Source organism: Cricetulus griseus, chromosome 3 (genome assembly GCF_003668045.3).
Source record: "Cricetulus griseus strain 17A/GY chromosome 3, alternate assembly CriGri-PICRH-1.0, whole genome shotgun sequence".
Taxonomy (NCBI): Eukaryota; Metazoa; Chordata; class Mammalia; order Rodentia; family Cricetidae; genus Cricetulus; species Cricetulus griseus.
In genome coordinates this window covers 258,238,392-258,348,429 of record NC_048596.1, presented here as the reverse complement: position 1 = coordinate 258,348,429, position 110,038 = coordinate 258,238,392, and the positions used below count along the sequence as shown (strand labels likewise).

At 42.5% G+C, this 110,038-nt stretch overlaps 1 protein-coding gene across 2 annotated transcripts; it reads left to right on the top strand.

Annotated features, from left to right (window-relative positions):
- The first annotated feature begins 7,537 nt into the window (after positions 1-7,537).
- Bloc1s5 (biogenesis of lysosomal organelles complex 1 subunit 5) lies at positions 7,538-109,803 on the top strand. Of its 2 annotated transcripts, XM_027410388.2 has the most exons (6): positions 7,538-7,690; positions 11,441-11,523; positions 29,565-29,694; positions 34,598-34,656; positions 85,721-85,778; positions 109,617-109,803. In XM_027410388.2, exons 1-6 carry the CDS (start codon positions 7,573-7,575, stop codon positions 109,679-109,681), a joined length of 513 nt encoding a protein of 170 aa, XP_027266189.1. In that variant the 5' UTR covers positions 7,538-7,572; the 3' UTR covers positions 109,682-109,803. The 2 variants fall into 2 exon arrangements, with proteins under 2 accessions (XP_027266189.1, XP_027266188.1); XM_027410387.2 differs by lacking the exons at positions 85,721-85,778; positions 109,617-109,803 and adding an exon at positions 44,201-45,556 and having other exon boundaries at positions 7,573-7,690.
- The last annotated feature ends 235 nt before the right edge of the window (positions 109,804-110,038 follow it).

Below are 110,038 nucleotides of genomic sequence, written 5' to 3'. Positions count from 1 at the left end.
TTCAACTTAAATTAACCCATATTTGTTATCTACACTCTACCACATGGTGGTACCTTTTTTTCAGCACAGCGTGTTCACCTCCAGCTTCCTCTGCGTCTGGCTGAAGACTCTGCCCCCCTTCTTCCCAGCATTCTCTCAGTCTGGCTCTCTAGCCTAAGTTCTTTCTGCCTAGCTATTGACCAGTTGGCTCTTTATTAAACCAATGAGAACAAAACATCTTCACACTGTTCAAAAGGAGTATTCCACAGCAGTCCTGTGAGAACTTCTGTTACACCTATTCCAGCCCAGAGAATTGTCAGTCTTCAAGGTAGACCCCTCCCCTGAGAATTCAAGCCTTCCATTTTTGGTGTAGCTGAGCCAAGTTTTATTTTTTCCAGCATGACTGGGTGGGATGACTTAGTGGCTTTGTTCCCATGGATCAGCTGTCACAAAAGCTTCCTCACAACTCACATAGCATCGTCTGAATGCTGTGCCACCAGAAGCATCTCTCAGGGAAACTAAGAGGATTCATGACAGGAAGGTATGAGGTCTATGAGACTGCTGCCACCAATGAGCCCGGTGACACTTGTTCACAGCACATTGCTCCATGCCACGCTGGTGTTCACACTGAGCATGCCAGATGTGTTTCCTAAACCAGGAAGTTAATACATACAAATTTATAGGCTTTCACCCCAAGAACCAAAGATCTTCATCTCTTCTCATGTGTGCACAGGTGCACACAGAAATCTAACTAAAGAAAACGTAATTTTGACATTTTCAAAACTATGTTTAGAAAGTTTCATTAATTCAGAGACAAGAAAGACAGTAAAATCCCTTCAGAGGAATGGAACAAAGTTCCTCAGTTGTGGTTTGGATTTGAAATGTGCCCCCACCTCAGGCTCCTGTATTGAACAATTGGTCCCCAGGTGGTGCTGCTAATTTGGGAGGTGGGGTCTGGCTGAGGGACATGGGTCACAGAGGTGCACCTTTGAAGAAAGAGTATATGTAGCCCCATTTCCTTCCTTGCTTGCTTCATGTCTCCTTTCTGTTGTAATGTGAGCTGCCCTACTGTGGCCTCAAATTAAAAAAAAAAAAATCTGCAAAGTAGAAGGTACAGAGGCATATACTGACCTTGTCCATCCCAGAGAACAGTACAACTCCACAACGTAATAAAGTCTGACCTGATGCTCACAGGTCAGGTTGATCAGGAGGCTCAGAACATCGGGATGGCAGGAAAGCAGTATGTTCTCACTGGGTGTTGTCTCCACTGGTAAACTGAGTACTCTGTGAGGGGAGAAAGAGGTAGAGTCAGCCTCCATCACTACTGTATTTCAGTTCTTAACACTGTGTTGAGTACATAGTAGGTGTTCAATACATATTCATTATGGTTTTTTAAAATAAAAATATGAAGGGTTTATATGGGCTGTTAAAGTGAATGTGTTTTCTTTCTTCCTTCCACAGTCTCCCTTCCCCATCATCCACCCACTCCTCACCCACAAACACATCAGAGACAATCGCTGAAGTGGTTCTTCCTGCCATGTGCAAGTCACATAGGCATTTAGCCTCTTTTGAAGTGAGAAAACTGAGACCTATTTCAGAGGAATGCCAGAGGACAAAGTGAATTCTGATTTTTAGGGCACTTGCCTCAGTCCCTGGCAGGTAGCATATGCTATGTGAATGTTTGCTCAGGGGTGATACAGTTCTGATACTGAATACCCAGAGTTACCACAGGCTTCAGAGGTGGGGAGTATAGTCTCCCACAAATTCCTTATATTTCCTTCAACTGGAGCCACAAACTCCGGGATCCCAAAGGCACCCACGGATTTGATAATCTACTAACATAGCTCAGGGTTGTGCTCTACAGTTAGTTTCATTAAGAAACTATTGCTACAGAATAGCAGCCAAATGAAGAGACACAAAGGGGACTTGGAAGAGTCCCAGGCATCCTCAGAAAAGCATCTCCTCTTGACACATGGATACATGATTGCCAAACGAGAAGTCCACCCTAGCTCCGGTGTCCAGAGGTCTTCCTGTGACTTCAGAAAGACACAGGTGGTTATGCCTGTGCACGTGATTGAACTCAATCCCCGTCTCCCAGCCCTCCTCACAAGTAGAGCTTAGCATATGGCTCAAATGTAATTGACCTATGAACCCACTTTCAGTCACCTTGCTAGCATAAATTTAGATGGGTCATGGGTCCACCATGAATTAAAAAGACAATTTTATGTCTATGGGAGCTTGCCTGTATGGAGGTTCTGTGTACCACATGCATGCTTGTTGCCCAAGAAGGACAGAACCTCTTCCTGGTCAGATTCCTGGGACTGGAGTTACAGATGGCTGTGAGCCACCATGTGGGATCTGGGAATTGAAACCAGATCCTCTGGAGAAGTAGCCGGCACAGTGATCTTAACTGCTGAGAGATCTTAACTGCTGAGTCCCTAGCCAAATTCTTTACTGTACAACTTAGTTGTGAATTGAACAGGTAGAGGGAGCAAATAAAACATCCCAGGGAGGGAAGGTTAACAAGAAAACGGTGGGGAAATGGCACAGTAGGAAAATCTCCCTGCCCTCACCTCACTAACTGGTTTTACTACCTTGAGATCTTCTAGCAAGTCTTGCCCACTTTGACCTTGGCTCTTCTGTTGACTACTCAAGAATGTCAACTTGTTTCTCTGTCTGTCTGTCTCTCTCTTACACACACACACACACACACACACACACACACACACACACACACACACCATGTATACATTGTATAAATAGCATAACCCACACATACACACACGGAGACAGAGACACACACAATACAGGGGTTGATCTGGCAGTTTCTGACACTGCACACAGATCATGTGACTGATTGCAATTAGCTGGCTGACTGGCTGGAAAAGTCTCTCTTACACTGCTGGTATGCCTTGATTCTCACCCTGCAGCCTCTGTCTACATGTGTCTAAACTAACATGCTTCTACATATGATAGCCTCGCTCCGTCAGGACAGCCTGAATGTCCTGGCAAGGAAATGAAAGCAGAAAGCTGCTGGGTCTCCTGGGATCCATTTATAAGTACAGTGTATTCTGCTGGTCAAAGCAAGTCACAGGGCCAGCCCAGACTCAGGTGAAGGGACACAAACCTATCTCCTGATAGGCAATGCTGATAATCCTACAGGTGAGAAGAAGACCACTACCACAAATTTTGAGCCAAATTTGAAGCAAGCTTTATTAAATATTGGCCAGGATGATAAGACACTGGCCAGGTCTATACCAGAGATGACAGCAAATTACATTAGTCAGGAGCATTTAAAGGCAAAACCCACAAGGCTATGTACTTACCACTTTTGTCCAATGAGGGTCAAGCATATGTCCTGAAGTACTTTCGTCTATGTACCTCCAGCCTGCATGTGATCAAGCATATCCTACACAGTTGGGGCAACCAAGCTTGCTTACAGAAGAGAAGACATAGGGTTTGTTATCTTACATGAACAACAGCCCCCAGCATTCCAGGAAGTTATCTGTCCTTGGGCAACTGGGCCTTACAGGTTTGAGGCATTTTTGTTTTATAGAACTCTTAAGCTCAGTAACTTAAAACATAACTTTATCCCTCACAGTGCATCATTTGGTGTGTTTCTACAGAGAAGGCTGGAGCTGCTGCGGCCGCTCTGACCTTTAATCTCCTATCTGAAAATGGAGATTGTCATAAAGCCCTCCTTATATTCTGCATCCAGATTCAATCACACAGAGAAAGTGTTTTTAAATGTCCCATTATTTATGTCATGTATCATAATTAAACCTATAATGACTGCATCTGTACTGAGTATTGGCCTTTTATCCTTGTTGTTATTCCATAATAAGAGTATTGGTGAGAACAGGAAGTAGAAAATGGTCAAATAGGGCAGGGATCCCAAAGCAATGTTTCTAAGAATGTCCTTGCTGAAGGGCAAAAATGCTGGAAGGGAGCTCTGATTCCTGGTTCTTCCATATCTCTGACCCTTTCCTGGAAGCTGTACATGAGGAACCAAATGAAACTGAGTAGAGACACCAACTCTAGTGACTAAATCCATCCCCATCCCATGCTTCACCCCTATTTCTACTATAAATCCTTTCAAAACCAGACAGGCTAACTGCTCAATGTCACTCTATTTCTTTGGACCCCCCCCTTGTTACATAGGAGCTCCCTTTCTCCTTCCCTCTCTGCCTTTCCTCCCAACTCCCCTTCTTTTCCTCCCCCTTGTCTTTCCTCTGAACTTATAATTAAAATCCTCTCTGAAATTCACTTTCTGTGGTCCATGAATTCCATGCTTTGAATTTGAGAAAATAAGAACCTGGAGGCTGTAAGAGGAAGATAAGCGTACACCGGATAGGGATGTCTTTGGTTAATTTTGTTGAGGAGAAATCGCTTGCATGAGAAACCGATAACCCAGGTCAGTGCTCGAAGCATTCAGTTTCAGCAGCTCTCTGAGACCTAACCAGAACCCAGAGAGAGCCCCTCCACTTCCTCTCCCCAGGCCTATATTTCACATGCCCCATACATACCTGTGGCAATGCCCAAATGGGCGTGACTAGCGCCCCAGGTACCTAGTAAGAGCTCTCCCTACAGAAGGCACCTGACTCAGTGGAAGTTTTGTGTAACCATGAGCATCTCATGAGTTAAAAGCCCATACAAAGCCTGGTGGTAGTGGTGCATGCCTTTAATCCCAGCACTTGACAGGCAGAGGCAGATGGATCTAAGAACTTAAGTTGTATATGGTATCATAAGCAATCTGGAGATGATTTAAAGAATATAAGAAGTATGTCCCAGTTCTTTGCAAATACATTATTTCATGCTTGAATATCATCCATGGGGGTTCTATAATGGATACTTCCTTGGATCCTTCATTAGATTAATAACAGGCTTAAGAGATACAAGGTGTGTGATGGAGTTTTATATATTTTAACATACAGAACAAATAGAAGATATTTTAGCAGTGGTGATAAAGAAAGGTTAAGTAGAAGAATTGAAGCAGAATATATGATGTCCCAAAAGCAGACAGAGGTACATGGAGTGATGGTACAAACCTGCAATCCCAGAACTTGGGAGACAGAGGCAGCAGAATCAGGTGTTCAAGAATACCCTTAAATAGATAGCAAGAACAAGTGTAAGTCTAATCTGAGCTACATAAGTCTCAAGAAGAGGTTTTTGTAACAAAATATTTTTGAGGTTTATTTATTATGTGTCAGGTATAATAGCGATTGCTTTGTATCATTTTTTTGTTTTTTTTTTTGTTGTTGTTGTTTTTGTTTTTGGTGGAGGGGGGAGACAGGGTCTTGTGCGCTAGAATTCCTGATATCATGTGTTGGGAATCACAGGCACACATGACCTTACTAAGCTTATAAATATTATCTTTAATTATCACAACCCCCCAAAGATAGATACCTTTATGACTATTAAGCAGAAAAGAAACTTGAAAGTAAGTGGCAGCACAAGAATTTGAACCTAATTCTGTTTCCAAAGTGTTAACTATGGATGCTAGAATTTCTTTTATCACTTATAACACAAAGTTGGCAAATTTCAGAGGTGAAATCCAGAATTGACATTTAAAAAAACAAAAACAGCCACATTAATGTAAGAGAAGCATCCAACTTTCCTTACACCAAAAGCATACCATGGTGAGTCTTCAGAGATTTTCAGCAACCCACAGTCTTAAAGGAAAATTATCTTTACAGTGCAGAAAATAGGATTGAATAAGGAAGCTTCTTGAAAGTAGGGAGAGCCAGGCATTGGTGGCTCATGCCTTTCATCCCAGCACTCAGAGGCAGGTGGATCTCTGTGAGTTCGAGGCTTAGGCTCCAAAGCTACACAGAGAAACCCTGGGGGGAGGAGGGAAGTACCTTCGAGAACTATGCCTTCTACATATTGATTAAAAAGGTAGGACACGGAATTTTGTATTTGTCCTTGCTTTTGGGTTCATCATTTCTTCTACTAGTGAAGAGGCCAGCTCCCCATTTCGGCAGCCATAACAGCCGAACACGTGCTTGCCATAACCTTGCCTTGGTCACTTAGAGGTCAGATGCCTGCCTCGTGGCAAGGAACCAATCAGAAGTTAGCTGGTGGTGCTATGCTTTATGGCTCTGGGTGTGCTTCACGGACAAGTGCACAGCAATGATGCACAGAGCATAGCAACCACCCTGGGAGGGCCTATTGGGCCATAACAACCAGTTGACCAATCAACACAGGGCAAACCCTCCAAGCCTGGAGGCACACCAATCCTGAGCCTGTGCATTCCCCTAGACACTCCCCTTACGCTGCCCTATAAAGATCTGTAGGCATCGGCTTCGAACTGTCTTTGCTAGCCATCCGATATGGCGGGTGGATCAAAGACCTGAGCTAACTACAATAAAGCCTCATGCAATTTGCATCAAGCTTTTGCCTCCATTCTGTGATTGGTGTTACCGAGGTCCTGGGCTAAGTCCTGGAAGCCTGAGCTTTCTGGTGGTGGTGGTGGGGGGATCTTACACTAGTAATTCCCAAATGCCTGCTTCACCTAGCCATTCTCTCCACGTTCCCACACATCTCATTTCAGGCATGACATCAAACACTTGCCTCTTCTGGGAATGCACCACCCCCCATCCTGTTGTTTATGTTGCTTTACATTCCTCCTTCAGCACTAACTTAGATCCTTTAGGGTGAGCATTGTCCAGAAAAGAGGAGCAGAGGAAGAGAGAGGTCACAGCTGAGTCCTTAGAAAGAACCCCTGGATAAGCAGGAGGTAAAAGCCACTGGAAGGCAGTGAATTTCCCTTTGTGAAGCATATTTATTGAGAAAATGGACATTACGGAATTTATCAAATGTCAGGAGTTAGCTGTGTGACAACTAGGTGCTTTTTTCTTCATTTTCCATCAATTCAAGCAGCCAATTCTTTTCATAGTCACACACATGTTTATTCTGATTGAAATTTTGTAAATAGGAGAGCCCCAGCAGATTTTTTTTTCTTCACGCGATCACAGGTGAAAATGAGGCATGGTGGCATAGGGCTATAAACTCAGGTGGCAGGAGGCTGAAGCAGGACGGTTCTCAGTTCAGGAAGCATAATGAGTTCAATTCAGAGAGACCATCTCAAAAAAACAAACAAAACAAAAGAGTTACTTAGCCTGTAACCACGTTGCTTCATTTGTTAAAAATTATGATCTTTCTCCTCAGGTTGCTATGATGGTCCCAATGTGACAATTCATATCAAAATGCTTTCTAAAATAGTGGTGGCCAGTAACAATGTAGAAAATATGTATATACTACTACTACTGTTATTCCTCTGCACTCCTTCCCTGCGCCAACCACAGTGAGTTCCTGCAAGGCGTAGGCAGGAATAGCAGAGATGGCTGTAATTTTCAGACTAGTTTTCTGTATCCAGAAATTTTCAAATTAAACTTTCAAATCAATTGTCTGTATTCCGATCACCTGCCCTAATCCAGCATGGCAGCATCAGCTACACTCATAGCGCCTTTCCGGAACCCAACGACTCCGACGCCCTGTGATGACGTACACCTCCCCCCACGCCCCCAGCGCGAGCCTCTGTCGGGTTTGCGCCTGCGCCGCAGAGTCCGCGGGTGGGCGGAGCCGGTCGGGATGAGTGGCGGAGGGACGGAGACCCCTGTAGCGTGCGAGGCCGCTCAGGGTGGCGGCGGCGGCGGCAAGAAGCGGGACTCGCTGGGGACGCCGGGTGCGGCGCACCTCATTATCAAGGGTACGGAGTGGAGGGCGTGGTCTTCCGTGCGGGGTAGGGGAGCGTGCGGGGCCCGCCCCTCCCGGGGCTCCCTGGCTCGCCCGCCGCCCTCAGCCGCCTGGCCTGACTCTGTCTCCGCCCCAAGCTCACTTCCCGGCCCTCCAGAGCCACCGGCGAAGGGCGCTCAAGTTGGAAATGGCAACGAGTTTGGGCCCCACACAGTCATGTAGTAGGGTGACTTCGGTCCTTCACCCCCTGTCTACCCTTCGCGCCTGGCTTCTGCCAGGGAGAAAGGACAGCACTGGGGAAAACGTCCCGAAACACCGTGCACAGCGGACCTGTCTGCTTTGAGCCTCAGAAGGCTTCAATCTAAATTACTACAGTAACTCAACCAGGTTTAACTCCTAAAACCTCAGAAGTCCCTGTTTCCTGCGGAAAGACCTGCAGTTGCATTTTCCACTGCTTCCCTTAACTCTGCTAACCCCGACGTCTCACCCACGTCAGCTACAGCCCTGCGCTGCCGCCGGGTGAATGGTGTCTTACCATTGGTGCCGGTTTCCATTTTAATCTTAGCGGATCTGTGGGCAGCCCCAGCAGAGCCGGCTGTGACTGTTTTTTATTTTCATGTTGTCTCTTAAGTTTAATTTGGAGTCAAGTAGTATTGCATGTGTATTAAGACTAAGTTAGAATTATTTCTCTGTGCAATCCTAGTAAAGAATTGATTCGTTGTATGACTTGTTGGCCTACCACCATTCCGTCTACAAATGTTTGTCTTTCGAAACTTTGTACGTATTAAACCCTAACTCCTCATACTACATCTCTGATGAAAACCCCATCTGTAAATTTGCCCCCGGGCCTCTGTGGCCTTGGGCGGCTCCACTCTTTCACTGTTGGAAACAATGCTGCTGTGAACAGGAAAGTACAAACATCTTTTTGAAGCCTGGTGTTCGGGACTTGGGGATGTATCTCCAAACGTGGATTCCTGGGTCATATGATGATTCTTTAAACTTTTTGAGAAATTGACGTAGTCTATATTTGCTACATCTTTTCTCTTCTCCCATTCTTAGCATCACTTGTCATTTTCTGTCTTTGGTTGTGGCCATTCTAATGGGTGAGAGATGATACCCCTTGTGGTTTTGATTCGCATTTCCTGTGATGTGCGCTGATAAGTGTACTTATCTTGACATACTTACTACTTGTTCTTAGAAAAATGTCTATTTAAGTCCTTTACAGAGTTAATAGTTCTTCGTCTATTGTTGGAAGGCAGCTGTGCTGGCCTCTGTGCCATCAATGCTGGTCTGTATAGATCTTTAGTGCTCTTGAGCAGATATTTTTCTTTCATTTCTCTGGTTGTCTTTCATTCTGTTGATTGTGTCTTTTGAGGCAGAAGTTTTCAGTTTTGAAGTAGTGCTATACTGGAGATCAACCCAAGGTCCCCCACATGCTAGACAAGAACCATACCCCTAGAGGCTACATCACCACCCCCTTTTTCTGTAGTCTTATTTTGAGACAGATTCTCACTTCCACATTCAGGACCCAAGCACCCAGCCCTCCCTGTAGGGGGTGCTGAGAGAGCTACACTTCTCTTTTGTCTCATCCTGTAAACTCATGGATCTTACACCAAAACACTTCTCTGTGTCTTTGTGGGGAAGTATTTATCTAACTTTTACATTAGGTTATGAACATGTAGCGATCAAAAGATTACATATTTCAGTAACATTTTTATTATAAACCAAACAGTAAAAAGAACACATTATAGCCTGGCTAGAGTTGGATTTCTATGGAAATCTGTATTCTACACTACATGATTAAACTAAAAGAATTTGTATGTAATATTTGGGACTCTTACAAACTGAATTGCTATAATGGACTTGTTTTGTTATAATGGCAGTAGGTAGCATTGTAAGTACCTAGTAACTGTGGTAATGTGTATTTCATGATATGCCCCCTCCCCCCAGAGTTTTCCACAGTTGAAGTTTTAGAAGCGACTGTTAATTTACTTCTATGTAGAACTGGATTATCTCTGCAGAGTCAGAGTGAGCTCCTGTTATATCATCAGGCTGCAGAAACATATCTCCTAACCAGCAAACCTTAACTGATTCTCTGTCTGTGGAAAGAGATGGTAACTCATGTGTGCTGTGTGAATAGCACGAACAGCTTGCTCACCAGGGAAGAGGTGACTGGGGACCTTTGATGTACATGATGTTGGAAGTAGATGCCTCTGATGCTTCAGGAACACAGCATTCAGACTGTCTCTGAAACCTGGGCACAAGTTGGTTAGCATGATCGACTGTCAGGGAAGAATGAGGGCTTAGCGGTTGTAGGAGAAAATTGGCATTAGGTGATATCAGTAGTTGAGGTATAGGACTCTAGGCTGTGGCACTGTGGGAGCTGCAGCAGGATGCCTGAGGCAGCAGGGTGTGTGTGTAGAAAACTGCAGGTGGTTCAGAATGGAGAAGCTTAGATGCACTTCTTGGAGCCAAACTGTATGTATCCTGTTAGCCAGTGTGCTTCAAAGTCTCTTGTATTCTTGGGCTGCAAATAGATGCTCTCTCTTGAGAGTGTATTCTCTGCACAAGGTCTATAAGCTCCTACGTTCTCTCAATCTCACCCAGGCAGTCACAACTCTTAGTATACCAGTGGCTCCGAGATCCCAGTAAAGAACTCTACATACTCTGTTGCATATCATGTTTCTCAGACTTGCTAAACAGAACTTTCTTCGTTAGTGAAAACTCCACATATTTTCCTGCAGAAACCATGTGGGTAATAACTGACTGAGAGATTTAAACAAAATTGTGCTTCTGTTTAGATTTTTTTCTACTTCGTGTATTCACAAGATGTATCCTAACAAAGCCTACAAAACACAAAATTGGAATCTGATCCACTTTAAAAATAAAAAATATATAGGAAAACTATTACCAGCACATGAATATAGAACATACATATCTTTATTTGGGCATTTAACTTCTCTAGCTATTTTGAGGTTTATATCTTAAACTAGTTGTAAGAAGAATGAATAGACTGACTTAACCAGACACATAAAATTAGGATTTTTCTTTCATAGCTATGGCTTTTTAAGATTTATTATAAGGTAAAGATACTTAAAACCAACACTCACCACCCACCATGATAGATAAATCACTAACAGTCCTGCTGGAGAAACTGAGGCTGTAGCTCAGTGGCAGAGCACTGACCAAAAATGTGCAAGGCCCCAGGTTCAGTCCCCAGTACTTAAAAAGCCCCAGCATACACCTGGCTCTACTTAGCTTTCATTACCCTTTTCTCTCTGATGTCAGCCAGAGGAAGTATCACTTTTCATATATTTAAAGTTTATGTAAATGGATGTACATAATTTAAATGTCAGAGTTATCCATATCAATAGCTGTCGATCTGGTATATACATTTTTACTCCCTATTCACAATATTCCATTGTGTGACATTTAGATTCTTTTGGTAGTTCACATGCCTCAGTTAACATTTATAGATGTTATGTTCATTTATATAAGGTTTTTTTTTTTTTTTAGGTGATATGTCTCAGCATGGAATTGCTAAGGATATATGTCTTCAGCTCTATTAGATATTGTTAGATGGCTCTCAAAAGTAGTTCCATCAATTAACACACATCGGAAGTGGATTGGAGTCCCTCCTGATCCGTGGTTGGAACTGGATTTTAGCTATCTTCATCTGTTCTAGAGAAGGAGGAGAGTAAAATGGGCCAGAGATTGTACCAGTCAACATGAATTAATTCTCCACTCTACTCTATCTTTCTAGATCTTGGAGAGATTCATTCAAGGCTTCTGGATCACAGACCAGTTACCCAAGGGGAAATTCGTTACTTTGTAAAAGAATTTGAAGTAAGTATCTAAAACTTACTTTGTTGAAAAGCCTGGCACTAATTGTTAATGACCTCCTACACCAAAGAGTAATGTCTGAGGTTCAAAACCTGACTTTATTTTATGTCTTCTTAAAATGTTTATAGTAAAAAATTAGGAAAAGATTAAAAAAAAAAAAAAAGTACCTGTTAAATGTTAAATGCAAGACCAGGCAATAGGAGACGGGGGCCACATTCTGGTACCTACTCTTGGACTTTCTAATGTTTGTCAATTGCAAACCTTCCCTCTGTGAAACCAGATAGAGTGGGGGGAAAAAAAAAAAAAAGAACTCCCAGGGATTGATGGGTCTGAATTTCCGGATGCATTTGTTGTGTTTTTTCCTTGGTTGGAGCATGAAGAGTTGAGCTGAAATATGAGAGCTTCACCTGTGTCTTCCATGCTGTTCACACCCTCGTCAGTGAACAAACCTTCTCCAAGTGAATTCCCATTGCTTCTGCTTGCTGTGCCTATTTAACCATCCAGTCAGTTTTGGTTTTCACTCTGCCTTCCCTCATGATCCAACAGTGTCTCCCCCTTTAAAACCCTTTGCCAACCACAGCATGAAGCATCCTTCTGTGACCTGCCCCTACTCAAACCCCACCACCTGCCACTCTTCACCATGCATGGGAGAACGTGCAGTCCTGTTTCATGTTTTTCTAGTGCTGCCTAAGCATTAAGTAGTAATCTCGAAAGCTACTGTTAGATTCTGTGTAGGTTGAAGTTCTAGCTTCAGATGAGACTTTGACCAAGAAGAATGTCTGAACCTGTCAAAGCAGAAGCTCCTAATAAGCCCTTAAAACTACAGCAAGTCTCTGGTGCTTAGCCCTCTAGATAGAACTGTAGCACCGGACAAACATGTTTTGGTTCAGTAGACCCTGTAACTCAGAACTGCCTAGTGCCCCACAGGTTTTGAAGTTTAAAGACATGTGTAGAGGCATGTCTTAGGTGTGTCTGTTACCTAGTGCGTAAGTTACTTTTCTCATCACTTTGACAAAACACCAAACAAAAGCAGCAGAGAGGGGAAAAGTTTACTTGGCTCACAGTTTAAGGAGGTGCTTTTCAGCCTGGAGGGGAAGGCATGAGAGCAGGTTGAGCAGATGGGACTCTTCACATTCAGGAGGAACAAGAAGCAAAGACAGGAGAGGAAGCAGGGCCCAGTTGTAAGCCTCCTAGGTCAGCGTCGGTGAAGAACTTCCTCCAGTGACAGTCTGCCTTCTGTAGGTTCACAACCTAAAGCAGTCCACCAGCCCACAAGTAAGAGTTGAGACACATAAGCCTATAGGAGACATTTCCTACTTGAACAGTAACCCCAGGAATAGTTAGCAGTTTTCAACATCCTTGTTTTTATGTGGGATAAGAACAGTGTTGGACAGAGAAGACCACCCAAAGGGTGTTCTTTACATGTCATGTAAAAATCATTACTAATCCCTACAAACTTGCTATGATTCCTTTATTGTATAAATATACTTAAAAAGATTAAATATTCCATATGGGATGAGGATATAATTATCCTTAAGCCCTGGCTAAACTCACTATATAGACCAGGCTGGCCTTGAACCCCCAGAAATTGCCTGCTTCTGCCTTCTGAGTGCTAGAATTAAAGACATGTGCCACCACGCCTGGTCTTAGCTACCCTTTTCTTACATGTGATAATGTTTGTTTACCTTTAAAAACTTTTCTGAATTCTAAGTGTACAAAAAATAACAGTGTTGCAAATCATCTTTGAGGATAGAATGTGCTTGAATATTGTTGATGCAGCAGTTCTTCACTTTGTTGACAATGACAAATTCTAGTTGGTTTAAAATCTGCTGCACTTAACTAAAAGAAAAATGCAAACACTTCTTATGCCAGCTCACCAGCGCCTACTCCCCTTTTCCATAGTGAATGCTATGTCACTGCATACAAGACATCCTGAAGCTAAAAGGATACCCACTGCCCTAGCAACACATCCAGCCCCATCGTACATTCCATGGCCCCTCCCAAAGGCATCTTCACCACAACTTTCCTGCCAAGCCAGGAGCATCAAGATTTTGTTTAATGTTTTGTTCTCCTTATAAACTAACATATGTACAGCTCAGGTCTATCCTACAACCTACGTACTCAGTACTATCTTACAGAAATATCAGGAACATCTGCAAATGCCTTGTCACACCACCAGCAAAGTGCAGAGTGAAGGGAACACAGAGTGCCTTTTCATTTTAAGAGTGTTTGGAGGAGCTGGAGAGATGGCTCAGCAGTTAATAGCACTTGCTGTTCTTGGTTTCAGTTCCTAGCTCGCACAGCAGGCAGCCCACAGCCACCTGTAATTCCAGCTCCAGAGGATCCAACACCCTCTTCTGGCCTCCTCAGGCACTGTATTTATATGAACAGACACAAACACACACATAATTTAAAACAAAATATAAAAGGAAAATTAAAACATTTGGTAATATGTATAACTTTGATAGTTTTAGGGTGTCAACACTTGTATAATCCACTGACACTTTGAGGGACAATTTAATCATGATCAGTTTTGTAATAAAACCTAATGAGGGTAAATACGACAAATAAGATGTTTCCCTTCTCTAAGTAGACAGGGAAATGCTTGCTGTTGCGTGTTTTAAAATGAACCTTCTTTCCCCTCTTCTTCTTCTACCTTTTTCTGGGCAATGTTAGCAGGACCCTTAGCAGCGTCAAAGTTCCCTTAGATTCATAGCCACCGTCATCCTTCCATCTGTCTTCAGCTTTGTGGCCTTGGGGATGTGTGACCACTTTTCACTCTCCTTAAATTATTCCACATCTCACTCAGATTTTCTGCCATATGTTCTGTGGAGATGCCAGCGTTTATGGGTTTGACCTTGGGATGGAATTCTGAGCAGAATAAGGAGAATGTAGACCATGCTTGTTGTGGGGCACTAGTGTCCCCTTTCTTCTTTCCTCCTTTAGCTGGTCTGTAGTCCTTCATTCCCAGCCGTGGTGTACTTTATCTACCTTTGCCATTTTATAACTGTATATCTTTGCTGGACACTGTCGTTTACCGCTTACAGCACTATTTAGAAAATTCTGAAACATTGACAGGGACCTTTAGGTTTTTCTTCTTGTGTTTTTTTTTCTTCATGTCTGCACAAAAAATTATAAGCAAATATTCTCATTAATTTTAACTGTCAGCTTGATACAGCCTAAAGTCATCTGACAGGGAGTCTCAGTTGGAGGAGTGCCCAGATCGAATTGGCCTATGGGTGTGTTTATGGGGACTGCCTTGATTACCTGTTAATTGTTTTGATTGTTAACTGGGTGATACCATGCCCTCAGCAGGTGGTTCCAGACTGTACAGAAAACTAGCTAAGCATGAGCTAGCAAGTGAGCAAGCCAGCAAGCTCACTTATGTAGTGGTTCTCAACCTCCCTAATGCTGTGACTCTTTAATATAGTGCCTCATATTGTGGTGACCGCCCCCCAGCCCTAAAACCATTTTCATTGTTACTTCATAACTGTAATTTTGCTGTTGTTATGAATCATAATATAAATATTTTTGGAGAGAGAAGCTTACATAAGGGGTCACAATCCACAGATTTGAGAGCCACTCTTTAATGATTTCAACTTCAGATTCCTGCCTTGAGTTTTGTCCTGTCTTTGCTCAGTGATGTACTGTGATCTAGAAATGGAAGCCAAATAAACCCTTTCCTCCCCTAAGTTGTCTTTAAGGGTGAGCTCTCTCACAGCAACAGAATGAAACTTGAGTGGCAGGCATTTTGCACTTCGGTTTCTTTTAGCCATCTTGACTATGGTTTTCTCTGACTTAATTGTTCTTCAGTGTGGAGTTACAGTGGGTTCTTGCTTTTCCTTCCTTCCAGCAACTACATTATCATCAAGTTCACCCCAAACCTTTCCGCGTCTTATGACTGGCCTTGCCCCTTTGCAGCCCTCGCTGTCTGTGGTCAGGAAACTACCCGATCACCCCATGCCCAACCTTATTTCTGCAGACCATTTTTCACACACTTGCTTGCTCATTTCTGAATCCCTGCCCACACAGCTTTTCTACCCACTTGCATAAATCCATTTCCTTATACATACTTCAGAATCTCTGATGGCCACAGACTGTTGTACAGCTCCGTATCCACAGTACAACAGCCACTTTCTTCCTTTTTCTTCAACATCTCTCAGTTGTCCTTACTGTTACTCCATCGTTCTAAAATGTCCCCTGTATTTTTGAATGTCTCACTCCCCTATTTAGAATGCAGGTTGAATGATCACCACTGACCTTGACTGCAAAGCGGCCCCTGAAGCATTCTATCTTCTTGTTCTCTGTGACACTCTGTGCAGCACCACACTTCCTAACACCACGGAGCAAGTTACCACACATTCAGCAGTATAAAACAAGTTCCGGTTATTTGAGTTCTTTATGTCAGAAGTCTGCACATTGGGTGACCAAGACCTCAGCTCAGCTTCTCAGGAAGCCAAAGTGAGGGTGTTGGCCATTCTGCATTCTCCTCTGTGGATCAGGGCCCTCTTCCAAACCCACAAGGTTGTAAAATAATTCAGCTCTTCTCTGGAGGTCACTTTCAGCTTCCAGAAGATAACTGTAGACCTTGTTGCATAGCTTCTTCTATTTTCAGAGCTGAAATTGGAGAGTCTGCCTCACCTGGAATTCCTCTCATGCTCTAAATCTCTCTGGCAAGAAGAGCCCCTCCCTGCCCAGGACTCACTTTACAAGTCAGGGCTCTACAGGTCACCTGCTTGGAGACCGTAATGCTCCCATAGTATTCAGGTCTAAAACTTTCACTGTTGTTTTTCCTCTGGCACAGCAGCTGCCACCTGAATCTGTTACTGTTTCAGCAACTGCTTCTCAGGAAGCAGCCTAGAGGGACTTTTACATCTCCCTGGATCCCATTCCTGCCACTGCCACCAAATGTAGTTTTTAACTAAATCTCTATCATTTTATTTACCAATAAACTCTGGAGCCAGAGGCTAGGGTGAAAACCTGCTGACTCAGAGAGGTTGAGGATTAGCAAGCTGACCTTTCCTCTTCACTGGCATCTCAAGAAGAGAGTGTCTCCTCTGTCACTCCAAACCAAAAAGGACTACCACACTCAAGTCTCTCCCTCCTTTTTCCTGTGCGTCTCTCCATTTTCTGGACTCCCTCTGACTCTCTGTAATTACTTTCTGACAATTAGTTGCTGGCTGTGCCTCCTGACCTAAGGTTGATTTTATTTATTAACACAAACACTAATTTGGGTTTTACCGTGTGATCATATATCCCCCAACACTTCATAATAACACAGTTAGGTTTGAATTAACTGGTAGATGTGTGTGCACCAGGGTGCAGACTTTGGAAGCCATTTAGAATTCTACTGGCCAACCCAGTTGTGTTCTTTTTGTTCACCTTGCTGGCCTTCTTCACTAGAGTGTTGACTTCAGTTCTCCTTTGTATCCAAAACTATGCAACTGTGTTGGCAGAGGTTACAATTTTAAAACTTGGGTTTTTATTTATTTATTTATTTATTTTGTTTTTCAAGATAGGGTTTCTCTGTGTAGCTTTGGCACTTGCTCTGTAGACCAGGTTGGCCTTAAACTCAGAGAAATCCACCTGCCTCTGCCTCCCAAGTGCTGGGATTAAAGGCATATGCCACCAACGCCTGGCAAAAGTTGGGTCTTTATGACATCCCATGACTAACCTTTCTCATAAGTCATCCTTTTTGTTTTGTTATTAAGACAGTTTTTTATAAATATTCTTCAAAGGACATAATTTATTAAAATGCTTGTAGAGTTTTGAAGTTAAGGTGGCATCTTTAAGCTCACTTCCTACTTCAAAAAGATTGAGCCCAGGGATGGAAATCAGTGAACTGGTTAGCCAATGGTTGTCATCCCTAAAATTAAGTGCCTGCTGTATGCTTATGTTGATATTATTGAAGTAATGTAGATGTTTCTTTTTTTTCCTCTATTTTATTAACTTGTATTGATTCAATGTAGATGTTTTCTGTGAAAGGACTATACAAATGAAACTGAATCCTGAAAAGAAATTTTACTTCTGTTTTTTTATTATTCTGTTTTTGAAATGGCTTCCTATTGAAGTCAATGCCTTTTGGGGCTGGAATGTAAGATAGTTGTCAAGGGATCTTGGACATGCATCTAAGAGGACATTGCTAAGGATTTCAAGAACATGACACTCTGCCATTTGTACCTGGGATCCAGTCCTGGTCCCCCTCTTAATAGCTGTGATTGCTTGTTTTGCAAGGCTCAATTTCTTCCTCACTAGAAATGACAACATGTATGTAGTGTATATGCCCTATGTGCATGCCTGGTGCCGCAGAGGTCAGAAGAGGGCGCCAAGTCCCCTAGAACTGGGTTCATTTTTTAATAACTCTAGATAGAATAGGGTATAAACTTATTCTATCCACCTTTTGTCTCCCCCCCACTGCCTCTTCTTCTACTTTCATTATTCCCCCCCTCTCCCTCTTCCTCCCTCTCTCTCTCTATTTTAGGACTCTCTGTACAACCTACTATGTAGACCAGGCTGGCCTGGAACTCACAGAGATCCTTCCTTCTGCCTCATGAATACTGAGATTAAAGACATAGGCCACCACTACCAGCTTGTATAAGCATTTCTTTAAAAAAAAAATGTTCACCAAGGACCTGATGAGATGGCTATGCAGGTAAACCTAAGAACTTGAGTTAAATACCTGCTGCCAAACCTAAGAACTTGAGTTAAATCCCTGGAATGCACATGGTAAAAGAGAGAACTGCTTCCTTTAAGTTGTTCTCTGACTTCTACATGTGTGTGTGCAGACATTAACACACACACACACACACACACACACACACACACACACACACACACACTGTAAATGTAAACATTTTGAGAAAGGAAAGTTCTAGTACAAAATAAGTTTTCTCCATTGGCCATGATTGATGTAACCATATATAGAGAGTTAAACAAAGTATGTTGAGCATTTGTATAAGTCACATGTCAGGAAATAAAATTGTATGATAAATAAAACAGACAGAGACACATGATGACCCACCCTCCAGGAAATCAGTCATATCTCAAGGAAGTTCTCACTTGGTACTGTTCTTTCCAGAAATGGAGTCTTGGCCTTGTTTGATCAGCTCTTTTTGACAAGCACTCATTCTGTTCCTTTGTATGATAACCTCCCATGCTGTTCCTTCCAAGGACTTCAGTGTAGCACAGAAACTTCCCCGAGTATCAGAATCCACTCCCCTCTCCGTTTGCTGGTCCACAAATTAGAAGGAAAAGGCTGGAGGCTGGAGGGATGGTCAGGCTGTTGGAAGCTCTAACTGCCCTTGCAGAGGACCCAGGATCAGTCTGTGGCACCACATGGTGACTCACAGATGTCTGTAACTCTAGTTCTAGGGAACCCAATACTCTTTCCTGGTCCCTGTAGGTACCAGGTACACATGTGATGCACATACTATCAACATACAGGCAAACACTTATACATATGAAATAAAATTAAAAAATTAAGAAGAAAGGCTGAAAGCAGTCCAGAGACTTGAGAGTCCAGAACCATTTGCACACATGCTGAGAAGCAGTGGTCTTCTCCCAGGGTGCCATTGGGCCATCTTTAGTGAGGAGAAACACAGCAGAGCCACTTTGCATCTCTCTCTGCCACTCAGGTATAGTTCAAGTGTTTTTGTTGGTTGGTTGGTTTGTTTTTTGGTAAAATTTTCTCTGCAAAAGAGGGAATAAGTGCCACATGGTGGCAGCATTTCTCCAAATTCCTCAAGTACTGGTAGTTGGTGGCAAGCTCTGTTTTCTTCTGTGTATAAGAACATTTGACAGCCTTTCTCCTAACTTAACAGTTTCCCATTGAATTCCAGTCAACATTATGGGCAGGGGAGCGGCCTAAGTTAGGGCACACTCCCACTGAGTACTTCAGTGAAGGGCAGTGTGGCAGTTTCTTGGGGAGAGGCATTGCCCTGTGAGCCACTGTGTTGTTAGCTATAGGTAAGCCATCATGGCCTTTCTCAGAGAGAAGAGAGAGAGGGATGTTAGTGAAAAAGTTCCATGAGGGGTCTGCAGGGTGGGCAGTCTGTGCATTTTATTAGACAGGGCATGGCATATGCCCTTCCTTCAGTGCTTTACTAGGTACCCACCAAACAGTCAGGCATATCGGTAGGAATGGGTTTAGTTACTAGGAACAGATTCGTGGAAAACAGGCCTCAACAAGGGCTTATTTTTTTCTTGCATAACCCTGAGACACATTTGGAAAGTCTGGGGTTGGCATGGTGGCTCTATGATGTCAGCTTCTTCCAGCCTCTGTCTCCTTGGCACATTGCCCTGACACTTAAAAGTGGCTTTGGAGCCTCAGTCATTGTGTCTGCACTTTGTGTGGTAAAAGAGAAGGCAGGCAGGAAGCAGCAGTCAGCCTGTTAGAGGCATGTGACTACCTCAGATACAGTGGAACATGGAGGAGAGAGATGCCCAAATGTCTCAGCTGACGCATGAAAGTGAGTGGGAAAGGCCTTACAGCAAGGAAGCTTTCAATTGCAAACCAAGAATGTTTACAAGAAGAAACTCCTATAAATCACAAGCTGCCCTGCTGCAGTTCGATAAATAAGCAGAGTCCCTGAGAGAGGACAGCACTCCAGGGATAGCCGCCACCCCCCCCCCCACATACACACACTCAGCAGGAGAGTGCCACAGAAGAGTGACACTTGAGCAGAGAAAGAAAAATGACAGCAAGGGCAGGCAGAGAACTGGGAAATGAAGAGGCCCTCAAAGTGTGAAGGAAATGCTGTAATATAGGAATTGAAAGGAAATGTGTTGATGGGTTTTGATACAGGCTAGTGGACATGGTGGTGCACTCTGTAATCCCAGAATGTGGAAGGAAGGCAGGGTGATTGCTTAGAGTTCAAGGCCAGCCTGGATATATAATGAAACCCTGTCTGAGGGAGACAAAATGAGTAAATAAATCCAAATGTGAGATACCAGTCAAGAAAAAACTCCTTAAAGAGAGCACCAAGTAGAATTTCATAACCTCCCAGTCTTCAACCCTGTGGGGCTCTCTAGTGTTGTGATTAAGAGGAGGGTTCAATTACAGTTGTTGGCTTTTTTTCCCTCTAATGTCATCAAGTTGCATCTCTGATATAAACATTGTAGTTACTAGAGTATCATTAACAATTATCATTGTACATGGTTACTGCTAGGCATTGTCTTAAGCATGTTACATAAGCACTTGTTATTAATTCAATTCGAGGAATTAAGGAATTGATATATATATGTGTGTGTATGTATGTGTGTGTGTATATAGTTTTATGAAAGATTACACGTCGTTGGTGCTAGGCATTGTTCTAAGAATGTTTACATATTTACATACTTTACATATTATACAAGAATGTACTTATGGAAATAAGATGAAACTTTTTAGTGCACATGTGTTACTATAGTTCTTTCCTTTTGTGATTGATATTGGTAGTAGTCCTCAATCAGATACATGAGTTTAAAGACAAGCACTTACCAGATGTGGAGTCTCAGTGAAGAGACTATTTACAACACCTGTGTAAAAGGCAAGCCACTTCTACAGGCCTGTTCACTATTTAAGCTAGTCCTTATCATTAGTGAGCTACGATATGTGACTAGTAACTCACTTGCTAGAGCTAGAGATATAGTGCAGTTGGTACATTGCTTGCCTAGCATGTACTTGATCCCCAGAACAGCATGAAACTGGTATAATCTCAGCACTCAGGGGGTGGTGGCAGAAAGACCAGAGATTTTCAAGGCCATTCTCAGTTACAAAGCAAATTCAAAGCTATCTTGGACTACATAAGACCATTTCTCACAACAACAACAATAATAATTATACCAGGTGTGGTGGTTGCAGGCTTACAATTTTAGCCCTTTGCAGATGGAGACAGAAGAATCAGGAGTTTAAAATTCTCATCAGCTTCATAGTGAATTTGAGGCCAGCCTGGGTTCTCTGAGACAGGGTCTCACAAAACAAAAAAGAAAGGGAAGGAGGCAGAGGCAGGAGGATCTCTGTGAGTCCGAGACCAGTCTGGTCTACAAGAGCTAGTTCCAGGACAGCTTCCAAAGCCACAGAGAAACCCTGCCTCGAAAAACAAACAAGAAAGAAGGGGAGGGGGAGGGGGAGAGGAGGAAAGGAAAACCAACCCAAAAAGAAACAAAAATAAATAACAACAATCCACTTGCTACATAGAGTGATTGACAGTTGTTTCACCATATCTCAAGGGGATCCTATTACCCCTCAGATCTCCAAGGACTGAGGTGAGCCTGTCCCCTGTCTGGAGCTACAGAGCTCTGCTCTTTTACCTTAGATACCCTTGTTTCTACAGCGAGAGACTATTCTGCCTAATAATAAAGAAGTTAATTTTATGCAAGAACTGAAATATTTCCCCTAAACTTGATTCTTCCCAGTTCCAATGCCATCTGGAAAAGCAGCTTTAATGGTATAGTTTTTAACAGCTTAGTTTTTTATTCCTCAGATCTTGTCTATGAGAACATGCAGCAAAACTCAAAACTCAGCAAATATAAGCAACAGTGATAATTTAGGCAAAATGGCTCCAGAATAGCAAATGACCAAGTCATCCATAGCCTAAAGGCTTCTGTGGTGTTTGAAAGAAAATGGCCTCCAAAAGGAGTGGTGCTATTAGGAGGTGTGGCCCTGTTGGCAGAAGTGTGTCCTGGGTGTGGGGGCAAGGGGGTGGGTGGGGCTTTGAGTTCTCCTTTGCTCAAGCTATACAAGATGTAAAACTCTGAGCTCCTTCTCCAGTACCGTGTCTGCCTGCATGCAACCCTGTCTCTGTCATGATGATAATGGAAACCTCTGAAACTGTAAGCCACCCCAATTAAATATTTTCCTTTGTAAGAGTTTCTGTGGTCACAGTATCTCTTCATAGCAATAGAAAACCCTAACAACTTTCATGATACTAGAAATGCCAGAGGAAGTTGGGAGTGGGGTGGGGATAGCAGAGGAACTTGGGAAGGCCCCGAATGCTACAAACTCTCCAAGCCCCTCAAAATTCCCATCAGGCTTATTTGGAAATCTTGATGGGCCATTTGGAGAAGAACAGCAGAACCTAGCAGATGAACCACAGATTCCGCCTCAGAGTGAGGACAATGGAGACTCATGTAGGCCAAGACCACACCATGGGGTAGCTATAGGAGCTAAAGACAGGAACAAAGGGGGTTCTTCACCCTGAAGTCAGAAGCTAGTCCCATCCATCCTTCATGACAATAGAAGAAAACAAATTCCATCTAAAATTGAACAGAGCTGGATTTCTTGGAGGATGCAGAGCACAGTAACCATCCTTCCAGCAGTAAGAAGAGATGACAGGACTAGTAGAGATCATGGCTGTTTTAGCAGGAGCTGAAGGGGCAAAAGAAAGTTATAGAAAAATGGTAAGTTAGAGTCAGAAAGACTGTCCTAATGACTGGGTAAAATCAAACAGTAAAAAAGTAAGGAGAAAGAATTTGGGAAAATGAAATTCTGTTTTTTGTTCGGCCTGTTTTGTTTTGTTTTGTTCAAGACAGAGTTTCTCTGTTGAGCTCTGCCTGTCCTGGAACTCGCTCTGTAGACTTGGCTGGCCTTGAACTCAGAGATCTGCCTTCCTCTGCCTTCTGAGTACTGGAATTAAAGGCATGCCCCGCCATGCTGGTTTGGGAAAATGAAATTTTTAAATTATTTTTGAAGTGAGAATTAAACAAAGATCCCAGGAATGAGTGGACAAAATATGTAGTCCTGAGGTAAGATTGAAAAGATTTAACATTAACAAGAGAGGGACTTGAAAGGAAGGGACGCATGCTGGTGATGAGTACAGATGATCCAAGACTGTGACAGCAAGCCCAAGAAAAAAGCAGAGCACCAAAAAGAACAAAACAGAATTCAAGGAAACTCTCCAGAAATTGCTACTGGACTCATTTGGAAGTGTGTACTACTTTCTGGGAAGGTTAATCCAGAGTAGCTGATGGTTGAGACCATTTCTGAAAGAAAAAAACAAACAAAAAAAAAATTGGACTTTATAAGGGAAAAAAAATCCTCTGGGCATCCAGGCGAAATGAATAGGTCCTTTGTAAAGGGAAGAAAATCCAACTGTTAGCAGGTTTGTCTGTGTTATGCTAGAAAACAAAGGCGTAATGACAGTGGGCTTTGTATCTAGCCCATCTGCACCCTAGCTGAGGAGATGACAGATTAGGGTTGTGCAGAGCTCTGGGGGCGGGGGTGGGTCGTTCAGATGAGTTTTTCCTCAGAAGCCATTGCACATCAGAGCACACGTCATACAGTCAGAGAGAGACTTTCCTGTCAGAGTTGGTAAGCATTAAAGTGTGCTAAGTGGGCTAGAAGATGTCTTAGTGGGTAAAGGTGCTTGCTGCCAAGTCTTATGACCTGAGTTTGATCCCTGGAACCCATATGGTGGATGGAGAGGGCTAACTCCCTAATTGTCCTCTGGCTTACACACACACACACACACACACACACACACACACACACACACACCTCTGCATGCCTCCCCACACCATTGCATGTGTTTGTTACCCCCACCAGTAAATAAATGAAAAAATAATTTCTTAATTTTACTGTTTTGTTTGGTTTTGGTGGGAGACAGGGTTTCTCTGTGTAGCCCTGGCTGTCCTGGAACTCTCTTTGTAGACTAGTCTGGCCTTGCTTAGAGATCTGCTTGCTTCTGATTCCCAAGTGCTGGGATTAAAGATTGTGATACCACACCCGGCTATACTTATTACTTTGTTTTTGTTTTTTGAGACAGGATTTCTCTGAAGCCCTGGCTGTCCAAATTTCTTTTTACATGTTTAGTCATAGAGTTAGTATTAAGCAATAGCCGAGCATGCCACCTTTAATTCCAGCACTCTGGATGCAGAGGCAGGTGGATCTCTGTGAGTTCAAGGCCAGCCTGGTCTACAGAGCGAGTTCCAGGACAGCCTCCAAAGCTTTAGAGAAACCCTGCTTCGAACCCCCTTCCCACCCCCCACGCAAATACTAAGCAATATAGCTGGGTGTGGTAGTGCAGGCCTGTGATCTCAGCCTTGGGAGGTGGAAGCATCAGGGTTTAAGGCCAGCTTCAGCTACACAGGCAGTTTGAAGCTCAGGTACAGAAGACCCTATCTCAGACAAACAAAACAGAGATGGGGAATGGTGTGGAGAAAACAATGTGTAAGGCCTATGTAGGGACAGAGACAGACTATATGAGAATTTGGAAGGAGCTGGGAAGGCCTATGACAAGTAAGCTGTCGTCACTCAGTGATCACCTCTTAAGGAGTAACTGAAAATAAGAGGGCACATTTTAAATTGCATCCTGAGGGAAAAGGAAAGACTGCAGAAAAAAGCAAGACATCACCTAATACTGATGTGCCTTATGGTAGGGACAAATAAGCATTAATGAGGAGAGGAGATGTTCTTCACGGGTGTTATACAAAGCGTTAGCATTGTCAGCCATAAGAAGCAAATCGCCAACTTTAAAATGTCGTCTCCTGAGATGGAGAGGTGACCCAGTGGTTAACAGGACCTGAGTTCAGTTCCCAGCACCCCATCAGGTGGTTCACAATGGTCCATAACTCCAGTTCCAATGGATCCAATGCACTCTTCTGGCCTCTAGAGCTAGACACACATGTGTATACTTACAAATAGATATATGTTTTATATAGGTTTTAAAATACATAGTTTCCAGTTTAGGGTTGTTTGCTTTTGAAAAGGTGTAGATGTGGTGCATATTCAGTACTAACCATTTAAGGAATATTTTGAACTGAATCTTTTCTGTCTAGTGATCTGAGATCGAATTCTCTCTTGCCCTGTGGGTAGCAGAGGAAGCCATAGGCTCAAGGTCGGCTGCAACCTGAACTGTGGTGCATTGTGTTGCCAAGATAGGATGTTTGCTGGGTTAGGGGGATTAGATTTGTGTGCTTTTGAATCTGTTTTTAATTTTGTATATATGTGTGTCTGGACAAATGAGTACAGTTCCTGCAGAGGCCAGAAGAGGGTATCCAATGTCGTGGAGCTGGAATTATAGGGGGTTGTGAGCTACCCAATGTGGGTGCTGGCAACTGAACTCAGATCTTCTTGGAAGAACAGCAAGCTAGCCCTATGCTGATGGATCTTACTCATAAATGATATGAGACATCTCTGTATCCCATTCTGCTTTAAAATGAATTTAAAACTTATGTGTATATACTCGTGTGTGTGTATCCAGATATATGTATACTTATACTTAAACCGATGGTTACATACATTAAAAAATATACCTAAAATGAAAGTATAAACAAGGATAGCTATATTTTGAAGCTATATAAGTATTTTATTTATATAACTTGAAACAATACTGAATATCAAAGAGCAGTCCCTAAAGCCAAGTTACGTATAAAGAAGCTCCTGTGTAGTTTTGAGTGGTGACAGTGTTACTCAGACATTCTTACAAGTAGCACTGAACACAGTGATTGGCTGGTGTAGAGATGCATGTCTGTATCCCCAGCACTCAGGATACAGAGGCAGAAAGATTGTGAGGTCTGGGCCAGCCTAAGCTATATAGTAAGGCCTTGTCTTAGACAGTGATCAGACTAGCCTGGGTTATATAGTAAGCCCTTGTCTTAAACAGTGATTTGGCTGTACATTTATAGTGTAATACATCTTCAGAACCAAAAAATCCTTTTAAAAACATGTTAGTTTTTAGTAATCATGTTGGTGTTTTTGTTTGATTAAGTCAAAGAACAGGGAACTAAGTAATTGTGTTGGCATTTTAGAAACTGGGAAGAAACAGAATATATGAAGGTAATTTGAATTTGGTCAATATGACCTCAAGACATAACTTTTCTTTATATATAAACTGAATACTTTCCTAAGCCAGTCAGTCATATTAGCTCTTATCTGTAAACCCAGCACTGGGGAGGTAGAAAAAAGAGAATCCAGAGTTCAGGTCCAGCCTGTAATATGTGTGAGTTCCAGGCTAGCTTAGGCTTCAGAGGGAAACCCTGATTCAAAAAACAAACAAGACTATTTCCTGCCTTGTCCCTATGGCCTAGGTATGGTGGCCCGTCCTATAGATGTGAGCACTCTAAATTTTGTCTCTAATGCTAGTGATCTTAGAGAGCCAGTCCAAGGCAAGAGAAAAGTACCAGTTGAATACCAAGGCAAAGAGCCTGATCAAGAAAGCCAAAGCTCACTGAAGCCACCACAGCTGGTTGGAACAAAGCTAAGACACTGCACAAGCTCAAGTCTGGAAAGCCTGAGTACCAACAGAGTGTGTAATGCCTGAGAAACATGGATGTGTTTAAATCTTTGGGATACGTGTAAACAAAGTCTCCTTCTACTTGCCCTTAGATGCCAGGGAAATGACTTATCGCTGTTGCTACTCCCAGTACCACTGAGATAGTGTCTCCCTTAGCCCAAGCTGGCTTAGAACTGCAGCTGAGGATGCCTTTGAACAGAATCCTCTTGCCTCGACCTCCCAAGTGCTGTGATCCCAGGCATGTGCTAAAACTTTTTGGTTTTTAAATTGGCAAATAAGAAAAAGAGATTGTGTTTTCTTTTGATTTTCTTATATGACTGTTGCCCAGAGTAATCAAATTGCTAGCAAAGGCAGTCTTCACTTTCAGTATCGCTGTTAATAAATGAAGATGACATGCCACCTCCATCCTCTCTCAAGAGTGGACATCCGCCCTTGAAAACTTCATGCAAACAATCAGACAAACCTGAGTCTGATTGCACACTTAGTTCTAACTGCTGACTTACAGGAAAGGGAACAGACAGCAGAGGATGCTAAATTACACCACAGAGAGTCATTCATTAAAACAGACTGTGGGAAACTGTGCAGAACAGATGACTCGCTGTTTATAGTGAATTGCCAAGGAAAAATGTGATAGAAGAAAAATCTGTATATTGAAAACATATTAACCAGCTGCAGCGTATGACTCTTATTTATATTTAGATTCAAATAAGCATGGGTGAAAAGAACATTTATAGGGCATTTGAGGAACTGTGAACACATCATTATTTAAGTGTTATTGCCCTTGTGTGAGAGAGACTTTTATTGTATCTTATTTTTCACATTTACGATTATTTTTATGTGTGTGCACCTACATTTATGTATGTGCACCATGTGCATGGTAGGTGCCCACAGAGATCAAAAAAGGATGTTGCATCCCCTGGGACTGAAATTACAGATGGTTGTGAACCACCCTGTGATTGCTGGAAACTGAACCTGGGTCCTCTGGAAGGGCAGTCGATGCTCTTAGCCACTGAACCATCTCTCCAGCTCTGTACCTTTACTTCAAGGGAGGCGTGTATTGAAATGTTTTCAATAGAATGGTGTCTGTCTAAAGTATGCCTCCCAGTGCTCTGGGGAGGTGTGGTGCATGGGGCTTTATAGAAGAAATGAGTCAGTATAAGCTGAGTATTGCTGGACCTTGGCTATGATGAGGGCATTATGTCCGTCTCTCTCAACTTTTGTATGAGTTTTAAGGTTTTTGTTATAGAAAAATGTGTAAAATATAAGAAACTACCCACAGCTGTTTCATAAGCTTGCTCAGAACCCAACAAAAGCTTCTGCAATGTAACTAATTTGTTATTTTCTTGCAATCAAGCTTAGCAACCTTCCTTTTTAGTTATTTTATTTATTTATTTATTTAATATTTTATTTATATTAATTTTAGGCTTACAGAAATTTTTCAGAGATACTATAGTGTTCTCATGTATCTGTAGCCCATTTTCTCATTCTGAAAGTGTTATTTCACATTTGTAAAAACTAAGAAACAACACTGACAAACTGCTATTAATAAAATACCGGAGTTTATTGTCCCTGCTTCGTCTTTACTTTGTGACCAGGATGTGTCTAAAATACTGGCCAGGATTCTGTGGAATGCCTCCCCACCTGGGTTTGTCTGATGTGTTTCTCATGATTAGACTGGGCTTATGGGCTCAGCAAAGAGAAGTGACCTCTCATAACATTCTATCCTGCTCCTGCATCAGAGGGAATGCATTGGATGTGAGCCCTGCATTGCTTACTGAGGGAGCACTTGCAGCTTCCTCCACTGTGGAGTGAAGTGCTTCACTTCCCTGAGCTATTCTTTGGAAGCAAGTCACTCAGTTTCTCACCCACACTCAAGTTGGATGGGGAAGGTGGTTTAACTTTCCCTTCGATGGAATGCTGAGACCACCCAGGCTCAGTGATTGACTGAGACTCACAGGACCCGGCATAGGGCTGTGTGTGTGAGGCTGCACTGTCACAGCAGAAGGGTCCCAAGCACAGTGAGCAAGGGAGATGTGTGGGAAATGGTATGAGAGAAACCAGACAGAAGCTTCCAGGAGAGTATGAGTCCTCAGCAACAACTATGAGAAGGCTTGTAAACCATAAATGACCCAAAGCCGCTTGAGTGAGGAGCCCAGTGTTGTCCTAGCTGGCTGCATAGACACCTGTCTAGCATGGACCATGACTGCACATACCTAAGGAAGCAGACACTGGCTGGAATTAACCACACTCTTAGTACAAACACCTTAGGCTCGCTGACTGCACTTCTAACTTAGAGGTAGATTCATACCAGTGTAGAGAGCTGCTTCCTGGGCAGGTTTCCAGCCCAGAAAGCCAACATAGGCCTTTGTAAGAATAGCAGGCCTTCACTGCTCATTTTCCTGCATGGTGAAGTAGCTGTATATCATTACTTTGACCTCCATTGTTATTTTGAAGAGGAAAAAGGCAATCATACAATTTTAAGCACATTGTACCAGAAGCAATATGGCAGTAAGAACGGTGAAATGAATATTAAAGTCGGGGCAGGATTCTTTCTAATGAAATGTGTGATCATGTAAGCTCTTTGGTTGCTTCTCTAATATTTCTGTCCTCTGTTTCTGAACACTATTATAAAAATATTACTCCTACAGCAACTTTTGGAACATTTCATAATAAAAATGCCTCCAGGTTTTAACCTCTTCTGCCAGAGAATTAAAAGAAGGCATGTGTGTTCCTTAGTAGTAATCTACTAGTGTCATGAGCTCATCCTGGGGGGGAACTACAGGCAGGAACTGCTGAGACTTATGGTCCTGCTCATTTACTTTTTCTTAATAGGAAAAACGTGGCCTTCGAGAATTGCGAGTTCTTGAGAACTTGAAGAATATGATCCAGGAGACAAATGACCGCATGCTTCCCAAATGCAGGGAGACGATGCAGGATGGCCTGGAGGAGGCCCTGCAGAGATGTAAGTCTAGCTGCTCTCAGCCTCAATCTTACACATTCCCATACGCATGCATAGTCTCCTGAGTGTTGTTTTGGAGGGGAAGAGAGTGTTCCTGACTGGGGCTGACCAGGGGGCAACCCAGCTAGAAACAGTGATGGTCCAGGGTGGTCATGGATGTCATTGGGATTGCTATATAAAGTAAGATGTGTGCACAAGCATTTCACAAGACAAGCACTTTAGGATGGGAGAAAATCCGTGCTTTTTACCCTTAAAAAATTTAAAATGACCATGAAATGAGTGTCTTTTCCAAATGGACTATGAGGTTTTGATTGTTTGCAAAAAAAAAAAAAAAATCTCCATTAAAAATGTTTGTATTTTATCAGTTTTTGCATTAAGTAGTGTTTTTTGTTTGTTTGTTTTTCGAGACAGGGTTTCTCTGTGTAGCTTTGGAGCCTATCCTGGCACTCGCTCTGGAGACCAGGCTGGCCTCAAACTCACAGAGATCCACCTGCCTCTGCCTCCCGAGTGCCGGGATTAACACCCGGCGAGGCATTAAGTAGTGTTTTTTTGTTTTGTTTTGTTTTGTGTGTGTGTGTTTGGTTTTTGGAGACAGGGTTTCTCTGTGGCTTTTGAGGCTGTCCTGGAATTGTTAGTGTTTTTTGTTTTTGTTTTTTTTAATATTATACTTTAACATAAAAGAAACTTGTTGCTAGTGCCTGATGTTAAAATGAGGCTATCAGGACATCAAGGTATCTCTCAGATGTCTATACTAAGAACTTGCAACTTGCCTACAGAGGAATAATGATTGATGACTGAAGCACAAGGTGGAACTAACCTGTGAGGAACGGGGACGAATTGAGCCTGTGAGGGAGGCAGGGAGAAGCTCTCAGGTAGCTGTGCAGTCTCATGAGGGTCATATGTACTATGAGGTTGAAAATCTCCCAAGATCACATTTGATTTCTTCATGTAGACCAGCAGAAAAATATAGATAGATAGATAGATAGATAGATAGATAGATAGATAGATAGATAGATTGACATTAGGCTTTTGTATTATAATTATTTGTATATACTTATTTGTATAATACTGCTACATCCCTAACTGGCAAGCATTCTAGGTAGTTTGCCACAAGGAAAACTACCTAGAATGTGTGTGTGTGTGTGTGTGTGTGTGTGTGTGTGTGTGTGTGTGTGTGTGTGTGTGTGTGTGTTTGTGTGTACACGTGGAGGCCAGGGGTCAATTCAGGTGTCATTCCTTAGGAAATGTCAACCTTGTTTCTTGAGAGAGAGAGCCTCTCATTAGAACCTGGGGCTCTCTGAGTAAGCTTGGTTGGCTGGCTGTCCATTCAGCCCCAGAGATCCTTCTATGTCTGCCTCCCAGTGCTGGGATTACAGGTGTGCACCACTGTGCCTAGCCATTTTATGTGGGTACTGAAGATCAACTCAGTTCTTCATGCTTGTGTGCACTTTACCAACTGAGCCCTTTCCTAGCCCCTGATGCTTAGATAGGAATTGAGGACTGTGCCACTGGGAACATTACTAAAGCTGTTGAATGAGACAGTGAGAAACAATGAGCAATTGTGTGACTGGTTTCCTCTCCAGACTGAAGTTGTTGTGCTCTCAGGCCTTCCTAGTGTTGTTGGAAGGTATCACCAGTTACTTAGGATCTAACCCAGAAGCAGCTTTCCTTGGATGGAAGAATTACATGATAGTGACTGGGGATCTGGCCCCTGGAGTAGGCTGGGGCATATTGTTGGAACTTAGCCATGGCTTTTGAAGCTGTTCCCTGCTAACCAAGGGGAAGGTGTTGCAGAAAGGCTCCAGCATGAGGGTTTTCTTGTGCCTAATTTGCTAAGTCTCATGGCTCTAATGGAAATAATGATGGGCCTGGGTCCAGCTGTCATTCCCTAGCAGAGTACATTTTGTAAAGCTCGACATTTTAAACCCGTGTTAGCTTGTTTGTTTTCATTTGTGTGAAATTGTTAAAACAAGATTCAACATGGAGTCTTTTCTCATCAAGTAGAGCATAAGTAGATAAGTTGTGTACTTCTGTGTCTGTCCATAGAACCATCTTTATCTCCTAAAATTCATCTTTGAGAACTCTGTAGATGCGGACCTTGCCCACATGGGCAGCGTGTCCTAGAGCTGGGTAAGCAGAGGCTTCCAGGCCAGATGCTATCTGCAGCTCATCAGAAACCACAAAAACAAACAAGATTCTCTTAGGGCACAAGAAGGCATCCCCCAAGGGAAGAGCATTATAGCTGTCCCATTCTGAAGACACAAGTGTCTTGTATCTTGCTTATCACTTATTTAATAGGCTTCTAAATTTCAGCAAGCTTGAGGTGAGGAGATCTTCCCTTGGTTTTCAGATAAGAAAAGGGAGCTTCCAGGTTACCCACTCATAGCCAGACGTGACCACCATACTAAGGGAATGTTCCCTCACCCATCTCCTCTTCTGAAGCACGGTGACTTTATCTTTATATTGTTTAAAAGCAAAAGGGTATCATTAATAAGACAAAAAGAAAACCAGGTGTGGTGGCTCCTAATGCTGACCTCAGCATTTGGGAGGTTGAGGCAAGAGGATTGCCAGAAGTTTGAAGAAAGCTTGTGGCACATAGTGAGTTACAGCCCAGCCTGCTCTAAAAGTCAGACTCTGTTTCACCAAATTCCTCTCCCTGCCCTCCCAGAGAAGAGCACACCGGTGATCATCCAATACTTAATGGTCAGCCCTGAAAACATGCATATAAGCAACTTTATACAGATTGTGTAGGTTATATTTAGGAATATATGTGTATATATAGATGCTTATAATGACAGTTAACCAAGAGAGAGGCTATGGATTTGAAAGAGAACAAAGAGGGGTATAGGGGAGGCTTTGGAGGGAGGAAAGGGGAAGGGGGAATGGTGTAATTATAATCTGGGGGAGGGGCCATGACGGGGCACAGCAAAAGTGGCAAAGTCCTACAGCTTTTCTTTTAAATTGCACTCAGAGTGACCCAGAAAAGCAAAGAAGACAGAAGAACCAATTTTTAAGTTATGTTCACAGAGCCAGGAAGAAAAAAAGACAAACAGGAAATGATAGTACCACACTTAGGAATGATGTCATACTTACTGCCACAGGAAGAAGGCAGATCTAATCAACTCCTCTTGTTTTGTTTTAATATTTTTTGTTAAGAAAAAAAAAACAGCTGGGAAGCTAAGCCTCATTTGGTAGATATCACCTGTGATCCAGCAAAGTTTGTTTATAGTCGCCAATGGCACAGCTTTTGAAAATGAGATAGATCTTCTGGCTACATCCAGGAGGTGGAGGTTCACAGTGTTCTGAAAGAGAAACCACAGCCCCTGCCCTGGTGTGGACTTGTGTCCTGGTAGGGTCAGCCCTAGCCAGGGGAAGGAAGGCAGGCCATTAGATGGCTTCCGGCTTCAGCAGCTGTAAGAGAAGGTGACACGGTAGGGCTATGCCTCTGCTGAAGGAATTTCATAACTAAAAACACTTTCATTAGAGGAAAGAGGGAGAGAGAGGGAGGGAGGGCTACTCAGCACACCAACACCATCAACTTAATGCTGCTTGTGTGTGAAGAGCTTCTCTTTTGTTCTTGTTTTTGCTTTGGAGACAGGGTCTTTCCTATGGCTAAGGCTGGTTTGGAATTCACTCCGTAGACCCAACTCTCCTATGTTTCTCTCATTAAATCTGGCGTTTTGGTTAGATTGTTTCTGCCCTCAGTACTGGGCTTGCAGACACACCAGTTGGAAATCCAAACTTAGGTCTTCATAGTGCAGCCATCTCCCCAGCCCTGTTACATGATTCTTATTAATGCTTAATATCTTACCAGGCATGTTTGCTATGCTTTCTCATGAACGATCATATCCATGCTCATTTATAAAATGAGTAATGACACCCAGACAGAAACTTGCAGGAAAATTGAGAGGAAAATGTTCTAGGGCAGTGGCAAGTCAAAAGCCCTATTGTGGGCGTGTACTTGGTACATTGGAGAAGAGCAAGGAGGTCGATGCAGAACAAATAATTGTATGTAAAGGTGAGATTTGTAAGATGAGGAGCTAAGAGGGGTACGTGCATAGCAAGAGCAGAGCGTGGCATGGAGCAGGCTCTGCAAACATGTCAGGAATCAGACAAGCAAGAAGGCAGAAGGCCAGTCACAACTAGCCAAGGCGGCTGGCTCTTAGCCTACAGACTAATTGCCGTTAGTGTAGAAGCAAAGTTCAGCTGGTAATAGGTAGATTCAAGGAACTCAGGATTCCTATCAGAACTGGGAGTGGTTTTGTGCAATATTTTATGACTGGAGTTCTTTCCTGAGACCTATCACATGAGGTCTGGTGTGGAAGTTTCCACCGGTGCCATCACACAAGCACCTTGAACGTTTGAGGTTTTAGAGCATCTTGAATTTGGGGATGCTCACCCTATGTTAGAATTTTGGTTCCTTAGAAATGGAAATGATTTATGAATTTTTCAAGCTGAGGAGAGATGAATGTTGTAGCAGCATCCAGGATGAGGTAGAAGACAGGAGAGGCAAGAAGAGTGAGTAGAAAGCCGTGGAATCCATCTAGACATCAAGCCTTGCCTATGAGAGAACAGCAGCATAAATCAGAAAAGGGAGGAGCTGAGGGGCCCATACCGTAAAGGCTTGTTTGATCTGAATGATCTTTTTGGAGAATATTGAGATAGTTGCTGCCAACTTGTCAGTGGGCTTAGTATTTCTATGCCCTTTAGATTATAACTCAAAGCCCAAAGATGTTTTTTCTTCTGCTACATCACCCTGAATGACAAAATGTATTTTTCCTCCAGCCACCCCTCCTACTGGTAGCTAGTATCTATTTCTAATAGTTTATTGAGATCTAAAGAATCCACATAGGTTTCTTCCTGACCAGAGGCTGCCATTGAAACTCTAATGTCTGTTTTATTTCAGTGCAAGCAGCTAACGACTCCATCTGCAGACTCCAACAGAGAGAACAAGAACGGAAAAAGGTAAAAATAGGTAACGAGCAAAGGGGCATATAATTCTTAACATCTGCTATAATAATATTAGCATTTACTTTTAGTCTAAAAGTTCTCTGAGTTCATTTTCTGATGTTTCTGATATGCTGACTTCAAAAGACTTAAGGATGGGGCTGGAGAGATGGCTCAACAGTTAAGAGCACTGATTGCTCTTCCACCACACTCAGGTTCAATTCCCATCATCCACATGGTAGCTCACAATTATCTGTACCCTAGTCCCAGGGGATCCAGTGCTCTTTTGTGGCCTCCATGGGCACGTCCACATGATACACAAATGTGCATCCAGGCAAAACACTCACACAGACAGTAAATATACAGGAAAAAAAATTAAAGATGGCTAAAACATTAAGATGTGTTAAAAACATGGTACCATCATCTTTCTTTAATTTTTATTTGTGTGTGTCATGGGGTATGCAAGTATGCTTGTGGGCAGTTGTGCTTCTGCAGGCCAGACATGGACATCTGGTGTCTTCCTTAGTCCCCGTACCCCATTTTGGAGACAGGATGTCGTTGACCCTGGGCTCATTAATTTGGATAGATTGCTAAACAGTGAGCTGCAGGGACCCTCCTGTCTGACTGCCCCCAGCAGCTATCACTGGTTACAGCTGCATGCTGCCACTCCCATCCTTAACCTGGATGCTAGGGATGTACATCCCCATTCTTTCTGTCTCCCAACCCCCATCCAGTTTTTATAATTTGAATATAGACTTTTTCAACATTTCCATATTTTCTCTGAAAGTAATATTTGTCTCACACAGGAAAGAGAAAATAGGACTTTTGTATGGCGTGAAAAGTGCCCACCTGTTGGAGAACATGACCCTTGCCTATGAGCCTGAAGCATATTCATTGAAGCATTTTGCACATTCCTTTAGGAAAGGTGGCAGGTGCTCAGTGAACAGTAACGGGGGTGTGCAGCCTTAGCTAGGCAATGCTCTGCTTAACTTGAGTTGTATCATAACTCAAATGTGGAAAGTCAGGGTGAAATGTGAGTAAATGGGATAATTTGGTGTTTTCACCTGGAAACCTTTTAATGTTTCTGTAATTTACTCATTGATCTAAAGTAATAAAAACACACCTCACATTTACTAGTACAGATGTTGAAACAGCTAGTCATTCTGAAAGCAGTGTCTTTCTGTGTGTTCTCCTTAACTGAGGTTTGCCACAGTGTAAACAGATAATGGAATGAGACTTACAGAGTTGCGATTTTACATCTTTTATCCTGTTTTGGATGTTAAGAGAGTTTGGAAGCTCTTGGAAAGTTACATCAACTTTTGTAACTTTGGAAGTTTGGAAGTTACATCATCAACACTTGATGATGTAAACCTTACTGAAAGGACCTGGTATTTGAGCCAGATGGGTAGGCTACCCTGGGGTTCCAGGGTCCATCTCTGGAAGCAGCACTTTGCTGACCACAGAGGCAATACCAAGGCAGAGTTATGGTTGGGAGACCCATGTCATGTGGAGTGCCAGCACAGTCCTGAGTGAATGGAAGGCAGGGACTGGAGTGGACATGTCAGTCTGGTCAGCAGAGACGTTTTAATCTTGTGCTTTGTCAGCTGCCACCAGAGAAGCTAAAATCTGGAAATCCTAAACTACAAATACTAATAGAAAATAGGCCAAAGTCTGCATGGTAGTCAAGTTACAAGCCTTGTGTGATCTTAGCCAAAGGAATGATTGGGAAGGCATGGCACCCACCCATGCCTGACCAGACTGGCAAGTAAGAATTCAGTTGCTGGTGGGTAGAAGACAGATGTTAGAGGGTAAGGAAAATGACATAAGCGAAGACCAAAGATAGGACAAACTAATGTGCAGTCAATTTGGATGTCCAGATGACAGCTCTGGGTGAGTGGAGGATCCTGAATTCTGGATTGCACACTTTGTTATTGGGGCACAAGGAACACTTCTGCTTGTGAGGAACAGAGTATCTGGTAGAGTACTGACTGCACACTTTTGTTTGTTTTATTTTGAGACAGAATCTGATGTAGCCCAAGCTGGCCTTATACTTCCTATGTATGAAAAGATAGCCTTGAACTCGTGTTCTTCCTGCCTCTAGTTCCCATGTTCTATGACTTAAACTTCTGCACTGTGCCTGGCTTTAAAATGAGTGTTTTTTAGTATAGTGATATGCTATTCACCAAGAATTAGTATCGTGTCAGGGGACCTTGCTTTGTAGGGAGCCACTCTGATTTTTCCCCTCCAGATCGTTTAATAAATTAACAATCTTGAAATTATGAAAGAGGTGCATTTAGCAGCAAGTGAAAATTCCTTACATTCCTACTGGGATAAACCTTTAGTCTAAGTCCTATGCTTTCCGTTTTATACTTACCTAATTATCAGAGCACTAGAAGTTTATAGCTACAGGTCCTTAAAGTTTTTTATTTGATTTTACTGTCACCCCACTTCCTCCTGAAAGCTTGACATGACTCAGGTTTTAGTAGATGTGCTCTCGAATGTGTGTGCATATCCACCCACCCACACACAGTTGTCATGAAGATAAAGTTTAGTTCCTTGGACAGCAAGTATTCACAAATGAAAAATGACCTCTGTTTGCACTTACTGCCTAATGTTAGCTGTTGCCTTGGGTTATCCTGTTGGCCACGTTTTGCATATTTGAAAGGCTCTCAGAACAAAGAAAGATGGGAGTAGTAATGGAATAAAATAGGCTGTTACTATTAATCAGTAATTCTTTTATGTTAAGACAATTTGTGGAATTCTGTGGGAAGTAAATTGATAAGCGTCATTTGTCCAAATCACATTTCCCACAATTGATATCTAAAAGTACATTCAGAAGAACAATGTATGCACATTCTGCAGTTGTTTAACATGTCTTAAGAACTACCCTAACACAGAGTTGTATTCTGGGCACTAACAGAATAGTGAACTGAAGTACAGTTGGCTGAAGAAGTCCATGCTCTTAAAAACAGGCCATAGAGAGGTGAGGTGGCCAGAAATGACTGTCAGAATGTAAACTTGTTCCAGGTATATATATCCACTTTGGCAGCCCTGTCCAGCCACCCTGGTGACAAGGAGTCGACTGTGAGGGCTTCTGTTTCATCTTGACCAGACACTTGCTAACTTTAGCTAGCTTCCTTTATGATGTTGTCAGGAGAGCAGTGACATTACATGAAGCCGTGTTCTTGATAAGAGTTTGAAAATAACCATTGTTCTCCATAGAATTAGAAAGTGCAGTAACATGAATACATATTACTCTATGTAAAATAGTTTTAATAACGATACTTCTTACCGAAGTCATTTCCCTTATGCTCATGTAAAATCAACAGTATGTGTATTACTAACAGATGTTCCAAACCTTCCTGATGTAGGATCTCATCAGAACCCCTCAGGCTGGCCTCTGCCTCCAAGTGCTAGGATTATAGCCATTACCTGCCTTGTTGGCTTCCAAAAGACCTTCCCAATCTCAGTTGGCCTGTTCAGAATTTCCTTTAGTAGAGTTCCTTGGGCTTGGTGCTGCTGGCACTGTAGACCGGATGTATAATGGGGCCTCCATGGGGCGTTCCTTGATACTAGCCTCTGCCCAATAGTTGCCATAGCATCTCTCTCTCTCATCCTGTGTTCCCACGCCAAACATCGCTTAAAGATGAAGAGAACTACTGACTTAGACTAATGCATGCAGAAATGTTTCTCCTCTGTGTCCAGGCTTCGTGTATATACTTGCTTCTACATATAGATTCGTTTCAGGATCATTTTCTACTTAAATATCTCTAGTGTGATACTACCACAAGCCAATTTATTATTACTCTTAACTTTCTCTTTTGTAACCTGATTTGCTCATTTGACCAAGTAGATGGAGATATTATTATTGTAGCTATTGTTTTCAACTGCACAGTTACAGCCCATTAACTAATTTTCAGAGCCATGAAACTCAGTACTTGTTAATACTAATGTATCCTCTACCCCCATGCCTGGCATCCAGCATTCTACTTTTTGTCTGTATGAATTCTATCATAATGGTATGTCATAAAAGTGTACTCAGATGGACTTGACCTCACTATATAGTTGAGCATGGCCTCAAACTTGTGTAGCAGAGGATGACCTTGAACTTCTTGACCCATCTGCCTCCACCTCTTGCCTAGTAGAGGTCTCTATCTCCAGTCCTGCTGTTTGCTTGTTTGTTTGTTTGTTTGTTTTTGTTGTTGGCTTGGGTTTTAGTGGTGCTGGAGATTAAACCCAGGATTCCCTAGCTCAAGATGGCTGATTTCTTCAGAATTGGTTTTCAAGGCTTGTTTACATGGTAGTATGCTACAGAAGTTTTGTTCTTTTAAAGGATGAATAGTTATGCAATTATGCATGCGCTTGTACAAGCACAAATTTGTGTGTATATATATACACACTCACATTACACTTTGTGAATCCATAGCTTTCTGTGAACACCTGGGTAAACTCATGACTGTTCTAAATAATACTGCTGTTGATATAGATTTAAAAAATCTATTCATGCCCTTTCCTTTAATTCTTTTAGGCAAATATCCCAAAGTGGAATTGCTGAATTATATGGCAATTCTATAACTCTTTTTTTGAGAAGCAATCATAATATTAGCACATAGCTTTGATTACCACACACCTTAAGTTTTTATCTTTAAGCACAGTATTTTATGACTTTGATTGCCTATAAAAACTATATTCCATGTTCTTGTCCTTTTTCGAGTATTTCATGTTTCAGGTTAATTTTCTACAGAATTAAATATTATTTGAAAAACAAAAGTTTATATTATGACGATTGAAGTATTTACCTCAGCAGAAGATGGAGAGGTCAATACTGTGCTGTGTTGATGGGGGAAGTCCTGTGTATATGTTTCTCTTATTGGCTAATGAATAAAACACTGATTGGCTGGTTGGCCGGGCAGGAAGTGATGTAGCTGGGCAGTAACAGTATATAAGCAGGGACAAACAGGAAATCGCTCTCCTCTCTTCTCTGTGAACATGCTGAGTCAGTCACCACATAAGACAGCAAGAGGAGTAACAGGTCTGAACCCTTTCTCTGGTAAGATTAGACCACATGGAAATACTTAGATTGATAGAAATGGGTTAGTAATTAAATCAGAGCTAGCCAAAAAGAAGCAGTAGACAATGGTCAACAGTTTCATAATTAATAAAGCATTTGTGTGTTCATTTGGGACTGATGTAGCTCTGAGACCAGGCTGGCGGAAAGAATGCCCATTACACCGTGTTCTGTTTCAGACTCCCTGGGATCCAGTGTTGGAGCGTTTGCTCCTCTCTGCTCCTGTGCTGATAGCATTTCTTCCCACCTCACTGATGAGCCCTTTCTTCTTCTGGTGCTGTCTTAGACACCAGTGAGCTCTACAGAATGTATGTGATGTTGGGCGCTTATGCCTAGTATCTTCTGAAAACTGCAGTATTTGTAGATAGACCTTACAGCTTTTCTTCCCCCTAACTTACAAGTGTGCACTTACAGTATTGTCAGCATATAACTGTCTTATTAAGGCAGGAGATCAAGCAAGGGTAAAGTAGAGTGACTTCAGGAACTCCTTAGTAGGAAAGCCACAGAAGATCTTTATTTGGGTTGGGAGTTGTCAGCTTTCAACATAATGGTCACCTGGGCTTTGAGTCCAAGGGATGATTTGCCTGACAGCAAAATGCTGCTTGGGTGTGTATACGTCTTGAGTCAACAATGTTCTACAACTGCAGAATAGGAATACTTGGGGCTGGAGAAGTGACTCAGCATTTAAGAGAACTTAACTGCTTTCAGCCTGGTAAGGAGGCTCAGTGGTTAGGAGCCCTAGTGTCCTTCCAGAGGACCAGAGTTTAAGTCCCAGCACTCACTTGGGCAGCTCACAACTGCTTGTAACTTCAGCTCCAGGGATCCAGCACCCTTTCTGTCTCCAGGGGAACCCTCACACACGACATACATTAACACACACACACACACACACACACACACACACACACACACACATTAACACACACACACACACACACACACACACACACAAATTTGGGAAGAGAGAACACATAGTGTTCTTACAGAAGAACAGAGTTCAATTCCCATCATGACTACTGCTGCTCACAACCTCCTGTAACTCCAGCTTCAGGGAATCTGATGCCTTTGGCTTCTCTGAACACTAACTGCATGTGTGCATGCAAGCACACTTAAAAAAAAAAAAAAGAGTAGAAATGCTGATCTTAAATGCTGATACTAGCTTTCTTAAAAGTCTTTTCTAACAGCCATATATGACTAACAGTGTATACTTCAGATGGAATGAATTGAGCACAAAGGTAGGAGGACTGTGATTTTACTTGAGACACCTGTATTATTTGACTTATTACAAAACCCTGGTGCCGAAACCTGTGTTGTTAAAATTAAGAAACAAACACTTTTATCTGGCAGGGGCATGAACAGTGCTTCAGTTCTTTAGGCCAAAGAAACTTTTAACATGATCAGTGTTGTGATGTTGGTGATGAGTGGTCCTGAGTTTGAAATGAGGCTCCTGTGCCTCCTCCCAGGTCTCTGTTTCTCTCCGTTGAGCTGCACTGACTTGGGGGTTGTGTGGCGGGAGGACAGCCTAGGTAGCTGGCTTATGGAACAAATCAAAAGACCAGCTAAGCCAGTTATGGCTTTTTAGTTACAAAGAAAGGAGAAAACTGACTTCAGGGTGTTAGTATTGCCTGTATTTATTAAAAAGAAGGATTCAGGCTGACAAGGTGGCACACAGTAAATAAATAAAGTTGAACAAGGTGCCATTTTCATTTAGTGTGTTTGTATTTTCTCTTAGCATGTGACATTCCCTTTAGACTGTCACAGTTTTCGTGGTTTTATTTTGTTTTTTTTTTCTTTTTTGCAAAAATTCCTTCAAACTAATTTAATAAACTTCTCATGTTTTGCTTGGTTTCTGGAGAATTCCAACCTGTAAGACTAACAAACTTAAAACAGTAATATGTTAAAATGGTGGTTTAAATCGTTTCTCAGATGCATTGGCTCCTGGAACCCTCATGTAGCCCCTTTTTTCCACTCTCTGCTACATGCTCACATCCCAGTGCTCTAAAGCATGTTTTAGGGGAACATGTAACTAAAACCACATCTTCAGATTCATTTCAATTCTCACTTTAAAACTCTCGGTTCTTGAAAACATTAGACAACTTAGCAGAAAACCTATAACCAGAGTTTTTTTTGTTTTGTTTTTTTCTCTTGCAAAAGAAAGGGTTAGCAGCCTGTGTAAAACCACCTTGCCAAAGACCTGCTATGCAACCCTTGGTAGGAAAGGCATGGGTTTCCAAGCTAAATAGACCTGAGTTTGACTCAGCAGTCCAGCTGTTAGATAAGGGACAATGGATAGGCAATGGTCTGTCCTGAAGCCTTCATTTATTTGTCTGTAAAATGAGTTGTGTGATGTTACAAGAGGAACTTTTAGAAGTGGGTAAACAATGCTGAGCAGCTAATTCTGGGGTGCATTTCATAGTCACTGAGAATGTATTGGCCTTTGTAGAGCTCCCAGAACTTACAGACTGCCAGAAACAGTTTCACCTTTTCCTAGTTCTGGTGCTGGCATTCAAGTTCACAATCTTTTTATAATTTTAAAATTTTAAATTAAATTATAATTACTTTTCCTCCTTTCTTTTTCTTCCCCCAACTCTCTTCCTATGTACCCTCTCACTCCCTCCTAAATTAATGGCCTCTTTTTCTGATATATACATGTAAATAAAGAAATACAACCTGCTACATCTATTTTGTGTTAATGGTTTCTGGGCTGACTACCTGGAATTGAGCAACTAAAGGGGGTTCATCCCTGGGAAAGTCTAGTTCTCCTACTCTCAGCTTTCATTAGTTACCTGTAGTTCTTTGTCTGGAGGTGGGGCCCCATGAGACTTTTTTCCCCCTTCTGTGTTAGCATGTCAACTGGTATCCTTGTTTGGGTCTTGGTTAGGTAGCCATATTATTGAGATTTCATGTATGTAGTTTCCTTGTCGTTTCTATGGGGCAGAGTCTCATAGCAGACTTTCTGGTCCTCTGGCTCTTAGACTCTTCCCTCCCTCTCTTCTGAGATGTTGTCTGAGTCTGAGGTAGCACAACCTCTACCCTAACCTAATTAGGGTTGGGCACCCTATGGTCAGATGTTCTCTGCATTTTGACCAGTTGTATTCTGTAATAGTTTCCATTTGCTGTAAAGAGAGCCTCTTTGATCTGGAGTGAGAACTGCACTTACCTGCAGATATAAGGATAAATTAGACAGATATTGGTTACTGCCAGGATATGAGTGCCACTATTGAACTTGAGGGCTGATTTGCCATGGTAATCATTGTTGTGATTCATAGGCATCAATTGCTTTCCTCTTTTGACAGTTTGCATAGTACCTCTGGTAGACCTCAGGAAGGAAGCTTTCAGGTGACACCCAGCTCAAATCTTCCAAGTCCTGTGTCTGCAAATTCTTAAAAGATATACCTTCAACCTCTGGGAAGCAACTATGCATAACAGCAGTAGCCTATATTATCTGGGGAGTTTCTTGGACTCTTTGGAATTGGCATACAAGAACTTAGAAGGGTTTTACATGTTCTGTGTAGGTTCTGGTGGTTTGTTTCATAGAACTTTGACGGAATCCAAATCCTTTTTTTTTTTTATTACAGTATTCTGTCTGTATTTTATGGTACTCAAGAGAAAGCAACCTTTGTTGGTGTAGAAATGTTAAAAACCATCCTGAAAACAACTTAGATATTTGACATGAGATGGTAGTATCTTTAAAAACCAGACTGAATCAGGAGATGTTTTGGATTCTCCTGCTAATGTGTGATTCTTTCTAATGTATAAAAAAAAAAAGTTTCAGAAATTTTAACTTTTTGCAGTGACATTTCAGTATGTATTTTTAGACTTGATTAAAACCTTATGTAGTTGCCAGGCGTGGTGGCACTTACCTTTAATCCCAGCACCTAGAGGCAGAGGCACATGGATCTCTGAGTTCAAGGCCAGCCTTGTTTACAAAGTGAGTTCTGGGACAGCCAGAGCTGTTACACAGAGAAACCCTATCTCAAAAAAATCGAAAACCAAACCAAGACCTATATGTAGTTAATCAGAACTTGGAGAAAAATAAAAGTGTGAAGATGACTTGAATTTTTGTTATTTAATAATACTAGAAGGCTGGTGGTAGAGCACTAGCCCAGGGATCTCTAGGCTCTGGGTTCAGACCCTCATGTCTGTTCAGATGGCTGGCACCATAAAGACACTGAGCATTTGAGAAATTGTAGAAATGGGAGTACCTATGTTCATTTATAGTAAGAAAAGTTTTAAATGTTTCTGATATCATATATTTATTTATGTATGTATGAGGCAAGGTCACTCTGAACTCACAGGGACCAGCCTTAGCCTCCCAAGTGTTGGGGTTACAGACCTCACGTATAAGTTCTTAGTGCACATTGAAATAGTCATGCACTTTTAGCACTATGACTTACCCACTAGTTGTTGTAGTAACTGTCCATTGATAACATTGTTGTGTCATCTGCATGTGTCTGAAAGATGCTATGTGGCTGTCATGCTTTGTTTTCTCAGGTGATTAATGACCACTTGACAGCTAGTGAGAAGAGGCGTCTGCTCCAGTGGGAGGAGTTCCTGAAAGAACAGCCACAACACCGAGCCGAAGTGGATGACGAGCACAGAAGAGCCATGGAAAGGCTCAAAGAGCAATATGCTGCAATGGAGAAGGACCTAGCAAAGTTTTCCACCTTTTAAGAATTTGATCTACAGGGACAGATGAATGAGAAAGCACTGGCTTTCCACCAAATCTTCCCACCAACCATGTAGCCTTTTCTTCAAGCTGAGAAATATACTCAGTGGCACTCTAAGGTCTGAAGAGAGAAACTTCTGGAGCCAGATAAATGTCGGTGAAAAGAGAGTGCTTACGTGTCTAAATGTGATCATTTGAAGAAGAGTGAAAATGGGACACATTTATTTCTAGCCAGATTTGGTCTTCTTATTGGTGATTAGTTTAGATTGCCATGTGTGGATTTCAGGAGTCCATTTTTACCAAGGGTAGATGGTTTACCATTTTGGATTAAATGGCAGCTGTGACAGCTGCCTGTCGAAGCATCTCTGAGGAAGGCTTAGAACAGCTTCTGCTGTGACAGAGATGCCGTGGTGAGCTTTGAACAAACTTGCTTGGAGACACCAATTTTGCAGTACAACACAATACCGTGTGTTTTACTGGGTGACAAGACGTACCTGATTGGTGACCTTCTAGAACTTAATATTTCCATCTTCTAAACTGTGCTTAGGAGAAAAATGCCACCAAAGTGCATTCTGATATTTAGCCTCTCCAAGGATCATCATCTTGCCCATAGTACTTCCTTGCTTTTGTGTGTATTTAGCTTTGGGCAAACTTTTTAAGGGATAGTGTATGTGCATGCTTCAGCTGCTCAGGGGGTAGTCGACAGAATCTGCCAAGGAGGCCCTTCCGAATCATGTAAGTTAGCTCTGGGCAGACTAGAAATGTCCGCCACACTGCAGAGGATCTGTGTTAGAGGTAAATCCCCTCAGTGTTGACATCTGCTCTCCAGCAGATGTGTCCAGATGGAACACCGCTGTCCATCACCACTGTGATCTTTACACTTGCACTTAATCTAGTCGAAGAACCACATGGAATTTCATTTGCTACAAATTAAACAGACTCGCATGCAGTCATTTGAGGAGATGCATAGCCAGTGGGTTTGAGGTGCGGGTGAGTGTTTCTAGTATTTTCTGTTGCTCTTCAGTCAAGAAAGGTAAGAAAGAAAGTACCTAATTCTCTGGTGATATCTCAGTGTTCTCACTGCAGAACACTGACAATGCTTGCCTGTGTAAATGTATGGCCAACTGTGAAAGCTTCATTCTTGGCTCATGTTGAAATGTGATTAAAGCTAATAGACGAGATGAAATGAGTATTTGAGATTTCTTTCAGTAACACTGAACTTCTGCCAACTTTCTCTGTCTGCTACTGTGGACCTGACAGGTTCATCAATCATCCTTTGGTCCCTGGACTGAAAGAGCACTTGCTGACACAGAAGCATGCTAGAATTTTCTTAATTCTCTTTCAGTGGATGGAAAAAAAACAATTCCAAAAATATCCCACACGTGAAAAGGGAAGGGAGGGGGGCCACAAGTAAAAATCCTCTTTGTATCATAGGCACTCTTTGGAATGTCATTAGTGACTACCACACCCTTAATAGCTGCTGTCACCAAATCAGAATTCTGTGTGCCAGTGGGCTTGTATACCTTGGTCACTGGACACATAACAGCAAAGATTTCCTGTGCTTTGTGTGCATCAAGACAAATAATAAATACTTTCCCTCCTAAATTTGTATATATCTTCCTAAGGAATGTAGAACAGGACAGTTTCGAAGCTTTACATGTTAAGCACTCAGTTTTCTGTAGCACTGTTAAAAGGGTCAGTTGGTTGGCTTTTCTGCTGTCGTGTCCAGTGGTGAACACTTCTCCTTTTCTTCCTTTCCAACTCATCTTTGTTACATATTTTTATTTAAAAACTTAATTTTATAATTTACATTTGTGCTATGTTGAGTAGAGGTCCTGTGGGTTATGTGTGGTTCATAGGATTCTAACAATCAAATGAAATAATATAATTTTCAACCATTAAGAAATGATGATTTGAGTGTACATTTTGATTGTAATTGAGTTTTCCTTGATATGTGACATTTTCTTTGTTTCCTAACATATATGGATTTAAATTATGTTTTTATTATTGACTCCTATAGTTGAAGTCTAGTCAGAGAATTGGTATATAAACGATTGAGTTGTTCAGATTTGTTAGGGTTTGCTTTGTAGTGTAGCTGTGGTCAGTAGATATGTTTTACAGTGCTTGGGAAACATGCACTTCCGCTTAGATGTCCGTTAGGCCAGGCCTGTTGTGTACAGGATTTCTTTCCCTTTCCTTCTGCGTGATCTTTCAGATTCTGCAATATGTTAGAATTTCCTTTTCTAATGGGCTTACTATTTTATCTCTGAAACTTAATTTTGTTTTATGTGTGTTTTGTTGCTAAGTATGTTTAGCCCCAACTAGATTTGTTTCAAAAATTAACTGGAGTTTGTTTTTCCTGGTAATTTTTAGCTAGAAAGCATAACCATTTATACTTCTTAAAGCTACTAATGTATTGGGATTTACTTATATCATTTTTAAACTTCTAGTATTTACTTATTGGGGGAGGACAAACCACAACATATATGTGGAGATCAGAGGATAATTTGTGGGAGTCAGTTCTCTCTTCTGCCTTACGTTTTATTCTGTGTATTTTGCCCCCCCCTCCCGTTTCCTGCTTTCTCACAGCCCTCATCTTCTTACATTCTTTTGAATAGAATGTTTTCCCATGGACTTCTCTTTTACTAGTTTCAAAGTAGAGCACTCAATTTTTAATCTTTCATGCTCCCTGGAAAATCTAACAAAACCTAAATTTCCTGTTCTTTCCCCATCAAACACGAGAGCTTTCGAACAATGTCTGATTTCCTCTTCAACTTACAAATCTAGAATTTTAGTTCTGTCTTGTTCGACTTCCCGAACAGTTTGGTGCACTGTTTGCCCAACCTACTCACAGCTTGTGTTATATTTCCATGGAAAGCTGTTGGGGTGCAGCTGCAGGGTGATAGTTATTTTCTTTCTCCCTGTCTTCCCTTGTTGCTTCTGAAATCACACCTGTCTGTGTGACCAGCACACCTTTGTCTCCCTTGGGTCACTTTAGTGACAGTTAAACATTCTGCTTTCCCAGTGCCACCAACTTCTCTGAGTAACAAGGCAAACCCTGGACCACACCCCCTTTACCCTTGTGTATAACCCAGGTTGTAAGTTCTGACCTGTCCTATGAGGGAATAAGATCTGATGCCTGAGTTGCTTGATTGATTGGTGCCTGGGGATGCCAGGCAGAGAGGAGAGATTTGACCCTCCAATACCCACTGTAGCCTGCAGCTGCCCTTTCACAGCCCTGGCATGAAAATCTGACCATTTTGTAGCAAAAGGAGAGAAAAAGACTAAAGTCTGTATAAGAAGAGAAAGAGACACCAGAGAATGTGTTGGTTTTGCTATTTCTAACCCTGAAAGCACAGCAGGAAAGGTCACTTGAGGGTATGGCAAGAAGCAAGGCTGGCTGTCTGATAGCCAGGAAGAAGGACCTTGTGGCAAGTGTTTGGACATCACGGCTGCTAGGTCTGAGAAGACTAGTTTCCTGTGGTTGAGCCCCCAACCCTATGACAACCAGAGTAGATTGACACCCTCCCTGCCTTTTAGTCCTGTCACTCATGTAGAGACAACTGCTTGAAACCCAGATCCTTCTAGCCAGAAGGGAAGGGGACACCTCTAGGGCAGCTCCAATACCAAAGCTAAGTTACATTGTAGAATTGTGTTGTCTCCTAAATCACCTTCAGTTGCTTTCATTAACTTCCCATGAACTTAGCTAGGAATAAAGAATACAGCTTAAATCATTTTTGTAGCATTTTGGGGGGATATTCCGTAGCCAGAGAGATCTCTATGTGTGGAAATGGCTAAGGAAGCATGGTAATTTTGCCACATTAAAATTTCCTACAAAAAGAATATGTTTGTTTCTTTTGATATTTGTGCCAAATATTTTCTATTATTTTGCTTCTTATTCATGAACAGATTTGATTATATCTATTTCTACTGTATTTTTTTTGCTATTCATAAGTTAATGAAAGTAAAAATGAGTACAATAGTCTTATTTTAAGCCTCCATAATGGGTCGGTGAAAGGCTGTTGACCTGAGTTCAGTCCCCAGGAACTAGAAGCTAGAGGGAGAGAACCAACTCCTGCAAATTGTCCTCTGACCTACACACACACTCACACACACACACACACACACACACACCACATACACACATAATAAATAATATGATTTTAAAGCAAATTTTTAAATATACCTGAATACCTAATCTTAGATGCCTTCCATTTGTAGGGCTTTATTGTGGTTGGTGAAAATGCCCCAGGCTGCTACCATAGACATGGAGATAGAGAGGGGGTAAGTCTGTATCTTAAGTTTACCAGAAAAATACCTTAAACATTAATTTATCCAAGATATATGAACCTTTTGTTTGTTTTATTTGCTTGTTTGTTTGATTTGGGAGGGGTTTGTTTTGTTTTGTTTTGTTTTTGAGATAAGGCCTTTGGTAGCCCAGGCTAGCATGGAACTCATTGTGTGGCCAAGGGTAGCCTTGAACTTAGAGGATCCTTTTGGCTTCACCTCCCAGATCCCCAGGTTACAGGTATAACGCTGCCATGCTCTATTCATGTGGCCCTGAGGAGCCCAGGGTTTTAGCCATGCTGGGCAAGCATTGTAGTAGCTGAACTCCAACCTCGGTCCCTGAAACTATCATTCCCAACATGTGTTTTTATAGTAGTTGAGTCTTAATCCTTTATGTTCCAGCTGCATTCTGTTGCTGTGGTGAAACACTTACAAAAACAACTTGGGGTAAGGGTTTATTTCAGCTCACAATTCAGGTGACAGCCCATCCCATCGTTTTGGGGGAAGTCAAAGCAGGAATTCAGGGAGCTGGTCACATCCTGTCTGCAAGAGCAGAGAGAGGGGAATGCAGCCACACTTCCTACTTCACTCATGTAATTCAGGGCCTAGCTTCAAAGCCCCACAGACACACTCGGGCAAACCTACTCTAGACTGTCACTCAGTAAACCTCTCGGTCTGTTGTGGTTGTGGCAAGATAACATTTAAAGTTAAGCACACTTTATAAAGATTTCATAGCTGTCTCATGAATGGTGACAGTTGATTGGCTTGGTGTAGGTCAAGGTCTGGTGGTGAAGGGGATGGAAGAATTACAGCACATTCTGCCTGCCCTTCCTCATTCTGGTGCTCATTACTAAAGACAGTGCTTCTCCAGGACTGCTGGTGGCAGTAAAGCAAAATTCAGATTGCACCTGTATTCCACTAACAGGAGGAAAAGACTCAGATTTCCAAATGTGTCACTTTCCATGGGGCAATAAATCCATAGGTGCACTGTGTGTTATTAACACCCTGTCCTCACCAAAACTCACCGTTCAGGTAGTCATTGAAATAGTCAAAAACCAACTCACAGTAAGGTATAAAGGGATGTTTCCTGTCCTGGAGTTATGTGGTCCCAAATACCCAGCAGCTGCTTCGCAATTTACCACTCAGAGGCTTATGTTACTTATAAATGCTCAGCCTATAGCTCAGGCTTGTTACTAGCTAACACTTACACTTCAAGTTAACCCATATTCCTTATTTACACTCTGCCATGTGGTGGTACCTTTATTAGATGACATGTTCGTCTCCTGCTCCCTCTGCATCTGCAGCAACTCCTGACTCTGCCCTTCTTCATCCCATCATTCTCAGTTTGGCTTTCCCACCTAACTTCATTCTGTTCAGCTAGTGGCTTGTTCATTAAGCCAATCACAGTGGCTTATATTCACACATTGTAAAGGTATGTTCCACAGCAGTAAGGAGACACAATGATTGATTTGCAAAACAGTTTAGATGACTTTTCCATGCTTTATATGTAATTTAATCTGATTTCATCCTCATAACCAGGAAGTAATCACTTGATCTTTTATAGGAAAAAAAAAAAACATTCACCTGCTTCTGAGTTGAAAATATACATTGTGGCAGGTAGACTTTAAAGTTTTGTAAGTTACATCATAAAAATCTATTTTCCAGGTAGATCCCAATTGTTTCTTCATAATTACATAGATTTCATGCAGTAAGTGTGAGGTCTGGCTTTTCTAGAACATTCTACAATATTAAAGATGGTGACTATTATTTGACCCGTCACTGGGTCCTGAGGCTAGTGTTCAAGATAGGATGTCAGAGGGGGTGATGAATGTGTAAGTAAGCCCCATCTGTTTATTCTGCAGTGTTTGTACATACATCAAAAACACATAGCCTTGGTTAAGAAAGAGACAGTTGTTAAAGATACATACATGAGTCAGAGTTGCTGAGCACAGACAGTCCCTTGATCAGATGGTGCCACGTTTACTGACAGGAAGAGGAGAGTGTGTAGAGGATTCCTCATTGGAGTGCATAGTTCCTGTGGCCATCAGGTCTCCTCTACAGCCAACAAGAATGTGGTCCATTTTTAAATTGAAGGGAAAGGGGGTAGAGAGATGGCTCAGTGGATGAAGGTGTTTGGCACCACACTGGACCACCTAAGATCAATATCTGGGACCCACATGATGGAACGAAGGAACCCAACTCTCACAAGTTGTCCTCTAACCTCCACATGCACACGTGCACCAAGTAAATAAATGAAGATGTTAAAAGAGAGAGAGAGAGAGAGAGAGAGAGAGAGAGAACAGGGATATGTGTTTGCATCACTCCTTGCTGCCGCCCTTTCCCTCTTAACAAAAAAGCATTCAGTGAGAACAGGAATGAATGGCCGTCAACCATCAGCGCAAATGTTATCACCATGTAGAACTGAAATTTCACAATAAAGGAAGTCAGTGTGTTTAGCTAGCTAGACGGGGCTTCAGTTGCTCCACATGGATCCCTCTCATATTTGATGAACTTGCTCACATTGCTAACATTAACTTCATTTTTGTTTTTGTTGTGGTGCTGGGTAGTCAAACCTCGGACCTCATACATGCTAGGCAAGTACTCTTTACCACTGAACTATATTCCCAGCTCCGGACATCAAATCCTTGAGAAAATATGCTACAAATGGTAAGATTTAATCATTTTTTCCCTGAAAGTAGAATTTGTAGAGATTTTGAAAAGTCACAAAATTCACATTTTAAAAAATTTGATATCATCAGAGGTTCCCATGCAGCCTTTTTGGAGGTGTGTATCTTTAAAAAAAAATGGTTCAGGTAGTTACAATTTATCATTGTTATAAAATTTAGAATTACATGATAATTATGTGGTATCTTATGTGGTTTATTAAAGTTTTAAAAGTTCAATGTATATCAAATAAATTACTAAAGTAGAAAACGTTTAGATTTGTTAAAAAAAGTTCTTTTCATTAGTTATTTCATTTTTTGAGACTGTACTATATCATTTCTCCCTTCCCTTTGCTTCTTGCCAAGTATCTCTTTTTACTCTCTTTAAATTCATGATGTCTTTTTCTTTAATTATCAGTGTGTGTGTGTGTGTGTGTGTGTGTGTGTGTGTGTCCTTAAATATATAAATACAAAGTGCTCTGTCTGCATTACATTACTTGTATGTGTGTCTCCAGGGCTGACCATTTGGTAATGGATAGCCAATTGGTGCTCTTCCCTGGAGAAGACTTTTCTCCCCCTCTCAGCATTCCTTCATTGCCTGTGGTTTTTTGTGTAGTGTTGGAGCCTTGTGACCACGTTGCACCCCCAACCCCTCTTAGCATGTCTATTGGTGTTGCTTTGTTGTTATGTTTAATTTTATTTTGGGCAAAGTCTAGTGTACACCAAACTGGCCTGGAACTTGGTATGTAGCTAAGGATAGCCTCGATTGTCTGAGCCTTTGCTTCCACCCTCCAGATGCCAGAACTGTGGGTGTGTACAACTCAGCCACTAAGTTTCCACACCAGAGAATCTGTCTTCCACTAGAATCTAAAATTATCCATTAAGACCAGCAGGTGTCACTGTGATAAAAGATTTCTTTCCCTCCTTGTCTGTTGACAAAAGCATATAATCACATAACTGAATAAAGATAGAAAAATGTAAGAACTGACCTGTAATGTGGATGGTTAGGAGTGCTTTTCAAAATGGTGTGTTTTCCCCTAATTTTCTTCATGTCTTTTATTACGTAGTTGGTGCCAGAGTTTTGTTAGAGGAAAAAGGTTAAAAATAAAAACCCTTAATTTTCTGAACTTTACGTTAAATTTAATAAAGTATACATATTACAAGACTCCAGTTGTGTAACCAAAACTGAATCAAGAACATTATCAGTAATGAATTACATAGACTCTGAGAACCTCTTAATGCTTTCCTTCAAATTAAGGAGGAATTACAATGTCTAAAGCATCATTCACAGACATAAAAATATAATTGGTGGAATATAAAAAATAGTAATTAGAGAGATAGTTACTAGTGTTTTATTCCTCTCCAATATGGAAGCCAAAGTAAAATTTGACCCATGGTATTCACTGGAGCATTGAGCTGTGTCAGGATTAAGTTCAAAAAAAAAAAAAAAATTCCAGGCAATGAATTCTTTCATTTAGGAACTTGCAGTCAAACTGAGTCCATATTGTAATAAAATAGAAAACAAAAAGTATTTAGTATTCTCATGACCAGGATCAAACATGTAGTACATGATTAAACAAACTCCCCGTAGGAACTGATCTTTGTGAATGGTGGTTAGGGAATCATTTGCACTAAAGGTAAAACTTGAATTCATGAGGATCTGGGTAATGAAAAGATGGTTGTGAAATCCAGTAAGCACTTATGGGTTGCCTGTATCCTAGGAATTCTTTTACTCCTAGGGAGAAGGGCATGGTTAAATATCAGTTTCTATATACAGAGAGAAAGAGGAAGGGAGGGAGGGAGGGAGGGAGGAGGGAGGGAGGGAGGGAGGGAGGGAAAGACAGAGAGAGAAAACACTGGAAAACTGGAAAAGCCAAACAATTTGTAAACTTCCTTGCTGTTGATGAAGGGTCGATCAGATTGGAAAGGGAGGAGTACCTGTGTAGACTCGGCAGCCCTCTCTGCATCATTTCCAACTCCAGTAACCTGTGCTCTTCCTGATAGTGTATAGTGAGGCTCCAGATGTCTCGGGGAGGTTACTCTGTGGACTCCTGGGTGACTGATGGGGGAAATTGCTAACCTGTGGGCAGATTATTTTAGAATGTGACTGCAATAGCGATTCCTAATTAGACAGATGCAGCCTCAGAAGCCTCAGATGTGCTAATAACGGGCAGCTGCATTTGCTACATGCGCTTGTTGTTGTGCATATATCCAGACCTGATCTGGCAGATGGCCTAGTCCACTTTTGCTGCCTTCAGAAGTGGTGCTGCAGATGGGAAACAGTCCCCGGTCCCACTTCAGCAGCACTCTGGGAGTCTGGCTTGGTTCTTCGTCCCACATGTAACCCATGTGTTAGCAAAGTTGGCCCTGGCTTCGTAACCACCACTTTACCAACTCCCCTCCCTCAATTCCAAGACATTACCTCTTAACCAGATCCCTTGCTCTTCGCTTGTTTCCCTCTGTTCATTATTACACAACAGCATATATCTTGTAGAGGGTACCATTTGCTTTCTGAAAACACTCCAGTGACATGTCCCACACCATGAAACCCAAACTCTGAAGTCCTGGCTGAGTCATTTCTCATTTCACCTCAAGCCCCTAGTTTCATCTAGCCATTCTGGCTTTCTTGTCTCCCAACATTCTTGTTTGCACTTGGAAAACTCCCACCTCCACCCTCTCTCAGTATTATTGACTCTCTTTACAAATACTACCTCCCGAGAGAGGCCTTCTCTGGCCCCAAGGCTTCTTGTTCTTATATACTAAAACCACTAAAATATAAGTTTTATGAGAAGCTTGTTTGTCTGATCCACTCTGTATTCTCAATGCCTGGCATATAGTACTTAGTGGGTTGCTGGCTGGGTGGCTGGCTGGGTTGGTGGGTAGGTGGGTGGATATCAGGAAAGTATGAAGGGGGTGGATGAATGGATGGGTGGATTGGTGGATGGATGAACACATGGGTTGCTAGGCAGATGGATGGATGAGTCAGTAGGCAGGTAAATAAATGGGGGAGTAAATGGATGAGTAGAATATGCTGTAACCCAGTATTCCTTTCATCTAGATGACTTCACCCCTTCTCTTTTTAAGTGTAATACAAAAGAATTGAAGCATTTCTCAATAGCCTGACTACATTTGCTAATGGATTTTTTAAAGCATTGAAAGACAATACATTAGAACGTTTAAAGATAAACTGTTGAGTGATAGTTTTAGGCATGGATACTTAAAAGCACTTGCTAAATAATACTGAGCCCACTGCTTGAGGGAAACCAGAGCTTCCCCATAGCAACTGTGTGCCAAGTTGGAATAGAACTATACTTGTTCTTTTAAAAATTAGTCTCATATATGGATTTTAGACATAGAGAAAAGGATTACCACCCTACAATCCATACCAACAGAGAAGCTAGGAAACAAGGAGGACCCTAAGAGAGAGATACATGGTTCCCCAGAGAAGGGGAAAGGGACAAGATCTCCTAAGCAAATTGTAAGCATGGGGAGGGGAGAGGGAGCTAGGAGAATGAGAAGGGGAGAAGAGTAGGGGTGAGGAGGACATGAGGGAGCAGGAAGGTTGAGTCGGGGAAAGAATAGAGGAGAGCAAGGTAAGAGATACCATAATAGAGAGAGCCATTATAGGTTTAAAGAGAAATCAGGCACTAGGGAAATGTCCAGAGATCTACAAGGATGACTCCAACTAACAATCTAAGCAACAGAACAGAGGCTACCTTAAATGCCCTCCCCTGATGAGATTGATGACTACCTTATATGCCATCCTAGAGCCTTCATCCAGCAGCTGATGGAAGTAGAAGCAGACACCCACAGCTAAACACTGAACTGAACTGGAGCCCAGTTGCAGAGAAGGATGAGTGATGAACAAAGGGGTCAAGACCAGGCTGGTGAAACCCACAAAAACAGCTGACCTGACCAAGGGGGGAGGGAGCTCATGGTCCCCAGACTGATAGCTGGGAAACCATCATAGGACTGATCCAGACCCCATGAACGTGGGTGTCAGTGAGGAGGCCTCAGAAATCTATGGGGCCTCTTGTAGTAGAGCAATTCTTTTTTTTTTTTAAAGATTTTATTTACTTATTATGTATACAACATTCTGCTTCCATGTATATCTGCACACCAGATCTCATTACAGATGGTTGTGAGCCACTATGTGGTGCTGGGAATTGAACTCAGGACCTCTGGAAGAGCAAGCAGTGCTCTTAACCTCTGAGCCATCTCTCCAGCCCAAGTAGATCAATTCTTATCCCTAACATAGGAATGGACTTTGGGAGCCCATTTGACATAGAGGGATACTTCCTGAGCCTAGACACACTGGGGTGGGCCTAGGCCCTATCCCAAAGGATATGACAGACTCTGAACATCCCCTGTGGAAGGCCTCACCCTCCCTGGGGAGCAGAAAGGGTATGGGATAGGTAGGGTGTTAGTAGGGTGCAGGGGAAGAGAGGAGGGAGAAGGAACTGGGATTGGCATTAAAACAATCTTGTTTCTAATTTAAATTTAAAAAATGGGGGAAAAAAGAAAAAAATATAGTCTCCAGAAAGGATCCAGTGCCTCTCATTTCTTGACAAAATGGTTAATGGTCCTTACTAAGAGAATATTTGACTCTCATATTATAACCAAGTTAAGACAAAACTGTCTGAGAACCATGAGAGGTGATAAAGCAGAGGAAATTGAGTGAGTGGGAGTTCAAATCCCAGCTCTGTTCCTCGGTGGAGTGACCACAGACAAGTCACTTAGCCCCTCTGTGTCTCAGTTTCCTCGCTTGTACACTTGAGTCGGCAAAAGTACCAATACAGCCACCATAGATTTGAAGATTAGATGAGTTAATATGTGTAAGTTTAGAAGGAGCTGACAACACAAGTGTGATGTTTATTGTTTGCTCAGGAACAATTTTGTCACCCCTATCGTAGGTTCCCAGCACCCATTTGGGAATTACTTTGTAGTAACTATTGGAAGGTTGGTAGGTCACAGCCCTAAGAAGTTGAAGCTTCTTAGATTGAAGTCTGTTACAGGTCCCTGTGAGCATTTAGTGGATTAGACTTCTTTCTGTGGTCTTAAAACACACATGAAAGCCAAAGGAAGGCGAATTTTCTAAATCCTTAGATGGCACACCCACACAGCTGGCACCACAAATGATGTCACACTTCAGGAAGATCAGCTAATATATTCCATAGGATCAAAGGTACTTCTTAGGACAAAATGTGTTTTGCTTCTACTTCCCAGGCTGGCTTTTGATTCAGACCCAAATGAGAGAGAAGTTTGGCCTTTCAAATGAGTCTCTGCTGAAGCCATTTTGATAACACTTCATTTACCAAATGTTTTTTTATGATCACATTTAGGAATTTTGGTGAAATTTCTCATTCCTGAAACAAGTTGTGCTTACACCCTTTCAAAAGAATGAGGTTGGTATGTGGTCAGGTTGTCTGGAGCTGGCTTATCTGCAGACCAGATCCACAGGCTGAGTTCAGTGTGGTGACTTACTCCTCGATACTGGCTTTGCTTTGTTTCAGTGTGCTTGGTGTGTCTGGCTGAAACACAGCACCTCCCCCATTCGGAACAATGCTGCATACATCACTTCCTGAAGTAATGGAATTGGAAGGCAATTATCTACTCACCAAACAGGCTGAAACAACAGTTCTTGATATTCTCCTCAAATACTTGAACTTCCCCAGGAATCCGGAAAAAATAATTCCATGGGGCAGTGTTATGAATGAAGGCATGGCATTCCAGTCACCCTGACTGGGATCCAGCCACCAGAGCCCCAATCACTACCCACTTGCATGATGGAGGGGGGCTCTGGTTGTGCTGGTAGCTACATTGGGGATTCTGTAAGATGATGGTCTGGGGACCATCCAGAGATGGCTTGCAGTTTATTGTATTGTGTTTATTCTATAACAATGTTTCTCTCTCTCTCTCTCTCTCTCTCTCTCTCTCTCTCTCTCTCTCTCTCTCTCTCAAAAGGAATTCAGGACTTTTGTTACAAATATTCCAGATTTTAAAAATAATAATAAAATGCTTTTCAACAAAGAATAGGTATCTCTTTCAGGCAAACAAGTTTTTAGCTGTGTGAGATTTTTTTAACTTCTTGGCTTCCTTTATCTTGAATTCAAACTAAAAAACATGCCTGTTTTTTATTTTGGAGTTTTTTGTTTGTTTGTTTCAAGACAGGGTCTTCTCTGTCTTGGAACTCACTCTGTAGACCAGGCTGGACTGGAACTCAGAGATCTACCTGCCTCTGCCTCCAGAGTGCTGGGATTAAAGGTGTGGGCCAGGAGGGCAGCTGTCTTCTTTATGATCCTTTACAATCTCTGATGGTTAATCCTGTCAACTTGATGGCATTTAAAGTCACCACGGGGACAGATCTCTGGAATGTCTGTGAGGGTTTCTGGATTGAGTTCACTGAGGTGGAAACACCCATCCTAAATGTGGCAGCACCATCCCAAGGGGTGGATTGGATAAAAAAGAGAAAACAGAGCAGCAGCCTTCCCCCACCTCTCTCTCCCTTCCCCTCCTCCTCTCCCTCTCCTCCTCCCTTCCTCCTGACTGTGGCTGTGTTGGTGCTGGCTGTCTCCTCAAGTTGTCACCATCATTTCCCTACTGTTGGTGACTGCACCCTACAGCTGCAAGCCAAAATCAGTCCTTCCATCCCTAGTCACCTTTGTCAGACATTTTGTCACAGCAAGGAGAGAGTAACTTCATACACAATCTAAACATCACCACAGTACCTGGGGTGTCATGGCAAAGCAATAATGAGACAGTAATAGAAACACCTTGGTTTCTGGAGTTCACACCAGAAGGGACGCAGGCAGAGTGGATGTTTCACCAGGGATGTAGAGTTTCCTTCTTTGTGTCTTTAGGAAAGGATGGGGACAGTCACCTGGTTTTCAGTATGGTGCCAGCTCCAAAGCTAGCTGGACTTCCAGGAGATTGCTGTTCAAGCTTCATCTGAACATTTGGCCTTGTGTTGACACATCCTCCACCCCTAGCATCAAATCCAGAGTATAATACTGTGTCACAGAAGAGGATCCTAAACAGAAGGAAGAGAGCCAGGACACTGGCATTGCTGAGGGAGGGAGGGAGGGAGGGAGGGAGGGAGGGAGGGGAGGGAGGGAGGGAGGGAGGGAGGGAGGGAGGGAGGGAGGGAGGGAGGGAGTCTGAGGGTCTGAGTTTTCTCAGAGGAAGCCCATCTCATCTGCTTGGTAGTGTGTCCATAAAGCTCCCTCCATCAGCAACCTGTGCCTCTCCATTCTCATGCATTGGAATCAACTTCTGTGACATTTTCTTCTAATGAAATATGTAGAGGTACAGTGTAAAGTTGGCACTTAAAATAGCGTCTCTTTTTCTATCAGAAGTCAACCCTATATAAGTCATGGAAGTAATTTTATGGTTTATATGAACATCCTCCAAAGCCCAGTACTGAAAGGTTGGTCCCCAGGGTGGTCATGGAGCCTTCTGGAGTTGGGGACTGGCCTGAGGCTCTTAGATCACTGGGCATATGTCCTCTAGAGTCATTGTGAGATTCTGGTCACCTCAACTTTGTCTTTTTTGCTCCTTGAGGGTCACTTTTGCCACAGCATTTGGTCCTGCTGTGATGGGCTACTTTAGCATATGACCCAAGAAACAGGGCCAGTAAACATTTTGGTTTTTTTGTTTGTTTGTTTAAAATTTATTTATTTATTTATTATGTATACAACATTCTGCTTGCATGTATATTTGCACATCAGAAGAGGGCACCAGATCTCATAACAGATGGTTGTGAGCCACCATGTGGTTGCTGGGAATTGAACTCAGGACCTCTGGAAGAACAGTCAGTATTCTCAGCCTCTGAGCCATTTCTCCAGCCCGAACATTTTGTTTTTATAAAGTAATAATGTCATGTACTTTATTATAGTGGTAGACTGCCAGCAACAATTAATTTGAAGTTTTCTTCCTTTAAAATATCTCTCCATTTAGCCTTGAGAACTTAAGAACGAACCATGTCTTCATTGTTTCACGTGTGTTGTATCACACGATCAGAGATCTTTAATAGGCTACCACATTTATCCAAGAAAAAAATATATAGACGTTATTTTCTTGGTAATACAGAAATTCCGGATATAATAGTGTAGTTTTTAATGTAAATGCCAAGAGTCTATCAGCCTTCGACACAAGGTACATCCTAGACTATACACAGCAGCAAGATATAAGAGTTTTTCTCCTCACTCTTAACTTATATTCTTTCTGGGTAAATAGATTTACCATGTACCTATTTATAAACAGTGTTAAAATGGAATGAATTTTTTCCAAAGGAAGAGCTAATTTCAATTGAATTCAGGAGCTTTTCTCGATAAGTCAGGCAGCATTTATCTAGATATCTCTATTTGATATCCAGTTCAAATGAGATATAATATATGGCTGCAAGCCTATGAGAACCTTCAGTTGAAGAAACCATGAGTTAAAACATAAATAGCTGAAAAAATGGTCAAAAACTACACTGAACTTTTGGATTTTGTGAGAGAAGAAATCTCTAGGTTAAAATAGGTCTTTGTTTCTTCCCCTTTATGGGAGAAGCAGGGTAGAAAAGATGACTGCACTGACTGGGCAGAGATGAAAAGAGGAACATTCACAGAACCTCCTGGGAATGCCAGAGTGCTTGCCATTAGCCCCATGTGCACACTCGAGTTAATCCTGCAGAGTGGACACTAGATCCTTGTTTATACATGAGGATACTAAGGACTGGAGACAGTAACTAGTTTGCTCAAGTTTATATACTCTGTGTATATTCTTGGCTCCAAAGTCCAGACAGCTCTGAGTTTGAATCCCAACTCCTCTGCTGACTGACTGTTCACCCTCCCCCCTCCTTTTTTTAAAGAGTCTAATGTAGCCCAGGCTGGCCTTGAATGAATTATGTAACCAACGATGACCTTGAACTCTTTGTTCTCCCGCCTCCACCTGCCAAGTGTGGAGATCACAGGCCTGCATGACCATACCTGACACTGTGTGGTGCTGGAGGTTAAACCCAGAATGTTACACATGCTAGGCAAGTACTCTACCAACTGAGCTATGCCACAACCCATGCTTCATTTCTTTGTGTTTTGATCATTTCTCTATATTGGGAGAAACAGTAAGAGCTACCTCGATGACGAATACTTAATACGGTTTTCAATATACGGTAGCCACTCAAATGTTTAAAATAGTGTATATAGTCTGGTCTAGAGCAAATGGTCCTATAATCCAGGTGCTGGGAGGCTGAGGCAGGTGGACTGCAAGTTCAAGGCCACCTTGGGCAACTTAATGAGACCCTGTCTCAAAATAAAAAGTAAAATCGCCAGGTGGTTGTGGTGCAAGCCTTTAATCCCAGCGCTTGAGAGGCAGAGGCAGGTGGATCTTTTGTGAGTTCGAGGCCAGCCTGGTCTCCAGGGTGAGTTTCAAGACAGCCAGGACTGTTTCACAGAGAAATCCTGTCTCAAAACAAAACAAAACAAAACCCTAAGTAAATAAATAAATCATCTGGGGGTATCTATCGACAATGGTAGAACTTTTGCATAGTGTCCATAAGGTCCTGGGTTTAATCACCAGTACCAAAAACAGAGAAAAGTCTAAATACATGTGTGTCCTCACACACACAGTACTAGAGATTGTCTGTGTCTTTGCATATGACTCATGCATATGTGTATATGAGAGTCAGCACTCCTCCTGGCTGACATAGCAGTCTGCCCTTTGCGTCTTACTGCTCTGCAGTGGGAGGAATGAAGTCTCCTTTGTGCCCAAGGTGGAATTGGGTTGGGGAAGATGGGGAAAGGTACTTGGATATAGCAGATGGTGGCTAACGCTGCAGGGTTGGGGGCAGGGCTTCAGAGTGGGCCTCCTGGTCCGTGCACCAGGAGAGGTCTGATGAAAGTGAGTGGATTGTAGTCAACCTTGAATCAGCTAAGAATAATTCTGCCTTGACTGAAAGGCAAAGTCAGTAGTGTTTTATTCTGGATAAAAGTGCACAGGAGAAGAGAGCCACCTTGAGGTGTGGTTCAGGCTCAACAGACCTCATGCAGTTTTCTGCTGGCACATTTACAGAGGATCTGAGATGTGTCTAACATCTCATGCTGTTTCCCAGCGTCCCACCCCTTTCTTCACATCTTCACCCAGTGACACCTTTCACTTTGGCTGTAGCAGTCAGCCCATTTCCTGAACAATACAGGCTGCTTTTACCTGCCAGGTCATATGTGCATCCACAAAGGCTGTTAGCATCTGAACACAAAGCACCAAGTGATACCTTGGGTCCTGAACAAATTATAGTAAATCCAGACCTACCATCTGTAAAAGCCCTGATAACCCACCAGAAGGGCCCAAGTCTGTCAAACTGTGAGCCAGTGTTATATGTTTGACCAGTAACTGAAATTTAAAACACATTTATTTCAACTATCTGAATAAAAGTTGTATTATTCTATAGGAAAAAAGAGATAAGGATTAAGACCATGAAATTGGAACTAATCCAGGCATGCAGTCATAATCTGGCCCTGCCCTGGCTCTGTAAATTTTGCCTGTTTGTTATCCTCTGTAAGCCTCAGTTTCCCCACTTGGGTGCCAGTATCTGGTGAAACAAGAGACTTAATCAGTGTTCATTCGCACTCAGCCCCTCACTCACTCCTGTGAAAGAAAATGGCTCCCAAAGGGGGTGGCACTATTAGGTGTGGTCTTGTTGGAGGAAGTGTGTCACCAACGAGGTGGGCTTTGAAGCTTCATATGTGCTCAAGGCATGCTCAGTGTCCCAGACTACTTCCTGTTACCTGCATATCAAGATGTAGCCGAGCCCCGTGTCTGCCTGCATGCTGCCATGTCCCACCATGATGATAATAGACTGAACCTCTGAAAATGTAAGCCACCCCAATTAAATTTTTTTTCTTTTATAAGAGTTGCGGTGGTCATGGCCTCTCTTCACAGCAATAGAAACCCTAACTAAGACAGGGGAACCCTATCATTACCCTCATCTGATACTGACAAATGAGCTTCAAAGAAGAGTAGATCAACTGGAACTCCAAGCCCTAGAGCTCCTTCCTCAGGACTCCCTGGTGCACCAGGGAAATGGGGCAGCAAAGACTGGAGCTGAGACGCTTCCTGAATAGCAGTGTCCAAGTGCAGTGTGTGCTGATCCTCTGAATGGTCTCCTATAGTCTCAGGCTTGATGGTGTCTGAAGAGTCAATACTGTGAGTTTCACATAGAGTTACATTTAGCTAATTCAAGGAACTGCTTCTTACTCCCAGATTTTAGCTCTCCTGCCTCTTGTACTAAAATAATTTTTATGAAATGATAACAAATATGGTAGCTCTCTTTTTGGTTAGCATCTGTATTTACACAATACAACTCTGGAAAAACCAAAGTGGATCACCAGTTTTGTTTTAGAGACCTTTGTAACACAAACCCTGAGAATCAAGTCAGGCTGTCCACATGCCAGTAAAAGAGGCAAGTGTGCAGACAGAGTTCTTAGTGCTTTTCATATGAGCAAAACACTGAGAACAGCAGCAATGCCCACCAATATGAAACTGATGAATTCAACTCTCTGCTTAGATTTAAGGCCCACTCCACAGGAGAAAGCATGTATAGTACTCTAAACCTGGCTGAGAACCCATGGTTAGGAACTCTCAGGTCCCACTGTTGAGCCTACTGTTATTCTCCTTAATGGACAGTGTATCAAGATGCCCTGTAAATTCTTATCTCCACATCCACACAGACCAGTGCAGCCCTTAGGCCTCATCAGAGAAGTTTAATTGTGAAGTGGGTGGTGGTTACTGTGAAAACTCACAAGTGGTCAAAGTGCAGAGAATGGGGCAACCGTGACACACACACACACACACACACACACACACACACACACACACAGACACACACAGACACACAGACACACAGACACACACACACACACACACACACACAGACACACACAGACACACACACACACACACACAGACACACACACACACACACACACACACACACACACACACACACACACACACACACACACACACACACACACACACACACACACACACACACACACACACACACACACCACACATACACACACACACACACAGACACACACACACACACACACACACAGACACACACACACACACACACACACACACACAGACACACACATACACACACAGACACACACACACACACACACAGACACACACACACACAGACACACACACACACACACACCACACATAGACACACCACACATAGACACACACACCACACACACACACACACACACACACACACCACACATAGACACACACCACACACACACACAGAGACAGACACACACAGACACACACACACAGACACACACACACACACACACACACACACACAAAACAAACACACAAAAAACACCTAGGCTCATGGACCCTTGTGAAGGAGGGTATTAAAAATTAGAAAAGCCAGAGGTCAATAGGATCTTAGAGAAACAGTGTCTCCTGGAAGTTACAGGCCCTCATGAGGCCACAGTAGATGTGGTTGCCTCCACAAGACCTGTAAAATATCAAGCCAGTCAACATACCATCATGGAGGGGGAAGGGGTTTGCCAGCCCCCACTCCTGACTGGGGGCTATGGACAGTCAATGGCTTCTGGGAAGGGAGACTCAGTTTTCTTCAAGGGTGTGGCTCCCCAAAGGTCAACCACACTCCAGTGGACGCCCACTCCCAGGGTTTATGTGGGCAACACAAATTGGACTCCATGGGTTAAAAAGAAAAAGAGGGAGAGCAATGAAGACAGAACACAGAGGTGAGAAGGATCTGGGGGAACTTAGAAGAAGAGTGGGGTTACACGACGTTTAAAGAATTAACAAAAATTATTTGAAATGAAAGTTTTTAAATGACTGCAGGATGGGAAAAAGAAGTTAGAGGGTATTTGTGTTAAACTTCACTACTGAAATGGCCAGTGAAAGAACGTCCCTTTTCATTTCTCTAATATGAGAGCTGGGGAACCAACAAAGAAGAAATAGCTTTTCTCACAGCACATAGCCAGTCTAAAGAATTTGCTGCCTTGGGCAGTCATGGAGTCAATTATTGTAGATGTTTTGTTTTGGTTTTTCTTGGAAGTCTGGTCACTATGACATTCATAGTTAGGCAAGAAAAGATAAGGGCAATTAAATCTGATGGGGAAGGATGCAAAACTGATCACTCCTGCAAAGCAGGGACTTGCTCCCCAGTCTCTTCTTTGGCTTCTCCCAACACCTCAGGATAGTTACATGATTATCTAGGCCTGCTTTGAAGAGCTGGCAGTCCTTCCTCTGAATCAACGGGTGCTACCTGTGGCCAAGGGAAGGACTGCAGGCCAGGAGGTCCTTGGAGCTAAGTCCTTCTGCTCCAGAGCCACGACCCTTCTGTTCTGAGCTTAGCAGGGTGGCAGGCGACAGCCTCCTGCTGAGGGGCTCCCAGCCACTTGGGAAGAGCACTTTCAAAGTGGAATAATGGGCTTCAGACTTTCCATTGCTGAGCTGGCAGTGTCATGCAAACAGACCCTGGCCCTCTAAGACTGAAGAGCTACTCAGGAAATCCTCTATGCTTGCTTTCTCACTTGTCCTCTTTAGCTTTAACTAGGAGCTTCTGTCCTCTCGGAGACAGACAGAAGACGAAAAGAGAATGGGGCTTGCCAACTCCATACTGCTACCTGGGCAGTTTTGGCTGCAAGCCTTGGAGCACTGCACCCATGTACTTCTGTCTCCTGTTTGAAAACTGAGAGCAGAATGTGTCAAATGGCCTTCTAGTAGAGTGAGTTACTCACGTGTCCACACGAGCAAGATAAATGGCACTAACTAAAGCCCACTGCATGTGGACAACCCCACCCCAAGAGAACCAAGTGTCCAACTGAGGCCAGAAGAAAGGGAAAATTAAGGGACATGGGAAGGGGGAGGAATCTGGCTGAGGGTCAGAAACATCAGTCCAGCTGATTTAACTAGGATTACCTACAGATACCCTGCTGTCTTCTGAAGACATCTCAAACAAGGACAAGAAAGATTACTGCTTGCTTATAGTCAGGATGCTTGTGGCATTGAGTTTTACAATGTTGGCATGTCTCATTCCTCCCTAAACCCAGTGTTTGTGTGTGTGTGTGTGTGTGTGTGTGTGTTGTGTCCATAAGTGAATGTCACATGTGTGCTGGCACAAGTGGAAACCAGAATAGGCTACCAGAACCCCTGGAGCTGGAGCTACAAGTGATCATGGGTGCTGGGAACTGAACTCAGGTCTTCTGGAAGAATAGCAAGCACTTTTAACCGCCGAGCCTTCTCTCCAGCCCCCAGGAATTCTTTAGGATAACAACTAAAGGCAGCTCATAGTTTTGTGCTTAATTTTAAAATTTTGCTTCTTTAAACATTGTTGTAAATCACAACCCGTGCACAATGTAACTTACAAAGCAATGGCTCTTATACATCCCCATTGTGAGGACACTTAAGTCCCTCTCTCCTGCTGAACCACTTCTCAAACCCCTCCCCCTCCCCCGCCCAAGGCATGTACTCTCCTCAGTTCTATTTAAAATCGCACTCACCTTGTTTCACTGTGACTCATCCTGGATTCTTGTAACAAGGTTCTGATTTAGTCTGAGTGGAGGTCCCCACTGTGATGGAGACAACCACATGAGTCACAGGACCCTGCTTTATTCTGTTTTTTTTTTTTAAACTTTTATTGATTTTATTATTTGACGATATCATATGAGCATACAATGTATTCTGATCACTCTCCCCTTATTTCCCTCCCACCCCTGTCACTCATAACCACTTCCTGTTCTTACTCCACCTCCCCATCAAGCCAAAACACACACACACACACACACACACACACACACACACACACACACACAGAGTCACACTTCTCTCTCACACACACACTCTCTCAGTCACACTCACACACACAATCTGTCTCTCACACACACAGTCACCCCCTCTCTCTCACATACACACAGAGAGAGACAGACAGACAGAAAAGAGAGAGAGAGAGAGAGAGAGAGAGAGAGAGAGAGAGAGAGAGAGAGGGAATCTACCTATAAGGATTTCACCCGGCCAGGCAGGTCTACAAGCTCATGTATAGACAAATACCCCACTCTGTCCCAGTGTTTTAATTTCAAGAACCTTTTTGCTGAGGCCACTCAGTCAGGGACCCCAGGTCTGTGAGGACTTCACACAGGCACAGCATCTTACTCATCACACCAACAAGATTCAAAACAGCTGGCCACCCAAATACAGTGATAGGAAGAAGGCTTATTTCCCTAATTTTTGTTTGACTTATATATATTAAGAGTTTCTACCGGGCTGGGGAGATTGCTCAGATTGTAAAGTGCTTAAGGAACTGAGTAGTTCCTAGGACCCACGTAAAACGTCAAGCTTGGTGGCATGTGTTTGTAATCCCAACTCTGGAGACGCTGAGACAAGAGGGTTCCTGGAGCTTGGTGACCAGCTATCTAACTGTTCTAATTAGCAAGTTCCAGGCCGGTAAAAAATTCTGCCTCAAAAACAAAGGTAGATGGTGTTGTAATTTTTAAAAAGTGGCTTGAGAAAGACTCCATGTGACAGAATTCAAGTAGAAGGTCTTTTTTTTTTTTTTTTGCAAGGTTTTTTTTATTTGAATTAGAAACAAGATTGTTTTACATGTCAATCCCAGTTTCCTCTCCCTCCCCATCCTCCCCTACCATCAGCCCCCCCCCCCAACTAATACCTTACCTATCACACATCCTTTCTGCGCCCCAGGGAGAGTGAGGCCTTCCATAGGAGGTCATCAGAGTCTATCATGAAGGTCTTTTTTATTAGGGAAAAGGATCCTAAAAAGAGGAAAGGGGAGGGGAGAGGCCAGTCTCCAGGGACAGGAGCAGTGGGGGGGGGGAGGTGGGGAACAGACAGACAGAGCAGGAGAGAAAGCGAGAGAAGGGAGGTGGGCAGGGCCCCTTTAAAAGGGAATGTAGTGAATGTGCACAGGCGATGCTTAGTGGCTGCAGCTGAGGGTGTATCCTGTCAGAGCCCAAGGACAGGCCAGTACAGATGCCTGAAAACAGATGGTACCTGAGGAACATCAGCCATGGTTACCTTCTGCCCCCACACTCCCAACCCACACATCTCTGCTATGATTTTTAGTTGTATTACATTTCTTTTTGTTAACTTCTTTTATTTGAATTACAAACAAGATTGTTTTACATGACAATCCCAGTTCCCTTCTCTCTCCCATCCTCCCCTACCACCATCCCCCCAACTAAAACCCTACCTATCACATATCCTTCCTGCTCCCCCTGGATGGTGAGGCCTTCCATAGGGGGTCATCAGAGTCTATCATATCCTTTGGGATAGGGCCTAGGCCCACCCCCGTGTGTCTTGGCTCAGGGAGTATTCCTCTATGTGGAATGGGCTCCCAAAGTCCACACCTATGCTAGGGATAAGTACTGAACTACTACAGGAGGTCCCGTAGATTTCTGAGGTTTCCTCACTGAAACCCATGTTCCTGGGGTCTGGATCAGCTCCATGCTGGTATCCCAGCTATCAGTCTGGGGAGCAAGAGTTCCCCGATGTTCAGGTCAGTTGTTTCTGTGGGTTTCACCAGCCTGGTCTGAACCCCTTTGCTCTTCACTCATCCTTCTCTGCATCTGGATTCCAGTTCAGTTCAGTGATTAGTTGTGGGTGTCTGCTTCTACTTCCACCAGCTGCTGGATGAGGACTATTAGGTGGCATATAAGTCAGCCATCAATCTCATTATCCAGGGAGGGCATTTAAGGTAGCCTCTCCTCCGTTGCTTAGATTGTTAGCTGGTGTCATCTTTGTAGATCTCCAGACATTTCCCTAGTGCCTGATTTCTCTGTAAACCTAAAATGTCTCCCTCTATTATGGCATCTCCATTCTTGTTATCATCTATTCTTCCTCTGACTCAACCTTTCTGCTCCCTCATGTCCTCTGCATCCTTCCTCTTCTCCCCTTCTTATTCTCCTTGCTCCCCCCTCCTCCCGTGCTCCCAATTTGCTCAGGGGATCTAGACCCTTTCCCCTTCTCCAGGGGACCATGTATGTCTCTCTTAGGGTCCACCTTGTTAACTAGCTTCTCTGGCAGTGTGGATAGGATTACATTTCATTGTAATTAGCTATAATTCCTCTTTTTTGACTTCTAAACCCATTAGCTCCATACTGAATCCCACTTTGAGCCTCTACAGGAGACTCATTCTGTTAGAACATGATCCTGGATGTGAAGAAAATGCTGAGTGCTTGTGAGAAAACTCCAAGAAAACAAGAGCTTTGTGATCTCTGTTTTTTCAAAGCATGGAATTTGTTCTTGGAATGTACTTTAGTGCTTTTCTCAGATGTAGCGGATAGGATTGCGTTTACTTCAGATTACTCGTTATCATTTGCTGTTGGCATTCAATTAAATGTTTAAACTGTCCTTTTTATGCCTCTGTTTTGCTACCCATGTGCATCTTGTCCTTGTGATTGTATACAGCTTGACCTCATTAGAACTTTACTCAGGTGACCTTTCTTAACCCAAGGAGTATAAATTGTCTGATGCTCTGAATAAAGTTGGCTATTGCACGAAACTTTGATCATGAAACATTTATAGGCTCTATTCTCCCAGGTCCCACCACCTCTAGATCAGTGACACAATTCCACTTCCAAATTATCCAGTAATCTTTCTGGAATGGGAGAAATGCCCTGTGCTTTGCTGTACAGTATAGAGGCCAGTGGCCACATATGACTGCTGATCTGGGAAATGCAGCTGGCATGCCTGAGGAACAAAGTGTCTTATTAACTAAAAGCAGCAAAGCCACATCAGCGTCCATGTTCTTTATGTCATAAGCCTGAGTTTGTTTGTTTTCCTCTTTGTGATAAGGTCTTGGAAACATACCGTGAGGGTCCTGTAACTCACTGTGTATCCCAGTTTGTTCTCAAACTCACAATAGTCTTGCCTTAGCCTCCTGAGTGCTGGGATTACAAGGGTGAGTCACCACACTGGCTTCACCAGCTTGTTCCACTTGAGCTTCTAGCAAACATTCCCAACTAACATAAGAGTTGTCTTCCTTTCTGGGGCAGAGTGTTGGCTCTATTTCTTAAAGACTACTGAAGGCAATTCCAGAATGTCATTTTGCCATCCTTCAGTCGGTTGTAGGAAAAGTGACACAGGCTTGCCATTCTACAAGGAGCTAGTAGCTCAGACTCTCTTGGGGTTGTGCTAATAACCTGACACCTCCACAGGCATCCTCACGGGCAGCGTTCTTGAGGTCTTTTCCTCTCTCTAAGTGGCATAACATACCCTTCTTAGATAATAACATTTCAAGCATCTAAGTTTTGCACAGCCAAGAGCAACATGGGAACTAGGAAATTCCATCAGTGAGCCAAACAACTTCTTGGCTGCAGCAGCCACCACTCTTTATCTGTTTCCTCAGTTCTTAGCATGGGTTTTTAATAAGTCCTTCTCTGAATGGGTGGGTTAGTATAAGAACAGCCCCAGTCTATGTCTCAGAAGTGATGCTGCTAACACCATAGCAGAAATTTCTCCTTAAAGTGCAAAGCATCCTGGCAGTTGACTATTTGAGAAGATACGATTTGAAAACACACAGTATATTCAATTATGTCTTAGACTTATGAAGCAAGTAATATGAAAACTGTAAACCCAGGCAGGAGTGTATCTCAGTGGTAGAGCACTGGCTCTACCACTCAAGGTCCTGGGTTCTAACCTTAGCAGAGCAAAAATAAAACCCTTCAGACTCAGCCCACTGGCTTGAGTACTCTGTAAAAGAAGTGTGTTTTAAAGGACTGTGGATTCAGAGAGAAGAAAAGAACACGTACATTTCCTAGCAATTTGTATTTCTGTTACATTCATTAGTTGCAATAGACATCATCTCATCCTGGCTATTTTTTTTCCATCTTGTCCTGTTTCTCCCCACTGCACTGTCAGACAGGTGGTATAGTCACTGCCTGCTCTTACTGCTACTTCGGTCAGTTGCATTATATTAAACAGCTCACACCCCCTCAATTGTGGCTTAAAGGTGACAGGGATCCATAGGCTTCTAGTTTCCACTGGCTTTCCTCATGGCCATCTTACAATGATCCACCAGTTCCCTCGCTTGATCCCCTCATTGTTGTAGCTACTGGAGATCCTAGAACCTCACCTCTTCTAACCCCATTTCTTCATATTTAAAACACACCTAAGACCCTGGTTCATGGATAGATACTTCAACAACAAAACCAACATGTCAAGGAGGGGAGAACTTGGTACCCTAGGGTATATAGAAATGTCTTTAAAAATCTGTGCGTATGACCCTGGGCAAGTTACTCCACCTTCCTGGAGTTCGGTGACCTGTAAACTGCCAGGAAAGGGGACACAAATTGCTTTTTTATGTTGTTTTTGTTTCTTTTGAGATTAGGTCCCAAGTGTCCCAGGCTAGCTTCAAACGTGCTTTGTTGCTGAGAACTTTGAACTGCTGATTTTGCTCCCAAGCGCTGGGATTATAGGTGAGCGTCACCATGGTTGGCTCACTGCTCCTCCTCCTCCTCCTTCCCGCTGTCCTCCTCCTCCTCCTTTACCCTTCGCTGTCTCCTTCCCCTTCACTATATAGCCCAGCCTGCCCTTGAACTCACTATGTGCCCACAGTATCCTTCAAGCTGCAATCTTCTTGCCTCTCCCTAGTGCTGCTGGCCATCGGTGTGTTCTAGGACACCTGACTGATCCCCAGCTGTTCTAAGGAGTGTTTGTTGACACCAAGTTAAACGAAAGCACAGGTGGTAAGCGGCCCTATAGTGCAGCTGTGCTATTGGTGTAGCTTGTGGGGAGGGGACCATTTACCATCCACATGAAGGTGCTTTTCTGAGCATGGAAGAGACTGTTACCAATACACGTGCTGGCTTAAAACCTGCTTCCTAGTGGAAACAGAGATGTAGTCATCCCCCATGACTCTCAATTCAGGATTAGTGTGAGACATCCCGAGTTACCCCCCGACAGCACTACCTCATCTTGGACTGTTTCATAACCTTCTCTTAATTGCTCTTGTTGACTCAAGATCTCTGGGTGGGAAGATGACGGGGTACTGTAGTCAGCTCCGTGTCCCTGCAGTCCTCCCAGAATCCTGAAGGTGGTGTGGCATTTTTAACAGTTGAGTTTGAGTCTCACCGGGCCCCTTGGTCCCTGCTACACGGTTGAGGAGTGGCATTTGACCCACCCAGGTTGGCTATCCTGGTATCGGGGCTGCACAGTAAGGCAGAACTGGACCAGGGGCCAGGGTGCAGCTCCATGCAATGTCTGCAGGGGGCATGCATGGTGCAGCAGCTATCTCCATGTAGGTGCCTTCCTCCGAGCCACAGCTGCCCACGGGGCGGGGTTCCACGGCACTGTTATTCTTTCAGGAGCACACTGGCAGTTTGCCCTTCCATGAGGCCACAGTCTGGAGGTTCCCTGATGAGTTGGGGAGACGAGAAACATCTTAGTTGACTAGGGATTTCCTAGACTATGGAGTCTAACAAAGAAGTGAATGACAAAGACAGACATTCGCAATGAACAAAAACAGTACCCTCGGCACCTAAAATACTTTCCAAGCTATGTCAGCCAAACATAAACATTACCTCCGATCACCACTGATAAAATGCTCACTTCCCTGCTTCTTCCATAGGAAGGCTGTGGAGTGAGATAAAGCTGGGTAGCACTACCAAGGACAAACATCTCAGCATCTAATAAACTTGAGAATGTTTCTCTTTTTGTTTGCAAGGTTGGTTGCTATTTCCTGCGTGCCTTGTGTTTATTGACGCGCTGGCTCCTCCGGTGTCCAGCAGCCATTTCCACACCACTGTGATGGACCTTGCACCTCTGCCAAGTGGAGTCGGGACAAGAGATAATAGCCAGCTACAACAATGGCCTTCCTCAGTCCCTTGCCCAGAAAGCCCCTGGCACCGTGGCCTGAAAATCCCTTATCGGCAGTGCCCTAGAAGGCTCTGAGGTTCTGGAATCAGAGTGGTGGCTTGCCAGACAGTGATAACAGGCGGGTGCCACCAAGAGCCAGACAGCCGACGGTCACTGGACATCAAGGCCCCACCTGGCAGACAGGCAAAAGGAAGAGGAGATAGAGTAGCTAGTTCGCACAGGCTTTCCTGGTCTCTGGGGACACACCGTCAACACAGTTGGATGCCCCTGTGCTAGCCAGAAGGACTAAGTTTATTTCTGGATCCTGCATGGAAGTTAATTTGGGCACTTCATCTTGAGGAAAGAATGTGTTTTCTGTTGCTCATAGAAAAGGCACATGAGCCTGGCTTGATGATGCAAGCCATTAGTCTAAGAAGGAAGAGGCACACCCATCTCTATGAATTCAAGGCCAGCCTCGTGAGTTCCAGGCCAGCCAAAGCTACAGGTAAGATGAGAGAGAGAGAGAGAGAGAGAGAGAGAGAGAGAGAGAGAGAGAGAGAGAGAGAGAGAGATTGTATAAAAGGTGCAAAGATTTTTGTATTTTTTTTTCAAGACAGGGTTTCTCTGTGTAGCTTTGGAGGCTATCCTGGCACTGATCTGGAGACCAGGCTGGCCTTGAACTCAGAGATCCACGTGCCTCTGCCTACTGAGTGCTGGGATTAAAGGCGTGCGCCACCAATGCCCAACGATTTTTGTATTTTTAAAATAAACTTTATTATTAAAAACAATTTCAAATGGATAAAAACATCACACACAAAAATGAACCAGACCTAAAGTCTAGGCAATGTAATGGACTTCATATTGTTAGAGTTGATGGTCAGAACTGAACTGAAGCTGTGAAGCTTCACATTGAACTTTACACTTTCAGTATGGAATACATTTTATTCCCTTATCCATTTTAAATGGTCATTTAAAAATAATTTTTGTTGTGGTTCAGGAATTTAAAGCATGCATTAATCAGATTCACCCCACACCTTTCCCACCAATTCCTTCCCATCCATTCCCTTTTCCCTTCCAGCTTCCTGTGCTTTCTTCTTTTAAAGCCACAGAGACCACTCAGAGCCACTCAGAGTGTGTAACAATCTGCTGGAGCACAGGTGACCTTTCAGCAAGTCCATCCCTGAAGACAACTTACTCTTCCTCTGTCATAACTCCTCAGTTAGGGGTGGGGCTTCATGAACCCCTCTCCCACTATGTTAGCAGTTTGACTGGCTTGGTCTTGTGCAGGTCTTGTGGATGCAGTCCCAGCCACCATGAGTTCATGTGTACAAGACTCTATCATGTCCATCAAATACTATGAAGGATTCATCTCTAAACAGGACATCTATTTCAACCCTTCCCCAGGGTTCATTGTCAGGAAAGGGGGAGCAGAAAGAGAAACAAGCAGTGATATCCGCTTTTCATTTTTTGTGACAGTGTCTCATGTAGCCCAGGCTCTCCTCAAACTCAGTAAGTACCTAAGGCTGCCCTAGAACACCTAATCTTCCTGCATCCAACTCCAAAGTGCCGGGACTAGAGGTGTGTGTAATGTCCAGGAAAGGTGAAGCTTTGACAGTCCTATAAGTCATCATTGGAATGATTGACACAGCCATGATCCTCACAGAGTGGATTTGATAATCAGAGTAACTTGACTTGCCTGTTTGAGCTGCTTAAAGAGAATTCCAATTACCATCGACTATTGACCAATTTCACTGTTTAGTGGGGATGTAGATCTTGAATGTCCTCCAAATGGCTGTGTCCTTGATCCTAAGAGTGGGACTATTGGGAGAGAACAGAGGTGGGGGCTGCTGGGAGGATTTTAGCTGCTTGTTGTTACTAACTCGGAGGTGATTGTAGGAACTCTCTCTCTCTCTCTCTCTCTTCTCTCTCTCTCCTCTCTCTCTCTCACTCTCTCTCTCTGTGTGTGTGTGTGTGTGTGTGTGTTTTCTTCTGTTGTGTGTTCCCACCATCACCACATAGCACCCCTCAATAGAGTCCTTAAAAGCAACAGGTCCACCTGATCATAGACAGAAACCTCCGGAATTGGGAGCCAAAGCAAACTTCTGCTCCTCATAAGTAGACCATCCAGGGATCATTTCTCAGGCATCATGATGCAGGCATTGTTACAGAGCTAGAACAAAGACAAATGGAATACATTGGTTTGTAGAAGCATCTTCAACGCAAGTTGTTAAATACACAGGTAAGCATCTTCGTTGACAGTATTATCGATAGACACTGATAGAAATGTTCCTTCATGGCCTCGGTACTTCATGGAATAATAACTGAGGTTGTGATAAAGGAATGAGTTCTTAACCAGATCCTTACTGTTATGCAGATGGCATAAACATTCAGGTGCCCAGAGTCCTGAATAGCAGGGTCAACACTATTCACCAGGATCACTCTGAGCACAGTGTGGGTGGGTGTAAGGAGACAGGGCACTGTCCCATCACTTGTCAAAGTCACAAGCTTGTTCTTAGCAGTGACTCAGAGAAACCTCTTAGCCTGATGAGTTGTTCCAAACATGATCCACACCTAGTTTTTTTTTATACTGTTGATTCAACATAAAAGTGCCTGGGTGGCACTAAGAAACTTAATTACATTATTTAAACACAGTGTGTTCTACCCTGGACTGATGCCTCATCACCTTCAGGCAGTCACTGTGATACAGCTTAATCTCCAGGAATCTTCAACAGACATCTGCCATGATGCTGCACCACCTACCTGAACAAGGGCAGAGGTTCTTCCCGTACAATTTTACATCTCTCCTTGTGTAAATATGTGGGTAGGTTGATTTTTGTATGCTATTCACCTAAATCCTATGAAGAGAAAGAGGGGCTTTATCTTCAAATCAAAATACAGAGGTTTTACCTCCACAGAGCCAACTGTGCTAGGTTGTACACATTGGCTTTCAGCAAGTTTTTGCAAATTAAGAAAAGGCTCCATTGCTCAGGCTGGGACAAGGGCTGCATGATTTGACAGTAGCTCTTTTGTCATTGGTCGAACCACAATTGTGATTAAGCATCTGAACTCTTGAGGCAGGCTCTTGCACTGAGCAGTTTATCAACCTTCATGTAGACACCCCGTGAAACCCCAAGGTCAGCAAGACATGAACTTGACTTATTTGTTATGAAGGGCTTGTCAATTTCAAAGCCTGGGATATGATCATAGATTTTAATTATGTAGATACCCCTTTTTTGAGCTGGATTTCTGGAGGAGACGGGGGGGGGGGGAGTGAAATGGTCATTTAGAAACCTAAGGGCTTCAACTAGCTCCTGGCAAGGAAACACACTCTATCCCCCAGAGCACAGGCACAAGTGAGACAATCCTTCTATCAACACCTTTGAGGGCACTCTGTGTTTCTATTCTAGCTCACCACGCAGTTTCCTTTTGCCTGAAATTTATTTGGTATTTAAATATTGTATGTATGTATGTATGTATGTATGTATGTATGTATGTATGTATGTGTGAATGTATGTACACATGTATGTATGTATTCATGCATGCATGTGGTGGCGCAAGTGCCATGATGTACCTGTGGAGGTCCCAAAACAACTTTCAGGAGTCAGGTCTGTCCTTTCATCATAAGCATGCTAGGGATTGAACTCGAGTCATTAGGCTTGGCAGCAAGTGTCTTTAGCCTCTGAGCCTTCTTGCCAGCCCAGTCTCTGGTCATGAGACTCTTTGATAGGATTCCAGGTTTTGTTCCCTGTTTCTATGTCCATCCAGCTAACATGCCTTGATGACTGTCCTATTCTCATGGTCTCCCTGTGGCAACATGGGGCACTGTGGAGAATACATCTTGTATACCATAAAGCCGTGCAGTTTTCGTGAGTCTGTATGACAAAGCTGGTTTCTGCCACTGTGTAATGCATCATAGTGTGCTTAGTGAAGAATTCTTTTTCAAAAATTCAGTAGTGTAGGAAAAGAAAATGAAATTCAAGATGCACTATTTTACATCACTTTCCCGAAGATGGGATGACATAGTGGATGCCCACCAGTTTTACTGGCCCTGCATGTCCTCTGGTTCCATAGATAGATAAAACCATCTGCAACAGGAAAATTCTCAAAAGAGAATGGAAATGTCTTTTCCAAACACGTGCAGTACTTATTCTTGCCACAGGTCCTTAACCAATACAGTATAGTATTTTCAAATGTTGCGTTAGACTTTCTGTCCTCTAGAAATTATTTCAAGCATGCAAGATGTGTGCAGGCTCTATGACAATTGTATGCCATTTTATGCAGGGACTCAAGTGTCCATGGAATGCTAGTGTTATGGGAGGTCCTGAAAGGTCCCAAATGGAAGTTAAGAAAGGGCTGCATTCACATATATACTTTCAAAACAAAAGGATATAATTGAGGAGCAGCCAGGTGGAGGGATCTCCTAAGGTGAGATCCTGAGAGTGAGATTTCATCCCTCCTCTCCTGGGATCTGGTGTGTCACCCTCCCAGGACATCAGTGTGTGCACCAGTCAGGAAGTTCCTAACATCCAGAGGTTTCTTTTTACTGCAGTTTGCATTATGCTGATATGGTTGATTAAATTATTGGCCACATGACTGGACTCAACCTACACTTTCCAACTCTCCATCCATGGCCACCTCTAGAGACCACCTGCCCCATTCCAACCTTCTTTCTGGTGCCCACTCTCATCCGAATGCTATAAAGAGATGTCCCAGGAGCACCTCATTGACGAAACAAACACCTTCATCATTCAAGTAGTGCTACGGTGGTTTTGTAAGGTTCTGTGCCAGGCCCTGGGAACAAAGCGAGGAGTAATCTACAATAGAGCATGACCTGTTAGGTTCTCATTCGTGGCTCTTTTGCCCTTTATTGGCTGACTTGGTGAACGGCACAGCCTCTGAAGGCATCCTGCTATCCTCTGAAGCTCAAGTCCAAAGTCATGATTAGGTTCATCCTCCAAGTCTTAAGTTCTTAAGTTCTCCACAGAAGTTACTATCCACTGTCCTGGGTATTATAGCTTCACATTTGAAAGCCATCCATGCCCCATTCCCATCTGATCATATTATGTGGATAACCTTCTAGCCATTGTGAACCTAAGCCCCCAATAACAAGTGATAAAAATCCAAAAGCAAACAAAGCAGTTCAAATCTTAAATTCTATATCCTTCCTCATAGAGATTCTGTTGCATCCTTACCAGTCAAAATTTTCTATACTAGAACTGGGCATGTGGCTCACACCTATGATCCCAACTCTAGCTTAGAAAGGAGAATTGCAGGCCAACCTAGGCTAAATAGTAGGTTCTCAGCCAGCCTATGCTGCCGTATAAGATTCTGGCTCAAATAATGAGTAAATGAATGGATGGGTGAATATAAAATTAAAAGAATTTGTAGACCAGATTATACAAATTCTCCACAGTTTGTATGGGGATACTTCCTAATAAATGCACCACAATGAAAACATCAGAAGTCAGAAAAGCCTTTAATATGCTTGACCTACCAACAATCCAGTTTCATACCACATTGTACTGTATAGTGTCTGTTTGTCCTTCTGGTTGCTGCCTAGGGGCTGAGGTTCATTGCCAATGCCCTGCATTGTGGGAGAGAAACAATCACACTCCTTTTGATAGATTGGGGTAGGAGAGAGATCCACATTCTAAATCTGAAAATGCAGTCTCCACTGAATGCTTATCGTAAAGCCAAAAGATAAGTCAGACCATTATTAGTCGGGTGCCATCTGTAGTTGAATCCAAACATGACGTTAGTCACCCTCAGCCAGCTGGCATCAAAGTTCACCATTTCCATTTTCAGTGAACCCAGTTCCCTCCATCCTGAAACAAACTGCCACTGAGTTAGCTTGCAAAGCAGGTTTTTAGATTTCAGTCTGAGAGATACGGTGGTTAGGGTAAAAGTGCCAGGAGATTTGGTGGACAGTAGGTGACTGTGGGTTTCAGTTGCCTTCCCTTGTTCATTTAATCTGCCTTCTTCTCAAAGAGAAACTTCCTGGCCTCCTTCTATATGGCAGGCATCCATTTACTGGTGACTCAAATGGCCCTTTGTGTATTAATTCATCCAGAAGTTCTCCTCTAGGCCAGGCACCATTGGAACACCTGGTTTGAATAATGTTTAATAACATAGGGCTGTAACTCTTGGGAAAACTCCAGACTAGTAACCGTGTAACAAGCAAGTAAGCAAGCAGAAATGCAAGAATTGATTACAATATGAGCTTAGAAACTATAAAAGGATTTTCTAAGCAGGCTTGTTGACTGTTTACATCCCCCATGAGTACTCCTTACTCCCTGTTAAGTGCAACTCTGCCTTAACTGTGCCTCGCCCCAGTAGGTAGGTGAAGACTAGGGGAGAATGGTGTTCCATCTCATTCCTGTGGGGTAAAGGCTTTCCATATGTGGCTTTTTAGGGAAGAGGTGCTTACACCCATATAGTCCCTCACCTAGGATCTGTAAGGAAGATCATTGGTTCCCCAGAGTGAACTCTGGTGGACTTGTGCCTCAGTTTATCATGAGACCACAGGAGGAGGGGTAGATCTTTTTACACCTCCCCAGGGGAGGGCAGTTAGTAACACTTCGGCTCAGCTCTAGCTTGATTTTTGTATAGGTGCTTTAATTATCCAAGGGGTGTCTGTTCATCTAACCTCTCTCACCACCCCCATAAGTCTATAGACACAAACATAAATCACCGTCCTAAATATGTGGCTGGAGAGCAGCACCTGTAAAAGTAGCTTCAAGATGGACATGTGAAAAAGGCCAGCTGGTGGAAGACTAGAAACCCTTCCCCACCTGAGCAACATGAAACAGAGCATGTGCAAGAAAAGAAGTAGGAGGGACAAAGGCTATGTTGGTGACCTATAGTCATGACCCTTGTGGCCTAGCACTCTGGAGTCTGCTTCCCCTCTCTCACTAGCCCATTTCCATTCTCAGGAGTGCCTTCCCTTTCTTAATAATGGTCTCTAGTTGTGTTTGTAACCATGTGACTCTGCCTGGTGCCATCCTTTGTCCTGGGACACAAGTACCTGGAAAGTTCAGGAGGTGCCCTCCCATCATGTCTCCTGAAGTTTCTAAACCACTCTTCCTTCCTTCCTTCCTTCCTTCCTTCCTTCCTTCCTTCCTTCCTTCCTTCCTTCCTTCCTTTCTTTCTTTCCTTTTTTTTTTTTTTTTGAGACAGGATTTCTCTGTGTAGCTTTGAGCCTTTCCTGGAATCACTCTGTAGACCACGCTGGCCTTGAACTCACAGAGATCCACCTACCTTCCGAGTGCTGGAGTTAAAGGTGCCAATAGTAAATGCAAGACTTTATTGTCTGTGATACATGTAAAATTGTGTGTGTGTGTTTGTTTGTTTGTTTGTTTGTTTGTTTATTGTCTGTGATACATGTAAAATTGTGTGTGTGTGTGTGTGTGTGTGTGTGTGTGTGTGGTGTTTGTTTATTGTCTATGATACATGTAAAATTCTCTCTGTGTGTGTGTGTGTGTGTGTGGTGGTTGTGTGTGTTTGCCAAAGATTATGTATTAAATTTTCAGTTCAGGATAGACTATATCTCAGCCTTTTAGATAAGAACAAGTGCAAATTACAGGAGACATAATCCTAACAAGCAGTGACATGTAAAGCCTAGGTAAGTTTGGTCTGTATGTAATGAAATGTGTTACTAAATTCTAAAACTCACTGGTGTGGGGGTGCTGGAGAGTTGGTTAGCAGTCAGGTGCACTTGTTGCCCTTTCAGGGGCCCCAGGTTTGGTTTCCTGCACCTGCATGGCAGCTCACAACCTTCTGTAATTACAGTTCCAGTGGATGCGATGCCCTCTTCTGGCCTCTGTGGGCATGCTATGATCATGGTACACAGACAAGTACAAACAAAATGCCCATACTCATAACATAAAAATAAGTAAATCTAAAATTAAAAATCTTACATTTTCAAGATAAAATTGAAATTATAATGGTATTAAATATAAGGCTATCACTGGTGATTCAACTTATACTTTTCTCTTTCAAAACCCAGTTTTTCAGGGTTTTTAATCATTTTAAACTTTAAAGTGGGGGAAATGTCAATGTTTAAAATCGAGTTGTTGTTTCTTGCTCTACCTGCTTGAAGGTGTATCAGTATATCAGGTTAGGCTCCAGGTCTTTAAGAAAATCAAAGTTCTTCCTACTTTATCTGTATTAAGAAATGTGTCTTGGGGCCAGAGAGCTGGCCCGGCAGTTAAGAGTAGACGTCTGTGATCTTCAGGTGTAGAGCTTGAGTGACATAACGGACAGAGCTCGGGTACAATCAGTTCTGAGACTGTTGTGAAAACAAGGCAGAAGAGTAACTATAAATGGGGGGAAATGGGTGCTACACTGTGTATCTGTCACCTAAGTACAAGTTTCATTGGCTTTTTAGTGGTGATTGCGATGTTTTTAATTGAATGATGGGTAGAAGAGGCCCCAGCTACAGTTGTTGGCCAGCAGCAGCATCAGGAGGGTTCCCGACAGTTTGGGGGGGATCCCCAACCTTACTCTGTCCACTTACCTGACTTCCATTACAGCACTGAGGGAGAGCAAGGGAGACAGAGCATGGGCTGTGGTTGAGAACTGTAGCCCAATCTCCTGAGTTTTGGCAGGGTTTTTGTTTAACGTCCTGGTTTAATAGACTACTGATTGGTCCTTACTCTTTGCCTCATTTACATACACATGCCCAGCCAATCAGGGTCATGTACAGGTATGTAAACCCTGTGCATAGTCTTTCCATCATCAAGCTAAGTCTCATGGGACTACCACCTAAGGGTAGATAGCTGGCACCCTGCATGGAGGACTGTTTGGGTTTTGTTGTTTTGTTTTGTTTGTCTCAGTGACCTACCATCACTGCCCTCTCAGACCCTCGGTTTCTGCCACTCTGGTCATTAGTCTGCTCTCTGCAGACCTGTTCTTAGAAAGATAGCACTTGGCGGTCCCTGAGGCCTGCCGAGGGGGTTAGGGCCCTAATATAATTTCTCTCACTTGGCATCCCACTGCCCACTGAAAGTTAAAGCTTTTTAGTTTTCTGTTCAAGCTGTCACTCCCTTCTCCAGTGTGGTGCCCTTTCATTTTCCTTTTGAGTTGTTAATAGTCTTTCTGATTTGTTCACCCTCACTGTCTGCCCACTTCATTCTTGGAGGAGGGGGCAAGACAAGAAAGATCTCTGCACTGCCTCATAAACACTGCTTAGGCAATGTGGGCAACGGAAGTGCATGTATGTCTGTGAGCATCCTTCCTATGGCAATGGTTTGCCATCTACACATGTTCATATTTTATTCTTTTCTGTTTTTTTAAAAGACAGGTACTTACAGTAAAGCTCACAGGCTATTCTCAAGCTCAAACTCATGACCCTCCTCCCTTTCTTTGTGAGTGCTGGAATTACAGGTGTACATGCCACACCCAGCCATATGAACATCATGTCTGTATCTATGTTTTATTCTGTATTATGTGGCTTCTCCTAGGGAGGCATGATTAGATGTTTACTCACCCCAGATAGGGCACTAATGACAGACCAGAAAGTAGACTGCACTGGAGCCTGACTTGATTGACCAATGAGTTTATTGGGTGCATTGGAGGTGGTTTATTATAGGTGAGTTTATTATAGGTACACCAGGGGCAGTTTTATCACCCCTACATGGGTGACAACTCATAAAATCACATTCCTGGAGCTCCCTGCACAACTTTCAGGAAGCCTAGGACCAGAGAATCTCAACGTGAGCAATCACTGCTTTTATAATCGTGGGGAGCATCCTTGTGACTCCTGAAAGTCTCAAGAGCTTCCTAAGCCTTGTAAACTTAGTTTTCTCAGTCTTGTGAGCCTCCCTCCTCCTTCCAGGAAGGGAAATTTCAATTCACAGGACAAGGCTATACAACATACCTCCACCTGATTTGGCTTAAATAGGATAGAACTGACAAAAACTGGAAAAAGTTGTATAGCTTGAACGTTGCACATTGTGAAATGATTATCATGGTTGAGCTAATTAGCATACCACTAACCTCATATAGGAACTGTGTGTGACATGAATACCTAAGATTTACCCTGAACAAATTTCAAATTTACATAATTGTTATAGTCCATAGTGTGTGTACATTAGAGTTCCAAATTTATTCATCTTGTAAGTTTGTATCCTTCGACCAACATTTTCCCATTCTCTATCACACTAAAAACAACCAACCATACTGTTTCTCTAAGATGATATTTTTAGATACCACAATGAGGATTACTTTTAGCCTTCCCATTTTTGTAGTTTAGCTTTTATAGAGAAGTGGAAGCCATCTCTCTGCATGGTTTTAATTTGCATTTCTACTAAACCATTTGTACATCCTTGTACAAAGAGGTGTCTGCTGTTTCCATTTTCATGTTCAGGATATGTAATCCTACCTTGTTTAGTAGTGTAATTTCCTTACAAATATAGATGGCTCATCCATTTGACTTGTTGCTAATTCTCTCCTAGCTTGACTTTATTTTCTCTACCATGCACTAAGTTGCCATAGACCCCATTTCCAATTTTAATTACATCTTCACCAAATTCTACTTAACAATAAGCTGTATAAGCGTAAGGTAGACATCTTGTTGGTTTTGGCAAATTCTTGTTGAAACCATCATCACAGTCCAGGTAAGGAACACTTGCACCAGCCTCTTGAAGAAGTTTCTTTTGAAACAGAGAAGTTTTTTAATTCTCAAGAAGTCCTGTTTATCCTATTCTCTTTCATGGTAAGTGTATTGGGTAGGGTTTGGTAGCATACATATGTTCTGTCTCTCTCTCTCTCTCTCTCTCTCTCTCTCTCTCTCTCTCTCTCTCACACACACACACACACACACACACACACACACACACACACACACACACACACAACTATTCACTAGAATGGCTTACATCTCATAGAGTGAGCCAGGGTAGTCCACCAATGGCTGTCTTCATGCTGGAGATATTGAGAACCCAATAGTTGCTAGTCCAGATGGTGATGACGCAGCAGGCGCAGTCTCATGATGAGGGCCTGAAGCTCGCTGAGCACCACTGGTGTCAGTCCATACTAGAAGGCAGAAGCAGCTGGAATCTGATGATGAGTGTAGGACAGTGATAGCCACTGCAGGAAGAGTACACACACTCACCAATGAGAAGCAAAAGCAGGCATGAGGCACCGGTCTCAGACCTCTGCATTTGGGCCACCTGCTAGAGGGCCATACTTCGGGAGCATCTTCTCTCCTCCATTAATCCTTCCTGGAAACAGCTCCCTCACTTACCAAGAGGCGTGTCTCTTGGTTGATTCCTGATCATGTGAAGCTGACAATCAAGACTAACCCTCACAGAAAGTGATTTTCATATTTCTTTTAGAAAAAGCTGTGAAAAATATTAGCCTAAGGGAGCAACATTTATTTTCTATATTATCTTCTAGAAATGTTGTAGTTTGGGGCTGTGCATAAGTCCAAGAATCATATAAGGAAGTTAGAGTCAAAGTTCATTGTCCCCTATGTGACTATTCAGCTATTCAAACACCATTGGCTGCAAATGGTTCTCTTCACCCCAGATAAACTTCCTTTGTGACTTTGTCAAAAATTGGTCTCACCTGGGGCTTGTGGCTTAGCATACGGGGATGCTCTTCTGTAGGTCAAATTCCAGCATCCACAGCAACTTAGGTTCCAGGGCATAATGCCCTCAAATAGCCTCCAAGGATGTACACACACACACACACACACACACAGAGAGAGAGAGAGAGAGAGAGAGAGAGAGAGAGAGAGAGAGAGAAATGTAACAAAGTTTAAGAAAAGAACAAAATAAAACCAGTTATTTTGGCTCTTCTATGGAGTTGGTTGGGTTGTCTTAAAGGTACTGCTTAGCATGCATGAAGCCCTAGGTTTAATTCATAAAACGGAATAGCATTGGCCTCACTGTTTTCTTAAAGCCAAATGTAAGTAGCCTCCTGGAATGTCTTCAGGTTGGTGTTTGCTCTGCAGGTTAAGCCAGGAAGGATGGTTTCCTAGAGTAGTCTTGCATGTTCCTTTTATTTAAACTCTCTCAGTTGCTTATTCAAAAAAAAAAAAAAACTAGACAAATATAAGTAGAAGAATGAATTTTAATTTAAGAATATTCAAAAACAACCAGGTCAAAGCAAAACACTACTACTCAGTGCAGACCAGTGGCTCCCAACCTGTGGGTTTTGACCCCTTTGAGGTTACGAGGGTCACCAAAGACCACCGGAAAACAAAGTTATTTATATTATGATTCACCACAGTAGCAAAATCACAGTTATGAAGTAGCAACAAAAATAATGTTATGGCTGGGGGTCAGCACACCATGAGGAACTGTATTAAAGGGTTGAAGCATTAGGAAGGTTGAGAACCACTGGTTTTTAAACATGTAAAAATACAAGGAAGTAAAAATCTTGCTAGGCTAGGGATGCAACTCAATTAGAGTGCTTGCCCAGCATGCACATGTCTTCCTTCCTTCCCCAGCACATGGTAAGCTGAGTGCAGAGGCACACATCTGGAATCCCCACAGGGAGGAGATAAAAGGGGGGGGGGATCTCAAGTTCAAGCTCATCCTCTACATAGTGATTTTGAAGCTAGCCCGGCCTATATAAGATTCTGTCTCAAAAAATTAACTAAAACAAAACAACCCCCACTCAAATTCCTGCCCAACTTGTACAGCATAAAGAACGGAAGGGGATCGCAGGGGAACATGAGGTGTTGGAGCTGCTTCTTGCTGGGTCCTAAATGTTGGAGACTGCTGGCTAGATGCATGGAGCTAGGGACTGGCAGTTGAACTCTGGACTTCTCTGCCCTTTGATTCACAGAGCTGCTAAATCAGTACTGGACAAGAGTGTTCCCCACCAAAGTCTCTCCAGCTCCTTACCTGGGGAGTAAACCTGCAGCATTACACATGCATGGTGAAGGTTCCAGCTACACATGGCTTGGAATTACATCTGGGCTCTTCATACTCCTCAGGATTCTTGGAGTGCTGACACAGGCTGTCTTTTTTTTTTTTTTTTTTTTTTTTGTCTCAAATGTCCCTTAACTGACTCATGCTTTTCCTTCAAAACACAAAGAGGACCCTTCTCCAGACAGCCTGTCTAGGCTCCAAGAGCTAATCCTCTTTCTTGCTTTGTGAACTTATCAAAGAACATGCATAGCACATTGGAACCACTTTTCCATGTTTTCCTGTCTCTACTTGTGGGAAACAACTATTATTTGTCACTAAACAAATAAGGTGTGCAAGGTACATGCTACCTCAGCCGTACCTTAATAACTATCACAGAATGGCAAAGGCAATTGTACATGAATGAGTATTTTACCTAAGCTGTATTGGACATGTTTTCATGCCTTAGGTAGTTAGCACTTTTACTCTATGAAATGGTGCTAGTCTATAGAGATGCAACCACGGTTCTTCCTGCCCTCAGCCTCAGTGAGTCAACTGCCTTAAGAACTCGGTATTGGGTTAAGGTGTTATGCCATAGGCAGCCTGTCATGGATGTGACTTTTAACTTCTGTATTCATTTGATATCTTGATTTATGATCTCAGGGCTGTTTATTATTTGCTCTTACAGGTCACCAGAGAAGCTAGCCATGACACTTCTGCAGGGCTCCTGGTCCTCGGATGGCAAGGTAGTCATATCCTGCATTCTCTCTTGTTAATGGTTAGTTTCCCCTATCAGAGAATACACATCAGACACTTGGACATTAGAGTTTCATTTTCCAGGACTCCAGCTGTTTTCATTCTACTTTTGTGTGCTTTATTTTTGCATGCTCCCCTGACCAAGAAGCTATGGTTTCTTTCTTGGGTGAGCTTCTTTCTGCTCACCCAAGCATTCTTCACGAGACTAGAACTTCTTTAAATGTGACACCTTTGAAAACATAACCTGGTGATAGACTAAAACTGTCTTAGAGCCATTGCTAGGCTGTGGGGAGCTTGACTCTAGAGCCTCCAGGGTACCTACCTATTAGAGGCAATTTTAAAACCTGTGGTAAAATTGTTCTCGTCTCCTGTTTTTAATGTTCAGCCCAGTGGTGCTAAGCACGTTCACACTGTTGTATGAGTATCACCACCATCAGTTCTCAATTCTAACTCCCCCAACCCCTCCCGTGACCCAGAACTGAGGTCATTTGTGAGGCAAGCACACTGCCATTGAACTAAATCCCCAAACCCTAATTCTACCTTAATTCTACCCCTCTCTCCCAGTCTCTGCTAGTTACATCTTCATGTAAGTGGACCATACAGTGTTTGTATTTTCCATCTGGAAGACCTGATGTTTCTGTCCTTTTAAGTGCCAGACAGTAACACATGCCTTTAATCCCAGCACTTGGGAGGCAGAGGTGGGTGGATTTCTGTGAGTTCAAGGCCAACCTGGACTACAGAGTGAGTTCCAGTAGAGCCAGGGCTGTTACACAGAGAAACCCTGTCTCAGAAAACCAAAGGGGGGGGAAAGAAAAAGAAAAGAAAAGAAAAGAAAAGAAAGAAAGAAGAAAGAAAGGAAGGAAGGAAGAAAGAAACATGAGACCTGTGTAGAGGGTGGTTTGGTGGTTTCATGTCTTGAAGTTTCTTTCTTGAAATTTGGTGTATTTATACTTTTGTCAGTTCAGAAGACCGTTTTTCCCCCAGAAGTGTTTTCGGTTTCAATGACCATATTGAATGCATTACCTACTATTTAGCTAGGTACAGACTGTTCATAACTTGAGTAAATATTCTGGTTATTTTTGGAAACTGAGAAAACATTAGGAAGCTTGCTTTAATGATTTGTTCAGCAAACTCAGGAATCACCAACTCTGTCATTGGCCCAGAGAGCCCACTGTTCTGGAGAGAGAGCCCTCCCCACAAGAGGAATATTAGAGCTGGGAATAGCCATGAGGTGGCAGAGGCCTTTCTGTAACCCCAGCATTTGGGAAGTGGAGGCTGGAGGGCCCAAGCTGAGCTACACAGTAAGACCTGCTTCCTACCCCACCCACCCAACAAATACAAAAGAGTGAACAATGGCAGAGGAAACGATGAAAGCAAGGCAGGATCCATCACCACTGAGTTGAACTGAGTCAGGTTGTCACACATGGGCCTCTCATGGGTTACTGAAAATGGCCAGCACCATGGTGGGTGTCTGATCTGTTTATCCCAATGATCCAGATGCCCAGGACCCAGACAAAAGCAGCCAGAAGCCAGAAAGCATTTTCCCAATGGGGAGTGTTGATCTAACCTCTGATGGCTACCCAGGACATAACTAATAGACCCCTGCTTCCTGCTGGTTAACTGCCATGTTAGAAGAAAGAGATGAGAAAAGGGAAGCCAAGGTGGTAGATATACGTGTAATCCCATCATTCTAGGGGAGACAGGACTTGGCTACACAGCACATTGAAGATCATCATAGCTACACAAGGTTTGTCTCAAAACAACAACAAAAGACAGGGGCAATGAATCAGTGGGTAAAGACCTTACGCCACAAGCATGAGGCCTGGAGTTAGGGTTCTCAAGATCTTGCCAGAGATGGAGAGGTGTGGTAACCTGCCTGTAATTCTAGTCCATGAGAGACACACACAGGAAATCCCCAGAGCAAGCTGGCTAGACAGACTAGCCTACGTGGCAAGCCCAGGTTCAGTAAGAGACCCTACTTCAATATACAAGGTGAAGAGCCATGGTGGAAGACACTTGACCTTTACCTGGAATCTACACATGCACCAAAAAGTAAAAGACCCAGAGGAAGATATTAGGGTTCAAGTTTCAAGGTGAAGAAAAGCAAAGCAGCCAAGCTACTAGCTCTTATCTCTACCTCAGACTGAAAGAGGTTGATCCTGTCTCCACAAGCTCTCACCAAGCCTCATACTGCTGCTTCTCCTCAGCATTGCTGGAGAATCTATGCCTTCCTAGCCTCAGTGTGGCTGGAGAATAAATGCCAGCTCTGAGACCGTGTTCCTGTCTTAAATACCTCTTGTGAATCCTGGGATTAAAGGCATGAGCTCTGTTACTCTTTTAGACAAAGTCAATCTCGAGTAGCCCTGGGTGGCCCTGAACTCAGATCTGTCTGCCTTTGTCTCCCGAGTCGTGGGATTAAAGGTGTATCTCCAATGGCTTTAATCATAAAAATAATCACACACACACACACACACACACACACACACACACACACACACACACACACACACACACACACACACACAAATACAAGCTTTATTAAGGAAAGTCAAGGAAAAGAGAGCAATGCCTATGAGTTGCAGGGGTCCTAAGAAAAGTAAAAACCACCACTGATCTGTTTGTCTGGGCACTTTTTAGAGAACTTATAGCAAAAACTGGAAAAGACTAAGGCACTTTCTATTGAGATTTGTTAGTTTTCTGAGTATATCATGGGTTCAGTCAAATGTAGGGTTCCATATTCTATACATTTTCTTCTAGCCCAACCAAGCAGATAGTCCACACAGGCTATTCACAAACCACTAATCTAGCAAGGGGTGGGTGATGTTCCTCCCTGTCCATCTCTGGCTTCTGTTTTCATACCTGTTTACCCTGGTTCATCTGGCTGGTGTTGCTAATCTCCAACCTTGAGGTGTGGCTGGTCCCCTACCCCACACCTTAAGGCCCAGGAAGTAGCAAACACAGAGCTTCTGTTGCCTCTCCTCCATGGAGTCAGGATGGGTCAGGACCAGAGGATGGAATATTGACAGTTATAACAGCTGAGCAAAGCCTTGGTGTTCAAAGTTTTTGGTTGTTGTTGTTGTTGTTGTTGTTGTTGTTGTTGTTTAAATAGGAGCACCATTTGTGAGTCTAATTGATTTCCATATGCAGATCTCATTTCAAGTCACTCCCCCTCTGGGAACATCTAAAAGCGCCATTGTATACTACACTATTGTCTTCTGGTGTGGACAGCCCCCACCCTATGTCACACTGTTTCCATCTGACCAACCAAAGCCACCAGTAACCAAAGGCTTCAAGAGAAGCTCTGAAAACTTAGGGCAGAGTCCCTTTTGGGGACTGACTATAAAGTCCTTCCCTAGTGAGAAGAACAGGTGTCTACCCTCCAATCCAGGATCTGAACTAATATTGTCACATCCTCTGGTCAAACAAATATCATTGTGGCTTTCTTCTGGTTACATCTGAAAAATCATTGACCATTATTTTATTAATGTTTTAAACATTTTCATGAACAGTATATTTTGATCATATTCTTCCCCCAAACTCTTCCCAGATTCTCCCTACCTCTCCATTATATTCTCATGCCCCCCCCCGTGTGTGTGTGTGTGTGTGTGTGTGTGTGTGTGTGTGTGTGTGTGTGTGTGTCAAAAAAGTAAAAACAAAAAACTAATACAACAACAAAATACCAAAACTTCCTTGGAGTGGTGAATAAACCCAGTAACACTCCATTACAGAAAATTGATTTTCCTTTTGCCAGTAAGTTATCAATTCCAAATAGCTTCTTTGATAGAAGTGGGACTTCATGCCCACTTGCCCTTTTCAGTGCTGGGATTTTGTCTGATTTGAACCTGTACAGGTCTTGCACATGCTGCCACAGTTTCTATGAGATCATAAGTGTATTAGTTCTGTTGCATCAGGAGGATGCTGTTTCCTTCGAGACATTGTCATGCCTGGCTTTTACAATCTTGCCTCCTTTTCAGCACAGCTTCCTGAGCGTGGCGAGGAAAGATTTTATAAGGATGATAAAGACACCCCATTTAGGACTGGATGCTCCAAAGTCTCTTATTCTCTGCACACCATCCAGTTGTGGGTCTCCCTATTAATTCCCACCTACTGCATCTGTTGCAAGAAGCATCTCCAGTCAAGTGTGGTGGTTGTGGGAGCCTGACCCATGAGCTAGCTGGAAGTCTCAAAGGAATGGAGATGGGCTAGAAAGAATGACTGAAAGAGGCAGTGGGGAATAGCTAAGGGGACCTCAGACACTGGGTCCTCCAAGTCCCAAGGGGATGGACGTGGACTCTGTTTTGTTTTGTTTTGTTTTTTATAATAAGATTGTACAGCAGAATTTATACTTTGACCACTTTGTTATAATTTATTTTTATTTTATGTTTATTGGTGTATGTCTGTGTGTATATCTGTGTGAGGGTATCAGAAGCTGTGTAGGTGTTAAGAATTGAACCCAGGTCCTCTGGAAGTACAACCTATAATCATTGTAGCTCCAATGGAAATGTATCCTGACTGTTGGGAGCAAAGGAATACCACAAAGTTACTGTAAGCATAGGAGCTTAAAGCCCTACTCCAGGGAAAGGTTTCCCCAATGCAAGTGTAACAACTCTGCTCCCACGGGGGAGGGTTTTCCCAGTGCAAGTCTTACAGCTCTGCTCTGGAGAAGTGTTACAGCTCTGCTTAGCTCTATTCTGGAGAAGTGTTACAGCTCTGCTTAGATCTCCCTTAATGTTAACAACTCTGCTCTACTAGGAAACCACTCCAGTGAAAGTGTCACACCACACAAAAACCTCCCTCAAGAGGTTTATTGGGAAGGAAGAATCCAGGATGGTGACTGCCTTGGATAAGAAACAGCAGCAAACTGAACAGGATACAAAGTTTATATAGGGTTTTCTTGGGGTGGGCTTTCCAGGGTTGTTTGGGATTGACGGTTTTTGTGGTCTGATTCTAGGGCAAGTTCAGGGATTGGTAGGATTCTGTGCTCAGGGATTGGTGGGATTCTGAAGCCTAACTCTGGGACAAGCTCAGAGATTGGTGGGATTTTAAGCCCTGGTCCTGGGTTCAAGTCAGGGTCAGGGTGTTTGTTTTTTTTTTCCCCTTGGCCCTTTCACCTGGCAGGTGAAAACCTACAACCAGTGCTCTTAAACACTGAGCCATCTCTCCAGCCCCATGCTTTAACCACTCTTAAGTGGGAAAATTTATTGGCTTTCAGCTCATCTCCCTAACGTACAAACATCACCATTATTTAATTCCAGGACATTTTCCTTAAACATCAGCTGCATTGATTCATTTGTTCTTTTTTCTTTTGGAGACAGGGTCACATATAGGTTGGTCTGGAATCTGTGTAGTTGAGGATGACCTTGAACTCCTGATCTTCCTGCCTGCACCTCCTACGTGCTGGAATTTGAGGTGTGTGCCACCACTCCTGGTTTACCATGGTACGGGAGATCAAATGCAGGGCTTTGTGTAAGCTAGGCAAGCACTCTACCAACTGCGATGCATTCCTAGTCCCCATTGGCTTACTTTCTGAGTAACTGTTCATTAATTTTCTGCCTCTGTAGATTTTTATGTTAATAAAATGACTGTAATGCTGAACTTCTTTTTCTTAATAGAATGATACAATATTTTCAAAGTCCATCCATCTTGTGTGTGTATTCATATGTATACTTATGTATGTGTGTATATATATACATATACACATATATACATATATACATATATACATATACACATATACACATATATGCATAGAGAGAATATATATTATACTATATATAATCAGTTCATTAACTGCCGAGCATTTGTCTTCTTCACCTTGCAGTTACAATTGATAATAATACTTCTATACACACTTAGGCTTCTGTGTGGTCCCTTCTCTCCCCATCTTTGTTTTATTTATTGCATTTTTAAGATGGATGGCTTTTATATGTTTTTCTTGTCTAATTGACCTCATCAGGATGACCATTCCATGTTATATAGAGGTAAGAGCTGACATCCTTTTGGGTTCCTGACTTCAGAGCAGCTTTTGCTCTCACTATAGATGATGACTCTTGCCATGGTGTTTCCTTGTAGCTGATGTTAGCTGATTCCAGGAGTTGCCATATATTCCTAGTTATTCAGTGTCATTATTAGTAAAGGGTTGTAATTTGTTAAGTGCCCTTACTGGATCTGTAGAGGAGAACCTGTGGACATTGTCCTTCCTATGATACTGTTTTCAGAAGATATTTTACCAACATAAACCCTACTTCCTTATGGTATATAATGTAGTTTATATTTTGCTGGATTTGGGGTACAAATCTTTTTGGAGGATTTTTCACTCATATTCCAGTATTCTAAATGGATCCATCAGTTTGGTGCTAGTATAATTTTGGCCTCAGAGAGATCCAGAAAGTGTCTCACATCTGTTTTTCAGAAACATTGTAAGGGATTGGCATTGGTTTGCTAAGTAAGCAACCCATGATTATTCTTCCTGGTGGGTAGTTATTATTAACTATTATGGTTATTATTACCTTGTTTAAAACATATTCAGACTTCGTACTACATACATCACTTTTCTAGTTTCTGTCTTTCTGTCATTTGTTCATTTTATCTAGACATGTAATTACCCATCTAAGATATGCAGCATACTCTCTTTTGTTTCAGAGTTAATAATATGAATCCCTAGTATCTTTTTATTTTGATTAATCTACCTAAAAACCTTCTTGGTTCTGGTTCTCTCTCTCTCTGTCTGTCTCTCTGTCTGTCTCTCTGTCTGTCTCTCTCTCTGTCTGTCTCTCTCTCTGTCTCTCTCTCTCTCTCTGTCTCTCTCTCTCTCTCTCTCTCTCTGTCTCTTGTTTTTCTACTTTTATTGTTATGATTTTTTTCCTTCTGTTGGCCAGGGGTTAGCATGTTCTTCTTTTTTTTTTTGTATCTTATGTTTATCAATTTGGGACTTTCAGTTTGTTTGTTTGTTTGTTTGTTTGTTAAGAAGAATATTAGGTAGCTCATGCTGGCTTCAAATTCAGTATATAGTCAAGCCTTGAATTCCTAACCCTCCTGATTTGACTCCTAAGCACGGGTTTACAGGCCTGCTTACCTTGGCAAGTTTGGGAGGTGCTGCGGATTGAACCCAGGGCCTCTTGCATGCTAGGCAAGAATTCTACCAACTGAACTGTATTCATAGCCTGCAATATTTCTTTTTTTAAGTGCAGGCATTTACAACTGTTAAGTTGCCCTCTATACATGTTTTCTCCTCTAAAATAGCACTATAAGCTGCACCTCACAAAATTTAAAGTTTTAATTTACTTGAAGAATTGCCCCATCTACCTTATAATTTTTTAGTACATAGATTACTTTAGGATTATGCCCCTTAACTTTTGTATGGTTTGGTCTTACCAAATTCCTTCTGTTGCCGATCACTAATTTCATTGTCTTATGGTATAAGAACACAGCTTGATTATTCTAATACTATTCATTTATTGAGACTAGTTTTATGGTGTAGTACTGTTTATCTGGGTAAGTTCATCTGTACTTCATAAGAATGGATATTCTGTTGTTATTGGGTGGAGTGTTCTACCAACATCTGTTACATTTGGCTTATACAGTCATTCAAATTGCCTATAAAATAACCGACCTTCTGTCTATTTGTTTTATCGATTATTTAAGGTGTGCTAGGATTGAGGGCTTGGCTCAGTAGTGGAACACTTTTTTAATTTGTGAGAGGCTGTGGGTTAAGCTTCTGGCAGCACAATTAATGAGTTAATTAATGTGAAAGTGGACTATTGTAGTCTCCAACTGCTAATGCTGAAGTGTCTATTTCTTCCTCCACTTCTGCAAGTTTCTGCTTCAGGCTTTGAGTGTTTGTTGCTAGGTACATGTAATGTATGTCCATAATTATTATAGTTTGAACACCTTGATCCCTTTATCTCTATTCAATTTCTTTGTCTCCTATAACAAGTTTTTAATTAAGGCCTACTCTATCTGATACAGTTTTCTTTCATGTATTATTTGTATCATATATTTCTCCATCCTTTTAGTTATAATCTATTTATACCTTTGGGATCTAAACATTATCTTTTTGTTTTCATATTATTTGTCAATTATGTATTCCACTGAAGTATTCCATATATCTAATATAATTTGTAGTATGGTAGAGTTTAGATATGTCAATTTCCATTTGTTTCCTCCCATATATATACATGTCTAATATGTATATACTTTGTGTCGTCGTTTCTCTAGTCCTCCTTTATGCTCTTCCTTTGTGTTAATTTCTAGTTATTATTTTTATCTATCTACATATTTTAATTATTTCCTTGAAGATGGCCATTGTCTTCATTTATAACACTGTTATTAGATCTGAGCAAGTGGGAGCTTAAGGACCCCAGCCAGACATAGGACTGAACCACCCCCCCCCCACCAATGTGGGTGACAGTTAGGAGGTCTGGGCAGTCTATGGGGCCTGTTGCAGTGGAACAAGTATTTATCCCTAGTGTAAGAATGGACTTTGGGAGCCCATTCCCCATGGAGGGATACTCTCTCAGCCTAAATACACAGGGGAGGGCCTACGCCCTGCCCCAAATGATGTGACAGACTTTGATGATCCCCCATGGAAAGCCTCATTCTCCCTGAGGAATGGATTGGGGGTGGGGTGGGGGGCTGACGGGGAGCACGGGAGGATGGAAGAGAACTGGGATTGATATATAAAATAAGATTTTTTCTAATTTAAATAAAAATATAAAAAATAAAATGTGAATTTACCTAGAAAAAAGTAACACTATTATTCAGATCCATTCCAATTGAATTACAAAGTACATAAAACCTTCACTCCTGTTCCACTTTATTCTTGATTTCCTACTCTATGCTACTTTTAATCCACATGACATCTTCATCTATCATATGCACCTCAATACAAATATGTATATATGTATATATATATATTTGCATTCTCTCTCTATATATATATGTATATAATTTCTCAGTGGAGTTACCTTTTAAATAAAATAAAAGGAAAATAGTTACAAAAATATCTTTATAAAAACTTTTACTTATGGAACAGTCATATTTATCTATGTAGTTTTCTTGGCTGTTCTTCTGTTTCTTGAGCTACTGCCAGATACCCCTTCATTTAATTCTAGAAGATTCTCAATTCCTAAATTATTTCTTAAGTTTTTATTACATTTATTTATTCCGGGGAGGTATGCATGGAGGTCAGAGGGCAGCTTGTGGGAGTCCGTTCTTTTCCCTCTACCATGTGGGTCCTAGGGATCAGACTCAGTCATAAAGCCTGGTGGCAAGCATCTTTACCTGCTCCATCATCTTGTGAGCTCCAGAATGATTTTTTCGTTGACCAGGTCTGCCAGTAGCATGCCTCTCATTTTCTGGAGGGTATGTGAATTTCTCCTTCATTTCTAATGATAGCTTTGCTGGGTATAGAATTCTTATTTTGACAGGTGTTTTTCTTTCAGCATATTCTTTTGAATATGACATTCTACTGACTTCTGCTCTCCCTGGCTCCTGATGAGAGACCTGCATTTGGTAATTACTGAGAATTACTTGTCCACAAGGAAGGCCACTTCTCTCTTGGTACTTTTAAGTTTCTCTCTTAGGCTTCAATGTGCGAATATTTTTTTAGTTTATCCTACAGAGTGCTTTTTAAACTTCATATATAAATGTTTTACATAAACCTTGTGGATTTTTTTTATTTGGTTTTTCGAGACAGGGTTTCTCTGTGTAGCTTTGGACCCTATCCTGGCACTCGCTCTGGAGACCAGGCTAGCCTCGAACTCACAGAGATCCACCTGCCTCTACCTTCCGAGTGCTGGGATTAAAGGTGTGTGCCACCAACGCCCAGCCCTTGTGTGTGTGTGTGTGTGTTTTTTTTTTTTTTGAAAAATCTGGTTAATGAACTTTTCAATTTCAGAATGTCCGTTTAGCTATTTGCTGTATGTTTTCTATCTCTTTATTGATATCTTCTATTTTGTTTGACACCATTTTCATGGTTTTTTTTTTTTTTTTTGCTTTTTTTTTGAGACAGGGTTTTTCTGTGTAGCCTTAGCTGTCTGGGAACTTGCTCTATAGACCAGGCTGGCCTTGAACTCACAGAGATCCACCTGCCTCTGCCTCCCGAGTGCTGGGATTAAAAGTGTGCTACCACCACCTGGCTCATTCTTATGTTTTTATTTAGTTCTTAGACATGATTTTTTTTTGGCCAAAACATATTTTCTTTGTGACAAGGTTTCACTAATACAGCCATGTCTGGCCTGGAACTGACTGTGTAGCACAGGATGGCCTTGAACTCACAGAAATCCATCTGCCTCTGCATTCTAGGTACTGGAATTAAAGGCATGCACTACCATGCCCAGCCTCCCCAGATAGTTTTTAAATATTGATACTTTATTATATAAATATTATATAATTAATTGCATACAGCCGAAATAGACATTCTGAAGCTGTGGAGCTTCGTGTAGGATTTTACACTTTGACTACTGAACGTATACCACCAAAAGATGAAAAATTTATGACAGAATTAGAACTAGAAAACAGCCTTTCCTCCCTCAAGTTGCTTCCTGTCATGTATTTGGTCACAATGAGAAAAGTAGTCAATACATTGTGTATTTTTGTCATTTGGTGATTGTTTTGTCCTTATCCTGTCAAGTCTATATGTTTTATTCTTCTGCATAGCCACTCTAGTCCCCGTTCATTTTATCAACTAAGGATTAGAAAGATTTCCTTAAGAACTTGGGACCACTAAGTCTCCCAATCTTTGTAGTCTCTACATACAGGCTATGACATGCCAGGCAGTTGACAGCACTGTCCTTCTGGCTTGCACAAAGCTGAACATAGTGAGACCCAAGGGGCACTTGATTTTTTTGTTTTGTTTTTCTAATCATGTACCCAGCTTTCTAGAGTCCCTGGACATTTTCTAATCTCCATGGACTTCTCATTCTCTAGGTTTCCTTCCTTAAGTTCCCTTTGGTCACCTTGCTATCTCTCCAACTGTTTCCACCCCTCAGGCATCCTCAGTATTAAACAGCAGCCACTGGCTAGTTTGCTAATGTTTCGCGAAGTCTCTTCACTTGGTAGCTGAGTCAGGTCAAACACAGACAAGTTCCCTGAGTTGGGCTTCCCAAAGAACACCATGCAGGTCACATGATGACTGTTCTCTAGGAAAGGACCTTTGAGGAACCCCAGTCCGTCTGTCCTCCAGTGGCTCCCTGTGATGCTTTCACTGTGATTGTGGGATTTATCATTTTTCACATTACCACAGATAACAGTAAAAAGAAACGGTACACAGCAAATTAAAACACCTCAAGGTTTACCGTTTTAATTCAGATTTGAGCATTTTTCTTTCAGTAAACGTTCCCTAGGCTGTTGCAGTTCTTTGGTTAATTCCCAGAGTTCTGAAAGTGCTGCCTTGCTCTGATTGCTCTTCTGGAAAAGTTCCAGAAACTGAGTACTGCACGTTCCGACCATGTCACTGTCCTCTGAATGTGTGGTCAGTTTACATCCAAACCTCGTGCAAAGGCTTCTCTTCACAGTTAGACTCCAGTCCCCATCGAGGTTAGCCAGGTTCTGACCTCCTCATCCTGTCACCTGTTGCTCTTGCCCAGGAAATTCAAAGTTAACAGGGAACTCAGTAAGCAGGTAGAAAGCAAGACAGATAGGACCTCACCCTGCATTTACTGCCTACTGTAGCCATTCATTGTTGAGTGAATCAAAAGCCTGAGTGCACTTTGCAAACAACTAAGCAAGACTCATTCCAGTTCTTAATAACCATAACTTTATGGCTGATGAATCAAAACTTCTCAAATCTGTGTTGTCACTGGTAAAATGAAGTTGAAAATAGGGAGTAAAGGTGCTTGTCCCCATCCTGCCCACCTGAACTTAATCCCCGAGGCCAGCAAGGTGGAAAGAGGATCTGACTCCTAAAGGTTGTGTACACACATGTGTGCTCACACACACACACACACACACACACACAAATACACAAAATTAATTAAATATAACTTAACAATACCTTCTCATAAAAAGCTTTGAGGAATGAACATATTTTGCAATTACTTTCTATGGCTGGTTGTAGTCTGTTTTAACTGTGTCCAGTGTCTATACTTTTCATTCCTAACCTCATATCTTAAGACCTCTGTGACTTTAGAATCCCATTTTATGCATTATCTAAACCCAAGGACTATTTTCCTTCTCTTTATACTGAAGACATTAATCACAGGAAATTCTAAAGAATCTCCATCCTGTTAGTAAGGAAACAGTAAGAAACTGAAAAGAATGTGAACTGTGACAGGCTACAGGAGTCTATGGCAGCTGGGTGGTATGTTGGGCCCTTTGTTTCCAGAGATGTAGGGTCAAAGCCTTGGCCCTCTTGGCCTCACCAGCCTTGCTGTCCCCATCCACCCTCTTGGCCCTGGCAGCCTTAATAGGCTAGGCTCAGGCACCAGTCGCACATGTTCCAAGAATTAGTGAAAAACAGAGAACGATTGACTTAATGTCACATTTCGAAGAGGAGCCTCTCCCATCCCCAATTCCATTTTCTGGGCCCTGGCATGAGGTTTATTTAGGTTTAGGTAGAGGGCAAGAGGTATACATAGGTAAGCAATCCTGGTCAAGGTGTGGTCGTGCCCGTCATTGTCTCAGCTCCAGTCTCTCCTGCGAGGTGGACTGAGAACTTATCAGAATGGTGTGGAATCTCTTCAAAGAGACAAGGTCTCCCTGGATGGCACAAGGCTTCAGCCTTTTCCTTTTCCAGCATGAGACTCCCCAGAGAATCCCAATTCCTTTCGTTCATTGTCTCAACAGTCCGATAGCCAAAGGGAGGGGCCTTGCCACTGGGTTCATTGTCTCAACAGTCTGATACCAAAGGGAGGGGCCTTGTTGCTCTGTTTAAAATATCTTTGCTCCTGCCTAGGATAGCTCCACCTTCAAGGGTATGGAGCTCATTTTTGTGCTATCATTTAGCCTAGCTCTAAACTACTCTCACAGAGTAACAAGACCAAATATGAATTAATATATAAAAAAAGTTCCCACCTTCCCTGGACACTTTCTGCCTCTATGGCGCTACTTGCAGGACTGAAGTCTGCACTGGTGCTCCATCCCATACTGGTGGCCTGGGTAAGTACACTGAGGTGTGGCCCAGTGACTCACTCTGCAACTCACTCTCCAGGAACTGAGCCCAAGTCCACATGCACAAGAATGCCAACACCAGATGTCAAAAGTCAATGTTTTCTTAGGAGAGTAAGCATGTCACCAAATGATTAGCACCTCAAGCAATCTGAATCCATTCTACAGTCGCTCCTTTCCTCTTTTGCTTGTAGTGGGGATTACTTACTAGACACTCGGGGTTTCCATGAGAAAATAACTGACACCACCAGCACCAGCACCAGCACCAGCACCAGCACCAGCACTTTCTATTCCATGATATCTGTAACAGTGACCTTGGAAGCCCAGCAGTTAATAACTTCCTGTCTGAGCAGAGCTTTTGAACCTCACTAGGGTTTTAGGTGGGTGGGTTCCACTCAGGTGTGTTCCTCTGAAAATAGGGAGCAGCTTGCCTTTATGAAAAGGTACCAAACCCAGGAACCAAATGGTAGGGATGAGTGATGGCCATGGAAATGCTTTAAACAGGGACCATAAACCCCACCCACCCTAGCCTTTATCATTTAAAAAAAAAGAGGGCAAAAGTGGCCCTGTCCTCTCCTTGTAGGTGAGTACAAGATGGCTTACTCACTTACTTGTCTCTTACTGGCTATAAACCACTCCTAGTTAAGAGAAAATAGCAAAAGTGCCTGATTGGCTGAAAGCAGCATGGTACTGAAGGGCCCAAGGACACTGGATCCTCTCAACTTGGTTTTCTGAATGTAGGTGAATGTATATGATAATGATGATGATGATGATAAAATTTAATTATGTGCAGGAGAAGAGTTTTAGAGATTGCATAGAATATATTTAGACATTTGCTAGCCTGTTCATTAAATCAGTATGGAGTATTTAGGAGTACACTCAAAGAATACAAGGGCTAATGAGACATAATCCCTGCCTTTTGAAAACTTTTGATGTAGGGAATTTTCGGTTTGGATTGAGAGACTGAAGGATAACCTCTTCTGAGGAGAAAACCGTAAACTAAGATCACATAATTTCAGTTATTCTTACACAGTTCTACAAGAAGCACCCACCCATAAACACACATATCAAATTTCATTCAGGTCAGTGGTGTGCTCCTGTAATCCCAGAACTTTGAGGCAAAAGTGGAATCATGAGTTTGTTGTGGGAGAATCTTTTTGTACACTGTGAAGATGTGTCTCTGCCAAGGCACTTTCTGACTGGTTTAATAAAGAGCCGAATGGCCAATGGCTAGGCAGGAGAGGATAGGTAAGATTTGCAGGAAGTGATAGGAACTCTGGGAAGAAGAGAAGCAAGATTCGCCCACAAGTCATGGAGCAAGTTGAACATACAGTATGGAGGCGAGTTAATGAGCTCCAGGGAGTGGAATGTGGTGGTTTGAAAGAAAATAGCCCCCATGGAGAGTGGCACTATTAGGAGGCATGGCTTTGTTGGAGTAGGTATAGCCTTGTTGGAGTAAGTGTGTCAAGATGGGGGGTGGGCTTTGAGGTCTCCTATGCTCAAGCTATGTCCAGTGACAAAGTCTACTTCCTGGTGCCTGCACATCACCATGTCCCACCATCATTACAATGAACCGAACCTCTGAAATGGGAGCAAGCCACCCCAATTAAATGTTTCCATTTATAAGAGTTGCCATGTTTGTGGTGTCTGTTCACAGCAATAGAAACTCTAACACATGGTAAACTCACTGTGGTTTGGATTTGGAATGCCCTCAAAGGCTCATGTGTTAAAAGCTTGTCCCCAAAGTGGTGCTTTGGGAGGTAGTGGTAACTTTAAGAGGTAAGGCCTAATCCAAAGTCTCAGGTCATCAGGGAAGTGTTCTTGGGGAGGGGGACTATGGGACTCCCGTTTCCTCCACTTTGCCATATTTGAGCCAGGAGACAAAGTGTCCTTCACCACATGCTTACTTCTGTGAGATGCTGTCTCACCACTGGCCCAAAATTAACAAGGCCAAATAACCACAGACTGAACCCTCCCAAACTGTGAGCCAAAACAAACCTTTCCGTCTTGAAAGTCTATTGTCTTAGGCACCTGTTACAGTCTTGAAAAACTAATATGCTCCATTTGGCCTTCCCTTTTGGTGGCTTCAGATTTAGAGCTCCCAAATTTGTCATGAGGGTGGCAAAATCCTGTGCCATTTGATTGGGCTCATGGTAACAGAGGGGAAGGTGGTGCAGTTGTTTTTCTTTCCATTCAAACAAATGAATGCTATACATTTTTATGAGTCTGAATGTGTAATGAAGGTTTTCATAGGTTAAAATCCACACTGCATTTTTCCTTTATCCCTTCCTATCATCATAATATCCAAATTTTAAGACATGTGGCTGAAGAATTATCAAGAGAGCTGATTAGAAGAAGAGGTCTATCTAGCAAGCTAGTGTGAAGGAGAGGCCAGTCTAGACTTCCAGCATGAAGGAGAGGCTGATCTAGCTTGCCAGTATGCAAGGGAGGCCATTCTAGCTTGCCAGTGTGCAGCGATCTGAACATCTCTCCGGATCTTATCCCCTCGTGGGCTGGCAGTATCTTGAGACATCCCCTGTTTACCACCAACTCTGGAACAGTTCTTAGAAAGTTCTGAAGATTATCAATATTGACAGCCAAAATATCACTTATATCTTTTGTAATGTAAACAATCTAAAATGAACTATTGGTCTTTCTTATCAGTTCTTCTGAAAGGAGTTAACTAGAAAATGACTGGTAACAATGCCTCTTATTATTTGCAGGCTCAAGCTCTGCTAAAGTGCTCTTTTTTTAATTTAGAGAATACTTTATTAGCTTTTGTAATCAAACCCACATAGATAAAACCTTACATATTTAATACAGTTCAATGAGCCTGACTGGAATTCCAGTCAGAAAGACTAGGATTTCATATATATATATATATACTGATAATAGCAGTATGTCATGCATCAATAGCAGCAACTGCTAAAGTGTTCTTTATCATCTGCACTCTGGGCTTCTCGGGACTTTTAAATATTAATTCAGCCATGTATCCCGTGCTGAGTTAGAAGGTGAGAAGGAAGTTGTGTAGTTATTTGTTGTGTAGTTATTTGGTCTGCTGTGCTTGCCACAAGAGTCTTATTGTGTTTCATATTGTCTTATTCAGCTGTCACTCAGACCGGGCTTCGTAAATCAATTTATAATAAGACAAAAGCACTGAGAGTCAGTTAGGAATATTTTGTTCTGTGATTATATATTTAAGGCTAAACATTTTATGCTATCAATACATGGTATGCAGTAATATTTGATAATAAGCTTGTAGCTTAATAATGAACTTTTTTGCCTTGGAAAAAAATCATGAAGTTAACTTATAGGAGGGCACCTTTTTCAGCTTCTGAGATTTATCTAAGCCCAAGGGAATAGAACCATGGTATTCTATTTTATCATTTATTTTACTGCCTTGTATTTGTTATATACAGCCTCAATGCTGTACCTGAAGTTATAAATATTGATGCTGCTTTTCAAACAGGATTTCCACTACTCTTTTTTGCTATGGTTTTTATTGCCCCAATATTATGACACATTGGAATATACCTACAACTTTATAAGGAAAATGGCCATCACAACAATCTGAAAAATCGGTACGTGACCATGAAGTATTCTCCAGGAACAATGGTGAGATATACTTACGAGAGACAAAAGGGGTTTTCTTAACTGGGAAGATCAGAAAGCCAGGTCCATTCCTGGAGTAAATCAACAACTGAGGCTCACAGATGGAACTGGCCACACAAGTACGGGGTGTTGGAGACACAGACAGAGAAGTCTGTCCCTGTGAGGGAACTGAGGAGCCTCATGCCCTGTGCATGATTGAGTGAGAGACTGAGAGTGGTAAGAGAAAGAATGAGGCAGAAAGAGAGAGGGGGCTGGAGATCCAGGTGTTATTCTGAAAATTGTGCAAAAGCTTGATCTATTTTTGACAAGGCAAGGATGAATAACATTAGGGTTTTAATTTCTGATTGGCAATGGACCAAGCTAAATGGTAGGAGATGGGTGAGGAGAAGCATGTCATCCACGAATCAGGCTAGGGAGACTGAAGCCCAGCTGAATCGGTGGGAAGAGGAGTGAGAGAAAGGGAAGAGCTCCCAGAACTGCTCAGGAGGATGCTTGCATGGACCCAGCGCGCAGTGGCCAAGCCCCTGAGTTAATGACTCCAAGTCAGGCAGCCTGGTTTCAAGCCTCTACCTTCTTCCCTCCTCCCACCCTCTGTCTCCCAAGTTACTCCTTTTGGTGCAGAGCACCAAACCTAGGGCCTACAGCAGCTAAGCTCAACTTGATCACTGAGCTCTACCCAGCTTCCATGTCGCTCCTTCAGTGTGGCCTCCAATCTAGAAACTTTAGGATCCACTAAAGCACACACCCCGCCTTCTCCAGCCCTCATGCCCTGGGCCCACACTGACACCACCTGATAGTTGCCTGAGTCTGACTCCTCTCTATCAAGTGTGTGCTGCTCTTGTGGCTTCACCTGTATTTGGCTTTGCATGCTTCCGGTGTCCTTTCAGTGCTTATTAGTGCTGAGCGGTGCAAAGAACCAATGGAACTATGTTGTAACTGGAGCTTTAGGGTAAAAGCTCTTGCTCCAGCAGCCCCAACATGCCAGGGCCTGCCCCAGCCTGTCATTTTAAAAGATGAATATAGGTGAAAATGTAGCCACCCTGGGACTAACAAATTCCAGTAACTTCTAGGTCCACTTTCAGCAACTGATGTAAGTCTTAGATTTAGTAGCAGAAACATTGGGACAAGGAGCAAGAGGCATGCAAAATTAAGCTGTGCTGGTTACGATGTGGTTTGGTTGATCATGGTCCCAGCTCTGGTTCTAAGGTAGACACATACAGGCCTTACCGGCGCCATCATTTCAAAAGGGTCAATCCACTTGCTACAAGATGCTAACTTCTGCTCCAGAGTGCAGACTCTGCCCTCAGTCGTCTGAAGGAGTCCCCATCCTGCCGCTTGATGCTTTTACTTTTACCTATTTCTGTGCTTCAGCCTTGAAAGGAGAGTGAGGGAATTAAATCCAGGGCCTCCTGATGCCAGCTTGGTAAGCACACTACTAACTGAGTTACATTCTCAGCCCTTGTTCATTTACTTGTTTCTGAGATGGGGTGTCACCATTTGGCATGGCTGGCTTTGAATTCACCCAAGTGCTAGGATCACAGGTATGTGCCACCGTGCCTGGCAAGTTAAAATGGTCCAATGAAGAGCAAAGGACTTTTAAAGAAGTCACCCCACTTCTATAGGAAAATGATTATGTGTTTTGTTGAAAAGCAAAATGATTGTAGGGATGGCTCTGGAATGTGGCCAACAGTTCAAACACTAGCTAAAATATAGATGATCAAAATAAGGATAATTTTCTAAGAACACAGTGGCTAAAACTATTCTTCCATTGTTCTGTGTAGTGGAACAGATTCCTCAAGAGCTCTTGCAAATAATATGTTCTATTCAGGGCAGCCACTGATGCCAGATTCCACTAATGTGGACTACCTCTTTTGACAGATGGCATCTGATGCAGGGTTGTTGAAATGAGCTCTCATCTCTCATGATAACCCTTCATTCTCAAGCACCTTCTCTACTCAGTTGAAATTATATTTGAAGAGTTACATGGTTCAGGAATACAGTTTAGCTGGCAGTATACATGGAGATCAATCCCAGGATCCCCAGGGCTATTAAACCCCAGGGATTGCTGAAGTAGCTCATACCACTGGCATAGTCTTAAAATACGACATAAACAGATTTTTCTACATACTTCATCATCTCTGATTACTTCTGATGCTTAATATTATGTAAATTCTATGTAAGTAGTTGCTATGCCTGTACTGTTTAGGAAATAGTCACCCTAATTTTATAGGAAAACAGTTATAAATTTTATAGAAAAACAAAACGTTTTTGGGATTTGTCTATGGTGGGATTCAGTTCATGGCAGTAGAAACATGGAAAATGCTGAGTGTCTACATTGTGGGGTTCTTGTCTCGTCTTTTTTTGCTTGTAGGCTCTATCAGATGTAGTAAGAATTCTGATATGATTTACTTTGAATTTGATGTCAAAATACTGGAGCTAATACAACTTTCATCCATGCCTCCACGAGCATGTTAACAAGGCCTAAAGAAGAAGTAGAAATGAGGTAGACTTGTGACAAGACAATGAAGGGCTGCTTTGTTGTTTGGAATTGGTTTGGAGCTTTAGGAAGGCTGGAGAAATGGGCCAACCTAAGTGAAAAGAGTCATCCAGTGTGTCTGCTTTCTCCTTACTATTAGAAGTTTAAGTAATGACCCAGCCTCACAGACTATCTATCTAACCAATATTTCCAATAAGCTCTACACTTTCCCATCACACAGAGACTAAACAAAAAATAATACAGCTAGTTCTCCCAGGACTTGGCCATTATCCCAAATTTCTCAGGGTTTCCTAAAGATGCCATTGCCACAGACAACAGGATGCAGTCTAGAAAGCATGACGTCCACATTCCCACAAGGTGGAGTGGATAGTTTTTTGTTATTCAATTGATTATGGAAGTTTATCATCATTTAGGAAGGTTGGTTACAAGTTGTTATTGGTTATGGTCAGGAAAAAAGCTGAACAAAGGATATTAGATTCAGGGATCTCTTTATGACAGGAAAAGCAGGGGATATACTATAGAAATGATGGGGTAAATGGGCAGGGTTTGAGACTACTTTTGAACAACCTCTAGTCCCAAGTATTTTACATTGATATCGATTTTTGTATTTTGATACAAATTGAAGGTCATTTTTGTTATACAGTTCTATATGTTTCTACTCTTTTTTAAGGTATTGTACTTATGCAGCTTACTTAAAAATGTAATGTAAAATTCTTGAAAACTATTTAGGATAATAAAGAAAGACAGGTTAGTAGTTAGTCATCTATAACAATAAAACTTATAGTCATGTTTGGTATGTTTTTAAGGTCAAACAGATATATATATATATTATATATATATATATATATATATATTTTACAGATATATATCTGTTAAATAGATAGCTAGTCTTCAAACACTTCAAAGAGCTACAAATATGACATTTAAACTATTTTAATAACATAAGGCTTTTCTTGGCAATGATATAATCTGCTCCTGGCAGCACCAATTTACTTCATAAAAGGACAATGGGAATTGAATAACCTCCACGTGGAGTTTTCTTTCAATGTGTCAAAGCTAGCCATTTGGTCAAGAAACTGCTCTATGCCTCAACTGCTGACAGTATGCTATCCAAATAGGACAAGGAGGACACAAAAGAAGGCAACTGCTAAACTTTACTGAGACAAAGATAGTCCTTCAAAATTCCTGCTTCACAAGAAAGTCTGTCATATGTTCTAGAACTGTAGGCCAAAGATGGATGCCCCAATGTTGCAGAGGAACCATGGATGACTGTCCCAGGCAGCCAGCTGTTTCTGTAATGTCTTAGTTTTGGAAATTTCTTGCTCTGTACTACCTATTTTTATCAAGAAATATTATATCCTTCTTGGGTCTCTGATGAGGATTAAAAACTAGATAAGTTATAGTTACAGTTTTCCTTGTTAGCAAATTCAGAAAGGAAACTCACAAAGGGGTATAAAATATATAAGGTTGAGAGACATAAAAGCTTAAATTGTTTATTTGAAAATGTTTTAAGATCTAAAAAGATAGTTTTGGATTGGTAATATAATTACCAATACAAATTAGGATAAAAAGTAAATTAGGTACAAAATTTCTGACTCACCAAGATAGGATAGGTAATAAAATATTTTCATTGAATATAGGTAGACTGTAATTCTTACCTGATAAATGTAATTCTTACCTGATAATTGTTCTTATTTATATAGTTTTACTAAGCTAGACTTAAATCTTTTCCTTTTTATTTAGACAAAAGTGGGGAAATGTTGTGGGATATTTGTACATTATATTAAGATAAATTGCTGTGATTTATTTAATAAAGAGCTGAACAGCCAATAGTTAGGCAGCAAGTACATGTGGGACTTTGGGCAAAGAAAGAACTAGAAGATGAATCTAGGCACCTGAGAGATGCCAGCAAGACGTGGAAGAAGCAGGGTGGGTGGTATATGACAAAATGTAGATTAGTAGAAATGGATTAATTTATGTTACAAGAGCTAGTTAAAAGCAAGCCTAAGCTAAAGCCAAGTTTTCATAATTAATAAGAAGTCTCCATGTCATTTTTTGGGAGCTGGCTGGTGAAATAGAAGAAGAATCTTCACAGTGTACATGGATTTTTTTTCCTTCCAAAGCCTCATGTGTCTAGAGCATCTAGACATAGATTTTATGTAGATAGTTGCTTCTGGAATTGTCTTTTTCTTTTATGTCCACTTTTAGAATTGCTGGTAAATATAGTCCTTAATATAACCATAGTAGCACATGAAGAATGACAGCGTCTTAGTGTGCCTTTTGTTAGTGTACCAGAATTTCCAGGTCTGGGGAAACCTATAACAAGCTGAAGTTGGTTTGGAAAATGGTTCTGGAGACTGAAAAGCACCTGGTGTGGACTTTTATGTTACATCATCCCATGGCAGGAGAACATGGAGAAGAGAAGGCAAGGGAGAGCAGCTCATGGCTATAGCAAGGCCACTGTCATGATTCATAACACAGTTATCGGATAGTAGCATCAATTCATGCCCAAGGACAGCGCCCTCATGACCTACTCACCTCTTATCAGGCCTAATTTCCCAATACTGTTGATGAGGCTTCCAACAGGAGGATTTGAGGGCACACGGATATTCAAGCTACAGCTGACAATGACTGAAGATCTACAAGTAGAAGCAGCTGTGGATGATTCTGAAGTGTGCGTCCTTTCACAGAAAAGCACTGGAGAATAGAGAAACATGCTTGGCATGCCTTATACAACAGGATAGGCTGCAGGGGTGCAGGTGGGGAATACTCTTTATGACCCATGACAAGTTCAGTACATGGTGGTGTGTTTGAGCAGCCACACTGAAAAGCCCTGGGGATTAGCATTACGGCAGAAGGAGTGACAGATAATAGCACTTATACTTTAAATCTTGGTCTCCAGAGCCCCAAGTTGTGAAAACCCTTCGATTTGAAGGGGAGCTAAAATTCATAATTCCATGCAGGGGGAGCTGTTGTCCATAGCTCTCTCGGAAGCTAATGGCCCCCTGTTGTAGTCATAATGTAACTATGGTAGTAGTGGCCAAACCAAAAGAGAAAAACAGCAAACAGAATAACTTTTTATGAATATACTTCCTTTCAAATACCCCACCCCCATAAAAAACAAAGTTGTCAACTTAGTCGGAGCTGTGTTCCTTCCAGTATAAGCCTTCTTCTGGGCTGTCAAACTCCTAATATTGGTGGGTGGCAAGATGACGTCATTGCTGCTCAGCAGCTTGTAGTAATTTCCACTCCCAGCTTTGCACAGAGGTTGAGATAATGGCTGGAAATGGGATTTAGGGTTTCAGATGAAAGTCACACTTTTCTTTTCCATTGCAATCACAACATTCTTCTCTTGAGTGGGATAACAATTGTGCTGTCACCAACATTATGTCATGCTATCTCCCTTGAAATAGCATTGTGTAAGCATGCGAGCACAGCTGTGAAAATAAAACATATTTGCTGGCAGCGTGGTTAAATCCTGCAGGCACATACTAATTGGTTTGCCTTTTTAAGAGTAATATCAAAGATGTAATGTGAGAGGGTTGCTGCTTCAAATGAGCCAGGAGAAAGTTCAGGAACTCTGGGGCTACTAGAAGATCAGGCCTGGGCTCTTGTCATGATTCCTCTGCCTGCCTGAGCTCCCATTGTAAGTCTCAGTAGGAACACCCTGGACAGCCAGTGAAAGCCTCCATTGCTACGCTAACCTACACTTGGTCCCTGGGATCTGGCGGACCTTGGGGGACAGGTGTATTGTCAGTTGATAGCCAAGAGAGGGACCGTGGCGTGTTTCATAGTCTGAAGGCAACATTTATTGTAGCTATTGTCAGGATCTGAAAACTTTGAGTATCTTTGCAATAGCCCAGAGCTCATCAAATAAATATAATAAAGACACAATCAATTAATTACTGTTATGTACCAGGGTGTGGAGGTTTGAATGAGAAGTGTCTCTTATAGGCTCATATATTGAACACTTGGTCCCAGGTTGGTGGCACTGTTTGTGGAGATTACGGACTGAACATTTCGGGGAGCCTTGCTAGAGGAAGTACATCCCTGGGGGTGGGCTTTGAGAGTGTTTAGCCTCACCCTACTTCAGTTTTATTTCTGTTCCCTAATGTGCTGACAAAATGTGATCGGTCAGCTTCCTGCTCCAGCCACCTACTGTCATGCTCTCCCCTGCCATTATGGACTTTCCCTCTGGAGCTGTAAGCCAAATTAAAGTCTTTTGTCTATAAGTTGACCTTGGTCATGACATTTTATCACACCAACAGAAAAGTAACCGAAACCAAAAATGTACCCTCATGTTAGAAATACGATCCGATGTTCCAGCAGTGGATAGGAAGGGATTAGAGGTGCCTCAAAGTAAGTTGAAGAAACGTTGCCTCCTTTATCCTACAAAAAACTGTCAGAAATGCCTACTTGGAAGTTACTTCATCCATGATTTCTCTACAAACTGTGTCTCTGAGAACCCCCAGATACTCACCTCCAGAGTCATGGGCAGAAGGTTTGAACAGTGATGGCTACAGGATATTTTCCTTCACAGACAGTTCAGTAGCTGGGGCTCTACTAGTTTCCGTTCTTATTCATCCATTTTATTATCTTGTGTCTTATCAAGAAAGCAGCCGGGGATTTGCTCAGTTGGTGGAGTGCTGGGCCTGCATGCAGGAAGCCCTGGGTTGAAGCCCCAGCATTGAATACATTGGGTGTGATGGTACACACCTGTAGTCCCAGAATTTAAGGATTTGAAGGTGAAGGACATCCTCAGTTACGTAGCTTGAGACCAGCCTCGGATACATGAAATGGAAGAGGAGAAAGAGAAAGGCGGAGGATGTGTTGGTGTTCCTGGCAGCGGCAGTAAAAGGTACTTCCATCACACTGTGTATCGATCGGCATAAGCCATGGTATCGCCAATCTTAGGGTTTCTATTGCTGTGTAAAAAAACACCATGACCAAAAAGCAAGTTGGGGAGGGAAGGGTTTATTTGGTTTACATTTCCATTATTGTTGTTCATTGTTGAAGGAAGTCAGAACAGGAACT

Excerpts from the sequence above, each read along its gene's own strand:
- Bloc1s5 (XM_027410387.2), top strand. The coding sequence starts at position 7,573 with ATGAGTGGCGGAGGGACGGAGACCCCTGTAGCGTGCGAGGCCGCTCAG. Across the intron at positions 11,524-29,564 it reads ACTTTGTAAAAGAATTTGAA|GAAAAACGTGGCCTTCGAGA; the intron begins GTAAGTATCTAA and ends TTTTCTTAATAG. Across the intron at positions 29,695-34,597 it reads GGAGGAGGCCCTGCAGAGAT|TGCAAGCAGCTAACGACTCC; the intron begins GTAAGTCTAGCT and ends GTTTTATTTCAG.